The sequence below is a fragment of the Ctenocephalides felis genome, unplaced genomic scaffold, assembly GCF_003426905.1.
Source record: "Ctenocephalides felis isolate EL2017-DRISC unplaced genomic scaffold, ASM342690v1 CF-g0.4_SCAFFOLD_03570, whole genome shotgun sequence".
In the NCBI taxonomy this organism is placed as follows: Eukaryota; Metazoa; Arthropoda; class Insecta; order Siphonaptera; family Pulicidae; genus Ctenocephalides; species Ctenocephalides felis.
Genome location: NW_020539724.1, coordinates 18,475,289 through 18,607,038, shown reverse-complemented (window position 1 = coordinate 18,607,038; position 131,750 = coordinate 18,475,289). Strand labels below are relative to the sequence as shown.

General features: G+C 28.0%; 4 protein-coding genes and 1 long non-coding RNA gene across 5 annotated transcripts; 4 read left to right on the top strand and 1 right to left on the bottom strand.

Moving 5' to 3' along the window:
- The first annotated feature begins 65,609 nt into the window (after positions 1 to 65,609).
- LOC113383528 (glycogen synthase kinase-3 beta-like) lies at positions 65,610 to 92,731 on the top strand. Its single transcript, XM_026621788.1, has 8 exons — positions 65,610 to 65,985; positions 71,088 to 71,290; positions 73,264 to 73,347; positions 79,919 to 80,029; positions 81,699 to 81,936; positions 84,328 to 84,521; positions 88,735 to 88,921; positions 92,565 to 92,731. Exons 1-8 carry the CDS (start codon positions 65,730 to 65,732, stop codon positions 92,729 to 92,731), a joined length of 1,440 nt encoding a protein of 479 aa, XP_026477573.1. The 5' UTR covers positions 65,610 to 65,729.
- Positions 92,732 to 101,654: 8,923 nt separating this feature from the next.
- LOC113383778 lies at positions 101,655 to 103,236 on the top strand. Its single transcript, XR_003367765.1, has 3 exons — positions 101,655 to 101,779; positions 102,114 to 102,266; positions 102,986 to 103,236. It is a non-coding gene; the product is annotated as an uncharacterized LOC113383778 (long non-coding RNA).
- Positions 103,237 to 110,160: 6,924 nt separating this feature from the next.
- On the bottom strand, positions 110,161 to 118,839 carry LOC113383527 (ribokinase-like). The gene is made up of 6 exons (XM_026621787.1): positions 118,729 to 118,839; positions 118,533 to 118,665; positions 118,181 to 118,465; positions 117,997 to 118,124; positions 117,787 to 117,937; positions 110,161 to 110,451 (listed from the first exon to the last, which is right to left on the bottom strand). The coding sequence occupies exons 1-6, from the start codon at positions 118,773 to 118,775 to the stop codon at positions 110,161 to 110,163; spliced, it is 1,035 nt and encodes a 344-aa protein (XP_026477572.1). The 5' UTR covers positions 118,776 to 118,839.
- Positions 118,840 to 120,624: 1,785 nt separating this feature from the next.
- LOC113383808 (fumarate hydratase, mitochondrial-like) lies at positions 120,625 to 126,258 on the top strand. Its single transcript, XM_026622056.1, has 8 exons — positions 120,625 to 120,883; positions 123,120 to 123,242; positions 123,766 to 123,966; positions 124,035 to 124,317; positions 124,553 to 124,708; positions 125,017 to 125,220; positions 125,379 to 125,540; positions 125,996 to 126,258. The coding sequence occupies exons 1-8, from the start codon at positions 120,770 to 120,772 to the stop codon at positions 126,256 to 126,258; spliced, it is 1,506 nt and encodes a 501-aa protein (XP_026477841.1). The 5' UTR covers positions 120,625 to 120,769.
- A 4,036-nt stretch (positions 126,259 to 130,294) lies between these two features.
- LOC113383526 (arginase-1-like) lies at positions 130,295 to 131,561 on the top strand. The gene is made up of 4 exons (XM_026621785.1): positions 130,295 to 130,339; positions 130,405 to 130,525; positions 131,002 to 131,128; positions 131,333 to 131,561. The coding sequence occupies exons 1-4, from the start codon at positions 130,295 to 130,297 to the stop codon at positions 131,559 to 131,561; spliced, it is 522 nt and encodes a 173-aa protein (XP_026477570.1).
- The last annotated feature ends 189 nt before the right edge of the window (positions 131,562 to 131,750 follow it).

The following is a 131,750-nucleotide window of genomic DNA, read 5'->3' as shown; positions in this document are numbered from 1 at the left end:
CGTTTTGACACTTGATGTGTGTCATCATTTAGTAATCTAAAAAACATACTGCATAAATACAACAAGTTGATAATAAATATAAATATATAAAAAGGAAAAAATTATACATACCAAACCAGGAAAACAACAAAAAAAAAAAATTAATGATGTCAAATTTATTGAACACTAAATTTGTGTAAAAGAATAATACACTGTTATATTAGTAACGAGGAATTAAAAGAGCACATATTATTATATTATATTAATTATAATAGTTATTTATTCATTCATACACCTTGAAATTTATGTAATATTCAAAAACGTATTTATTAATTTCAAATCAAATAAAATTGGCAATCCAATCAACTGCCATGAACTTACAAACAGACTCAGTGAATGTTGGCGCACCTGTTTTAATAGACTACCACTCAGGAGAGCCACAATCAAAAAACTTACGTTATCACTGACAAGTGGCAAGTATAAATAGCCACTCTTAAAAATAATAAATAATAATTAATTTGACTTCTGAAACGAAAGACCAGAACTTCATAGTCATAATTAAATATCACCTTTTTATAATGTTATCTAAAATTCAGAATGATTAAGTAATGTGACGGCTGTTGGGTAGATGACGATACTGTTTCAATGTGAAAATACTGAAAATATTGACAGCCAAATAAAGGTGCTGTATACAAATTAAAGCGATTCTTAATGCATATAATATTTTCATAATATGCCTCCGTATAATTGTTTTTTATATTCGGTGGTCATTCACTGTTCAAGATCGTTGTTCGTTAAATATTCCTGAATGATTTACTTTGAAAATTTAATAATGGCTCTTTTATAATTTTTATGCATTATTTTGTAATGAATATATTTTAAACTGATATATGAGCGATAAATAATGTATTATTTTATGGTATTACTTTTGCTAAGATTATGGTTAGTATGGCATTTCGTTACAAGATGGCTCCCCAATTTCATTGCGTCTTAGTTCGTCGCTCGTCGATCGGAACGTAGCTGATCGCCGAACATTGCCGACGGGTCAATGTCTGAAGCTTCAGAGTGTATTTCGTGATGTACGTCGTCGTGTAATTAATGATGTAAAACACGAAAAAACTCTGTGCAAAATGCTCATTTAATCGCGAACGAAAGTTATATAATTTAGACGTAGGTGTTTTGCGTGCACAGTTTTATATGTGAAAGCCCCAGACGAAAAAGATCCAAATTAGTGTGTGTGAAGTGCGGAAGTCCGTGCGAAGCAAAGAGGGTGGATAAGAAATGTCATAGATTGTATATGAAGTGCATGTGTTGTGTCGGGATTGTATTATAGTAGGTGAAAAGCCATGAGCGGCCGCCCGAGGACGACGTCCTTCGCCGAAGGCAACAAGCACCCCCAAACCCGCCCCTGGGCGGCATGAAGATCAGCAGTAAGTACCTCCATGTCACGAGAGACGGCAGCCATTGTTACAACAACTCTTAACCATATATTTAATCAACGTAACTAGTTACGTGTAAGCACAATCGCGTATCGTTATCGCTGTTTAAATCGTTTCTTTGTAAAAAATCTATAATTTATTTTATACCATATTCACGGCATATCCCATTCCCGATCCGATCGTGCGCGCCCTCGTTTTCATTGATCCCGACAGTTGGCCGACATTTAATCGACTCGCAAACTCTGTTTGAAATTTTATGACATACGTATAATACAAAATCATTTAGAAATTTACCAAAATATCGAATCATTAACCATCTGTCATAATTTCCGCTACTGTCAGATAATTACAACCTGTGCTGCGCTGACATGTCAGATAATTACAACATGTGCTGCGCTGACATTGATGTATACGTCGCGAGGCGACACTACAAGTTTTTTGTAGGAACATATTTAAATTACGTGATTGACAAACGTCATTAACCTCAGATTTGACCCGGGCACCTCTTTGAAACTTATAGCGCCTGTTTAATGCACCAAGTTGTACGTAGAAGACATGACATCTCGATAACATGAATACATTTTTATTAGTAAATTTATCAGTCATAAAAGTCAAACATGAAGTCTTACTTTTTGACAGATTATTTAAGGGCGATTGTTAATGTGGGGATTCAAAGTGCGTATTTAATATATAGGTTCAATGCACCGATTGCATTGTGAGTCTGTTGGAAGAAAAAATATGCGCAGGCGATGTAAAAATCTATTATTAGAAGCAGTTTCACGCGCTAAACGCTGAAGTACATATAAAGGAGAAACAAGATGGTGGATGCCATTTTGACAGATCGTTTGACAGGTCACATATCAGATGACAGATCGAAGCTGATGGACATCATTTTACGAAATTTCGATTAGATTCTACTAAACTTTGAGCTATCTTTTTTGATACTTTATATACACAATCTTTCTAAAACTATTAGCTCAGGTAAACGTTGCATTCAAGACCACAAGGTTTTCATTGACTGGGCAACAACTGCAAAAATCAATACCTACGGATAAATTGTCAAATTAATTTGTGAAATGAAAATGTATATATCTCTATTCTGCTTGAAAATTAAAGTTTTATTGTTTATGATGAATTTTTTATTATAGCTTTTGACTAACTAGCCAATTCTTATTGAAATGTATTTCTGCATCTATATCCTGCATCTGAATAGAAATCTCTATTCAGATGACAGATCGATGATGATGGGCATCACTTTCCTTAATTTCGATCAGATTTGACTATTCATTGAATTACAATTTTTGATTCTTCATACTATATAATGTTTCTGAAACTATTGTCCCAGATAAAAGTTGAATTCAGTACCACAAGTTTTCATTGACTGGGCAACTGCATAAATCAATACCTGAGGATGAATTGCCAAATTAATTTGTGAAATGAATATGTATATATTTCTATTCAGCTTGAAAATTAAAGTTTTATTGTTATGAGCAACTTTTTATTATATAGCTTAATAAATTTGACTATTATTGGCTGATGCTAACTAGTCAATTTTTACTGAAGTGAGCAAATATATTCTGAAACGTATTTTATTCTAAAGATCTCTATTCAGAATACAGATCGATGATGATGGACATCATTTTGCTGATCAGAAGATTAGCACACATAATATTTCTAGAACTATTGGCCAGGTAAAAGTTGTACTCAATACCATAAGTTTTCATTGACTGGGTAACTGCAAAAATCAATACCAGCTGAGGGTAAATTGTCAAATTAATTTGTGAAATGAATATGTATATATCTCTATTTTGCTTGAAAATTAAAGTTTTATTGTTTATGACTATTTTTTTATTATAATTCAATTAAATTGCCTATTATTAGCTGATTCTTATTCAGATGATTTGACTAACAAGTCAATTCCTATTGAAGTGTATTTCTGAAATGTATTTTCTGCACCTCTATTCAGGGGACATATCTATAATGATGGACATTATTTCCCTAAATTTCGATCAGATTTGACTTTAAGTTGAATTACAATTTTCGATTCTTCATACTATATAATGTTTCTAAAACTATTGGCCCAGGTAAACGTTGTATTCAAGACCACAAGGGTCTTTCTTTGACTGCAAAAATCAATACCTGAAGACAAATTCCCAAAATAATTTGTGAAATGAAGATGAATATATCTCTATTCTACTAGAAAATTAAAATTGCATTTTTTATGGGTAACTTTTTATTATAGTTTAATTAAATTGACTATTATCAGCGAATTCTCTTGACTAATTAGCCAATACTTTCTTTATTATGTTGATTTTTGGTTCAGAATAACTGAATAATGCAATGATATAATCCTTTTTAATTTATTTTTATAATGAATGTATTAATGCCGTCTTGGAACATGCTGTCTTCAATAACAGTTTGATATTATTATTCCTCATTTCAACAATTGCCATGATAATAATAAATATGTCAAATTAAATTCAATAATTGAAAATATTCTTGTAATATTTGTTTTAACGTTAACTGATCTTATATGTCATAATTTCAAATCATGGAGATATTTTCAATCTTCTTGCAGTATAGAAAACATAATTTTAGTTATTTTCTATTGTCTTCAGTGTAAGTTTGAATACTTAAGGTGGTATCCTAGTGTAGAAATTCCAAAAGATCGTTTTTTTTCCATATTTTCAAAGCTTAAACTTCTTAAATAGAATATGGCAGGATTTTTAAAATTATTTTTGGAGATACAGCCATTTAACCATGATAATGCTCTTCAGTTTTCTTCCTTTTGCGAAACTTTAAAAGCCTATTTTTCAAAACTGTCTTTTTCAATACGATGCCCTCGAGTTCTAGTGGACAGATTTACTTGAACTTTTCAGAGAATCTTATTTATAGTCATCTCTCTGCATATGCTAGCCTTATCTCTAAATTTAAATTTTTTACTATTTAAAAAAAAAGGAGAAATTCAAGGAGTGGTAGGAAATTGGTCTCTTTTTTCAAGCAGTCACTATTTTGTCTAAAATTTATTTAAAAATATTTTTTTTTTAACTTGTACCATAGCGACATCATTCTAGATTAATAATCTTGTTTCTTTCTTCATTTTGGCTTTAGTGGTGGGTATGATACAGGTGTTAACTTTTTGAGACCCCTCTTCAACCACCGCTAATTTTTTATATCAATAACTTTTTTTGTTTTATTTTTTCTGTACTCTTGTAACTTTGGTAAAGAAATTATGAAAAAAATGGTAGTATAAAAATTGAGTGCTTTTTTACTATGATTTAAAATGGCCTAAAATTCATGCCTCTGCACTAGAATATATCTTAATTCAATGGATATTTGGTTAGTTTCCATATATAGATCTATATACCGTGAATTTTATTTCAAACATATTAATTAAATAATTAAGCTAGAGAATTTAAAAAATTAAATAAATTTTGAATATTTCATATATCCTTCATGTTGAACATTGATTTCTAATTAAATCAAATATAAATTTATATCTCTTGTATCCATAATATGAACAATGTCTCTGCTTAAAATCAATGCAATGGACACCATGACATTTCTGATTTGGATCAATACATGAAGTCCCAGGTTGATATTTGCTGAAGATAACAAGGCAATTGCGAGAAATGGACTTATTGCATGAAACTTACCTCTTGTGGAAACAGATTTTTTCCAGTTTTGGTACTAAAATGTAAATGTTAAGTTTCAGTTTTAATGCTAATATGTAATATGTGTAAAGATGTTTTTTTAACTTATTTTTATTGAGAGTCCATAACCGCTGGACCTGCATTCCCAAAAATTTGAACAATTCTTCATCTTGTCATGATTTACTAACTCATATACGTTATAGTCTTAATTTTTTATGCAATATTAAAGTGCGATTACTGTAAATCTACATTGATCATCCATTCATGATTATTTTTTGGAATCAATAAATGAGCTTGCAGTGGTTTGATGGTAAGAGCTTCGAACTTGCAAAAGTAAAAGTTTCTGGTACGATTGCTATGGGCAGCTTGGTACTAAGTTTTGTTCAAAAATATAGTACTGATTATTTTAGGTGAAAATAACCTTACGAAGCTTTACTGCAAAGCATATACATACATTAAAAATATTTTATAATAATCTTATTGAAAAGAGAAGGAACCACTGGGTTTCGTTTTTATATAACTAGATCAAGAAATTACATCAGAACAGCTCATAGAACATAAGAGTAGTTCTGATTACTCTTCATAAATTATATAAAAATCATTGAATATCTAATTAAACAAAGAATTTAACCTTAGTTTATTTCAGTTTAGAATTTAAGTAGTTTCATATTGGATCCAAAACCATATTTTAACCCTTTGTTCCTTTTAAAACTTTACTTTAGCGGGCGTTCATTGATCACGTGAGCTTTCAAAAGGGGGAGAATGTTTGACAAAAAATCACGAAGTATAACATGGAGGAGGGGAAGATATGTGTATTTACAAAAAAACCAAAATTTTAAAAAAAAATAAAAAAAAATCATGTTCTATTCTAGGTAATAAAAATACACGTAACGTTGTTTGGGGAGGTTGAGGGTTAATTTTAAATATCACCAAGGGAAAGGAGGGGGTTAAAAATTCTTATTATTAAAATTGGCTCTCGTGATTATTGGACGCCTCCTTACCTACTATTTCCAATATCAATTAGTTTCTGGATACTGTTTTCTGAGTGCTTTTTTTTTACTGATGTAATATTTTCAGTATATGCAAAAATCTGGTACTTTGAAATAGTCTTTTCGATAATATTTTAATATCTATTCAATTAATTAAAATTTGAACTATGTCTAGTTATATGTAAAATTATAACTAGTTGTATATAAAATTATTTTTGGTATAAATAAATTTATATTTAGTTGTACATTGTAGACTTCGTTCTGGCTCAGTGGTAGGTTAGATTTTCGACCAGAAGGTTCCAGGTTCGATATCCTCTCATAAAATTAAAAAAAGTTATAATGTGATGTGTCACTATTTTTAGTTATTTTTCTGTGACTTTTTGTCAACTATTTCCTTTGTACTACCATCAGAAATGAGGTCTTTGGCTATAGTCAGAAATATAAAACATGGTGACTAGGCATTCCAAGGGACTACCAAGGAATTTGTTACATTGAATTGAATTATTGCAGAAAAATTAAGAAAAACCTAATCACCTATTTTCAGACTACTATTTTTTTTTTAAATTATATTTATTCAGTCATCTATCTACATGGGATATAAAATCAATATAGATTGCCAATTAAATGAGAGGAATGGAAAATAAACTTTGTACTGTTTTGGTACATATGGCTATGTCTGGGAATTTCTTCCTTGATAAAGACTACTACTTGATAATAAGTAAATTTCATTCAGCCTCTCATTTTTCTCTTTGTTGTATTGGAGCTACACACTTCAAAGAGCTGGATTACTGGATCTGCTCATATTATTAGATGTTTTGTTCTGTACTTTATAAATTCAATGTCCTTTATAAAGAAAAATTCAATGTCTTGTTGAGATAAATAACAAAGCAAATAAAAAAATCTTAGTAACCCCATGGCCTTTAAAAAACATAAAATAATGTTATGGTAAATTTTGTGCATTTGGCACGTTTCGTAGGTAAGGAGGATATATCATAATCTTGAGATGAACTACATTTGAACCATTTTTATTTCGCATATCTTTCGGTTTTTCGATCAATTTTTCTCCTGTCTTTCAATTTTCATTTTCTTCCATGAAAATAACACAAAACGTTTATGCTTAATCCATGCATACATAATGCGTTACCACGCATATTAAATTTGAATATTATGCACAGATCAATAGGCGACATTATTGATTTTGGTAATTCTTTCTATTTATAGACATTATTACTGTAGTAAAGTCAGCTTCAAACTGTATCTTTTGCCATGTTTATTAAACCATTACTTCTATAAATAGCTTACAAGAAGTTATAATTTTATTGGATGTTTATTCTGTTTTTTATTTCGAGGAAAATGGGTGATGAGAACTTTACTGTCGGCGTTGTTAACAGATCGAATCTGTAATAAATGGCTATTCCATGGTAATATAAAGTTATTACTTATAAATAATATGAATGGCTGCAGTAAATTTTATATTTTTTGGAATCAGATCTCCAGAACCGAGAATCTTTCTGAAGAATGAAATTTTACTTACATGTGCGTATGAATCTGTGTGTATGTATGTACATTAGTATAAATATTATTTGGAAATTTAATATCTCTATAAATGATAAAGTAGTGTCTTAGTTATTAGTAGATTTAAAATATATCCATTTCAGATTTTCCCTTCAAAACCTGGGTTGAAATAAAAGAGCGCTAAACCGAAACAGCGTTCAGCGGGGTATTACTGTATTACCAATCAGAACAGTATTTGATAAACTTAAGTAGTATTTTTGGCTTTATTATTCTTGCAACAATGCTCCCCAAAAGCAATTTTGATACCATATTTTAAAACTTTATAGATAGATAAATTGATATCTGATCTGATATTGCTTGATATCAAGCAGGACGTGGTGGCATCGATTTCGGAGCCATAGGTTGTTGAATCGTGTTCTTTGCCATGCAAAATTAATTATTGCCATTTTTGCGATTTTGGCATTATATCGTTAAGATTATGCTGTTACAATGCTAAAAGTTTCTTTTATTGTTACCTTGAATTTCAATATAATGGATAGTAGGGGAGACTGGGTATGATTGCGCCAGGGTATGCTAGTGACAATCGTCATAACAGCTAAAAGAAAGTTGAAGTATGTTTGTTTAAACAAGTTTCCATTATTGCATTGGGTTAGAGCCCTATATTGACAAGATCCGTATGTCACATTGCTATTGAAGAGTCAAATGTAAGAGTTTTTGTTCAACTTCTTTTAACAATAACTGTTAATTGTATACAGATAGTTAAGTTCGCTTGTTATTTTGCTGTATGTTGAACATTTGTAGTTATTTACCAGCAATTAGTTTTTGCTTAGATAATTTAGCTCAGTCACAAAGATGACATGTTTTCAAAAATGTACCTTGGTTACGGAAAGGGTAATTCGATACAAGGAAAAAATACCATGTATACCATTATACATATTTACAAAGTAAAAGTTATAAATTATATATTTATTATACCATTAAAAATATGTAGTTTGAAAATAATAATGTAATTAAAGTCACACTTCAGACATGATCGGTTTGTCATTGTAATTAGCATTTAGAACATGAACCTTAGAGAAAATGCAACAGCGAAATGAAGTAATTGCTTATTAATAAATTCTATAATATTCTTTCACACAGTGAACTTATAACAATCTTGAATAATTTCATTGACACTAGCAATAAATAAATTGCATTGATGTCCATTATGAAGTATAAATGATACACAGATCTCTTATTTAGAGTAATAAATCTGAATTTCAATTTATTCTTCATTATTTATAAAAATATGCAACTTTGTCATACTTAATAGCCATCCTAAACGAAAAAGACAAGTAAACTTCTTTTAAACTTCCAAAAGTGTCTGAGATATAATTCTGAAAAGGTCATATCTTTGGCATGATAGAATAAATTCAATATGTTAAACAACGCCTAAAGAAATATTGTTTTCACAACTTTACTCATCGTGTAATAATTGTGTTTGAAGAACTTCATGTGATTAAAATTAACATACATTCATTGACTGCTTATTTTTTTACTTTTTCGCTGGCGATACAGTCTCATTCTTTGAGCAGCTGTAATAACTGTCCTGTCTATAATAATAATTTTCATTTTAATAACTTCAAAAATATATAGTAACTACGAAAAATACAAAATTACTTCAATAAACTTACGTTTCTTACACAGCACAGATTTTTCATTTGCCTTATTATTTGCACTATAGTTCTATAATATATTTTTCCGTTCCAGATATATTTTATTAATTCAAGATTTGTACTAATCCTAATATGTAATGACATGAAACACTGAAAAATGAACAATAGGCTTCACGCTTTCGGTGACGTACGCACGTATAAAGCACGCATACAAAGAGCCTCGCACAGACCAATCAGAACCGACGAATGAACGAACCATTGGCACTCGACTCAAGCGTAACGCTCTTCCGTTGCATTTGCACAGATTTACATCCTAGTCGCGCCTAAAGAAGTTTTATTTAAAAAATTTGCACTACTGTTTCCAGTCTCCCCTATATAATAGTGCGTGTTAGATTTGCACTGGACTACAATTTTCCATTTGTTTTCATGTGCAGTTGGTTTCGTTTCGTTTAGTTTAGTTTAGTTTCCATGAATGTTTGTTGAACTACTACATAGTACATCGGTGGCGTGTTTTAAATAGCTTTTGTTATTTTTGTAGCACAATACATATTAGGCCGGAACAATTAAAGCATGTTTATTACGCAAAGCATGCATTGTCTTCTTCTGTTATATCGTTTTATTATGGTTTCTGAATTGTTTACACATTGTTGAACAATATCATTTTTTAAAGTCACTTTCGCCAAACTAACTTTCGTTCGGAGTCACGATATCGCGATTTAAATAATGATTGTGGAATGAGTAGTAATTGATCAATTACTTTCCTTGGTAATTAACTGGAAAATTTTATCATTTGTTTATTAGGGTAGAGCGGGGCCTAAAGGTCCGCTAGTAAAAAGGTCCACCACCGATATCTCAAAAATAAAGTTAATATTTTATTAATAATATTTGAAAGTAGAGGAAAAAAGATGTAATAACAGCCATCACCTTGATTCTTACGAAGTCGCTTTCAGGAGATAAAACGCAATGTTTGAAAATCCATAACAAAATTAGTTTCTTTCTTTATTAGTTTTTGTCGTCGTGAGCACTGTTCTTTAGTTTACGAGACTTTAACAAATTTTTGAGTCTACGTGATATAATTGTTATATAATGTGTATTGTTAATTTTAAGTTTCAATGGTTTCTTTTAATATAATCTTTATTACAGTTTACATTTGGGTGGGGTAAAATGGACCAACCGTATCTTTACCCTGACAAAGGTGTAAACAATGAAAAATAATACATAAAAATTCAAATTAGGTTAAAAAAAATAATTTTATAAGAGATAAGTTAAATAAATATTCAAACTCTGCTGATGATTTGTTTGACAAAATACCAGATCAAGGTTATATACAGTGTTATCTCTGTAAAAAATGTTCCCATGGAACTTATATTTTGCATTGGTTGAATAATGTAGCTATTATTTCGTAAAATCCCTTTAAAATTAAAAATAAACATTAGACTTGTTTGCCCCGTTGCCGTCCCAATTTTTCCGGCCGTGGGGTAAAAAGGACCAAGTGATAAATTTTTGAAAAACAAAAAAAAAACATTTCTACAATGATGAATTACTGAACTGAAATTTGGGAGTTTTACTGAACTGAAATTTGTTGTGACATTGATTTCATTGACAATGATTTGCCACCTTTATAATTTTCTAAAGTGTTGGCGAAAATTTATAAATACAAAAATCACAATTTAATCTGGTTTGTATATAATTCTTTATAATTCTATTAAAGGTACAGAGTTTGGATGTTTGCGAGATATATATGGTGAGAGTTCTCTGAGAGCAGAATTAAGAAAAAATTTTGAAAATTAAATTAAAAAATTTATTTTATATTAAAAAAAATTATATGTAAATTTTATACACGTTATATATTTCAGTTATAGTTTTTGTTTCTGTAAAATGCATTAACTATTTATAAGAGCTTTTTTGATTTATATTTAATAAGGCCAATAAAGAACTTTAAAATACTAAACGTACGATGAAAACTATAAAAGCAAAAAATCGTTAAAAAGTTATACTTAAAATACATAAAAACTATGATATGGAGTTTAAGAAAAGCCAGTTATGTATATGTATATGTATATATATATATATATATATATATATATATATATATATATATATATATATTTAATTCAATGGCATGGAAAATCAGAAGCGAAGTATTGAAGCATAACATCACAAATGGATGAACAAAAACGATGCAGACATATGTGCCTATATATTTTCATACATTTACATATGTTTTATATATATATATATATATATATATATATATAATGATTTCTAAATTTATTATTGGATTCGTTTACCAAAGCTTATCCATACAATATTGATCTTGAACTTTTCCATTAATGTACAAATAATAAGCAGTTTTGTAATGTAGTTCTAAACACTATGATTTATATATATTTTTGTCTCTGAATTATTTTTATAATATATAATTTTCTAGTAAAGTGCTGAAAGAACGTTTGATTGCGTAATCTATTTTATTTAAATAACAGTTTCATGTCATTCTTCTAAATTAACATTTTATTCTTATTGTATTTTTCAACTACTTGATTTATTGATAAATTAGAATTAAAATGAATTAAAGTAGTAAAGAAGTAAGAAAAGTTTAGAAAATGAAATGAGTAGATAGTAAAGAAGAAAAGAAGATTGAAGATAAAAGTTAATATAATTAATAATAAAAAAAACTTTATCACCATGCGATGTTTCATCGATATCCCAGATGAGTTAACTCTGAGGTCGTCCTTGTTTCGTAGTACTGACGTTTTTCAAGCAAACTCTGCAATTTATTATTACACTTTAGTGAAAGAATGTGTAAATTTATTTCTATTTTATATAAATTTATGGTATGAGTTCTAATATATTCATAAAAATTATATTGCTAATAAAACTGAAGTTATTTTAAAATTCATGTATTTTAAGAATTTTCTGGTCATATGAATTATTCTAGGTTTTACACACGTCAATAATATATAGCATCACACTTATGACGTCATTAAGGAGAGGTACATCTAAGCTTGACAGATGCCAAAGTTTGCAAGATATATTGTCTTGTTTGCGCAATGGCATTCTCCTGAATAATTATCATTAATTATATGAAAATCCATTCTACTCTACAACTTTCATGTAGAGATTTATGAGGTGTGGTGAAAAACAATTTTCGTGGTCATCTAGATTGATCACCTAGTAGATCATTGTTTTTTTTAAGTACTCCAAGACATTATTTTCGCCAGAAGATAGAATTTGCTAACTCTGTTTTCTCGACGTTTCAAGTGCTACTGAATTGTTTAACCACAAAATAGAAGAAGTGGGTCAACTATTGACTTTTCGTCGACGTTTTCCCTAAAATGTTAGCACTGATTTCAAAGATTTAAAAGATATTTGATAAAACTTCATCAGGACTTACTGATAAGTATAATATATAAGGACTTATAACTTGCTGATGCTGGTCCTTAGAGAGGTCCTTATGGTGCAGATTAGTTTTGCGCAACCATCAGACGTTTCTCTATAATTAGTAGATAAGTGCCAAGTTTTTCGCCAAATGTCCGGAAGTAATTTTGAAAATTCCTAAGGCAAAATGCCACTGACGTCTTATTTGTTGTTATACTTATTCCTTGGACTATGTTTGCAGATTTAAGAACTTAGCAAATCTTGCTTTTTTGGAGATAAGAAGGTAACTTACTTCTCTGTATTCAAAATACATCACCTGCTTTCTGAAACTCACGCTTCTAGGTTCTATAGGATAATTTCTTTTTTTATATGGTAATTAAATAATAGCGCATTTTTATAAACCAATTGGTGCATTCTGTGGAATTTATTTATTACCTGAAAATGAATTATTAAATGGGTGTTAACTCCACCGATATGCGTTATTAATTCTAGTGAAATCTGGCTGAATCAACAAGCCGTGAATTCAGACGAAGTTCTCGATATAAACATGACGACACAAGAGCAGATGGCTTTTCTTTGATGTCTGAAAAAGTAGACAAGTTCAACAACAAATATTTTCATTTTCTTGAAAATTAGCTGTGACCATGATCGATACTGGAGATCAGAGATTTTCAGCAGCAGATAATTAGTCTAATTTAGAAAGGATAATGTGAGTTGCCATATTACACATCAAACTAGAATAAAGTGAAGTTCCATTGACTACTGCAATAATGGATCTTAAAAATTCTGTCTTAACATATGTTCTTATCATAACATTTATTTAAAATTTTTCTTCACTTATATGAGAGATTTCAATAAAGATGGAAACATATTTCCAAGTAAAGATGCACTTCTCCTGGATTGCTGCATCGAAGTATATGAATCAAATTGTTAAGGGAGCATTCATCATATAACAGCCCATCAAATTGAAAGTTCTGATTGTAATACAAAATAAAAAAAATGATTATAATAATTGAGGTTAGTCAAATTACTTAAAGTCCTAAGAACTAGCAGTTAATTGTACATATGTCCAGGATCACTTTTGCACTTTTTTCCTTACATCATACCAACTTCTAATTCTGTTTTCAATCCTATTGAATTAAAACTATTGTAATTTTTTTTACTGTCCCAAAAATCTTTTCATCTGCATTATAGATTAAAAGATCCAGAGATACAAGTATAAATTACAAGTACTTCAATCCATTGCATAATTATATTTCTGCTGTATGAATTAACCAGACAAGTTAATCTCATGAACATGCTAATCCTGATATTGATATGAATTATGAAAATGTAATAACACTTAAGTCGTAATTCACATTGATTGGCTTGCTTGTACAATGTCCGACATCAAAATAATATAATATGATCTAATCTTGGGTATATTAATTATTTGGAAAATTGTTATACTTTAGCACTAAAAGTAGGACGTAGAAGTAGATTGTTGACCCCATTGAAATTTAAGAATACTTTATTAAAAATACTGTTTGGGTTGTCAAAACAAACTTATATTGGCCGTTTCCCAGAAAAAGAGTAATAATATCATAACCAGGAGTACCAAACCAAACAATAATTTAGTAGGACAAATATTAATTCAGAGTTATATTTTCGGGACCAATCTGGACTTACGGTCTTCTTCTCTGGGGTAGTTTGATACAAAAAATGGGAATAATGTGTATGTATGCATAAGCGTGCGTTTATGCGTATAAAATCTCAAAATTCTCAATCTCATAATTCTCAATCTCATTTTGTCTAAGACAATTACATGCCCATATTGGGAAGTTTTTTGCAAATTGCCTTGAGGCAAAATGCTTCTTACACCTAGTCTACTTCAATTTCTACTGAAATTTTTTAAAATCCAGTTCAGTCATCGATCTCTCTTTGTTTGGGAGAAAAACGCCAAATTTTAATAAACGATAATTAGTGATCCGTTTAAAAATTGCGTGTCAGGAATGCTAAAAAGTTTATTACTGTAAAATAAAAAAATTAATGTTTTCATTTTGAAATGTTGGTTTGTAAAATCGATATTTGCAAAACAAATTAATTTCTTTGTTATTTTTGCATTACAGTGTTGCTCCTGTTAAGTATCCTGTTTTTTTTTTTTAATATTTGCACCTATTCTATCCAGTACATCAGTAAATTTTTGGACGTACTTAAAATTTGTCTAAATCGAATGCCAATTCAGTGATTGGACGTCCGGGTATGAAATTATCCTGAATGATAGCAATGATATGGTTCGAGTAAAATTTGTCTGCCGGTAGCATAAATTAAATAAATAAATAGATAAATTTATTATCATCTTAAACGTTCTTCTAGATATAGTTCAATTGACCAGTTAAATCTAAACTCATAACTGTTACCATAAATTACGTTATTCCAAAAACAGGTATCACAAGCAAGATTCTATTATAATTTGGAGCATATTTTCACGAACTAACATGAAAACTGAACCATGAATATTTTAGAAAATCACATTTGACGCGAATTTGAGATTGGATGCTTGCCAGAAGAAAGGAACTAGAGCGAGTAAATAGGAAGGAACTAAGGAGCAACATCTGGAAAAATGCTGAAAGTAGTAAATTTAGAATTCGTCGTACAACTTTTAGATAGAAATTCGATGTAATTGAATTACACTGTTCCTTGTCGCTAGCGAAAATTAACTGGTTAATTGATGGAAAGAAAGACTATATGTACGTGGTCTGTTCAAAAAGTACCCGGAATTTTCGTATATAAATATAAAATATTTATTTATTCGTCTACATTAATGTGGTCCCCTTCAAAGTAGTCCCCCCCAGATATAATACACTTATGCCAGCGTTTTTTCCAATTTTCGAAGCACCCTTGATATTCACTTTTTGATATGTCCTTGAGCACTCTCAGCGATTTTCTTCAATCGAGGAAAACCGCCGTCCTTTCATGGGTATCTTCAACTTTGGGAATAGGAAAAAGTCACACGGAGCCATATCTGGTGAATTTTTGCACTTTGCAACACTTTATTTCATTTTTTACGCAAAATTTAATACAAATTCTTTGACTTTTCAATTCTTCCATTGTAAAAATCGCCGAGCTCAGAAAAACACGTCGAACCTTAGCGACTACCACAGACAAAGTAAACAGTGAATATAGCTGAAAATTTCATCATACTTTAGGGGCATGTATACCAACACAATAAAAAAAAAATTTTGACAATCAGACACTCCAGACCCGCGAAATTTAATTATTAGTAATTCCGGGTACTTTTTGAACAGACCACGTAGTAATTTGTCTGTTTTTTGGTTGCTGGGCATAAATTCCAACTAAAATTCCAAACAAAGTTTTTTGAAGGTAGTATTTATTTGCAACGTTTTCGAACTAGCTATGTGTACATACAGACATTTTTTAAGCACGCTGGTGTATTAACCCTTTCCACTCGGAATGGAGGCATCCGAGTGGAAAGGGTTAATTGTTAATCTATTGTGAACTGAACATTGTGAGTCCAATAAGTAGCTGTGATGAATGGTTGCTTCATCTCTATTTTACGAATTTCTTTGCAATTTTTATAACACTCATTAATTTATTTTTGATGTGGCAATACCGATAGAAGAAGAGCTGTTTTTACTTGGAAACACATTGCCATCTATATTTTCAAGTGATAATCGATGTCACTACTGATTGACATCAAGCTGTCCGAGACGGGAGCCGGACCTTCTGATTGAAAAACCATTGCTCTAGCTACTTTAAATTAAATGTAATTGAACACAATCTGTCAAAACCATTCGACATTTGACGTATGAGCCGCCGTCCATTGTTTCATTTAAATAACGCTACATACAGACACTTTTGAAGCACGCTGGTATATTAACCCTTTCCACTCGCGAATTACGTGATTTATATGTTTTTTATTCCGAGTTGAAAGGGTTAATTTGTTACTCCATTGTGAACTGTACATTGTGAGTCCAATAAGTTGTTGCAATGAATTTTTTTAAGTCGTGACTATAAAGATAGCAACACAAATGGTTGTTCTATCTCTATTTGATGAATTTCTTTGCAATTTGTATATTACCGACTAATTTATCATTGATGGTAGTAATGCCGGTAGAAGAAGAGCTATTTTCACTTGGAAACATATTGCTATCTATAATTTTAAGTGATAACCGATGTCACTACTGCTTGATATCAACCTGTCCACGGCACATGCCGAACCTTCTGATTGAAAAACCATTGTTATAGCTACTAATCGACAAGAAAGCTGACTTCTTCAATTTTAATGTAAATTGATTACAATTTTAATTGTAATTTTTTTTATTTACGACTAGCTGACCCGACAAACGTTGTTTTACCATATAAAATGTATTTGTAAACAATATCTAGAGAATTAAAAAACTACTAATTTATTGTAAGTATATAAGGAAGATCTTGTATATTAACATTATTGACATTTTTACAGGTGTGTCTTCCAAAGTTATTATTTGTGTTATCAGCCGAATATTCTTATTCAAATTGTTGTCAAAATGATAATCTAAAAATGTTCTATAAATACAAATGAGTATATAATTATACAAATAAGATCTTTCAGAGCACCATGTTTGAGAAAAATATGATTTGCAACAAAAGAGTGGTACAACGCCAAAAAGTGCATTTTCATATTATAATTTTAAAAAAGTTGATATTTCGAGTTTTTAATAACAGTTGCGACCAGTTCAATGTTTTTGTGCACAAATAAAACTACTTGCTACAATTAAATAATGTTCATCTAAACATCATATTAATTAAATGTAATTGAAAACAATCTGTCAAAACCATTCGACATTTGACGTATGAGGCGCCGTCCATTGTTTCATTTAAATAACACTTTTACAGAAAATTTTCATATTAAAAATGAACAGTTTTTACTCGGTTTTGAAATAATACCTTTCCCACAACCTCTGGATTAGCACGAATATTTCAAGACTAAAAGTGGCCAAATCGGTTCAGCCGTTTTCGAGTTTAAGCATACTTAACATAACGAGCTTCATTTTTATATAAGAAGATATAGCATGTTTGTAATACATTTTTGATAATAGAATAGAATAGAATAGAATAGAATAGTGAGAGATTTTCCATTGCCATTTCACACCGCAGTGCACTCAATTAGCCTGAAATTATATCTATTATTATCGATTACGGCTTGCTTATGAATAAATAAATAAATAAATTAGTTTATTCGTTTAAGCACTCAAACCTTTATCTTTATCTTTTTTCTTATTAAATATATCTATAAATATATCCTCCTCTCTATATAAATATATTCCTCCTCTCAAAAAATAAATTTAAAAAACTTAAAAGTGATGCATCCGTTTTTATTGTTATATGTTATGGAATTGGGTTTCCTCTTAGTTTAGTGGTCAGAGCTATGGGCATTGGATATATAATTATATTCTTATATTGTCTAGGACAACTTTGGATCAGAAGTTCCAGGCTAGATACCCGCCTTGGACGTCAGACTTCCCACCTGATTTCAGGTAGCAGAGACATCGGTTTTTGTTTGAAAATATAGATAGCAATGTATTTTTAAATAAATATTGCCCTTAATTGGCATTGCTGCGCTAATAAAAACCACATCAGAAATTGTGATAATAAAATCTACACCTGGAGATGGGACGACCTTTTGGATTGCCATCTATAAAGAGAAAAGAAATGAACAACAGCTCATTTTTTTAAAATTACAATATTTATTACAACTGTTAAATAATATAACATCTAGCAATAATGATAATGATAATAAAATAAATTTAAATAAATAAGAGTACAAAGGATAGAATTTACATTAAAATGATATCCGTTGTATGATGATTTAATATAAAATAAAAGCAAATAATAATAAAAATAAAATAAATAAAATTTCTGAATAATAAAATAATATTAGAAAAACAATAAAATATAACGATATATGTTGTCGAATATGTTAAAAAAATAATTTTGGAATCAATATAGTTGGAATTATTGCTTTCTGGTCAATTGAATGTATTGTTTTATATCTTTGGTCATGTTTTTTATGATTTTATCGACAGCAGAAACGTGCTTTTTATCATTATTGATATTGGCTACATTCTCCTTCTTGTTCAAACTTAATGCATATTATGTAAATTAATAAATAAGAATTATTTTTGCTAATAGAAAATCACTTAAAAGGACTCATAAGCAAACAGAGTCGAGCAAAAACCACTCACTATATACAGTTAAAGTATTTAATTCCTTTGAGTAAAAATATTGTCTCGCGTAGTTCATATTTTCCACTAATGGTTTTCTTTCCAAATAAATCCTCTTGTGCGTTGCCAATGATGGCAATATTGATTTACGTGATATTTTAAAATAATTTCAGAGCAATCCAATTAAACATGCTAAGTGAATCAGTACAACAGTTATACTTTTCTCTCTGTGACGTCATATCTTTACGTAATAGTTTTTCAAACATGAAATAAGAACACTTGAAGTTTTATTTTTAGAGCGTCTCACTTATTCAAGTATTAGGAGTTTTTCACACGAACGATGAAAATCGTGCTAGTAGACGATGACGGGAGATTAGGATAAATGCCAAGAGGTGATAGACAAACGTTGTATATATCAATTACGGTTTATGTGATTTATATTAAATCGGTAATGGAAACATATCGTAGATTTTTAGAGATTTTCAAATACATCAGACATAGTTGTTTAAAGAAATGTCTTTCGAAAGAAAGTAATCGGCGCGATGTCGAGATATCTTCAAAATCGGTTCAGGATTTCTGCATAAAACTGTTATTATTACAGTTACGATTCGACCCATCAGCGAATCAAACTTGATTATCAAATCAAACGATTCAGAAGTGCCCAAAGCATCGAGAAACATCAATTTGCCGAATTGAGTATTCCTGCAGAAATAAACTATTTAGTATTCTGACAGAAATGTTAGTTTTTGGTGAAGTTAATAAATGGATAGTTGGAGAAATCAAATTATTATAATGGCTTGTCTGTGACTCGGTGGTATGAGCTTTGGTCTTGCAACTACAAGGTGACTGTTACAATTCAACCTGATATCGAACTGTAATGATTCCATTTTCATTTAAAATATACATGTAAAATATGATTATAACTGAAAAAAGTTCTTCGGGGCATTGCTGCAACGTTTTAAACATGTGATGACAATTAAAACTTTTGGGTTGTTGGTAAATATAACTTACAACACCAGGTTTCAGGTTACAAATCAACCTAAATTAATTCAATTTAACCTGATATCAAGCATTAGTGATATCCGTTTTCATTTCGTTGCATTGCTGCAACGTATTGAACCTGTGATGACAAAACTTACTTTCTGTAATGTCGTTGATAATATAACTTACAACACCAGGTTTCCGGTTTTAATTCAACCTAAACTAATTCAATTTAACTTGATATCAAGCAGTAGTGATTCCATTTTTACTTGAAAATATAGATGTAAAATATGATTACAACTGAAAAAAGCTCTTGGGGGCATTGCTGCAACGATTTAAACATGCGATGACAATTAAAACCAAATGTAATTAGTAGGAAAAATCAAAATTAGAAAGATTTTTGGATATCAGCTGATATCCAGCATTAGATGTGAAATACGATTTGGTGTGAAAATAGGTCTTGGGGGCATTGCTGCAACGGTTTTTAATAGCGATGACAATTAAAATTAAATGTAATTAGTAGCAAAAATCAAAATTAGACAGATTTTTGGATATCAGCTGTTAACCAGCATTACAGCTATCCGTTTTCACTTGAACATAAATAGATATGAAATCCGATCTAGTGTGAAAATAACTCTTGGGGGCATTGCTGCAACAAATTAAAAACTGTCATGACATTTAAATCTAAATGCTATTTAGTAGGAAAAACCATTGATTTGCCTTCAGGTTTAAAGTTTAATTCAACATGGTATTAACAGCTCTTGGGGGCATTGCTGCAACGAATTAAAATTATCATGACAATTAAAACTAAACGTATTACAATTGTGTAGTAGGAAAACCCGTTTAGTTGCCTTCAGGTTTGAGGTTCAATTGAACATATCAAGCGGTAGTGATATCTGTTTCCACTTGAAAATATAGATAACATTTGATTACAACTGAAAATTGCCTCTCGGGCATTGCTGAAACGACTTAAAAATATGTACACAATTAAAAATAAATGTATTCGAAATAGTAGGTTAATCCATTGGGTTGCTTTTTACAATATCTTCACAACAACTTATAAAAAACTTTGTTAAAATTCTGATTGCTGTTCAATATAAATATCAAAAAAGTCTCTAATGAATATATGCGTATCAGTAGCTGTTGACACTAACCTACATTTGTTATTTAAATGTTTCTAATTGTTTAAAGTAATTTATTATTCACATATTTACATATTTGAAAAACATACAACATTGACTAACTATTTTCATTTATTTTTAAATGCCTTTAATGTTATGAGTAACATTGTATACTTCATTATTAAAAATTATAACTAACCACAGTTAAATTGGAAAAGTTGGCACCTTATTCAAATCTGATATGAATGAATAATGTATTAGTTAACATGTTAATATAGTATATAATAATATTGATACGTTTTTCATTATCTTTTGTTTTATGTTATTTAAAATTCTATAAAAAAATATTTAATTCTTTGTTCTTATTGGTGTGAATTGCTTAATGATGACACATGTAAGCGTCGAAACGTATAAATAAAAATAATTTAATATTCTTTTTTTCTACGAATTGGCTGCTATAATATATATATATATATACGTGTATATATATTAGGGTGGTCCTTAAAATGGTCATTTTCGAATTTCCTTGCTCCCAGGGGCTCAAATGGTTCCAAATAGATAAAAAACAATTCTCTGAAAGTTTTAACTCCTAATATTAACGTTTAGATAGAGCGCAATTCAATCAAAGTTTTGTATGGAAATAGCATGGAAAAATTTTCAAAAATTTTAAAAATGTTTTTTAGATGTAATTTAGCGAACAAATGAATGAATAAAACGCATTTATTTGTCGCTAAGTTATACCTAAAACATTTTTTTTTAATTTTCAAAATTTTTTCCATGCTCTTTCCATACAAACTTTGATTGAATTGCGCTCTATCTAAACGTTAATATTAGGAGTTAAAACTTTCAGAGAATTGTTTTTTATCTATTTGGAACCATTTGAGCCCCTGGGAGCAAGGAAATTCGAAAATGACCATTTTAAGGACCACCCTAATATATATATATATATATATATATATATATATATATATATATAATATATATATATATAATTATCGTCTTCTGCTAGTCATCTTTCTTTACTTAAGTTTTCATTTCCAATCCGTGTCGGCGATTTTTGTCCGTGTGAAAAGTTCTCTACTCCAATTATAACTCTCTAGAAGTCTATTTAATAACGCTTGAAAACAATATAAAATGATCTACACCCAATTGAATTATTGCTTAGCCAGCAAATCCAAATATAGTCAAATTATAATGTGCGTTGTGTCAGAAATCGCATGAGAATCTTCTATAAATTCTTAGTGATAAGCATAATTTAAATTTCGTATTTCTCATATACCACCCACGTAATTGCTTGATGAACACACGTGGTTTTGCTAAAATTTTCATTTGTGGCAAATTTAATAAATACAAAGAGCTGCTTTAATATTTGAGAGTTATTTTAAAAAAAAAAAAACATTTTTAACATTTAACTCCTTGACATATTTGCTGTCAAGTTTTTATCGAAAGGTGAGCGTATTTAAACGTAAAATAATTAAATCCAAAATTAAGTTAAATTGTTATTCTATTCAATTATTATAAATTTGAGATATGATATCACATGCATTTATCCCATTATATATCTATTATATAAAAATAAGTCGGGTTTTCCTTCCTGGCGATATAACTCCAGAACGCACGAACCGATTTCGACAATTTTGCATTCGTTTGTAAGGTCTCGTACTCCGTGAGGTTTATAGCAGAGAAAATTGAAGAAAGATTTCAACAGAAAAGCGGAAAACACTTTTTCTTTTTTCACATACAGTATTTCTCATACTTAGCATGTACTACAATATATAATATTTTTTGTTTGACTGCTACTCATTTGTTTGACAGCTACTCATTGTTTTCTGCTCAGTTAATTTCATGTGACAAACCGGCATTGTGTTCACTGTGAAATTGTGCAAAAAAAGTAAAAAAAATAAGTTATTCGTTTCCTAACATTTTAATTGGAAACCATCAAATCAATCACGTATATTGTGCAAATTTTTATTCAATTTCAAAAACAGGCAATTTTTTTCTTCATCTTTTAATCACCAAACGAAATGTTACATAAAATGAAACTATCTGGTGGTGAAACGGAGTTTGCTCGGTTTGCTAGTATATATATACTATATATATATATATATATATATATATATATATATATATATATGTTTTATGTTTACATTCCAATAAAATAGTTTTTCTTTACACGCTCACCTTACGATAAAAACTTGACAGAAAATCTGTCACAAGAAATACTGGCGTCGTGTGCGCCGCGCTTTAGTTATTGAAAATATTGATTACCATAAATTTCAGTATACTATTCAGTGATAAATTCTGTTAGAGAAGTTAAAGCAAAAAAAAAATAATATGAACAAATTAAAATACCTTCGTCCAATTTATTAAATTCACTTCACTTACCTTACTTTTCGAATCGGCAGCTTAATCTAATGAGAGAATTTCCTACTACTATAAGATTCCGCTCGGTAAAATTTATCGCAGTAAACGTTTATTGCAGAAATATATTCGACCCGCGTTTTATAAAACGTTACAGGAATTTTAAGTCGCAAGATTCCTTATATCAATTTATGAAATAATAATAAAGTAATACATACATACAAATATTGATGGTAGTGCACTTATAAAAATTATTTTAGCTCGTGTAAATCTTTGCATTTTTTATTAATTTTGTGAAATTTATAGTTTCTATATGCTAATGAAATAACTCAGCGGAAGATTTTTTCTAAATCGTTTATATTTTATTCATCATATAAAATATATGATTTTTTTTATGTTTTTCCGATTATTTAATTTAATGCAATCGCCTCTTATTTTATGTAAATTGTTTTAAAAGTGCGTAATGTTTGAACATAAACAAATGTTAATGCTAATGTTTATTATTACATTGTAATTGTTTTTCTTAATTTGCTACTGCGCAAATTAAAAATGACGAAGCAACGTATTTTGGTGACTTGCGCTTACTTCTTTATTTAATAGTAAAAAATAAATATAACTCATATTATAAAAAAAACATTTAGTATAAAAAATATTACCACTTAGGGTCAAATAACAGCATTGCCTTAAATAATTCAATTTTTTTTATAATTCATGTAGGAGTAATTTATTATAAATATTCAAGTTACAGATTTAAAGAGCTCATCGAATTTTTTATTCTTGTAAAATGTCGGCTCAATTGCTTTGTCTTTCATGAGTGAGCTTTTTTTTATTTGTTTTTGAAGTAAAACTTCTTTAGGCGCGACTAGGGTGTACATCCGTACAAATGCAACGGTAGTGCGTTACGGCAGATAAGTCGATAAGATAAGAGTCCAGTGCCATTGATTCATCATTCGCAGTAATTTGTCAAAAATTGTATCTCTAATATTTTTTGTTGAATTATTGTATATAATTGTAAAATTATAATCAACATACGGCAATTATCCAAAAATCTTGTTTTAGTAACAATTTCATAGACTAAAAATATAAAATATTTTTTAGGCTAGACAGATATTACAGCTGTTGAAAGAATGAGATTATATCGCCAGCGAAAAAGTAGAAAAAATACAAGCAGTCAATGAATGTATGTTATTTTTAATTACATGAAGTTCTTCAAACACAATTACATGATGAGTGAAGTTGCAAAAACAATATTTGCTTAGGCGTTGTTTAACATAATCCACTGTGTGAACGAATATTAAACAGCAATTACTTCATTTCTCTAATAAAGGTTCATTTCTAAAAACTAACAACGACAAACCGATCATGTCATTTTTGAAGTATGACTTTAATCACATTATTGTTTTTAAATATTATACATATTTTTAATGCTATTATAAATATATAATTTATAATTTATCATTATATAAATGAGTATAATGGTTGACACTAATAAATGTGTGCATCACGAGTGTTACCATATTACTAATAAACATTATTCAAAATTGTTATATGATGTATTTATTTTTACTTAAATGTCATCTTGCACAGTAGCAAATAAGTTTTACTTCAATCGCGTGTGATCCTTACGCGCACTCTTTTTTTCTTAATAAATATTTCATTCTATCTGAATCGATATTTTTCCTCATCTTGGCCACATCTGCCTTTGAATAAATTTGGTATCACACAATGGCGCAACTATATATGAAAAGCTAAGCATACGGAATAAGAGTGTTAAGTGTAGAGTGTAGAGTAGATGCACCGCATAGAAATAGGTCAGCTGTGTGTGCGTCCGTGCATTTATGAGTTTGCGCATCATTAAAATACAATTCATATATGGAAGGCGAATGTTTTTAAATGCATACTTTTGATATTGTAAAGGATTTTGCGATGTCGGTATATAATTGAAAGGAATCTCGAGTTGGATGTTTTGCGAGATCTTTATTAGTAGCTACTTGGGAAATTGTGAATAGAACCTCATTTGTTCAGTCCGTCGCTACCAGTCGCTAATATAGCAGAGATATCAAACCAAATTTTGGAGAATAAATCTGTTTCTTTAATCTTCCCTTATTCATTCACATACTTCAAGTGGATATAGTTCTTCGTGGAAATAGCTGCATCATTCAATCATATGATAACTATTAGACGTAAGAGCTAATATAATACCCCACACATAGGAGAATGGCAAACCGATGGGTTGCCTCTCATAAAAATACGTTAGGCCATAGTCTTCAACAAACATCTTATAGAACATGTAAAGTAAGAGTTCTGATTGCTATTATATAAACAAAATAAAAAACACGTACTTTCATAGGGTCGGATGGGGCATAAAGAACCAATTTAACTTTGAGCAATTATATTGTGAAAACCAAAACATTTATCATACATCATAACAAATGGCAGAAATCTAGAAATCATTCTAAAAATGTGTTTTTTGTTCAAATTTTATTTTATGAGCATAGGAGCATTTAATGTTTAATTTCCATAACTATACTATTTTTTAAATTCATATTCTTACTTATCTTTTTATGCAATTTCAAATAAGAACTAAAAATTCCAATTAATTTTAATTTAACATTTCAAATTCTTCAAGTTATTTACTTTTTATCTTAATTTTACTAACTGAAACCATCTTTATTTTTATTCTACTAACTCTATAATACGTCTTAGTCCAGTCAATTGAACTTAAATAAGGTAAAAATCTCGGAATTCGAGATACCCAGCTTAAGCCTGTTGTCTCAAAACCTACAAATGGTATTGACACCCTAGCATATGTAGGTTTTGAGACAACTTTATAGTGTCTACGTCCAGTCATCATAGTAAGTTCAAATAGGAATTCGAGATTCCCAACTGTAAGTCTGTAAATACTTGTATATTGACACCCTAAAGTTGTCTCAAAACCTACATATGGTATTCACATCCTACTATATGTAGGTTTTGAGACAACTTTAGGGTATCAATATACAAGTATTTGCAGACTTACAGATGGTATCTCGAATTCCGGGGTGAACTTACTATAATGACTGGACTATCTTCTTCTAATTCTGTCGAAATTTTTACTTCATACAGGGTTTTTTTTCATACTTCTTTGATATTTACAAACTTTATATACTATAATGTATTTAATTACAATTATATTATTTTATTCAAACTCATTATTATAATTCATTTTTTTTAGAATATCGAATCTAAATCACGATCGATTTCGTATCAGGAATCGAACCAACGATCTCCGACGTGTGAGTCGGACATGTTACTGTTTGAGCTACGTCCGCAACAGAAATGTTTTATGTCTGATGATTTTCAAAAAATTGTCACCTGGTTCTTTTTGCCCCATAGGGGGGGTAAAATGGGATTGCCTGAGGCAAGCAGGTCCTTACTTTAAATTTTGAAGAGACTTTACGAAATAATAACTACATTATTCAATCAATGGAAAATATAAATTTGATGGGCACATTTTTTGCAAAGATTACACCGTAAATAACCTTGATCTGGTATTTCGTCATACATATTTATGATAACTAATAATTTAATTTATCTCTTTTAAAAAATATTTTTTTTAACTTAATTTACTTCTTTGTTTACTAATATTTTATTTTTTTATTGTTTACACTTTCGCCAGCAAAAAGATTCAGTTGGTCCTTTTTACCCCACCCAGCTGTAAGCTTTCATGTAAAAAACCTGTTGAATTCAACTTAAAATAACATTACATTATATAAAACGATCAAATAACGTATAGTTAAGAATTATATTGAGGTTTCGTAAACTAAACAACAGTGCTCACAACCAAAAAAACAACAACGAAAGAAAATACTTTTATTACGGATTTTCAAACATTGCCGTTTATCTTCCAATAGCGACGTCGTAAGAATCAAAGTGATGGCTGGTTTTGCATTTTGCCCTCTACTTTCAAATATTGTAGTTACAAAATTCTTAATTTTACTTGTTTTTGAGATATCGGTGTTTTGACTCTACCCTACTTCAATTTAACAACTTAATTTCATTTATTAATTTTGTTACAAATTTTTATGCAACATATTTTTTTACAATATTTAGTAATTAATAATTCTTCCAATTTTTATAGAAGGTGTGCCAGAACTAAAGCAATGTCAGTGGTAATTATGAATGCTTAAGAATTTATCAAACATAAAGAAAGGTGATTTTTTTGGTATCAGAAATGGACAATTGATATACATGCCTCTTTCTAAAACATTTAAATGTTGACCTAAGATTCGGCGATGAAAGCCAAGTATGAAGTTTGTATTACCATCCTATTATGAATTTAATTATTTTTTTCCCAATAATAATAAAGACATATATTTCATACATTTTTCCTAATGCCTTTACAGAAATATACTATAACAAATTGACTATAACACTTTTGATACCGAATCAATAGCTTTATCAATAAATTACCTCTTGATCATTTGTAATATACTAGTACATTTAACTTCAAAATAATATAATATAATGTATATAATGCTAAAAAAACAAAAAAATCATGAACAATAAATTCTAAAATTAGTCATATCAGTCAACAAAAACTATTAAAGAATCATTACAGTAATTTATTATTCCTGGTAACCTTGTAGTTTTTGGCACAAACATGGTTACTGAACGCCTAATAGAAAATATTAAATGCAAATAAATATTTCTTTTTATTATCTTATTAAATTAGTTCAATCGATGAAGAGTTTTTTCCGTTGTTCTTGATAATTTCTGAATTGTTTTTTTTTTAAATTAATTTCAATATGTTACAACTGCTCAATAACATTTAGTAACACTAGATAAATAAATAAAATATAATATAATACAAAATGAAGCCCATTGAAATGATATCCGTATGATGATAATTTAATATAAAATTAGGATCAAATAATGATGTGAATAAAATCAATAAACAAAATAAATAAAATTTGTGAATAATAGATATAATATTAGAAAAACAACTAAGTACGATAAAAACAATAAATGGCAAATAATAATAAATCTAACAGAAGAACAATATTAGAATAATATTAAATACATATAACAATAAATTATAAAATAACAAAATAATAATAATAAAAGAAATTAAACATTTGGATAGAATAACAAAAGAATATTTGTATGAGTAGATTATATATTGTGAGAGTCAAATGAGATGAATATTGTAGAGAGTGTAATTAGAGACAATAAACGAGTAATTAGAGATTAGGTGCTTTAATAGAGACGAACGAAGTTAAGATAAATTAAACTTTTTTTTAAATTACTGTTGCAATTCATAAAATTTATTTTAAACAATTTCAAAATATGCAATGGTAAAATGCTTATTTAAAGAGTTTAGAAATGTTTGATCGATAGTCAAATGGTTAAAATATAAGAAAATTAATTACATTTGATAAAGAAATATGTTTTTAAAACTGTTCCTCGTTATTTTTAAATTATGTTTTCAGAACAACCTGAATCGAAAATACTTAGCAAGATTAGATTTAACCATAGTAATTAATTTTGATTGAGGAAATATTAAACAATTTTTTGTTATTTTCAAATTTTGTTTTGAAAACAAGCCGAAATGCGAAATAAATGTTTTGATTATTTTTTATTTATACTTAGTGCATTTTTCAGTATATCTCTTGTTTAGGTTTTACCATATTAATTAAATTTGGCTAAGAAATTTTTTAATCAAACTATTCCTCGTTTATTTTTGAATTGTTTTCTAAACAAGCTGGAACTAAAACAATTAGTGTGATTAAAGTTTGTTTATATTTATTGCATTTTTCGAATATATCTATTGAGATTAAATTTTACCATATTAATTAAATTCGATTAAGAAATATGTTAATCAAACGTTTCCTCGTTTATTTAGAAATTGTTTTCTAAACAAGTTGAGAATTAAACAATTGGCGTGATTAAATTTTATTTATATTTAGTGCATTTTTTCAGTACATCTCTTGATATAATTATAAATAGACTATGCTAAAAAAATAATTTTATTAATTTTATTGGAACCAACGTTTCACTCCGTAAAATTTGGAAGACATAATGCAGCATAATGATGATGCTTCTGGTAAATATATATATTTTTTTATTTAAACTAAATAGTTTATTTAATTATATATGGGTAACTAGGCCAATATTATTATATTCTAATATATTCCTTTCAAATTATTTTTAGGAATGCTTGTAATAAAAATATATTTCAAGTTTTTTATTAATAAAAAATTACAACAATTGTTACATTTTAATAAAAAAAAATATAAATAAGTATAATTAGTTGATGATGATGATGTGACTAAAATTAAAATCGAAACGTTAGATTACTGATACTTATGGATTAAATCATTAAATATATGAACAATAATTTTAAGTTGTAAATTTTTATTCGGGATGGCCGTCTAAACTACTGAACCGATTTTAAATTTTAAAATTTTGGAAATTTAAATAAATTTTGACAATTATGAAAATTAAAAAAAAACACTGCAAAAAGATAGTTGTAAATATTTCTGATTTACATTTGATCAGGAGGCGTCCATTGACCACGTGATCGATTTTTTAAGGATTTTAAAGCCGCGGCAGAGTGGCCGGGTATGCTAGTATATATATATATATATACACATATATATATACACATATATATATATATATATATATATATATACATATATATATATATATATATACATATATATATATATACATATATATATACATATATATATATACATATATATATATATATATATATAATATATATATATATATATATATATATATATACATATATATATATATATATATATGAGTATATATTCATTATGCATATTATGTGTTGATTTTTAATTAAATTCTTTTTCAAACATGTGTGAAATATGAATAATTTCCTAATTAATAATTCATTACTTACAATTTGCATATTATAATTATTATTCCGGTTCGGTCTACTTTTAATATAGTTTACTCGACTTTTCCATGCCTTTTTATAAGGTTTTTTTTCTCAAGTCTTTTTATGAAGAAAGTTTATTAGAGGCGTTACTTTATATACTTCGTCGTCAAACTGTGTCAAATATATAATGTCATCGTACAATGTTCTCAATTTTATCATGTCACATTTATATGAAACATATGACATGGAAAATACATATTAAATTTTTTTTATATAGGGTTTTTTTGCAACTGTTAATAAACATCAAGTATCATTGTGGCAATTTATAGTTCATATAATAAAAAATAAAGTGTAGAAGAAGCGTATTCCATTGACATATTAAAATTATGACATACTATAAGATAATATGATATAAAACTAATAAACTAGCTGTAAGTGGAATTCTGTCTTGAGGCAATTTAGGCATCGTGCCTTAAGGCAAATTGCTGGAACTTCCCGTACCGTAACGAAATGTTCGTGGAATACTGAATGTTTTCAAATAGATTATTCTAAATATTGTAACATTGTCAATATTTATAAGAATTATATAAACTGTATTGCAGAGTTGAAATTATTTGTAAAGTATATTAGAACTATAGTCAGAATTAAAAATGAAATCTGAAATATTTTCGATATAAAAAACTAACAAAAAAAAAAAAAAAAAAAAAAAATGGAACAAAATTTTTTTTCCAAAATCAATTATTTTGTTAAGACAAGCAGAAAGTTCTTTGAATCAATTGAATCGGACGCTTAGTTCTCTCAAAAACTGCCATTTTTTGTACATTTAGCTCTGTATCTCCGAAATGGCTGGGCCTGCCTTTGCGAAAAACTAATAACCCCTTCTCCCAATCATTACTAATTGAATGTTTTTTAGATCATTCAAATCGGATGCTCCGTTCACTCAAAAACTCCATTTCTATTTTCTGCACTCTTTGCTCCGTATCTCCGAAACGGCTGAACCTGCCTTCGCCAAAAACTAATCAGCTCTTTTCCCTATCAATAGGAATCGAATGTTTTTTAAACCATTCAAATCGGTTGATCCGTACGCCCGAAAACGTGGACGAAAATTTGTATCCATACATACATACACACACACACACACACACACACACACATCCATTTTTTCTGAAGTATGCCAAAACGTTCAGAAACCTTCAAAACGTCGAGAAATGTAAAAATTTTCAATTCCGATTTTCGACCCATTACAATAACTTACCCTACGGGAAGTTAATTATATGAATGTAATTATTAAAAAATTAAATAATAAATTAATTATTAAAAAAATAATAATAATAACGTAATTCAAATAAAATTATCATATGGAAAGTAATAAAAAAGTATTAGTTTTATATAAATACGTAAAAATTTTTCTCTAGTCGTTACTCTTCTTCTACAATGAAGTTTGGGCATTGCAGAATTCATTAAAAATTCATCTAAAAGTGTTACCTGTTTCCTGAAGGTTCTATATAAAAATCTGCTTAATAAAATGAAAGTATCGTGTTTTACAAGGTAATCTTTTAAATAATTGTAATAATTGGTAAAACGTGCACAATTTTTATGTCTACTACCTATATCATTTTAGGAAAGCGACAGGGATTTTGTTATAATTTTTTTTTTACAAAATCTCGATTAATAATTGCAAGATTTATTTTTAGTAATTTTTTAAATTGAAAACTATATTTTTTTTAAAACTCTGTTTTATTTAGCAATCAGAAATACATAAAGATTCCTATGAGTTAAATTGACAATATTTGAGGTAAAAACTATAAATGCTGAAAACTATAAAATTATGAAAGAGAAACAAACTAAATAAATAACAATTTTTCACTCCATCATGTAGAAATTTGTCAAAATGTTATCATTTTAATTATTTACGAATAAATGTATTAGTAGATAGTCAACATAACAGCTAAACTATACTGATCTTGTAATAGGGTCCATAGGGAGAAAGATGATGTATGTTTGTTCGAACAAGTTTCCATTATTTCATCGAGTCAATAAGATTCTCTGTGATAAAAAAGGGGTTCGAACTTTAAATAATATATGTTCTGATATACAGACAAATTGAAATTTTTAATTTCTTGTATAAAATAATTTGATATATATAACGCGATTGTAGTGTTGTGGTTTTAATTAATTGTATATTCGTCATAGTAATTAATTTTATTGTTTGTTCATGCATTGTGTTTTTATTGTAGCAAACAAAGTAATAAAGTAATAATTAATGAAGTAGCAAATTGCTGATATATATATATATTTACATATATATATATATATATATATATATATATATAATTTAAATTCGTTTTTAAACCTGTAGAAGACTTAAACTTATTTTTAGCGTTCGTTGTAAATCTATTACACATCTCAACCAGATGTCAGCACTAGTAAACTTGTTTTGTGTCTTACATGTATATGTATATATCGATTTTGAAACACTCCTAAAACTCTGCAATGCATTAAAATAGAATTTTAAAATATTTAATTTTGATTTAAAAAAAAATCTTAATAATGCAGGGGTGCCAGAGCTTGCCGTTAAGCCGAAACGGTATGATAGTATTGAAAAAAATTAGAAAAAAAGTCTCATGTTTTTTGGAAATTACGAGCTTTCAAGTGCAACCTAGAGCTTTGGTGGAATTATGACCAACTTTCGGTTATTGTCATTAATTTTTACTAATTTTGTTAATTTAAACTTTGGATAATTTTGAATAACATTTCTAGGACAACAATCAAAAACAATAACACAATTTTCAAGAATTAAGACTTTTTGTTAAACTACCACTTCAAAATTTCCAAAATCGACTTTGAGAGGCTTTCATATAAAAAAATGTACTAAAATGTGTTGGCAAGTTTCATAAAAGGTAGGCGAATTTAATCTAGAATAAGACCACAACTAGAATTTATTTTTATTGTTTCAAAATTATTGAATATTGAACTGATTATAATATCTAATCTTAATTTCCAAATAACTTATAAATCAATTAATTAAAAACTTATCTATTACTTATCTATATACTGTTTATTTAAAATGAAGAGTTTACATTGCCTGCTGTTTAGTTATTTCCTCGGCGTAATCAGTATTTAAAATTTGCATTTGTTTTTTCAGTAACAATAATACTAAACAATTAAAATGCATGCTGATATAATTGTTTAATTAATACGCCTTAAAAATGCAAAATAAAAATTTCAGTTCGATATCAAATCTGATATAGCCATATGAAATATTTGTTGGTCTTTTGATTTGCGTTTTGTGCATATTATTTTTAAAGATAAAACTCTAAAACATCCTGTGCAAAATAAAATAATTTTTTTCGATATCGATGCTATCAAATTTACTTGGAATTTATTTAATTAAAAAAAATGTGGTAACACTGAAATTTACCAAGATTAAAGAAAGATTACTTCACGAATTCTATATTAAATACAAAACAATATCCTGTTTTTATCAAGAAGTGCACCTTTTGACTACTTAATTTAAAGTGCAGATTTTTTATTTTCAACTTTAACAATAATCTTTAAAAAAAAACAAGCTTTTTTTTTAACAACAATTAGAACTTCAGCAATCTCATCAGTTTTTATGATGATACTTCTTAACTACGTGTCTCTTTTAGTAGGCAACTCAAAGGTTGACTTTATTTAATATAATTTTATTACTAAAATGTCTCTAATACTGGTGATATCTTTTTTAATTTGATGCAGAAATACCAAGGATGACAATTTTCCATTGGAAACCAATTTTCATCTACCGAAGTTAATCAATTTTATTTTGGAGATTTACGAACTTAGAGGGCGTCTATTAATCACGTGATCGAAGGATTACTGTCTTTCCCCTTTGGTGATACGTTGTGATATTCAAAATTACCATATTATCCCATCAAACATCACGTGAAAATTTTGGAACGAATTTTTGGAATTTATACAAAATATTTTTTTTGAAAAATTATGTAAAAAAATAAATACACGTGATATCTAACTAGATTTTCCCCTTTTCCGCGTGATTTTTTTCTCAAACTCCCCCTCCCCCTAAAAGCTTCACATTTTTAATGGACGCCTCTTATTAGTTTAACTATATCAAACAAACTTTAAAAGTATTTTAGAGAACATTAGTACAAGTTTACCAAATAAGGGGGTCGTCTATTAATCAGTTTTTAGGGGGAGGAGGGGTTTAACAAAAAATCACGAAATATCACATGGAGGGTGGGACTGGTATAGTAAGATATCACGTGTATTTAAAAAAAATCAAAGCATTTTCAAAAAAATCCCAAATTTTACAATTTTTTCTCGTAACTAAAAATACACGTGATGTTTGGCGGGGGAGGGGGGGGGCTAATTTTGGATATTATCACGTATCACCAAGGAGGAAGGGGAGTCTAAAAATCCTTCACGTGATTAATGGATGCCCCCTAAGTACATATGTGAAATTTTTGTATGGTACTTTACTTCTACTTAGATTTCTACTAAAAAATCTATTTATCCTGCCTTATCCTATTTAAAATAATCAAAATTTTGATCAAACCTTTGATATTACTATTACTATATGATTTCGAACCAATTATGATATACCATACGATCCTTGATATTTCTGTCTATTATTCTGTCCATTATTCTGTCCATTAATTTTAATTGACACCAGTACATAAGGAGCAGTTGTGTCAGTACAAATATGTAATTAGCGAATCAGGCTAGGCAAAGAGTCTGTTTCAATTGTTCCTGAAGATAAGGCGTTTAAAAAAAATTCTCGTCTTGCAGCGAATAAACAATTATACATCAATTACGAGCAATATATGAAATGCCAACAGTAGTTATGTTTAACGGTTAAAAGATCAACTTGACTTCCCGACGACTTTTGCATATTTATGAATCAGTGATGGACAAAAAAATAGAATAAATTTTCTATGGTTCAATATAGGAATATTGATATTGATTGGATACTCATCATTTGCGTATGACGTTAATTTGATCATTTTGCATAACTTGGAAAACGTGTATCTTTTCTTAATGGAGTACTCCCAACAATTGCATTTTAAATTTACTTCTAATCTTTTGTGTCGAAATGAAGATACCCAACGTGCTAATTTTTATTTTTCAATTCATTTCCTATCGCTCAGAAATATTTTATTGCTTAATTATCGTTTCCTGATATTTGTACATACCGCCATTTCACATATTGAGTTGTAAAGAATGTCTTTTCAGATAAAAACATTTGCAATTTATGTACAATAACCATATATTGTTTAAACAAATTTTTACCACAATGGGCTTGAAAACGAATTTATCATGAAACAATGGATGGGATATGGAGTTAAATGGTTCAAGACAAATTGGTCTTTGTTGATTGTATAATATCCTGTTTTAGACGACCACCTATATGACATGAATTAATTCTAGATAAATTAATAATAGATAGATAGAAGTATATTAATTGTTTTAAAGACGCGTGCACATCTTATGTAATGTCTATAATCTTATTAAAAAAATGAATAGGGTGCTGATTTTTTTACTCTTGTGCTCTTAGTTTCTGTATCATACCTAGGTCATTTTGTTGAAAAAAAAAAACGTCGCAGTAATATTTTTATCACTCAATAAATAATAGTCTCATCATTATCAACTTCTCAAAATAGTTTATTTTTCCATTATCACCCGAGCTTCACGTTTTCTCTATTTTTCAAGCCATAAAAGAACGCAATTTCACCATTTCAAAGATTTGAGATAATTGCTCCAGTTTATTAATTATCATCGGCTGAATTGTTTCTTTAGTAGTTAATAGTTAATTGTAAAACATTTCGTCGACGTTTTGACGATAAAATCTTGATATATACCGGTATAGATATATCTATACAGAAAATCCAAGTACTGTTCTAAAGATATGAAGACAGATCGATTTCTGGTAAAAATGGGCCTTTGATATTGAAATTTTAGGATGTTGTTATGATTGCTTGCCTTATGAAGGACCAATTGTAAAACACTTTATTGATAACTGTGTATATTTATTTTGTATTAATAACAAGTTATAAGTGTATTTACAATAATTTTAATACTGTTTTTGATTACGATTTGATTGATTGATTTATTTGTATGATTTTCTGATAGATGATTTTTTGTTTATATATCCATATAACCGCATGCTTTGATTGGCGCGAACAGATATACCAAAATGGATATATCTAAACTGAAAATGCAAATACTGTTTTACAGATATGAAGAAAGATCAATTTTTGGTAAAAATGGGCCCTAGGCTGTTTTTTTGCAACTAACTGATAAATTTATTTACAGTAAAACCAGTGCACACGACGCCAGTTTTTCTTGCGACAGATTTTCTTGCTATCATAGTAAGGTGATCTTATTTAAACGCAAAATATGTCTCAAGCATTTTATTATTTTTTCATTATTAGAAATTGATTCCTATAAGATCATCACATGGATTTATCCTAATACATATATGTTTTATGTTCACATTCCAATAAAAATATTTCTTTGTACACGATCACCTTACGATAGAAACTTGACAGAAAATATGTTACAAGAAATTCACATTCCAATAAAAATATTTCTTTGTACACGATTACCTTACGATAGAAACGTGACAGAAAATATGTTACAAGAAATTCTGGCGTCATGTGTACCCTCCTTCCAGTTTTAAAATCATACAATCATTTTCAATATTCACCGGTCTTATATAATTTTGAACGTGTCTCTTCTTCGTAATAAAACTATTAAAAAAATTGGCAATCTTAAAATTTCAAAAAATTTCAGTTTATGCAAGTCGAACTCGATTGCCTTCAGATATCAGGAAGTTTGTGCATATCGTCTTAACGGTTAAGGTTAAGGATTAACCAACCAGGTTAAGGATATTTCCAACCTTTTTGCACCGCGCCGTCCTGTCCTAATAAAAAAGGTTGTTCCTCCCTTAATTTTTTTAACAATTTAATTTTATAATTATATTATCTGACTACATATTAATATGTAATATTATGTAAAAATATGCATTAAAACTAATTATTCTTTGTTTACTTCAATATCATTTCAAAAACTTCGGATTATTTTTGAAAGTAGTATTCTAAAAACAGATGTACGCGCCCCACTTAGAACAGAAATAGTAGCGGCCTCTTCAGGGGCACGACCCACAGTTTGTAAACCGCGGGCCCTTAACCTGTTACCTGTGGTTTATCTTTAACCATTGACTATTTAGATTGCAATTTTTGAAAACGCATACAGCTTGCAAGGGCATACAGCTATTTCCAAAATACTACTTTCAAAAATAAACTAGAAATTTTAAATGATATACAAAAATGTAATTATTTTTAATGCCCATTTTTACATAATCTTGCATATTAATTTATCATCGAATAACATCAGTGGAGTATTTATAAGATGTAACAGTTGAAAAAATTAAGGTGGTGTAACAATGTTGTTATTAGAACAGGAGGAGGCGCGGTGCGAAAAAAGTTTGGAAACCACTGGGTTAATGAACGACACATTTACCTAGTTCTGATTATTTTCATTCGATTTATACACAATACTAAATAACATCTATCATATAATATTTATAAACATTTATTTTTTATTTAATTCGCGTTTGTTAATAAGGTGCTAAACATTTTATAATATTTTTTCTTCATTTTAATTAAACTCAAGTAAATTGTTTTTCATAATTATCGTGACGCAAATGTCGCCATGGTGTAGATTGTTTGAATAAACAAATTCGTTTTTTAATATTTTTCTCACAAATTAAATTACGCGAATGTTTTTCGACGGTGAATACGTAATTTTTTCGAATTTGAACCGGCTCGTTATCAGGACACGCGCGAAATTTAAGATTTATCTCGACAAATTGTGATTTTAGTTTGCGGAGATTTTTTTGGAATATTTTGCACAATATTGTTGTATAATATCGTATTTGTATACGTAATTAAAAGCACATTGATTATTATTGTTTTCTTTACGATTTTATTTTTATCAAAGTTGCATAATAATTTTATATTCTTATGCGAAATATAATTATGAAATCAGTTATAGAATATCTTGAGAAATATTTTTGCAAGCGGATTTTTTTTATTTGGTAAGTTATTAATAAATAAAAAATACGTTTTGGAATATTTTAATGTATTGATGCATATATAATCAACAACTATAACTTTTAGAATATATATATATATATATATATATATATATATATATATATATCTTAAGTAATTATGATTTTTTTTCTGAAGTGAGGCTGTGTTGGATGGATTCGATGGACTTCTGATGGAAACTTCGGTTTTTCACTATAAATGATAGTAGCTTCCATACATAGTTTTTTAACATGGTTTTATTAGAATTGAAGAAGTAGAAAATTTGCAGATCATATTGCTTACTCTTCTCTTTATTTATTTATTGTAATGGCATCTAATGTAAATCATATTGCTAACATTTAAATTACAGATAGGTCTATATTACTCTTCTCTTGATCTCTGATAAAACATTGACCTAAATATTAAAATAATTCTTACAAATAATTGTAACAATAAGTATAATTTGTGATCAATTTATAATATATAAATTTTTAAAGCCAACAAAACTGGAGATAATAAGTTATTGATTTACTTATTAAATTAAATCAGCTTTAAATTAAAAACTGCCTGTACCATTTCCAAAGTTGAAGTTTCTAAGCCCGGATAGAAATCTTTCACCATATGTTTAAAATGTGCAATTTAAGTAATTATAAGTATATTTTTAACAGAGATTAGAACTTCATGCTCTATGCTGTTTGCTAACATACATTCTAACCTAGCCTTTTTCTGTAAAGGGCAACCCAGCGGTCAACCACCTTCCTATTTTATGTATAGACCATATATAATAGATTTTAGGTAGGTACATATAATTGTGTTGACGTATAAGATGCAGCCATTAAAACGATTTTCACTTGAAATTATATTTGAGATCTATAACCTGCAATGAAAATTTGATATTGTACTGCTTGATAACGAGCTAGTAAGATCTATAATCTCTAATGAAAATTTTATATTACACTGTTTGATATCGAGCTAGTAAGAGATCTATAATCACATATTACACTGCTTCATATCGAGTTAGTAGGCGATCTGTAACCTTTAATGAAAATTTGATATTACACTGCTTGATATCGAGCTAGTCAAAGAACTATAACCTCTAATGAAAATTTCATATTGCACCGCTTGATATCGATACACCACGATGGGTTCATTATGAATAAAATAAAGGCTTTTGTTTTAATGTAAAGTAATCCTTAATTTGCAATTTGTGCTGAAACCGTACATAGTATCTTCGTGTAGTAGTATCTTCGTGTTTCCTGATTATCTTGTAAGAGTTTCAAGGTATTTAATGGCTTTATAGAGTTAAGTATATATCTGCTATCAGCCAGTGCCAGTGCCAGTTTTTAGGTCAATGTTCCACTAAATTTAGATGATGCTACAACTTTAGGACGGCAGTTGTATTGTTATATGGTACAGAGGAAATATAATCGAACTACAATATATTTTATTGCTTCTTTTGAATAACCTCTATAAATTTCGTTAATCCAAGTTATATTTAACATTAGTTTATTATATTTTATGCTATATATTTTATTGTATATAAGTAACCCACAAAGGAGCATAGATGGATGTAAATGTCAAATTGTATTGGACTAAAACACGTTTTTGACAACATTTTCGAAATTTATTATTTTGATGTATAATTTGAGAACATCTCCAAACAATAGATGTGGACATCTAATGGTTTTCGATATATCATTAATAAACATATTAAATAGTAGAGGACCAAGAACGGATCCCTGAGGAACACCTGAGCTGATATTTGCAAAATTGCTCAAAAATCCGTTAAGATAGATAAATTGTCTATGATTTTGAAGACAACTCTTTAAGAGAAGGTTTAAGATGAACATCATTTATATCATTAGAAATAATTTATGGATTATTTAAGTACATGTTGCATATCTATGGTATCCAATAATTGGGTATGGTCGTCTCTCTCTATATATATATATATCTTACCAGTTCCATTATAGATTATCCTCTTGATTGAGGAATATCTCTGAAATTATAGAACCCTCTATAATTTCAACACAATTCAATCTAATAATTACTAGATTTAATTTTTTGAAGACAGAGTTCTATCGTTCAGAAAAATAATTTTTAGAAGATCCTATGACTAGGATCATCTATGAAATTTTTGGATACTTATTTATTATGATATATTGCAGAAATGCCGGGAAGGGAAATTTACTATTAGTATCATATTTAGAAATGTACTTCTAAGAGATAACTTATTTTCTGCTGGTTATTATCAGAGATTCTACCTATCATGAGATTTGAACTCGAAAACTTGTAGTTGCAAGGTCGATGCTACTACAACTGCACTACGAACGCCTGTGTTTGTATTGAACTTTATTTAATATTTTTTACCACAGTGGTGCAAATTATTTGCAAAAAAATTATACAATGTAATTGATTTAACACTACCATGTCGAATACTGACGTTGTTTGATGAATTAGTATCCCACGTGGAGATCATATTACATTTATAAATCCATCAAATTTTTTAGCAAACACAAGTAACTGTTATATGTCAAATGCAAATCGGTTTTCGAATCGTTTTGACTTCTGTTTGAAGTCTGTTTTGGTCTCCAACGTGTAAATAAGAAAACAACAATTCAGAAAATAAAAGCAAGAATTAAACTATAACGTCATTGATGATGGCATCATGCCAATGAGAGTTTGATTACCTTTTTCTCGTCTGCGGTGGACCACAGTTTTTAATGTAAAAGTTCTCGAATATTAAGTAAAATAGTAAAATACTTATACCTATTTTTAAGAAGACCTTGTTCGAATTCTGAATTTAATTTTTTTCGATATACTTTTAATTACAATCTGTCTTGAATGGATGGCAATCATAGACCTTACACTACATGGACTGCTAGTCCCTATATGTTTTCCATTTCATGAAGAGTCAAAATATAGAAGGGGACTGTGATGTCACTTAGTGAACGAGCGTTGCCGACAATCGTCGAACACTTCCGATTGATTAAGTGTCATATGTCATATGTCACGACATTTCAAAAATATAATGGCAATTATGTAGAGCGATAATTTTGTAAGAATTTTTATATTAATAATATTGCGAATAATAAGATTTCCACAGCGTAGAGACAAGCACCTGAATATTGATCTTGATAGAAATATTAATTTCACTATGAAATCGAACGATTAAAGTTTTCAGAGTCAGTTTTATTTTTTTTATTTTAAAAATAGAATTTCTATTATTATAGATGTGCATAGCGTTACACCTGTAGTCAATTATCTGTTGACGTCGATTTTGTTTTCGTATTTCAAAAATTCAATTTCAGAATGAAATGAAATGATTGATTGAAAATGATATATATTATTCATATACCATGTGGTAAAAAAAGTGCAGTGTTATGAGTATCGAAATGTATTCCTTGGTCGGCAAACCCATCTTGAAATTTAAGTTTATTGTAAATATTATCTAGAAAATATTTTTTTTATATCATACTGCAGAAATATTATATTTAATATGATGGTTTTATATTTTCTATTATCTATTATTCGGTGTATTTTGAATTTTCTATATATCTATTTTAATTTTGCTATGTTCTTTACATAGTTTTTATATGTATGTTTGATATTTTTTCTTATAGTTAATTATTGATTTATATACTATATTACTATATATTACCACACTATCACAGTATTCAAGAGAACTATATATTCGTACACGCCCTGTACCGAGGCCTTAACACGGGGTCCATCAGACCCCAGAAGGTAAAAAAAGTTAAAGGTCTGAAAAATGATGGAAAGCGAGTGACCTTGTGAAAAATGGCATTTTATTTTAAAAAAAGAATTATGAATCCCTGGATTTTAACAATAATTAATTAATTAATTAATTTATTTATTTATTTATTCATAGATTAATAGATTAACCGCGTAAATAACAAGAAGATACAGTATTTTTCGGAAAAAATAGGACTGTATTAGGTGCTTAAAAAAGAGAATTATTTTCAAGTATGAACATGATCCATTTTTGAGTGTGACAATTTCTTTTATTTATTAGACATACATACAATATTTTATCAAAAGTAGTTTTAATTACCTTTGTAGAATGAGATTAAAAATAAGTTTAATATTTAAAACTTTAAGACTAGAGTAGGGACGACCCGGACTAAGGTGGCGTTGGGTTTAAGTAGACGCTAGGTGTTAATTGCTGCTTTATTGGTCAATGACTCATGCATTGCTTTCATATAAAAATTTACTTTTTACTTGTTTTTAATTAACTAATATATAGAAGTTATAATAAGAAATATTTCGCTGTTTAATTGTGAAACACCTGCATTAGAAATTTTATTTTATTAATATTCTGTTTATTATTTACATTTATATTTCAACATATGTATCTATTCGTAACCGGTTATCTAAAAATAACATTTCCTTCTATTTTATTGTTTATTTTGCTCATCAAATCACCTGCAATAATATCATTCCGTGTTTGTTTAATAATTATATAGCTGCGCATTTAATCTTTGATACCACATATGCTTCAGATTAATTGATATCTCGTAAACAGTTGGCAGATTTAAATAAAACATTCTTTGCAAATTATATGAATTATAATTTCTTGTAAACATATCTAAAGAACGAGAAAAATAACACTTCTTTGTTTATCATTTGCAATTGTAAGGTTAGATAATTAATTTATTCGAGCAGTTGATGCAATTGTCAAAGAAATCAATGTAGTTAATGAAATTTTTAGCTAGTTTTGATTGATTAAGACGATAATATCTTGGCACATGTAAATTTGAAAAAAGTTTTTATTTTATTATATTGTACAAAAAAAGTTTTATTTAGACTTTTTTTCTGAATTTACTTTGAACACAGAGAATTTCTTGCTTTTAAACAGATACAGTACTGGTAAGGTGTTTCCCATATTCCCAATAAGTTTCTGTAACTAATTTTTTAACCAGACTGTTGAAAAGTGAAAGGCAACTTTTTTTAATGCATTGTCATCCTTATATCTTTTTTTTAATCCAAAAAATTGATAACTGAATAACGTGTTTGGTGCGGAGTTCTAATTGATACCAAAGATAAAATTTAGACTGTATAAATAAAAACAAATTTGATATTACGGTTGCCAACATTTTTGAATGACCAGAAGATGCACAATTTTGCAGAAATATTTTAATATGTTCAAGTTCTGTGTCGATTGAAATTTAGTAGATTTCAAATTTATTATAATGAATTCTTTTTATTTTCATCAAGAGAAATGTATCAATTTCCTGTAGGATAAGTTATAGTAATAACAAAAAAAATTGAAAATAAAATTGTGCTTATCTTTACGTTTCAAATGTTTCTGAACATTTTGGCATATTTTAGAAAAAAATAATGTTCGGATTTCCGAAATCGTCGACGAAAATTTGTATCCGTGTACACATACGAACACAAGCACACGCACACGTACACTTACACACAAGTGTATGTGTGTGTGTACTTGCGGGAGCGCGTTTGTGTTCGTATGTGTATGCGGATACAAATTTTCGTCGACGATTTCGGGAACACGGTTCAACCGATTTGGATGATTCAAAAAACATTTAATTACTAATGATAAGGAGACGTGCTGATTGGTATTTGGCCAAAAAATTTAATGTTCGATACAGCAATTTGCCTTAAGGCACGATGCCATGCACCACTAGTTTACCTATCAGAAATAAAACAATGTCAGGAATACGCCAAGTCTTAAAAAATTAATCATTGTAAAATCATTTTAGTACCCACTTGATGGCAATATTTAAAAAAATTATTATCTGGTTTGGTAAAATCTATGATTTTTTTTTTAAATTATATTTTATTTTTGAACTCAGCAATACATACAGACTTTTATGAGCTAAATTGACAATATATAAAAGAACTTGTTTTTAATTTATTATAATTAAATTTATGTTTAACTCTTTCTCTATGACCTATAGGCGACATCCTAATGACGAAAAAAAAGAAAAATCTCTTAAAAAAATAATATAAAGAAAAATTAAATAAAAAAAAAAATAAGAAGAAAAAAATAATGACGACCTGTGTGTACGAGTGTTGCCTATAGACCACATTCAGTGTGTGGACTTTTACTTCAATATTTATCACTGAGTTAAATTATTGGGATTTCTATATTGTTGTAATTTTTAATGTTGAAATATAAATTTTTTGATAGTGATTGGATAATCTTAAAATATACTGTTTAACAAATACTTGGCGCCTTGCTGGCTCGTACAGCAGTGTCACTTCTGCGAAAATGGTTTATAACATAATTTTGAAAACAACGGCTTAATTATTCTCATCTATCTATATTGGAATCCCATATCTGTGTTTTGGTACTTGTTACCTGAATTTCAAATTAATTATGGAATTAAAGAAACATTTATGGCATAATTGTAACTTCTCTTTGTGAAAACTTAGACCTTTGGTACCTCTAGCGTCAGAACACAAACATACAAATTAAAATATATTATTGATTTTTCTACCATTACTGAGTTCCTTAAAATAAATTACATTTAAAGATGACTATATCTATTTCTATATTTCAGGTAATTATAGAAATTAGTCATCAATCATTATTATTATATTGGCAGACCGCCAGTTGTACACCCCTGCTACATATTTGTCATAGAACGAAACTGCGATTGCCTAACATTCTTCAGTCTAGTGTTGTGATTTGTTGCGTTTACATGCCTTTGGTTATAATTTTTAATTTTAGTAGTAAATGATAAAAAAATAATAATTTTGTTTTAAAAAAATTAATATGGTAAAAATTAACTAAACTATTAAATATAAACTAAGATATTAAATATAACCATATGTGATAAATAATCGTAACGATAAAAATAATAAAGTTGCTGTGATATAAGTTAAATGTTAAGTGAAAGAAATTATTAGTCCTAAGTTAACAAATATCAAACTAACAATTAATATTACATAATATAAATAATATAAAACTCTAAACATTATATAAATAATATAAAAGTGGTTAAATTGAATATTTATTGAGCAAAATAAGTTTAAACAAAAAAAAAGAAACTTTAATTAAACTGCTGAACTTACAGTTGTATGTAAGATAGAATATTGTACATATTTTATAAATTGTGGATATATATAAATATATATATACATATATATATATATATATATATATATATATATATATATATATTGCTATAATGATATATTTATGTTTTAGTAAAATCGTCGATATTTTCCATGTCAGCATATTACAAGATTTTATCGATGCTTTCCTATAGATATGGTTTTTTACATTGTAATTAATTCAGCCATTTTCTAACGTACAATTTATTTAATCAAGTTGTTTATTAGATAAGAGTAACTAATCAATACCGTGATTATTTTTGAGAAATTTAATGAAGTAAAATTTGTGCTCATTTATTTAATTAAATGTACTGATTATATAGTTTTTGAACGTAGAAATGGAACCTCATTAAATTTAATATCATATGAATATTTTTAATTAAATTTCCATGTATGGGATTTACTTTTTTCATATACAATTTTCCAAATACTTTAAGTGTACTAAAATAAATTTACATTCTTTTTGCTGCCCTCATTACTTTCCATTTAATGTAAATTTTAATTAATTTAGGTAAAATTTTCAATTTACCCTAACCAATTTCTTTGAAATTTTTTTGCCTGTTTTAAGAATAGTAACACTCATTTACCTTCTTTTTGCTGTCCTCAATACTTTTCATTTATTGTATATTTTAATAGATTTGAGTAAAATTTCTATTTTACTTTGACAAAATATTTTTTATAAAATATTTTGCTTGCTTTAAGATTATTAAGATACATCTACGTTCTTTTTGCTGCCCTCAATGCTTTTCATTTAATTTATATTTGAGTAAAATTTCTATCTTAGGATAATTATAGATAGATTACCCTCATTACTTTCCATTACTTTCCATTTAAAGTAAATTTTGATAAACTTAAGTAAAATTTCTTTTCTACTTTATCAAAATATTTATCAGAAAAAGTTTGCTTGATTTTTGATCAAGTTTTTTTTAGAAAAACAAACTTTATCCGATTTTGCATTCGTTGGAAAGGTCTCGGACTCCATGAGGTTTATAGCAAAGAAAATTGAAGAAAGATTTCAACAGAAAAGCGAAAAACATTTTTTCTTTTTTCACATACAGCGTCTTATCTGATACTTAGCATGTACTACAAACAAATATTTTTTGTTCGACTGCTACTCATTTGTTTGACAGCTACTTATTGTTCTCTGCTCACTGTAAAATTGCGCAAAAAAGTAAAAAAAATAAGTTATTCGTTTCCACTCGCTCAAAAAGCCACTTACCTAAAACTATCATCATTAAAATTAAGAACATCTTACAACCATTGGGTTGCCTTCTAACCAGAGTGAAGCACTATATCAAGATATTTTTTTATAAAAATTAGAAAAGTTCTGCAACCATTGGATTGCCTTCTAAAAAATCACTTACCTACAACTATCATCACAACATCAAAACTCATGACTTTATAAAGTTAGTTTTTATGATGTAGTTGCTTTACAAAAACAAATGAAAAGTTTAAAGCTATGTATAATCTTATTAATTGACTATTTTTCTATTTGAATTAATTAACCAGAATATTTGTTCTTGCACAATTTTTTTTATAAACGCAAAAAAAATCTACAACCATTGGGTTGCTTTGTAAAAAATACACTTATCTAAAACTCTAATATCACCATAGCTCATATGTCTTAAAGTTGGTTTATAAGTTCTGATTGCTTTACAAAAACAAATGAAAAATGTTAAGATATAATCTTATTAATTGGCCTTAGTATTTTAAGAATAATTTTTTTGTTTACGCTTTTCTAGCATAAAAAGTACTATATAATAATTGCTCGGATGGCTCAAGGCAATAAATTTATCTTCACACTCCAAGAAAAAAGACCATTGTTTTATTCGTATTAAAATAATTAAAATCTTGTATTTTAATGAGGCAATGTGTAAGAATTCCCAATAGTCATATACAAGTAGAACCAATATTTCATTTGTACATTTTCGATTATCTTTTATGAAACTGGTATCAATTTTTGGGGCACCTATCTAGATCACCACGATCTCTTGTTCTAGTTTTTTGCAATGTTATCACAACCGAGCTTGCGATTGTCTTGATTCGAATTTGAAGTTTGTTTTTTATATTCAAATGCTAGCAATAAAACATGTTTATTCGTTAAATTTCGAATATATATCTAATTATAGATGACGACGGCAAATTCCGGGTTTTATATTGATTCCGGCAGGTCGTTAAGTGATGTATGATTTGAATACGAATGAGGTAAAAAATTCGTATTGATCACCTAATGTTTATTTGTGTAGAGATATGTAAATGTAGAAGAATAGTCTTTTGGAAGATTATTATCGGAATATTATATTATTTTTGAGAATTTATTAGATTGATTAAAATTGGTATAATTACCTAAATAAAATGTTTTTTTTTTCACTAATTGATATCTCGAATAAAATGCGATTACATCATTTTACTTGTGTTCTAAGACATCACGTACTAAAATGTTTTATTCAAACAATATTTAACACGTTAATCGCCACGATAATAACAGAAATTTTTTCACATGAGCCATGGTATCTTTGAGATAATTTAGTTCAAAAAGTATCAAGAAAAGTTATAGAATCAAAGAAAAATTTTTTTTGGAAAAACACTATTTTTTATGTCACACATATATGACTGACATAAACCTATATCAAAACTTCTTCGTGACCTTCTACAAAATTGTGTTTGTCAGACATATGTCTTTTGACATGGTCTACGTAGGACATTTTAGTGTCAGACACATATGACTAACATGGCGATTAACGTGTTAAAACGCATATATTTAAAAAGAAAATTTGATTTATTTCACAAATTTTAATTTAAAAGAATAAAATATGGTGGCTAAATGCGAGGCCAATACAAAAAATATACTCATGTGAATGTAATTATAAACTAGTGGGGCGCATGGCATCGTGCCTTAAGGCAAATTGCTGGAACTTCCCGTACCAAAAAAAATTTTTTTTTTGAAAAGATTAACATTTTTGAAAAAAAATTACTCTGAAAAAAATAGATTTTTGAGGAACTATATAGATTTTTGACAAAAACTTACTTTTTGTTGAAAAATTTATTTTGAAATATTTTGGAAATTCTGAACTTTTTTTCAAAGCAATCGTACTGCTTTAATGCATAGAGACTAAATATCGAAGCGCGTAAGCGCCGCGTCGCTGTCTAACGCATAAGCATTGGTACGGAACCCATAGGAATGTTAACAAAATGTATACTTATTGTTAAAATCTCTATAAAATATCTGATAATTTGATGTGCATATGTCTAATGTCTAATGATTATTGTTGACCGCCAAATGTTATTTTTTTTTTTTTACTTTTTTTACTAGATCTCCGAAACCGCTAGACCTGTTTTCATGAAAATTTGATCAAATCTTTATCTTGATAATGCAAGTAAAATGTTTTTGAATTATACAAATCGGACGCTCCGTTCTCTTAAAAAGTGAGTTACCGTTTTTGGCCCTTTTTGCCCCATATCTTCGGTGTTTTTTTGAAATTATTCAAATTGCTTCATCCCGGTTACCGAAATGGTCGACGAAAATTTGTATCTGAACACACACAAATGCACGCACACACACACACATACATCCATTTTTTCTAAGGTATGCCAAAATGTTCAGAAACCTCTGAAACGTAAAGATATATAAAATTTTTCATTTTCGATTTTTTGCGATTACTATAACTTACCCTACGGAAAGTTAATTATAAATAAATCAATTTATCATCTCCAGAACATTAACAATCGTCATTTCATTTCGAATCAAATTTCAAAAAAAAATAGTTGCCAAATTTCCACAAAATTGAAAAAGTGCTCCCGCATAGTCACAGTCTAAACGCATTTGCAAATAATTCTGTGCGACATTTTCACTTATACTGTGCTTAGCTTGGCGGCATTTTCACATTTTTCAATAATTTTCACAAAATTGGAAAAGTGCCCCTATACATAAACAGTCTAAACGCACTTGGGTAAACATTTGTACCAGAGTGGCGCTTAGACTGTGCTTAGCTTGGGTGATTTTTTGAATTTTTAATCGAAAATTACAAAAAAAAATTTTTGAAAAAAAAATAAGAAACAAAATTTTTTTTTTTCCAAAATCAATTATTTTATTGAAACAAGCAGAAAGTTCTTTAAGTCATTTAAATCGGACACTTAGTTCTCTCAAAAACTGCCATTTTTTTAACATTTAGCTCTGTATTTCCGGAACCGCTGGGTCTACCTTTGCCAAAAACTAACCAGCACATCTCCCTATCAATAGGAATCGAATGTTTTTTAAACCATTCAAATCGGTTGATCCGTTCCCTAAAAAACTCGCTTTCTATTTTCTGCACTCTTTGCTCCATATCTCCGTAACGGCTGGACCTGCCTTTGCCAAAAACTAATCAGCACATCTCCCTATCAATAGGAATCGAATGTTTTTTAAACCATTCAAATCGGTTGATCCGTGCGCCCGAAAACGTGGACGAAAAAAAGCGGACATACAAAACACACACACACACACACACACATCCATTTTTTCTGAAGTATGCCAAAATGTTCAGAAACCTTCAAAACGTCGAGAAATGTAAACATTTTTGATTTCGATTTTTGGACGATTACTATAACTTACCCTACGGGAAGTTAATAATATTTATGATATAACAATTTTGATATTTTACGAGTATTATGTCATATTTTTATTATCAAAATATCTAACCAAATGATAAAAGACTCAATTAAAAAGTAGTAAAATAGTAATAAAACGTAACTATTTCTTCCATGTTTTATAATTAAATAGTTCTAATTATAACATAATATTATAAACAGCGATATTATAATTCATTTTGTAGATGTATCTCCCAAATTCTAATTTCTCTTGATTTTTTTATGAATTTGTGCATTTTCATTAATTTTTGATCATTTATAAAGCGGTTATTTGAATTTTATATACTTATATACTTATGAAAAGAACAATTCGTCAATAAAAATATTTTTTGTTCATTGCAATTAAGCAAAGCATTTTTTGCAACTATTTTTAACTTCCCGTAGGGTAAGTTATAGTAATCGCAAAAAAATCGAAAATGAAAATTTTTATATATCTTTACGTTTCAGAGGTTTCTGAACATTTTGGCATACCTTAGAAAAAATGGATGTATGTGTGTGTGTGTGTGTGTGTGTGTGTGTGTGTGTGTATGTATGTGCGGATACAAATTTTCGTCGACGATTTCGGGAACACGAATCAACCGATTTGAATAATTCAAAAAACATTCGATTCGTATTGATAAGGAGACGTGCTGATTAGTTTTTGGCGAAGGCAGGTCCAGCCGTTCCGAAGATACGGTGCAAAAAGTGCCGAAAACGGTAACTCAGTTTTTAAGAGAACGGAGCGTCCGATTTTAATAATTCAAAAAACATTTTACTTGTATTGACAAGATAAAAAATTGATCAAATTTTCATAAAGGCAGGTCTAGCGGTTTCGGAGATCTAACGAAAAAAGTAAAAAAAAAGGCCATTTGGCGGTCAAAAATGATCATTAGACATATGCACATCAAATTTTCAGATATTTTATAGAGATTTTAACAAAAAGTATAAATTTTGTTTATTTTCCTATGGGTTCCGTACCAATGTTTACCCGTTAGACAGCGACGCCGCGCTTACGCGCTTTATATTTTGTCTCTATGCAGTTAAAGTAGTACGATTGCTTTGAAAAACAAGTTCAGAGCTTCCAAAATATGTCAAAATAAAGAAAACAATTTTTTTTTCAAAAAAAAAAATTTTTTTTAAATTTTTTTTTTAAAAAAATTTTTTTTAAAAAAAAATTTTTTTTAAAAAAATTTTTTTTTTTTTCAAAAAAAAGTAATTTTTTATCCAATTTATAGTTTCTCAATAATCTTATTTTTTTGAAGTAATTTTTTTTCAAAAATGTTAATCGTTTTTAAAAAAAATAATAATTTTTGGTACGGGAAGTTCCAGCAATTTGCCTTAAGGCACGATGCCCTAATTGCCTTAAGACAGAATTCCACTTACAGCTAGTTCCATCTAGAAACGACATAGTATTTTCCCAGTAAACATTGACTATATATGGGTGTCACAGCGTTGAAGGAACGCTTGTGGATTTCAGGTTGCTGCCGACGCTCACATCACACGGTGTTTACTGGGTTATTTATTTTTTTATAATTCCTTTATTCTTATGAGCATTTTTGGTGCACCTATTAATTTCTTTGTAATTTCTTCAATTTTATACATTTTTATTTTATACTTTTAAGTGTGACAAGAGCGGCTGGATCTGAATCAGAAGTTCTGGGTTCGATTCCCGCTTTGAGCAGCTTGATGTCAAGCAGTAGTGACATCAAGTGGAATTATAGATATAATTTTTTTCAAGTGAAAATAGTCCTTACTCGGCATACTGCCTCAATAAAAAATTCATAACTATTTAATTGTTATAATAAAAACCATCACATTAAGATTGGACAACTGGTTAAAATCAAACGTATTTTGTTAGAAATAGGTTCTGTTCGTCTTCCAAAAAGAAAACAATCACTAGCTGTAAGTGGAATTCTGTCTTAAGGCAATTAGGGCATCGTGCCTTAAGGCAAATTGCTGGAACTTCCCGTACCAAAATTTTTTATTTTTTTAAAAACGATTAACATTTTTGAAAAAATTTTACTTCGAAAAAAAAATAGATTTTTGAGAAACTATAAAATTGACAAAAAATTACTTTTTTTAGAAAAAAAAATTTTTTTATTTGAAAAAAAAATTTTTTTTTCGGAAAAAATTTTTTTTTGAAAACAAAAAAAATTTTTTTAAAAAAAATGTTTTCTTCATTTTGACATATTTTGGAAATTTTGAACTTTTTTTCAAAGCAATCGCACTGCTTGAACTGCATAGAGACGAAATATCGAAGCGCGCAAGTGCCGCGCCGCCGTCTAACGCATAAGCATTGGTACGGAACCCATAGAAATGTAAAAAAAAATTATACTTATTGTTAAAATTTCTATAAAATATCTGATAATTTGATGTGCATATGTCTAATGTTCATTTTTGACCGCCAAATGGCTCATTTTTTTATTTTTTCCTCCATATCTCCAAAGTCGTTGGACCTGCCTTTCCAAAAATTTAAACAGTTGTTCATTTAGTCAATACAAATAAAATATTTTATGAATTATTCAAATCGGACGCTCCGTTCTCTTAAAAACTGAGTTACCGTTTTCGGCACTTTTTGCCCCGTATCTTCGGAACGGCTTGACCTGCCTTCGCCAAAAACTAATCAGCACGTCTCCTTATCAATACGGATCGAATGTTTTTTGAAATATTCAAATCGGTTGATCCGTGTTCCCGAAATCGTCGACGAAAATTTGTATCCGCACATACATACACACACATACATACACACACACACACACATACACACACACACACACACATACACACACACACATACACACACACACACACACACACACATACATCCATTTTTTCTAAGGTATGCCAAAATGTTCAGAAACCTCTGAAACGTAAATATATATAAAAATTTTCATTTTCGATTTTTTTGCGATTACTATAACTTGCCCTACGGGAAGTTAAAAATTATGTTTCTATGTTTAATTACATTAAAAAATTATCATATTATTATTATCCAAGATTTTTTACCTGTTTCCTGATTCATTATAATGCATATTCAGCCAGACATCTCTATTAGTATTTAACGTTTCTGTCAGGTACTTATTATTGTATTTTTCAAGGTTGTTCTCACAATGAAGCAACATTTTTTTTGGCAATCGCTATTTGAATATTTTATTATCGCTGAATAATACAACACTATCGAGATTGTAAATAGTGATGCCGAATATTTGCTGTAAAGTAAACATGGGAGATCGAATTTTATTATCGAGATTGAAGAATTCTGAGACTTGTATTTTGTTGACTACTAAATTTTTAACATTATGTTTAGAATAAAATAAATGTCTGTGTGGGACAGTTGTAAATATATTGTTGAATTTAAAAAAATGTTGAGAATGTAATAATTTTTGTGAGCTGCATTAATATTATTCTAATCCTACTAAGACTTCTCATAATAACTCATCTTAGATAAATAGATTTATAAATGATTACAAGTGAAAATAGAGAAACTTTTGGGGAATGCATTTATATCTCATCATTATTAAATGTGATAAAAATTTATCAAAAATGTAATAAAGTATTCATCAGATAAAGAATTGCAAACCACTGGGTTGCAATCTAGGTTTGAGGAATGACATCAAAATATCTCATAAAACATTTATAGTTCTAATTGCTACTCAAACAAAAAAAGAACTTACATAAAAGCCTAAAATGTCTAATAGAAATGTGCATAAATTAAGGAACTACTTTGTCACAGGTCATTAGTTATTCTAGTAATGAGAGTAATTAGACAAATCATTAGTCAGTTTTAGATTAGTTTTTGTTTTATTTAAATATGTCAAAATATTCGTTTTAATTACCTGAAATAAATTAAGAACTTGAAAAGAAAATAAATATCATAATTGTTACTTCCTTAATTTAATTATTTGATTGCTTCCTTAATTTGATTGTTACTTCCTTACCATATGATAATATTTCTGGTAGTATAGAAGTCAGTGTAGTCATAAAGAGAAATTTCATTATGTAATTAGTGAAGACTAATTTTAATTAGTTAAAATTTAATTTGTTGGCCGATACTCAATTTAGCTATAATTTTGTCGATAAATTAGAAAAATACTTGTTGCAAAATTTGGATGCGTACTTGGTGCACTTTTATTGATTCAATAAGATACCATAATGAATTAAAATGAATTACAGAGTTTAATAATAAATGTTTATTTTCACAAAATTTCAATATATTAGATATATCTTAAGCTGAGAAAATACATGTGTTTGATTACTTTTTCTTTATTATTATTTGGACAGCAATCTGAACTATCTTAGCTTTCTATTATCTGGTCCATGATCGATCTATTTTCTACTACCAAAAATTACTAGAAGTCAACCCAATGGTCATCTTTTTTCTTTGTGATAAAATTTTTACTTTACATACTTGTAAACTATGATGTGATGCTTCAGCAATGCTTTGAAAGACTATTTTACTTGTAAACATATTTGGGTTAATATTTTGAAATAAAAACTGATATCAATGCTGGTTGATCTCACGTTATACATAGCTTTAGTTTTACATTAGCATTAACATACAATCTTTTCAAGTAAAAACTGATATTAGTGCTGATTGATATCAGGTTATACATAGCTCAAGATTTTATTTTAAAAACTTGTGGTTGCAAAATTAAGGCTCTTACTACTGCACTACGAGCATTCCATTACTTTATTAAAACATTTTCAGAACATTAATGATATAATACATTTATTTATTTACTTATTCGTGCTTCCAGGGGCTCAAAAACTTTCAAAATGATAAAAAAAATCTCTGAAAGTTTTAGCTCTTAATATAAACTTTAAGATAGTCCTCTACACAACCAAAGTTTCTTGATTTTTTTTCCTAAATGAATACATATTTTATAAAATATTTCAAATTTTTGTTGTAATTTTTTTATTTATAATCAAAATAAGCAAATGCAATTGTACTTTATGCTTACGTAGTTATAGAATTTATCAAAACTCTCCTTCGATAATTCAAATTGTTGGTTATAATTTAACCCTTGTAGCTGTAGACTGTATTAAACACTGATATGTTTGTATATTATGTATTTGTTGCAGTTTTAATTACAATCACTGATTTGTTACTAGTTTATAATGAAAGAAGATATTATATATTTATTTTTATTGGTTATTTACATGTTGTTAAGCAGACTTTACTTTTTGAAGGGAACAGCTAGTTCAATTAAAACACTCCGCTACCCCCTTACCATTCCGTGTAAAGCTTAATGCCCTGAAGGTTGTCACCTTCATGGCCAATATAATAAAACGAAAAAACGATTTTGAGAAAGTTATTCTCAAAATTTTAATTCACTTCTCCCTAAGTTATAAAATTCTAAAAAACAAATGGAATTTCACCCATAGTATTTTCATAGAAAATTTGGTTGGAGGGCGCACTATCTATAAGACAATAAGAGAGCAAAAACTTTAAGAGAATTGTTTTTTATCTATTTGGAACCATTTGAGCTCCTGGGAGCAAGGAAATTTGAAAATGACCATTTCAAGGACCACCCTATATATATTATACGTATATTTCTATTACCTTCATATCTACATATATGTGTATTTAGTCTAATTTGAGCCCCACTAATGGATTCACATATAATAAAAGTAATGACATGCGTTATCGATGAATTGGCAAAACTGATTTTTTATCTACCATAGTCAATATTGAACTTCCAAAATTATGATGCCTATAAACATTTTATCAGAACCAACACTGACGTGCCTCTATCGATACACATGTATTTTCTATATTTGTTTATTTTACTTTGAATGTATGATATCAATTAATTCCAAATCCGGCTGAAGATATTAATAATCCATTTCCAAATACGTCAGTTCGTATTTGCCGATTATTGAGCAAGGTACGAAATTTCGTATCGTCAGTTTATGAATGTGATACTTTAATTGCTTTTTGGTACAATTGATTTGATTAGTAACACGTGAAAGGATTAGTACAGTTTGATAAACAATGTGATGTTCTGTGATTGTTTCAAAAAGTTGATCAAGTGTGCTTTTTGTTTAGGAAAACGGGAATATGATATAAATGGTATGTAAGTGATTTTTATTTGTTTTTGAAAAATAAATAGGTAATTTAGTCATAGATCTTACACTACATGGGCTGCTTGTCCTCATATGTTTTTCATTTTATAAAGTGTTAAAAGATAGATGAAGACTGTGACGTCACTTAGTGCACGAGCGTTGCTGACAATCGCGGACACTCCCGATTGAATAAATGTCATGATAAAAATTATATTGTTTCTTGAATGGTAGTCGTTTTTTTTTTATAACAAATGTAATTTTAACTTACCTTTCAAAGGATTTTTTCCAAAAGCTTTTCTCAAAATCTGTTTTGCTTCTTAGTCACAATTCTTTTATTAAACTTATTCCTTGATTAGTTACAATTTCACATAGGTGACAAATTTACCACCTTAATAAATTTTAATGTCAAAAATGACATTTACTAGTTCCTCTTTTGTTTTAGAATAAATACAAAAGAACTCTGTTTTAAGGGGTACAACTAGTGTAACCGCCTAAAAAAAGATGATTTTTGGGAATTTATATTAAAATAATACTTTATCAATCAGTTTAAAATTTTAAGAATATATTTACACATTTACATAAGAATACATAGTAAAATTTTTGAAGAAAAAAATTAAATATTTTTTAAGTTATCGTCGATCTCCAACGGCGCGAAAAAAAGGCCCTTCACTGCTGCAGTGATTCCGGACTTCTACGTGAATGAAATTTAAAAAAAAAAATCTCGTTAAACTAGATAATATTGTCTGTAAAATGACCTACGATAAATTAAAAAAATCAAAAATTGACAAAATGGCGCGTTTTTTAAAAAAAGTCTAATTTTACCCAAAATTTTGGTCGTTTTTGGACTGCCAAAATTCGGTTTTTGATCCGATCAAAAAATCGATAGTTCCTTTTACGGAGGACTATATATAGAACATGTAAAAAAAATTCGATAGTGATCGGATCATTTGTTTTATGAGTAATCACTGCAAATTCGGAAAATGCTGTTTCAAGAAAAACGCGTTTAAAGATAAAATGATCGTTATACTATATACTATATATATAGTCTTTAAATGGCTGTGACTCAAGAACTATTTAAGATATCGATTTAAAATTTTGGTATGTTATGTTTAAAGGTATAAACTATCGAAATATGGAAAAATAGAAAATTCGATTTTTTGGAAATTTCACACAGTTGTGCCCCTTAACCGATTATGCCTGATACTATTCTCCATAGACAACACGTTTCGAAATCGATCTCTGGAAAATCGTATTAACGGGGTTTTATTGTACTTCGTAATATCCCATTTTTCATAATATTTTTTTTAATATTACAGTGTTACTTGTTGACCATTTAAAGACAGGTGTGAAAGTAACTGTAATATAAAAAAATAACTACCGTTTATATTATATTAGTTGTTTGAATCTGGTGGATAGTGGAAATTGGACATTGAACATACAGAATTTTATTTATTTTTGTAATTATCGACATTGCATTGATAATATTTATTAATAAAATTTTTTATTCGTTTTTTTACTATGAAGGTTTATTATTGATTTATCATATTATTTTAAGTTTACTGTATTTTATACCGTTGCAGCAGTCATACACTTTGAATAATATATTTGAAGATTACTTTTCTTGATATAATTAACTTATCATATTATATATGAATTACATATTACCATCTATACCAGAAAATAGTTCACAATAATCCTTACATTAGAAAAGGAGGAAAATATTAACAATAATCCTCACATTCTTATTTTTCAAATTTTTATTATTTAATACTTTTTATTTTGCAAATATCACTTTTTGAATAAAAGTGATAATGTTTTTTTTTATTATTATTATCTTAGTTTATGAGACTACAAACATATATGAGCTGTTTTTCTCTGGCTTCGAAAAATTGATAATGTGTGTGTTTTGTATTTTTTAACATCAATCAAAATTTAACAATCCCATGACCTTTTGTGCTTGAACTCCTCCTTTCACGTTTTTTTCAGATTACAACCCAATGGTTATCCTATCTATATGTGATTTTTATCATTAGATTTATATATTATTATTATTATGATATGTACATAATATCTAGCTCATTGCATAATATTATTTTAAATACATTGTCCATGTATAATATGAAATAAACAAAAAGGCAATCATATAAAAAATAAAACGTTAACGCATATATGCAAATTATCAAAAGTCCTTGGTTATAGAAACAAACATACAATCTTCACTTATTGCGTAGTGCAGACAGTAAATCAGATTTAATCGAAAATGTATTTATATAAAAAGATATACTAATTCTATATAGTAATATTAATTGAAATAATTTAATTCTGTGATTTTATTACTTTGATTAATCTCAAATTTATTATATATGACAAATCACTAATACTAACAATAACAAATTGGACATATTTAATTTCAACGATGCAATTGATTTATTTGACTTTTTCTGAACAGCAATCAGAGCTATGATGTAAATCTTTAACTTAGTTTCATTAGAATGCAACCCAGTGGTTGACCATCCTCTAATGTTTTTGGTTCAATTCATTCTGCATTCTGTTAAATAAAACAATGAGCAGAGATTATTAACGATATAAAAAGGGATAAATTTCAAGGCCTCAAAAATCTGATATGTGTACTGCTTGATACCAAGTTGGCCGCTGTAGGTATCGATTCAAGCATCTAATTGGGTTCTACCTGATCAGGTTTTTATTAGATTTTGGATCCAATACTGATGAGATGTGCATTGCAGTAATACTTCTAATTGTGATGGATATCAATTCAAAGTCCATAATCTCAAGTAAAAATTTGATGTCCCTACTGTTTGATACTAATCTGTCCGAATTTGGTATCAAACCAACATCAAGCATCTATTAGGTCAGTACCTGATCAAATTTTTATTAGATTTTTGTTCTACTGATGAGATATCTATTGCAATAATACTTCTAAAGGTTAGGACAATGGATATTACTTCAAGGGTTATAATCCCAAGTAAAAATCTTCAATGACTACTGCTTGATATTAAGCTGTCCGATGTAAGTGTCGATTTAAAAATCTATTAGGTCTCTACCTGATCAGGTTTTTATTAGATGTTTGATTTAATACTGATGAGATATACATTGCAGTAATGTTTTTAAAGGATACTTAATGGATATCATTTCAAACTCTATAACTCAAGTAAAAATCTGATATCACGACTGCTTGATACCAAGCTGTCTGATGTAGGTATCGAAACAAGTATCTATTAGGTCTCTACCTGATCAGGTTTTTAATAGAATTTAGATCTAAGACTGATGAGATATACATTTCAGTAATGGTTTTAAGGGAAAGGTTGATTAATAAAAGTAAAAATCTGATGTCACTACTGCTTGATACCAAGCTGTCCAATGCAGGTATCCAACCAAGCATCTATTAGTTCTCTATCTAGTCGTACATATCATAAAAGCTTCTAAAGTATAGGTTATTGGATTCAAGGTTTTTAACCTCGAGCGAAAATCTATCACTACTGCTTGATATCAAGCTGGCTCAGTTGGGTATTGATCCCAGAACCAGTGGTTGCTAGATCAAGTTCTCAGCCACCACATGCATTTGAATTATTAGAATTATAATAATAAACTTAATCCATTTCAAATTTAAAACAACGATTCAGTCCAAAAATATCATGTATGTGATGCCTTCCGGAATTGACTTAATAACCAGAAATAGCTATCAGAAGGCGCGCGTGTTCAAGTTTACAACGATTAAATTGTATTTCCTTAATTAAACTTGAGACCATAATATTCCGTTTTTTCGACATGCATGCGTTTATTTATAATTATTGTTGTTATCTTGTGTTTATCTGGTAATTATAATAATCACTACCGCTTTAGAACGCATCTGATAATGAGTAGTAGGTACTTCTTTTATATATGAAAAAATATTCGTGGAAAAAGTAATGGAATCAACAGTTGGCACTATTAAAAGTGAAAATTTTGACCTAAAAATTTACACATGAAAAACTTTACATTATTTAGTTTCGCAATATTTTCATCTTTAATAAACTACTTACATGCAACTGTTTTATACTATACTTCTTGGGCCTTCACGTGGCTTATTGGTTAGAGCTATGGGTTCCTAATCATAAGTTTCTGTTTTGATACCCTTGTCGGCAGCCTGATGTCAAGCAGTAGTGTCATCGGTTTTCTTTTGAAAATATAGATAGCAATATGTTTGTAATGGACATTACATTGTTTCAGCATTTGTCAGTATTAGTATCAGTATTTATTCTAATAAATAATTAATCAAAATTTAGAAAAGTTTATAGGATAATTAATTCAGTAAATTTACTTAATACATTAAATAAAAATTTAAAATTATTATTTACGTGATATTTAAAAATCTAGTAGAAACTATTATTATACAATTATGATTACAAGGAGAATAAATTATAGCATAGTTTCAGTTTCGTATAATATTATATTAATTTGAATGATATGAATATTAAAAAAAATCGTTCTGCCTGGACAAAATTTAACTCTATCTGATTTATTAATTACATTAAAATTTTTAGAACATTAGGCACTTAGTATTTCAAAGATTTTATCTATTTTTTGCTTGAAAAATCCATTTGTGGTTCGCCGTTATCTCAATAGATTCCATCTGATCTACTTATTTAAATGGACCAACTTTGGCATGTACATATTTTAAAATATGATGTAATTGATATACATTTTAACCTTCAAATGAATTTTTCTCCCATTGTTCTATTTCACACGAATATATTTTTCATGTTTTATAAAATATTATACAGTTGAGTTTAATATATGGGCATTACCTCACATGATATGGAAAATAAATAGGATTATAAGGAATTTAAAATGAGAGGATAATAATAAATTGGATAATTTATTAAAGTGTTTATGAATATAATCTGGTATAAAGGAATTAGATTTTAATATTGTATATTTATATACTTAATACGCTTGATTTTTATTTTTTACGTATAGTATATATTACAAAAATATTTACATAGACTCATCCATTATTATTTACTTGTTGCATCCATTATTACTTAATACATCCGTTATTATTTAATTTATAAAGTAAATTTCATTTATTTAAATATATTCTATGTGGAACAAAATTTCTTGCATTTGCTGCCCAAGCCCATATAAAAGGGCAACGCCCACTTTTCTCTTTTTATGCCAAACTATACCCTTATCAACTCATAGCGATAATACGAACACACATATAATATATATTGTTTTTGTAATATTTTTGTAAATAGTAAGTCGGCTATCATATAATTATTAATTTTTCTAAACATTGTATTTTTTTTTAAAGAAAATGTTCGATTCTCATCAGCAATACAATTGAAAAGGCATTTATGAACTTTGCCAATGAAATATAAAACGACTATCCCGGATAAAAATAATATATCTAGAGCTTTTACATTGAAGAATTTTAGATTGGAGATTAGTGGAATAATTAGATTATCATAAGAGAAGTTACTTGCGATCTATGTTTAAGATCTCGGTCTTACTATCTTGAATTGATCTTATTAATATTTATTTTTTATCATCTATTTTTTAGAGTATTGTATGGATTTTTGCATTTTGTTCTTTTGTAAAGACTTCCAGTTCTTTTATTACGTTGTATTGTAGGAATCCCATTTGGCGCATTTAAATAACCAGAAGTCAATTAGTGTTAAATTAGCCTGCTAACTATTTGTGAAGGTTTTATGAGTTCATACTAACATATACGTATATCTACTTGTATGTGTATATCTTATATATAAAATTCTTCTGTAACAATGTAAGTTTCATATTTCCTCCTAAACTATAATTCGGATTTTCATGAATCTTCCTGAAGTTTGTTCGGGAAATTTTTTAGAATGTTTTGATTCATAGAAATATAGTTAAATTGTAGAAATAAATAGAAAAAATTACAAAAAACCGCTTATCATTGTTTGCCCTTGAAAATATTTGAAGCTTAGTTTGACATTAAAAACAATTGAGGACTGTCATTTGCCAAACATTTCTATTCACTTATAGGCTAAGGCAATATTAGAATATAATAAATTCATAATTATGAATAAGGAAAATGTAATGTCCACATTATTAATGCCGAAAAGCAGCTGAGATGTGCCAAAAATTAAATTAATATAAGATGCAAATAATATAACATGCATTTGACAAGTGATGCAGTCTGCGCATGCGTCTGACGTGCGCGTGGTTTGCTTTTGCTTGCAATAATTTTGTTTGCGCACTTTGCGAACAGATTCGCCGTACGAATTCGCGCAAAGAAGCGAGCCATAAGTGATTGCGCTCAAACATATTCAATTTGCAGTCGTTTTGCCTTACTATACTAAGTCACAATACAAAAAAAATTATTTAGAAGTTTCATTGTGTCAAAAATTCATATGTTTGTCATTGGGTACGGAATATTTACTCAATGGAGCGTTTTGGGTCTGAAATTTTTACTATTTTCCAATTCGTTTGGAATTTTGGAACTAGGTTCATCTTACTCTTCAGAAGTGAAAACAATTTAGACTCCTTTACCACTTCTCGGGTGGATGACATTTCTTTTCAGTGGTGTAATTTTACTTTTTTCAAAATAACGTTGGGTATCGATAAAAGAACTAATTATACGAGAAAAATATTTAATAATGTTTTTCAAAAAAGGAAATACTTTTCAAGTTACTGACTACTGAATATTTGTTTCTTTTTTGCGTTTTTCATCATTTGTTGCTAACACCTTCAAAAATATACATTTTAACGAAAATTATGTAATGAACAGAATTATATCAATTAAAATCCTAATAAATCGTTATTTTATAGTGTTTTAGAAACATTATTAGGCTAGATATGAAAATGGGTTTTTATAGTGCTCAAAATAAGCTTTAAAATGAGTACTTCTGCGTGTAAAATGAGTGAGCTATCATGCAGATAAAGGACGCATGCAATGTTTTTTTTTTTCATTTAAATCAAATACTTTGAGTGCCATATCCACCAAAATTAAAAATAGTCGTATTCAATCTAGAATTAACTTGGTTTAAGAGATCTTGATGGATTCTAGAAAATACCACAACTTTAGTGCAAATGATTTTTAAAAAAATCATGATTTCATGAAAAAAAAAACATTTTAAAAAAAAACAACCAATTTCTCATCATAATACCTCTGAAAGAATACGTATAAAAGTATATATATAAGAAAATTCGAGGTATTTTTCTGACTAATTATTATTGTTTATTATTTTTTCGTTACACAAATATTGATAGATGTATGATTAATTAAGGAGCTGTCCAACCAGAGGTCTTTCGAGCCCTTTAACCCTTCGCCGTTTTACAATAAGAGAAGTTACGGTAAAATTAATGATAGAGAAAGTTGTAGCTCATTTAATCACCTTTAAAATAGTGTATTACAAGTTCTGATAAAATCAGAATTAAAAGAGTAATAATCCAATTAATGCTGTGGATGGTGACGGAGTGCAAATTGTTAAAAACATTGAAATTAAGATAAAGATTAGCCTATTTCCAAAATATCAAGTAAATTGGAGCACAGTAAAAAAATTTACAGAGCAATAATTTTGTTGATCGTAAGTTGAATAGAGCACATGTGGACAGGATTTGACGAATTAATTCACTTCAAATATAAACTTAAGCAATAATGTATATTGATTTATTAGAGAAAAAAATGCAATTTAGATATTAAAATTACTTAAAGCCAGTTAAAATATGGTACAAAATTATAAAAATTATAGGCAACATTATTGAAGCAATTATTTTGGGTAGAAAAATAAAAGGTGATATTGCACCTTTGCCGCGAATGCTATATATTAATTCTTTCTGAATTTGTTGTACTTTTTAAAAGATTTCAATTGTCAACATGAGTATCTTATGCTATGACCATAAATCAAAAAGGCAGACGATCATTTTTAGTGTGATAAATTTGGAAAATCTATGTTTTAGTCGTGAATAAACAAAAAAATCATTCATTTATACATCCACATCTACAGGTATGGCTAAAAATACTATATAACCCTTAAATGCAATAAAATAAATTGAGCTATTGGAAATAAATTTGTTCTATAAATCGCAGTGTATAATTTTTAATATACAATTTTATTGAACAATTTTTAATATTTGTTAAATAAATAATTAAAGTGTTAACTGTGGGAATTGAGAATAATCATTTTATTTGAAACAGTTCTACATTCAACATCACTTATATATTGGTGTAAATAGTAATTCAAAAAACAGTAATTATTATTTTTAACTAAGCAGTAAATATTAGTATAAAATATTGAAAAATTGTAGACGTAGGTACAGAACAACGTCTGTCGGGTCAGCTAGTATATATATATATATCCAATTGTAATAAAAAACCAAAACAGTTTTTGAAGAGATTTTTATTTATTATCAACCTTTTGGATCTAATAGGTACGTTCATCTTCAGGACATCTGTCAAGAAACTTCGTCTTCTTGATTAGATATAAACAAACCAAAGGATTAATTTAAATTTTAAGGTTAATCGTTAATGGAATATACTTAAGAAAAAATAACAATTTGTGGATTTTTTTAAAATTAATATTATTATGAAAGAGATAGAATTATATCTATTATATAAAAATAAGTCGGGTTTTCCTTCCTGCCGATATAACTTCAGAACGCACGAACCGATTTCGACGACTTTGCATTCGTTGGAAAGGTCTCGGACTCCGTGAGGTTTATAGCAAAGAAAATTGAAGAAAGATTTCAACAGAAAAGCGGAAAACACTTTTTTTTCACATACAGTATCTCTGATACTTAGCATGTCCTACAAACTAATATTTTTTGTTTGACTGCTACTCATTTGTTTGACAGCTACTCATTGTTCTCTGCTCAGTTAATTTCATTGGACACAACCGGCATTGTGTTCACTGTGAAATTGTGCAAAAAAAGTAAAAAAATAAGTTATTTGTTCCCTAACATTTCAATTGGAAACCATCAAATCAATCACGTGTATTGTGCAAATTTTTATTCAAATTCAACAGCAGGCAATTTTTTTCTTCATCTTTTAATCACCAAACGAAATGTTACATAAAATGAAACCATCTGGTGGTGAAACGGAATTCGCCCGGTTTGCTAGTAAAAATATATATATATATATATATAAAAATAGTTTTGGTTTGTTTATATCTGATCAAGATCATGTTTTTTGTCAGGTATCCTGAAGATGGAACGTACTTTGTTTCAAAACGTTGATAATAAATAGACCAAGTTACTATACGAGTATACCAATTATGAAATAAGTGACTATCAACGCCCGCAACATTTTTCCTTTTTTTATTATTTTTGTCAATTTTTTACAATTTTGTAATGCTATATGGCCCATAAATATTAATATTGACATTGATCAGAATGGAAAACTCAGCGAATAAATAAATCAAAGCAATCCACTAAACTATAAAATCTTTTAAAATTGATTGATTTATATTACGTATCTTCTGCTTAGAAATATATAATACCTTTTAATTTATTTTCTAGCAGGTGATAAATTGTATATGATATTATAGTTACAATAATGTATAACCATAATGAAAATTAAAAAGACAATTCTTAAAATGATAAACAATTCCATTACATAACCTTTGTGAACTGTTTTGACAATCAATAACAAAAGAAATTTATAAAAATTGTGATAAATTTTTATTATTAAATCTGTGATCAAAATGCCTCCAGTATGTGCAACTGTTCCTGCAAAAAGCAGTGATTCTAAAAATCGCTGGCGGGAACTCAGCGAAAAATTAACTAAACATGACGAAACCTTAAACAAAGGTGAAAATTTAGAAAGTAAAGATTGTGTATTGCCACCTAAAAATAGTACTGGAAATACTATTACGAAAAAATATTGCTCTAGTATTTTGGAGCTGTACAAAAAGTTGAAGCTGGGTGGTAGTGGAAACAAAACCAATAATAAAGGAAAAGGTATTGAAAGTTATAGTTAAGGAAATTATTACTAATTATTATATTATGAATTTAAATTTTATTACTTACATAACATTATCTTTGATTTAAGTAAATCTTTACCATATTCTATTTCCACAACTAAGCTTTTCCATGTTCTATCTGAAACCTTCCTCTACCCAATCCCAACTTTCTCATTTAACTATTTCTGTTATTTTTTGCTTATATATTTGCACAAAATTTTATCTATCATTTGTGACACTATTATCTAGATCAACATATCCATGCCAAATTTTCTGTGGAAGTTTTTAAGAAAACGAGTTTATAATTAGTTTAAGTACTATTTAAATAGGTCATTTCATATATTTTTTTAAACGTAACTAATTACCGACACAAATATCTAAGAAAATTAGTGCATATCATTTGCGCCTCGAAAATATATTGACACTACTGGTTCTCTAATGGTAATTAGATATTTTATGATTATTTTTAGATATAATGCGGAATGTAGATATACCTGTAAACTATTTATTTGTCTGGAGCTTTTATATGGTTTAACATTCAATTAACAAAAAAATATCTAACATAATTTTGACTTAAAATTAGTATATGGATCTTTGATCATGAAACAGTAAATATTCAATTTTTACTCTATTAGATATAGATTGTATTTTTCTAAATTTTCAGTTTCCATATAATAATCATATCAATATTTTGTGTGGTGCTCATGCATTTGTATTATTTCTTTTCAGAAGTTTATAACTTAATAGCAGGGTTTGTCATTTAATAGAAGGTCAGAAGTTTTAGGCTAAAATCAAACACTACTTATAGCAAATCACCTTATTGCAATTTATTAAATATATAATGCTTCATATAATTATGAACTACAAAATTCAAAATAAATTAACAATAGCTTTTCATTCTAATCATTAATGCAAGATGTAAATCTCTTGGACAAATCAGATAATGGAAACCTGGACAAATTAGATAATGGAATGTATTCACAACAGCCCCTGGTTAAAATTTTTGATTGATGAGAACATTAATGAATTAAATTTAAAGGCTACTTTATGTTGTCAACAAATCATCATCTTGTATAAAATCTCATCATAGGCCATTTAAAGGAAGCCATCAACTAATTATAAGCCCAAATTAGACAATTATAAATTCCTATAAAAATATCGATAATTGTCGATCCTTACCTTTTGAATTACTGCACTTGATTCATATTAAAATACAATTTATACTTTCCTATATTTCCAATTCTAATACATTATTATTTCATAATCGCTTAGTGATTTAAAAGAAAAATGAACATGAGGAAAGATTTATATGAAATGACAATGTTTTTATTTTTAATTTCAATTTTTTACCTCTCCATCAGCATCTTCTCCACACAATTATATCTTAGTATCTTAAAATCTTTTTTTTTAACCCGAATGTCCTACATCAAGCTAATAATTTTTACATTTTTTTGAATTTCAAAGGTATAAATTTTTGTAAAAAAAAAAAATGAGTGACTATAATAATGTCGAATTGAAGTGTCAATTAAGCACAATTTTGATATCGTATTTTATTTTTTATATTTTTATTATATGACATATGTCTTTTTGAGTAATATTTATTTAAATTTTATTACAAAAAGAGTGTAGAAATTAAGTTTTGCCTTGAGTGAAAGGACCATGGTCTTTTTTTAAGATGATCGTTATTTGGAAGATCTGCCAATATGATGAAACAGCAGAGAACTTCTGAAAGCTCGAGAAGTATGATTCGCTAATTTTATATTTTTATTGGATATATAAAAACAGTAATTGTTTGAAGTGTTTCTATTATTCTAAGTTAAATGACCAATTAATGTATAAGAAAATATTTTTAAGAGTTGCGGTATTTTGAGCGTCCAAATGTTATGTGAGGGTCTTATTTGGCCCACAAATTTTATAGTTTTGTTTTCTTCAATGTTGTCGTATAGATGGGAATAAATTAATTTTGTGGTTCCCAATCTTTTTGTACCACGCCCTCCAGTTCTTTGTAGAAATAATGCTGCTTTCCCATTAATTCTTTTAACAATCTTATTTCATAAATAGTGTACTAATATAATTCATCAGGATACAAAATAATGAAACAATATCATGTAAAAATATACATAAAATGGAATTACTCATTTATTAAATTTTTCATATATTTCAACGTTTCAGTTTATTTTTTTGGAAATAGTATTTTAGAAGCATCTGGTCAACCTCTCCTGAGGTGTTGCGCCACACAGATTGAAAACCACGAAATTGTTAATTTAATACAATTGGGTGATGAACTACAGTCCTATTCAATAGGAGTTAGTAGTAGTTAATTTACTACAATCCTATAGTTAGTTTTTTGCTGAAGATATTACATCTCCACCAGATAACTATTTAGGCAGACAACTCCATCCAACTTTCTCATTTCCTTGAGACTGTCTGCTCCTCCCGCATGAGTATTATATGGGACTTTATACAAATTGTATAGAATTTCATACAAAAGATTCTTTGTGTTACATGCATATGTGCCTTTAGTCCAAAGTAGTTGTTTATCAATAGACCGTCTAAATTTAAAGCCGAGACCGATTTATAATAAACTTTTCATTTCGTGCGTCATTTCGACTTGACATCTGTATTCGTGAGTTTAATTTTGAATATTTTTCTGGCGATGACTTTTTGACTTTTCTTTTACACGTTTATCAGTTCTGGATCGCATTTTTAAATTATTCTGAGATATGCTAATTTAAAATTACTTATAATGTATTCATAAATTGAATTTCGGCGTCGGAACGGTTCAATTTTTAGGCAAATATTAGGTTCTAGAATAATTATCATGTAGGTAATTCAAGAGAATTGTCGTGTCTGTCTGGATCGAGTCTTGTACATAAAATACTTTATTTTTACATATACAATTATTAAAAAGTATCGTACTAGATTTTACAGTTTTTTAGTAGCTAAAACTAAACATTGCCTTGTTTTTTTTTTTAAATCATCACATTTGCTAATTAAAACTCTAATTTTGATTACTTTCGAGGTGGTTTTTTAAACCAGATGCATGGAGATCATCGTTGTTCTAATGATCATGTATCACTTTAAAATTTTAGACTTTCTTAAACATCTACTGAGTTTAATTCATCTAAATTAGATTGATTACTAAGTATCTAGTACTTCGTTTTTAAGTGATATTTTGGATTTTTGATCAAAGAACCTCATTTTGGGGTTCAACGTGCTATTTTTGGTGAAAATATTCAAATCTATGCTCGTTTGAAGTATTTGACGAACAATAATGGAAAGATTTATTTACGGTCAACCGATTTTTTAGTACAAATTTGTTATGCACATAATTTGATTGCCCTTATAAGACAAAAGCAAAGTTTTTCATAATCTTCTATAAACAAATTCACAAAAAACCAACAGTACTCAGCTATGTTATAAATCAGTGGTTTTCAACCTATTAGTACAGCACAGCTTTCCGTTTTTTTTAAAAAAAATAATGCGGTCTTTTAATTTTTCTCAAAATGTAATTTTATAAATACTTTACTGATATTATAATTTATATTATCAGGCTACAAATTAATATGAAATATTATATCGAAAATATATAAAAACAACTATTCATTATTCTATTATTTTATCATCTATTATTTTTGGTCATTTCAACATTTTTGATTTTTATTTTGAAGAATAGTAATTTGAAAGCCGCTGTACACGTCCCCCCGTTGCAATAACCTCGCGACCCACAGGTTGGAAACTACAGTTATAAATGATGTACTAAATACTAAATTCTTCAGAATAATATATAGTAGATCTTTAGTTCTATTCCAAGAACAACCAAAAATAATAACAAAAGTTTGTATTTAACTATTTTTTTTACTTAAATAAAGTTAATTATACTAAAGAAATATTTTGCTTGCCCTAATTTATATCTAGTGAAAAAAAATTAAAATAATGGCTTTATATAATAAATGATTTTAAAAAATTGAATCGGGCCAGCGGTGGCGATATCGGTTAGAGCGTGGGCTAGCACCAACTAGACCCAGGTTCGCTGGTTCGATTCCCGCTACCGCCAAGCCTGACATCAGGCAACATTGATGTCAAATTTCCACTTGGGGTTATAGATCACAATATAATTCCAAGTGGAAATCGTCCTTCGTGGACATAGTTGTATACAATCACATGCACACTATTAGAGATAAGAGCTAATAAAACCCCCACACATAGGAGAATGATGAACCGATGGGTTACTTCTCATATCAATACCTTAGGTCATAAGTCATACACAAAAACAGCTTATAGAACAGTAATAAAGAGTTCCGATTGCTGTGGAAAACAAAAAAAAATGAATTCTCTAATGTACTGTAATAGACATAGTAGACATGAACACTTATTAAACTTGAATTTATTATTAACACATTGAACGATGATTTACGAACACATTCAGACAATTACAAAAGCCGCCTCGAGGATCACCCAAACAAAACTACCAAGACAAGATTGAAAATGAAATTTACGTTACACTAACATGCATCAATTTTCAAAATCTCTGACAGTGGTCAGAAGATTTTGTATTTTTAAAATAAATTTTAGATTTTATTTGACCTTACAGTTTCTCTTGTTGTCTATTTCAGGACAGGTGTAATAATTACTATATTAAAAATTGCATATCCTAATTTGAGATAAGACACAAATTATTAGGTAACTTTGGGTATTGTAACAATGGCAATATAAATTTTAGATTAAGCTTAAATTGTCCTGATATATACAGAAGAAATTCTAATAATCTGACTTGTCTATCCTTGACTATATTATATATTTAATTCTCTTGATCTTGCCATACAATTATTTTAATAAACAATATTATAAATTAACCCTTTCCAGTCGGATGCCGCAAAATACATACAAATTCCGGAATTAGCGAGTGGGAAGGGTTGATAAATGTAATTATTTGAGATTTCTGCAAATTTCTTTACTACAAATAAAAAAATAATTTTTGAATTTTTTTTATCATTTTTTTTTAGATTTTTTATGTTTTATGAATTGAATGTTTCTATTATTCCAATTATTCTATTCATATGGTCTAATGTTTGACTTGTTTCTCCCTGCTCCGTGCGGGTCCGTACACAGGTAAAGATGGGTCCAAGGTGACGACAGTGGTGGCCACGCCAGGGCAAGGGCCAGACAGACCCCAAGAGGTGTCTTACACGGACACCAAGGTCATAGGAAATGGGTCCTTCGGCGTGGTATACCAGGCCAAACTATGTGACACTGGCGAACTCGTCGCCATCAAAAAGGTGCTTCAAGATAAACGTTTTAAGGTCAGTAGAAACTATCAGATAATAAGTAAAATATTTTATGTAATATTACATTATAAGAATTATTTTTTAGGTTTTTAATTATTACTAATAATTAAGCTTTGTTAACTATTATAAAAATAAACTTAAGTGGATAGATTATTTTTATGGAATAATTACACTGATCATATTATTTATAGAATACAGAATGTATTTTAAATTTAACAAATTTTGATTTTTTTTTAATTGGAATTTGTCACAGGTTTTTAATAAGTAGTTAAAATCATAATATATCAAGAGAAAAAGAAAAGTTTGTCCTTTCACTTACTAATATTTTAGTTAGTATGAATTATTACCTTTTATATAATACTTTAGTTAAGACTACTTCTAAAGAAAACAAACTTTGTTCTGCAAACTTTAAATTTAAAAAATAAATAGCTTTTTTTAAATCAGTTAAAATCAATTTAAGTGTTTTGTGCAAATGTACCTATAGCAATATTAAAATTAAAGATTAAAATAGGTGAATAGACAATGTAAAAATGACTTTGGCATTTCTTCTTTAATTGTAAATAATTATTTTCAACTATAAATTTTTTTTGCAGTTGATATTATGATTTATGTGTTTTCCATGTTTTTTTGGATACAGTCATATTAAACAAAATTTAAAAATATAAAAAAATATAGCATTTAAAATGATATTATTATTTTAGCACGATTCAGTATAAAAAATGGTCACATCCGATGAAACAAACCTTGAGCTCTTTTGAGACTTCTTAATTTAGAAATTGCAAAGAAACGTAATTTTTACTAATTAGCAATCGCGTGCTAATGTTTTAATTTGCCAGAATATTTTAAGAAATATAAAGAACGCATATACATCAATTTACCGATCGCATTAAGTCAATAAATATGTTTTGGAACCGTCACTTTTGCGTCAGGGTTATTTTGGTAAATTTATCTTTGGCTTTAGTAATATTTTCAAATCGACCATGCTGGGAAATTTAATATTTTGTACGGGTGAAATATATAATAATCTTATTTTTTGTATTTAAAATAATACCCGTTGTACTTAGAAAAATCACATCTATGCAAAAATTGAAAAAAAATGTTCTGGTTTTTATTTACATCAACTGCATATATAATTTCATTATCACTTATCTCTTCATCGATTGCAAGGCCTTACAGCCTGAACCAACAAATACTCTATATTATTTTGAACTAATCTACTTTTAAATCTATAATAAATTTTTCTAGGAAAGTTGATTATTGATTTCAAAATCATAGTCAATATAACATACTCCCAATCAACTTTATGCTATGAAAAAGCAATGAGAAATATCAATTTTAATTTTGAATTTCATATGACCAATTTTTATTTGATTAAAGCTGTTAAAAAATCATGTACATTAATTTCCCATTGTTTTTTTAAACGTTGCGGCATGTTCGAGCCTCACAAACTTTATTAATCCATCTTCCTCTACCTGACATAATAAAATAATTTCCTACCCTACTCTAGTATTTATTCAAACCTTTTTCATGCTGAGTTCTAATGTTATCACGATAGTGATTTTCCAGGTTCTATCCACTGTTATCACAATAGTGATTATTCAGGTACCATTCAGGTACCATCAATGTATTTTTTAACCAATCAAAAAAATGAAGCAACAAAACCAATTCTCAAGATTCAGGAAAAAACAGTTATGTTGAGTGAAAATGATATAGATTACTTTATATATGTAGTTTCAGAATATGTTACTACCTGTTCACCTTTAATAAAAAAAATGCTTTTATAAAGCAAAATATGATTTGCTAATATATTTGACTTAATTTTACCATCTGCATCCATGCATTTTTTGCATTGGTTAAAAAATTCATTGATGGTACCTGAATGGTATCTGGATAATCACTACTGTGATAACAGTGAATCATGCATCTTTCTCAATTTTTATTATTATGGCATATTAATTTTTTGTATTAATATTTTCATTTTTTTTCAGAATCGTGAATTGCAAATAATGAGAAGATTAGAGCATTGTAATATCGTTAAGTTAAAATATTTCTTCTACTCTAGCGGTGAAAAGGTAAGCCCATCTGAATGTGATATTTTTCATCAAGATTTGCATGCTCCTCTACTTTAGCTGGTTCTAATTATTTATTTGTAGCATGTGTAAAATTTTATATTTTTTGCAAAGTTCTATTCATTTGCACTTCTGACACCAATGCGACGAAGAACTTATAATTATGGACTATATGCTTTTCTTAAACCTTCTTATTAAATATAAATTACACTTTATTTAAGCAACAATAATATTATAAGATGAAGCACATTTCTAATAGCATTCGAATTATATATATTTTTTGAGTATTTAGCCAAATATCTGGTTAGAGGATGTATAGACGTATTAACTCCTTGATGCTTAATTTTTACCTTGCAATAATTATTTTTTATAATAACGTATACAAATTTATAATGCGTGTTAGGGCGGGTCAAATTATATTGGAGCTTAAGAAAAGAGGACTATTGCGATTCTGCTTCTAGGGGTCATTTTACAAAACTTTGTCGAAGAAACAATAGCTTGGGAACCAGCGAAATTTTCAGTAAAGTTTTCCATAAAAAACAAACCTTCCATAGGTTTTTATATTTGTGGGTGTTTTGTTTTGGCTCGATTGAACCTCCTCCATCAACAGACTAAAAGTTATTGGCAATTTCGCTGCCTCGAAATACTCTTTTTAGCTATGGTTTTTTTGTAGTGACCCATAGAATCAGATTAGCAATGTGCCCTAATGATCACATAATTTGACCGAAACTAATATGTATATAAGAGAGTATTTTACAAACATGAAATTTAGTGATCTATGATGCTCTTTTCGTAAATTTGATTTTCATTATTTTTTTTTTACTGTAATACTAGTTTTTTTATTCTACTCTATTTCCAATCAGTGATGCTCAACCTTGCAATTATACAGGAATAAACTCATTTATATGCATAAATTGGTCTAAATTCATTTGCAAAAAGTCTTCACTTATCGTTGTCTAATAGGTGGTAATTTTTGCCATTATGTTGAAGAATCGGTTATCATCGCTTTAATGCTGGCGTTTGGGTTGGGCACCCCTGCATTATTTTAATAATTACAAAATCGTATGTACTTACACAATCGTAGATATGAAAATTATTTTCCATAGTTCATAATTTGGCACAATTTTCTGAAATGTTATTGAATAATATCTCTGTTTTTGTTATATATCGGCTTGCAGCCTCCAGAGTTTGCTTTAGACATGGGAGTTTTAATGGGCTCAATGCAGTCTCAGGTATCTGGATAAAATAAATTCGAATTTAGAAACCAAGTAAAATAGTATTAGATAGCGTGTATTAATATTTACTAAAACTTATTAATAGTCGAAATGTTGGACTTCTAACATGAAACAAAATAGACGTAGAAACTTCACGTTAAAAATTTCACGTTAAAAATTTCACGTTTGTTTTTAGTTATTTTTATTCCTTTGATGTAGCCTATGATTAAATTTCATGATTGACTGGTTATTTGTTTTTGACTATGATCAATCAATAAATGTATTTCCCAATAAAAGCTGAGCTTCACGATTAATTGGTTGCATCGGACATAAAGCTCTTATTGGAAAGGTGAAAATTTTAGATTCATGGTAAACTGATGGTAAAATTATACCACTGAAAATATAGTGAGCTTGACGTATAAAATTATTTGACTGTAAAATATTACAAGTAATTTGCGAACGAAAATTTGCGAGGATAGTTGACAGATTGACAAAAGTTATGTATATATCATCTTACAGGCAGATGGAAAAATTGAGGAAAATTTCACTTCTGACTTTTTGATCATTTTCAATGAAATCATTATTTTTTACGGCTTGACCAATGGATGGTCAGTTGCACAAATGCTATCCCAGCAGAGAATTACTTCCAAAATAAATCATTTTTTAATTTAAAAGAAGTAGAAGGTTTAAACCAGTTTTCTACATTTTCGGAACGTGATCTTGAAGTCCCAACATTTTTGTTTCATAGTAGATGATAGTCACCGAATTTTCTATGAATTAAATATATTTTTCAATAAATTTAAGGGGCATATTTTGGTACTAAAATGCTGTTATATAGCACAACAGACCAATGTTATGGCAAGGCCATGTTACGCTCCAACTTGCATACATAATGCTACTGAATCATACTGAATACTGTCAAAATGTCATGTATTTCCTGTGCATTCAGGCGTTTTACATATAAACTGCAACGTCACTCGTATGTTATGAAGCTGGGTCAGAAAGACCCTGTTAACTAAGATAGTTTTTTTGACATTTGTGCGGTTTCTAGGTTAGGTTTTCTATCGGACAACCTGAGGAAAACGCCTGGCTGCACAGATACCACGTGGCTTTTTTCAGTATTTAGTATGGAAAGTTCTTCATAACATAGCCTTGTCATAACATTGGTCTATTGTGCGGCAGAATCGGTCCATTAATCTTAATTATTTTTTATTTGGTCGTGAAATTGTAAAAATGAAGGCGTTGCTGAATATTGGGCTTTTGATAAAATATTTATCTATTTTCTAGTGTTTTCTATATGGGGCTTACTTTACTATATGGTAAATAGTAAAAATTGTTGAATATTTTTTGAAAAGTTTAAAATGAATAGATACCATCATTGCCTTTTGTTTTTTGTTATTTATCTTAATGTCTTGTAAAGTAAGTTTTGAAGAGAATTTCTTTCTACGTATAAGACAACTTGTTGCCAAATTTGGAGAGCAAACCGTTACATCTACAAATTGATTATTCAGCAGTGCTCTCAAATCCTATTTTTGGAATGGAAGTTCTTTAATAATATTCACGTCTCTTAAAATCGTCAAAATTTGAATATTAGACTTTTTATAGTTCAATTATAATATATTTAATCCACAGAAAAACCGATGATTAGCTGATTGATTGATTATGAATTATATGTTAGAAACAAATTTGTTTTAACCAATTCCTGAAGCAATTGTTACGTAGATTTTGTCTTTTAGTTAATTAGTTGTACATACCAAATGATTGTGTGGTATCATTTTAATTCTGAATCATAGTGAGTGACTAACCAAAATTCATTGGCTAAATTGCTCATGCTTAGAGTAATATTCATACATAGTCCAGTAGAAACAGAATGTATATAAATGATTATTAGAATAATTCGAACAAAATTGGATATTTGTGCAAGTCTGTTTTTTGTGGCAGGCGTCGGACTTGTCGGCGAATAGAACAGAATGTACATATATGATTTTTAGAATAATTAGGACGAAATTGGATATTTGCACAAGCCTATTTTTTGTGGCAGGCGTCGGACTTGTCGGCGACAATCTGGGGTCTTGTACCTGGGGTCCATAAAAAGCACGTCAAAAAAGTTTCGCAAAATAAAGAAATTTTGCAAAAAATGACTTTTGTTGTCGGCGCTTTTATGGTTCTAAATTAGTCCTCTTCAAATGCATATGAAATGCTCCTTCATTTTATAAAAATCAAGGAAATCACTGCCATTCTCCTAATTTAGTAATTTACTAAAAATTCTACCTGATGAGAATTTGTCTCACCATAGCGTGACTAATATATAGAGAAGAGAAATACATACATGAAAATAATTTATGAGATAGACACGATACATTTTTTAGAAGAAAATTTACCTATGTTTCAAACCCTCAATCCCCAAAATTAAAAATATCTACTTCATCCCTCAAAAAATATATTGGCAAAACCAATATTATTCTACCTTCCATGGGTAAATAATTTTAAGCGAATCTCTCCTGCAGATTTGGAGCTCATGCAAAAAAATAAGTTCAGCGAAATCTAAATTTTTTTGGTTTTTATTTAATATTTTTATAAACAAAATTTTATTTTATATTATTTTAAATATTTATTATTTTTTAAACATAAAATTTGATGAATCATATTTCTATTTTTTTTTTAAAATGATCACGATTGCGATTCCTAGCAAGGCTGATGATCAATTTAAAAAGAGCATTTTATAAATATAGCAACTGTAATCAAGTTTTATTTATTTACAATTAAACTATGATATTCACTTATACAACTTCAATGAAGATTTAAGATAAGCTTCAATATTTTAATACAAATCTTAGTTAGAGTCATATTCTTCGTTTTTTTTGTAAAATTCTGATTTAGTTTATTATATAGACTTTGAAGAAGCATTAATTTTAATTGGTTTATAAGAACATTCCATAATATGGAAATTATTATACCATTTAGTCATTTTTTAGTATTTTAGGAAGTGATTTTTTTTAAGTATTAACCCTTTCCACTCATGAATTGCAATTTTCACATGTATTTTGGCACCGGAGCGGCGGCATTCGAGTGGAAAGGGTTAACAATATGTCATTTAAATTCATCCTATCAACGTTATTACCATCATAAAGTTTTACTTGAAGAGAGCATCATATTCACTACTAATCATGTTTGTACAATAATAATATGTATTTGTTGTAAACAATTGGTATAAATTAATTAGTGCTTGTACTAATCAGGTATATAAAAATTCATTGCTAATCTGTATATAATATCAATGTTGTTCATTATTTATAATTCTTCATATAATAAAACATCTCTCATGGTTAAATTAATTTTAAATTTTAAATTGCTTATTATTGTTATTGATTTGCATATCTTAGATAAAATGTTAGACAAAATGGGTATTGATATCACAAACTTTTGATTGATTCTGTTATATTAATTGATTTATAATTTGAAAAATACAAACTTTATTTATTTTTATTTGAAATAAACTAATATTCTTATAATTCATTAAATGTATTTGATATTGATATTGAAACCGTTGATACTTGGCATTTTCTGATAAGAAAAAGGGAAGATTTGTGCTAATTTAGCTTTTACCTAATCATTCAGAAGTAAAATTGATTAAATTTGAGAAAATTTGTGTAACAGAAACTAAAATTAAAATTATATATAATACGCAAATTAAATTAGATTAAATTTATAATACCTTTCTGAGTGAGTTTTTAACAAAATTTGGCAAATCAATCGATTTATCTATCATTAGATCAATATATTAGCAATTTTTTTAAATATTTGCTTCATTTTATTAATCAAAAGGAAGATTTATGCTAGTTTATATCTTTCCTAATTATTTCAAAGTGATATTTATTATTCACTGAACGTTGCCTGAAATTTATACCACAATTTTTAAAGTAGTAAATTTCTTTTTATAATGTAAGGAAATGAATTTGCAAGAAAACTGGGTCAATATTATATCACTTCAAAACATCTAGTACAAAAGAATTTATATATATATATATATATATATATATATATATATATATATAATATAATATAATATGTAGTATATTTTCCATACTCCTTTTACTCTCACTTTGCTTTTATTTTATTCACACATCGTCAATGGATACCTTTTATGATCTAATTTTATTTTAAAATGACTCCATTATTTAAATCCATTATGATCAACTACACAAGGTATAAAATTTTTATGGGTTTTTATTTTAATCCAAAGTATAGTATGTATTATAGTTTTACTATCCCCATAATGTCGAATTTCGTTCATAAACTTTCAACATATTTTATGTTTCAGTTTATTTTTATGGTCCTATATTTCATGACTGATTTTTGGTACTGTTATACTTGAATCATTGGTATTAAAATATTTATGTACTATTATAGTGAGATTGATGATAAATATTTTGATAACTCAGTCAGATATTGATAATAATGAAAATGTATATACATAAAGTTTAAAATTCATAGTTTGCTAGTTCAGTAGTAATAAAGCCAGTATTTTTTTCAGAAATTTATTAAACTAGCAATTTTTTTCATTTTGTGCCCCAATCTTAAGATCATTAAGGAGAAATTTTGAACATATGAATGATGCCAATTTCAACAAACATTTGAACACATTTATTAATATGTATATAACGGTAGCCCTTCACATGGTTATTTTCGATTTTTTGCTTCCAAATTGATAAAAAAAGAGTGCGCGTAAGGTTCACACGCGATTGAAGTACAACTTATTTCCTACTGTACAAGATGGCATTTAAGTAAAAAAAAATAAATTCATCATATAACGATTTTGAATAATGTTTATTAGTAATATGGTAACACTCGTGATGCACACATTTATTAGTGTCAACCATTATATGTACACATTTATATAATGATAAATTATAATTTATATATTTATAATAGCATTAAAAATATGTATAATATTTAAAAACAATAATGTAATTAAAGTCATACTTTAAATATGACATGATCGGTTTGTCATTGTAATTAGCATTTAGAAATGAACCTTCCTTAGAGAAATTAAGTTAAGGATTTCATAAAATTATTGGAAATTTAGATTTTTTAGCAGCGATGAATTAAATAGAATAGAATAGAAACAACACTTCATTGTATTCAATATTCACAGTAGATTATATTATATTATTTATAGTTTTTTATAATTGTTGCATGTTCTATGTTTTTTAGTCTATATTGTCATGTGTGCTTTATCTGTGAGTTTTTAATAATGTCTATAGTTTTTGTTTGGCTATATTCTTCTATATTTTGATATTTAGCAATGTAGTGCATATTATAATTTTTCGTCTATAATATTTTTTTCTTATTTTTTTCAGAAAGATGAAGTGTATTTGAACTTAGTGCTCGAATACATACCAGAGACGGTGTATAAAGTGGCGAGGCATTATTCCAAATCTAAACAGACGATACCTATCAGCTTTATAAAGGTAATATAAATATAAATAATTGATATCATCAAAAAAATACATTAAAACCATGAAGAAATTGGAAGCACAAATGTAACATTTTTAATGAAATCTTGACATCAACAATCATTATGGTAGTTCTTTATTATATTATACAAAATGTTAATTTTTCTAAGAATTTAAAAAATGTTTAGTAAGAAAGTAGAAGACTACTTTTATACCCTGAAAACTCTTTTTGTTTATAATAATATAATAGCTGTGCCCATTCTTCAAAATTTTGAGAAAAATATAAAATATATACTAGTTAATAGTTAGTTTCTTTCTATTGCGACATTTGTCACTGTAAAAAACATTTTTTCTTGAAGTATACTGAAAAATATGAGATACAAAAGAAATGAGAAATATGAGAAACAACAAACATGAATTACGAAGTTATAGTAAAATACTGATATTAATAATTATTTTTTTTTTTTTTTTTAATTACAATAATTATTACAACTGTTAAATAATTTAACATCTAGTAACAATGATGAACAATAACATAAATATAAATAAAATTAGAGTACAAAAGGATAGTATTTTCATTAAAATGATATCTGTAGTATGATGATATAATATATTTTATATTATTTAATTTTTAATTATTTTAATTAAATTAAAATTAATTTATTCTTTGAAATTTTTCTTGAACATCAGAGAAATTTTTCTTGAACATAAGAGATTGATTTTACATATTTATGCAAAACATAGTTTGACTTTTGGTTGAACAACTATTAGATATTAACCATATAAAAGGTTAATTTATTCTTATACATCATAGAATTTTTTTATGAGCTGTAGTGAACCCTAAATCTAGTGTTGTTAGATTGCAACCCAGTGGTTAACCGTTCTCCATTTGGTAGATGGTTTATTAGATTTTCATCAAATAACTGAAAATGACAGAATTGGTCTCGAAATGCTATTTTTACTTGAAACTCTGTATTACTGCTTGATATCAAGCTGGTGAAGTGGGTATCGAATCCGGAACCAGTAGCTGCTAGTAAATGTTTTTTAAACTTTGTTAAATGATTTTTAAAATAAGCAGCTCAAGTAATGAAACAAAAATTATTTTTAATACTCCAATAAACCAATTTTAAAAATTGGTAAAAAAAGAACATGAAAAAAAGGACTTGGTTTCGAGATGCTATTTTTACTTGAAACTCTATATTACTGCTTTATATCAAGCTGGTTGAAGTGGGTATCGAATCCGGAACCAATAGCAGCTTGTAAATGTTTTTTAAACTCTGTTAAATGAGCAGCTCAAATAATACATTTCAATAGAATAAATTTAAATTGGTAAATAAAGAACGTGTTAACAAAGAATCTATTTCGTCTTGTGCATTAATGCCTATTCTAATCTCCAATATTTATAAGATGTTTTAATTATAAATGATATATACTGAATTAATTTATAATTTTTTTTTTAGTTTTATTTTTATTCTGAATTTATAATTAATGGCTTAAAATTCTTCGAAATTAATGCATTCCAGAACATAATGCATCTTATAAATTATTTCAGGCTAATATGTAATATCCGGCCGGATATTACATTTTTTCCGCACAACATAAAAATAGGTTAATTTTAAAAAAACGAGCAATAAATTTAATATTATTATTTTTATTTTTAACTTTTATTATTTTTTATTCCCAGCTGTACATGTACCAGCTGTTCAGGAGCCTGGCGTACATCCACTCCCTGGGCATTTGCCATCGCGACATCAAGCCCCAGAATTTACTCCTGGACCCGGAAACGGGCGTATTGAAATTGTGTGATTTTGGCAGCGCTAAGCATTTGGTCAAAGGCGAAGCAAATGTCTCGTACATTTGTTCGCGTTACTACCGAGCCCCTGAACTTATATTTGGGGCCATCGATTACACTACTAAAATCGGTAAGTAGAATAATACTCTAGGTTAAATGGCATTTTTCCTTAAGACAAGTTTCATGAACTTTCCAATTAACTACTTAATGCTAATTTGCACACGAACAAACTCAGTTTGTTTATAGGAATTCTTAGACTATAGACTTATCACAACTTGTTGGACAATCGGATCGCCAAAAGAGATTTATAAAATATTATATTACATTTTACAATATATATATATATATATATATATATATATATATATATATATTAATGTAAAAATGTACTATAACTTCAACACTTCAAATATAATTATACATCAACGCGTTTTTTGAGTCTGTGACTCTATTCCTTCATTTGTTATTATAAACTAATCCATACTATTTTTTTTTCAAATTGTATTAACATTCTAAACACAACAATAATACAAAAATATGATGATTTTTAGCCAGTGAATTTTAAAAATGTGAGCACTAAGTAGTTAATAAGAATTCAAGAGATCCACACTTTTAAAATTTACTTTTAAACGGTTTGTCTTGAACATGATTTTTTTGCACTTCAAACTAACCAATGTCATTTTCAATTAATATCTTTCAACGAACTTATATGTCTGTTGTATAATAATAACTATAGTATATTAATTAAATTTAATTTATTCAGCATGTTTTATGTGTTCTAAAATAGTATTTTATTTAAGTAAAGCACTTAAATCAGTACAATCAATAGAAAGCATAGAACGGATTAGACATGGATTAGCAGCTAATCCATGATGGACAAATCATCGGCCCATTACTCTAATAATTTTGTAATTCAACCACTATTTAAAGTTTAATTTTTCAAAAAAATAGAAAAACAATTACTAAACAACGGTCTGACCTCATAGACCTACTACATTGCAGTATAAAACTTATAGTCACCAAAACCTGACTTATATTTACCAAAAACTAATCAATACATTCCCACATAATATACATCGAAGTTTTTGAATTCACATCAAAATCTTGATTTTTTATGAAAACGGGGACGACTATTTTTGCACTTGACTGTTAATTATAAAGAAACGGCTCGACCAATAATGATGCAATACTAACTAAATTTGAGCTTCATCGAACGGCTTTTAAATTTATGAGATCAGTGCAGCTGTTTTTGAGAAAACGTTGATAAACGACAAATTTTGGCTCACAAACACACTTTTTGTAATGCTGGTGTCAAACTATTTAAAATGACTTGAATCATCGATAAAACATAACATTAACTAATCTGATTTTCTGACGAAAACAAACATTTCTTCTTCGGAAAGTTAATAATAGAATCATTTCTTTGGTATTTTGAAAGGCTTCAGGTCTTTCTAATTTGGCTTCTTGCTATTAATTGATTGTTTACTGTGACTTTTTATATAACAAATTTCATAATTTGATTTTTGTACAAATTCATTATGATTGTATCTAATGATTTAGCTAATTTTTCAATTTGTAATTTGTAACTTGTTCAATGCTAACTGAAAAAATCTTAAATCTCATGTAAATAAATATAAAAATGCTATTGGACACTTCTCTTTACAAATATTAACACTCCTGGCAAATTTTCTAGATCTAATTTTTACCTCTTAATTTATCAATATATTGTTTCTAAATTTCTTTTAATGAAATTAAAGAAGTTCTTGTTTTTACAAGATAATCTGATTTTAAGTCTTCTGAGGTCTAAAAAAGTATATGTGTATATCTTTTCTCAAAAACGACTGATCTGACTTCAAATTTTTTAAAAGCAATGCATTATTATTCAGTTCATCACGATCGGTCAAGTCATTTCTTTGGGATTAGCAGAAAAGTGCATAAAATTTTATTTTCGATTTCGCAAAAAACTTGAATCGAATAATATCGTTTTGTAATCATGTTGGTTAGTTTTTATTAGATTGACCGAGTCGTTTTTTTCTAATTTTTAAGATTATTTTTGACGATTTTGATGAAACTTTACATAAGTTATGGTCTAAACGGCCATTCTAAAATATTGTAGTCCTAAAAATTTTAAAAAATGATTAAAGTTTGGAACAATGGGCAGTAGCAAAATTTCAGAATTCTATCGTACAATTTTAGAAATGGCTAAATCTCAATTCTCATTAATTAATGCAGTTTTCATTAAGGCAAAATGTCACTTAAGCTTAGTTTGACTAGTTTTTTTATATGTAGTATAAGAGGCAAGTGCAAAAAGTTTTCGAATCATATATAAATTAATATTGAATTGTTATTGCTTAATATTGTTATTGCTTACTACAAATTTACCAGAATAAATTTGTCTCTTATTCATAAATTATATATGCTTTCCTTTTTAATTTATCAATTTACCACTTTCAATCAATCAATACTTATCTATGTATTATATTATATATTTCCTTTCTAATTTATTATGATATTTTTTTAGATGTATGGAGTGCGGGTTGTGTACTAGCAGAATTGTTGCTGGGACAGCCGATTTTCCCAGGAGATTCGGGAGTAGATCAACTGGTCGAAATAATCAAGGTTCTGGGGACACCAACAAGGGAACAAATTAGAGAGATGAATCCCAACTATACAGAATTTAAGTTCCCGCAGATAAAGTCACATCCCTGGCAAAAGGTTAGATATACATATATTTACATAAATTTGCTTTAGGGTGAAATATGGGGAGTAACCTACTCAATTTTAATAATTGAAGTAAATTTAGGAGAGGTTTAAAGATGTATATGAGTAGGTTTATCTTCATTGCTGTTATTGCTTCTAATCTAGTAATAATTCATTGAGACGGATCAGTGGATTATTTTTTATTATCATGAACATTGTCTAAATTTTTAACTACAGTAGAACTCCAATTATCCGAATTAATGGGGACCGGGACCGATTCGGATAATCAAATATTCGGATAATCAAATATTCGGAGTTTTTTTTTTAAATTGCCATTGGAGAGAAAAAAGTTACGTTTCGATATTGCACTATTTTTTTATTGAATTAAATGAAATAAACATGACATTTTCACATGTTTTAAATATAAATAAAATGTACTTATGTACAAGTTTAGAAATAAAAATCATTGTTTTGTATACATCTCCGTCAAATCAAAACAAACAATGTGCCTACTCTGGCTTTGCTGGTGGAAGAATAATAGCGCACTTAGACTTTTTTTGGACAATTTTTTTTCTGAAAGTGATTCGGATAATCGGCGATTCGAATAGTCGGAGTTCGGATAATTGGAGTTCGGATGATTGGAGTTCGGATAATTGGAGTTCTACTGTAGCTTGTAAATTAAATTTGTTTGATTCCATATATATAATATAAGAAAAAATGCTTATAGTTTAATTTAAAACATAAGAATTTAGATTTCTTCATATTGAGATAATCGATAAAGCCATCAGTCATATTGAAATGTTATAAAATGAATATTTTATTCTTAAATATATCTTATGGTAGTAGTAGTTGAATTAAAATCAATGAAATGATTGGATTTAGGTAATTATACAAGGAAAATACATCAATTGGTGCAAGCCACTTGGCTGAACAAACAATATGTATAGTGCTCGACTGCATAAACTACCTTAATGAACTAATAAGATTTAATAGAAATATCTCAGTTAGTCGATTTAATTATTTTTGTTTTTGCTTTACTCATTTTTAAGTCATCCTAATCATTTAGTTTCTTTACAATTTTAAGGTACTGGTACTAAATGTGACTTTTGTAAAGCTCACTCCATGTTTTTTTGGTCTTCAGATAGAATATAGATATTTAGATATTATAATCTTTAGATTTTAAAGTAATGCATGAATTTTTAATTTAAATCTGGATTGTTTTTTATATATGAGCTTTATTTTTCTTCGAATATGGTTTTCTGAACATCTTTTTAGTGTATATTCTAGTTTTTAACCCGAGGCTTACAAATTTCAATTGGATTACTTACTACTAATAGGACCAACTTAATATTATTTTTATGATCGTATGTGATATTTACAAACGATCTCCATTTTCAGTTGTTATTGGAGAAAACTGTTCTTCCGATAAATAGCTCAGACACAACTGAACACCAGCGAATTCGTGTAAGTGTGGTAGTAGGAACGCAAAAACAGTATTTCTTGACATATTTGATTTCTTTTATTGAAAATTATTTTTGTTTTTCGTTTCAAGCAAATAACACAGTTTAAAATTCAATTGGTGGGATAGCCAATATCTCCAGAGCCTGCGATATAAGCTTTACATACTTTGCTCTAATAAAAATTAGTACTCTTCTTAAACATGTGATTAATAAGAACATTGGTTTGATCATTTTTCAGGCATTTTGATAATTTGTTGAATATTGAGTTTAGTTGACTGTTTTTTGTGTTCTCTAATACCATGCCGTGTTTACTGGGTTTAAATATTTCTGCATTTTAACAATTCATGCAAATTACTGATGGAACTTGAGTAATAATGTATATTATTGCAAATAGTTTTATTATGTAATTGAATTATATCGCTGATCACAAAATGTTCATTTTGTCTGTCGCTTGTTTGTCTGTCACGCTTAAACTTAACAAAAATATCTGAATATATTCAGAAATAAAATGTATTTCATCCAATTCTGAATCATCTTTTCATACTTTTACATTCTTTGTCGATTAAGAAAATTAAAAATCCCTGCAATTAAGTCTTCAGTATTTTTCAAATAATCAATGGTATAATTTGATGTTATCTATGAAACGATAACTTCTAACAGATGGATATCTTTCAAATTCTAAGAATATTGATTCATTTTCTTATAATTGGAATTGGACAGCTTCTAATTTCCTTTATGACATAAGGCATAAACAATTTTTAAATAAGAAGTTATGTATTTTAGTCTCCAGATTTCAAACTTTTTCAACTTATTACTGTTTTATTATACATTTGCAAAACGCATAAAATGATTAGTTTTATCTTTAGCCTCTATAGATGATACAGCCAAACACTTAAGGGGGTATTCTAGTTTAGCAGTTGTAAGAAATCGTTTAAAAAAAAAATAAATATGTTTAAAGTTTAACTATTCAAGAATATGTGTGAAAGAGGTTTTTTTAAAATGCACATTATTTTTAGAGATATGTTGAATACGATAATCTTTCTCTGTTTCCTTCCTTTGCGTAACTTTCAACAGGAGACCCCACGATTTCTCCACTTCTACTGAACCGATTTACTTGAAATTCTTACAGAGTTCTCTTTATAGACTTCTTATCAGTATAAATTGCTCGTCCCTAAATTTAAATTTTTATCATCTTTAAACAACTTGGGAATATCAAATAAAGTTGTAAAATGAAATGAGTTATAACAGAAAAAGTGGCATTCTTTTCCAGGCTGTCGCTATTTTGTGAATTTTTTTTCTTGTCAGTGATTCATACGAATGTAACATTATTCTAGATTATTTTTTGTTTTTTTATTTATCAGAATATTTGGAGGGTTAAAATCAGGAGTATGGTCACATGGCAATTTTTTTAGACTTTCTACTTTATCATCTGCTTTTAGACTATTAATTTGGATTTTTTTTGGGTTCCTAAAACATTTAACAATAACTTACAAAAAAATGTATAGTAAACATATTATTTGCCTTTTTTACATCCTGACAAAAGTCACATAGACTAAAATGGTTATAGACTAAAATACCACCTTAATATATGTGCCTGGCTTTACTATCACACAAATAGTTTTTTCATTTGATTTCATCATTCCAATAAATATCTCTTTATATAAAAAATCTCCCTATATACGTTTTGTGTGATATCGACTTCTCTTATTTATCTTTCATTAATTGATTACAAAAAACTTTTTGCCATATTTTTGTTTCTTAATCGAATTGTCCCAAGCAAAGTATTAAATTAAAAAATTATACAAAATTGACAAATGTATAACACCACGAGTTAGGGATCGTTCAAGTATTACGTAAGCAGATTTATTACAATTATTTACCCCCTCTTCCCCCTTGTCAGCAAAACTAAGCAAAGCTCTTACCCCCATGCTTAGGTAAAAATTTTGTAATTAATGTAAAAAATAAAAATACTAGCTATGACGTAATCATCATCCAGACTCTCCTGCCCCCCATGTCAACCCAAAATAGGCAAATCAACACCCCCCGCCCCCCTATAGTGCTTACGTAATACTTGAACGGCCTCTAATGTTTTTCAAAACGTTATGCTATGGGGGCGTCCATTAATCACGTGAGCGAGTTTTTGAAGATTTTTGGACCCCCCCTCCCCCTTGGTGATTCATGGTGATATTCAAAATTTCCCCCCCTCCCCCACCAAACATAACGTGTATTTTCAGTTACATGATAAAACTGTATTTTTTTTAATTTGGGATCGTTCAAGTATTACGTAAGCAGATTTATTACTATTATTAACCCCCTCCACCTTCCCCTTTGTCAGCAAAATTAAGCAAAATTCTTACCGAAAATGCCCAAAATAAGCAAATCAAAACCCCCCCGCCTTCCTGTAGTGCTTACGTAATACTTGAACGGCCCCTTTTTTTTGAAAATGTTAGTTTTTTTTAAAATCAGTTAAAAAATAAATACACGTAATATCTTACTATACCCCTCCCTCCCCCACGTGATATTTCGTGATTTTTTGTCAGACCCCCCCTCCCTCTAAAAACCTCACGTGATTAATGTCCCATACATATGTTTGTTTCTTAATCGAATTGTCCCGAGCAAAGTATTAAATTAAAAAATTATACAAAATTGACAAATGTATAATACCATGAATTACTCCTAATACAGTATAACCCGAATATAAATTATTTTATTAATATTGTGTTATAGATTGTATTATAAAATAGATTTATTATGATTTATTTATATAGGTATTCCGCACACGGACACCGAGCGAGGCAATAAACCTGGTGTCCCGGTTATTGGAATACACTCCTGGTGCTCGCATATCACCGCTGCAGGCGTGCGCGCATTCGTTCTTCGCGGAACTCAGAGAAACGACAACGCGCCTGCCGAACGGCAGGGAGCTGCCGCTATTGTTCAACTTCACTGAACAAGGTAAGGAATTAGATCTAGTAGGACCCAGTTAAGTAGATCTTGCTTAATACGATTTTTTGGATAATACGCCACTGAACATTGATCCCTGAAATAACAAGTAAGAAATAATATACAGTAGGACCCAGTTAAGTAGATCATGCTTAATACGATTTTTTGGATAATACGCCACTGAACATTGATCCCTGAAATAACAAGTAAGAAATAATATACAGTAGGACCCAGTTAAGTAGATCATGCTTAATACGATTTTTTGGATAATACGCCACTGAACATTGATCCCTGAAATTAAAGTAAGAAATAATATACAGTAGGACTTTGTTAAGTAAGTCGTGCTTAATACGATTTTTTGGTTAATATGCCACCTATAAAAATTTTAATGTTTTTATTGTATAGTTTTGTGCAGGAGTGAGCAACCTTTTTTATTTATTGACTCCATTTATTGGTTAAATTTGAATTTTAACTATTGGGGTGAATGGCATCGTGCCTTAAGGCAAATTGCTGGAACTTTCCGTACCGTAATAAAAAATCTTGGTACGAAATCCAAAAAAATTCACACGAAATTTGTACACATTATTAAAATCTTTATAAAATTTATAAATAATTTGATGTACATTTGTCCAATGAACATTTTTGACCGCCAAATGACATTTTTTAAATTTATTTTTATTGAGAGTCCATAACCGTTGGACCTTGCTTACCAAAAATTTAATCATTTGTTCATCTTGTCAATACAAGTAAAATGTTTGTTGAATTATTAAAATCGGACGCTCCGTTCTCTTAAAAACTGAGTTACCGTTTTAGAAACTTTTTGCCCCGTATCTTCGGAACGGTTAGACCTGCCTTCGCCAAAAACTAATCAGCATGTCTCCTTATTAAGAGCAATCTAATGTTTTTTGAATAATTGAAAGCGGTTGCACCGTGTTCCCGAAATCGTCGACGAAAATTTGTATCCGCATACACACATACACACATACATACATTATTTCTAAGGTATGCCAAAATGTTCAGAAACCTCTGAAACGTAAAGATATATAAAAAATTTCATTTTTGTTTTTTTTTGCGATTACTATAACTTACCCTACGGGAAGTTAAAAATTTGTGGCGGCTGCACTTATTAATAATTTACAAAGTTTGATAAATACTAATGAAAATAATATAAAATCCAAAATTAATAAAAGTGAATATGTCATAAATTAATCCCAGAAGAAAACAATGCATTATAATTAATTTATTAATGGGAGAGATCAATAAATAAAATTCTATCTTGGAAATGTTGGGCAGGTTGCAGAAAAATATTTAAAGTGCACCAGTTGCTCCTTCTTTGTGTACTGTTATACGATATATTCATACCATGGATTATTATTATTACAATTTTTTTATTATGATAAGCAAATTGCTTAATGATAAACTGTGTAAGTACTTGTAATTATTTATTATTGTTGCATATATATATAAAAAATTAAGGCTTTTTAAATTTTATGGGGTAGCAAAAAAGACAAAAATATGCAACTTAATAAATAGTTAAAAGTACATACAGATTATCCTGATATTAAAAATGGTGATATTAATAATCTATGATTATGAGAATCGTATAACACTATTTTATATTAAAAACATTGAAATTGTTATATTTATATAAATATATATCACTTTTTTAATTTTTTTATTTATTTGTTTAGCAATATATACATTTCCATATCTCAGTCAGACAGGGGTGCCTGGTATAAGAGATTTGACTAAGAGAACAATTTTTTAAGTTGCATACTAACTGAAAATATTATTATAAAGTAATTTTAAAATAATTTCTTAAATAGATTTAACTCTGTGAAACCGATTATTAAATTTTTGACACATTTATTTGAAACAAAACCCAAAAGTCAACTATTTGTATCTCGGAGGGATGAAACGCCATTGCATTTATGCATTGCTTTTTCTCCATAAAGATGTATGAAATGTTCTTCAAAAAAAACGTTTTATGATTACATATATTCATAATAAAATACAGTGAAAAGGGTTATATTGTGTTGTGATGTGTGTATGTGTTCTGCCAGCATAGTTTTAAATCGTTTAGAATTGAAACGTTTAAAGTTTGGCTAGTTTCACCAATATATATATATATATATATATATATATATATATATATATATATATATAAACAATCTGAGCAAATAATTTGATAAACCAGTTTTGTAAGCCATTCAATATTGAAAAAAGTTTCAGTAAAAATCGTATTCGTGGTTGAATTTTATTTGCTTACAAGTTCTAAGCTACAAAAAAGTTTTTTTTAATGTTATTTTATTCTGTTAATATTTGTTCTGTGCTTCTTAGAATAGTTCATTGATTACTGGTATCCTATTTTATATTAATCTTAAGTAATTGTTTTTACTATAAGAATTTTGGATATGAAGATGGAGTCTTATATACTTATTTGACTGATTATGACCCCAAAAAATGGTATTTTATTTTGCTTAAATCTTCAAGTGTAGTTTTAACTTACATTCATTTATATAATCTAGGATTATCTAGTTATACTCTTACTATTATTCATGGTAAAGACCACTTATCGGGAAAATTATGCTTAACTTATTTATTAGCTTATTTATTTATTATTGCATAACTTGTTGATTATATATATATATATATATATATATAATATATATTAAAACGAGTGTGTTGAGTCATGCGATATCACCAAGTAAAAAAAAACTAAGGCAATTAGGAAAACAGCTTTGTTATTAATCCATACGTTTCAGTCTTCATCGAGACCATCATTCGGTGGAAAACTAAAAAGTTTTTTTTATAATTAATTTAGAAAAGAAAATTGATACAACATATTGGACTTAAAGATAGGTACTTACAGATAAAAACAATTAAACACTACACTACGCTAATTAACATAATTGTAACACCAAGCTATCAGTAGTTCAAACATTTAAACTAATTATGAATTACAGTTGAAAAACTAAATTTATGACTTATGTACAGTAGTATTAGATTTAAAAAACTAAATTTGTGACCTGTGTACATAAATTTAGTTTTTAACTCTAATTCATAATTAGTTTTAAATGTTTAGTTTAATTTGTTCTTATATATAATCTGTAGGTTGGTCGGATTATTACCAATGAGTTTTTTAATTTTGTTAAACAGATAAGTTTGTTATTAGTTATAGAGTTAATTAAATTAATTAAATTCAACGTGTAGGAGATAAAGCAACTAAGTAACACTAAATACTTGAATACGTGTGAAAATATATGCTATATGTAGATATATTTATAAAAATATTAAATTTTAATCTTCATTATTCATTATATTACATTAGAATTTTTTATAGAGGAAAAGTGTTAATATTATTTTCCAATGTTTAATGTCATAGCTAGATTATTCTAAAATAAACATCTTATTCGCAATTTTGCACTAATATAATTTCATATGTGTTTTAATTGTCGACTTTCTTTCGTCTGGTCATTGTATAAACTCTTAAAGATCTTACTAATACAAACGTGTTTATAACTGCCCAAAGCAATAATTTAAAATAGTAGAGGCTAAAATTCACTTACTGCATTTTCAAAAATAAGCCATTTGTCTTAATTGCTGTTTAAATTAAAATACCTAATCATTTTTCAATCAATCATTTTTCTTCCAGAACTGTCCATACAACCCAGCCTGAACTCCGCCCTTTACCTCGCACGTCCGCGGGCCCCACCGGTGGTTCCACCACCGTCTCCTCCACGGCGGACTCGTCAACGGCAGCAGGGAGCGGAGCAGGAGCCGCCGGAGTCACGTCATCTACGCCGCCGTCGGCACGGCTGATGCCACTGTCACCCGCCGCCACCGGTGCCACCAGCAGCGCCGCCGACCTGGCGGTGTCCGCCAGCAGCCGCCAGCATGACGTGACCGCCGCGGCCACCGCCACCGGCTCGGGGATGACTTAGGGAATAGAGGGTAGGAAGGAAATCAGTGAGCGGGATGAGAATCAAGTAGTAAAATAGATATACAAGACGCGATGTGTAATAGATATATAAATGAAAATATAACAAACAAAACAAATACACGTACATACATATATTATATATATTTATGCAAATTATTTTATAGTTGTTTGTACATTTTTAGTTTTTTAGTACACTATATACATGCTCATTATTAATACAAATTTGTCTCTGAGTTGTTGATATTTTGTTCTTGCAAGTAATATTTTAAAGTAGTGCTTATTTAAGCTTAAGTAAGAAGACCTTAAAATTTTTCTTCAAAGTTTTCACTCAAAATGCTGCCACTATAAAGAATTAACTATTTACTATGTCTTTAATTCTTTTCAACTTCTAGAGAAAGTACTTACTTTAAGTAATGAAATATATCTTTAGCATAACCACCTTCGAATGATCACGTTCAATATAATAATTTTTCTCGGAATAAAGAGTACTTGTATTCGTCATAAAAATGCCCATAATGATTTATTCATTATGCATAGGTACATATATACATATATATATATATATATATATATAATATATATATATATAGATATGTGTGTATATATATATGTATATATGTATATGTATATGTATTTTTATATATAAATATGAGAGATTCTAGAATGAAAATAATGTACTATAGTATTGAACTATAAAATGTCTCATATATATCAACACTGAAACAAACATGAAAAATATAAATATACATATACATATACATTATATATATATATATATATATATATATATATATATATATATATGAGTAAGTTCTTGTGGAGCGATACATCAAAAAAATAAAAAGCAAGATTTTAATAATCTTTAATTCCAAACGTTTCGAAATTCAATTTATCATCATCAGTGGATATTAACAGTGGTAGGTTACATCTAAGATGTGTACACAACACTAGAAATTAGCACTAACATTTATACATCTAACTTGTCCACACTATGAATTTTTATCATTTTTTTGTAATATGTAAAAAGAAAAATAATAGTTTTATTTGAACAAAAATGTGAGTAAAATTAAGTAATTTCTGCCACAACTTGTGAAATGTTAGTGCTAATTTCTAGTGTTGTGTACACATCTTAGATGTAACCTACCAACGTTAATATCTACTGATGATGACATTAAATTGAATGTCGAAACGTTTGGAATTAAAGATTAATTTATAAATTTTTGCTTTTTATTTTTTTGATGTATTGCCCCACAAGAACTTACTCATATATCTCAACATCAAAATTAACAACTAAATCATATATATAATAATATATATATATATATATATATATATATATATATATAAATGTATATGAAATAGTAAGTTGTTTATAGATGTTTACTAATTACATTTCGGAACTAGATAAGTTCCATCAACATGTTTTTTTGTCAAAGGATAATTCACTATATAACAATATTGATGAAAAATTTGATGATTACATAAAGTTAAAATGTATTTTTACCATATTCATTTAATATTATTTATATTGAAATGATATATTATATCATATTGATATACGAGTATTATATTATATTGATATGATATATTATATTTAAAAAGATTTTTAAATTCATGTAATCTTCAAATTATTCATCAAAATAAATATAAATATATTTTTTTTAAAGAAATACTTGATGATGGAATGTATTTAGTTTCAAGAACTAGTTATAAAACATGTATAAAAAACTCATGGGTTTTTAATTTTTTGGGATTAATCATTTGGCAAAAGAAACATAAAAGGATTTATTGGATAATCCAGGATTATGTGTACGAAATTATATCACGTAATTTTTTTGGTTAGTGAACAACATATGATATTCTCATCCGGTTGCCAAATTCTTGTAATTTATACGTCTATCTATTACAACTTGCAAGAATGTCGTTTAAGATTATTATGAGATCTTCATAAATATTTCCTGAAGATTTAGTGACTTTCTGTGATACAATATTTAATTGTATGAAATGACCAACATTTTTTAAAAAGTTACAATTGGCAAAGTATCAATGAGTTTTGAGTAATGCGTCTAAAGTGAGTGTAACACAAATTAGCAGAAAATATTATCTAACAGAATTTAGTAAATTCTTAATAATATTATAGGAAAGATAACAAATAATGTTACAAATTAATTAAAAATCTTTTAAGACTTTCTGGGGCTTAATAAATAGGTGGTGGGCTAAAATTTTAAATGAAGCTCAATGTGATTGTCAAAGTCATTTCTTATAAACAAAATTTTACAAGCATTTTCTGCCTTGCTACATATTTACATTCTCATGTATTTGGATTCATCAAGTATATATATTTTTAATACATAATCATACACATTTATATTATTTTTTTGATTTTTTCTTACTTTTTTAAAAAAACACCAAGAAAAATCTTAAGATCAAGTAGGTTTTTTTTCTACTTCACTGCATATAAAACAATATTAAAATTTTTATTCTATATGAAAATCTCAGCTACGTGTATATGGATTGTTTGTTAGTATGTATGAAATATGTACATATATGCATACATATTTATTTATATATTATATGTATCTATATGTACATATGATGCGAAATGATTATATGCAAGTTACAAATTATGTGTAAACATATGTGCCACATTTTGGCTAATACATATATAAACTGCTATAATATGTTTAGTGCGTTGGCAAAAAATATTTTAAACCTTAATATATACATGCAAAGAGTATAAGTTAAGATTTTTGGTAGAAAATAATATCCCAAAATTGTATGTTTATATGAATGACTTTAATCACAAGACACACTAAGCGAATTTTTGTCTCTGCGACTTTAAAAGTTTTGACCTTTGTCAAAGAATACACTGATAATGTGTGCATATATTTATAATTTACAATATATAGCATATGTATATTTATATATGCACACATAAACATATAAATATAGACTTAGAGATAATATTGGAAATTAGCAAATATTAAAATGGATTGAATAATTTGAATTATAAATGATTAAACCTTTGGTAGATCACTAAAATTGCATATTATTATTATTATTATATGTATAAATTAAAAAAGAAATTATATGTATATGCAATAGATATATTATCACACATTGAAATAATTTCTAATGTCATGAACTAGTTTTTTAAGATCCATTTTGTCGGAATATAATGCAAGTATATATATATATATATATATATATATATATATATATAATGTAGCATCAGATTATATGCATGCATACATACATATAATAACAAAGAATTCACAACTTTTTGTTTCATCTTCGATCTCAATGCTGCATCTTCGTTTCTATGACTACAATTATAAGCAGGTTAGTGCATGTATATTGTTGTTAGTATTATATATATATATATATATATATATATATATATATATATAGTTTAGCATGTACAAGTGATAAATGATTATGTATCACTTGTAGATACTGAAGTTTTTATAAAAATATTTAGTTCTTACTACATAATTTTTCTTCTATAATATATAAAAATATATAACCATAAATATAAATCTATTATAAATATATTTTTTTTTGTTACAGATACATTATTATCTAAAAATTTGTGTCCAGAATGATTGTGTCTTCGGATATAACATCCTGAAAAATTAGGATACATTAAACTAGGATACATCTGTTGTAATGGCATGATGTGTATAAAACATTAGAAGATATATGGCTTAGGATCAAGTTTTGTAAACAATATTTATGTACATGTATATATATATATATATATATATATATATATATATCTTGATATTTTTTTCGACGTTGAAACATATATATATATAAGTATACATATGAGTGTACACATGCATGTAACTTGGTACTCTAATTATATTTCGAGAAGAAAATAATGTAAAACATATATAATTCTCTATGTAAGCAGATATGTTTGAATTTGTTTATATATGCATATATATATATATATATATATATATATATATATATATATATGCATACATATTCTCATCCTTTGTAAAATCATATCACCCATAATTTAAAATTGAATTTGTTGCAATATTATTTGCATTTTTATGTATGCAATACATGTAACATGTATGTATGTACGTGTATATGTATTTTAAACAATGCATGCATATATGCTGGTACACACTCATATATGTATTGTTTTAAGATGAGTTTTTAAATGTTTTATTTTAATGTAAACATATTTAATTAAATTACGATGTACAGAATGCGTAATTAAGCCAAGTTGGTTAAGCTCTGTGAAATTATAGTAAATGTGCATATATTTTGTATGTGCTTATGTATAGGTATCGATTTAAAAAAAGTTGTTTAAGAATGACATGTACCTATATATCAGCACATGCTAAAAAAATTGTAAATTTAATAATGTTTAATTTTATTAATATGTTTTAGAAATGAAAAAGATATGCATCCTTTTTATATAACTATATGCATATATGTACATATATATGTAAATATTTATATTCAGTGAATGCTCTTGCATATATATGTGTGTATATCCATGTATATTTGATACATTTATGTACCCTAACGTCTTACACCATACACATGAAACACATAGCATATGTCTGTTTAAAATTTATGTTACGTTCTATTGTAGATCGTTAATTTTAATTGTGAACGCTTGTTTTTATTTAAAATTGATGAATATATTATGATTGAAATAGTTTTATGTTAGTTTAATTTTATCATACTAAATTACTCTGATACTTGATCACTGTGTGCAATTATTCTTGGTAATATATTCCTTTTAAAGGAGCTATAAATGATATATATATATATATATATATATATATATATCATTGTAAAATTGCTGTCCTGGTCCAATTTCTTAATCTTTCTCACCCACCTCATAAAATGCATAAAGCGTTACTTGAAGAGGCACATAGTTGTTAGTAAATTTATAGAATTAAAATTAACCTAATGGATTTGTACATAGTATATTATATATATTATGTTTCGGCTTTAAAGATTCAGTTATAAACTTATGATATCAAAATGTGTACAGTAGACACAAGCATATGTAGAGATTAGGAATTGTGAATCATACACATATTTGTTTTAATTTGATTGATTTTATGATTAATAAAAATGGGAAAAGTTTATCAATGGTTTTTAGTTTTGAACTGATATTTTCAGAATAGATTGATGATTGATTCATACAACAATATTACATCTATAGAAAAGAGCTGCTCCAAATTAGAGTTTTTGATATTATTCAATATATATTATCGAAATAATTATCGATGTGTTTAAAATAAACCGTGGATGGTAGTCCATGGTTTTAACTTGATACCACATTCAAATTGAATAAAATGTGTTTGTTACACAAAACCGCGGTGGGAATATATGAGTGTATATATTGATATATACATCATTATACATGGCCTAGCTGTTCTGGTTTGTATGGAAATTGGATATATAAATGTATATATTGATTTATACATCATTATACATGGTCTAGCTATTCTGGTTTGTATGGAAATTGGATATATAAATGTATATATTGATTTATACATCATTATACATGGCCTAGCTGTTCTGGATTGTATGGAAATTGGATATATAAATGTATATATTGATTTATACATCATTATACATGGCTTAGTTGTTCTGGTTTGTATGGAAATTGGATATATAAATGTATATATTGATTTATACATCATTATACATGGCCTAGCTGTTCTGGTTTGTATGGAAATTGGATATATAAATGTAAGTATTGATTTATACATCATTATACATGGCCTAGCTGTTCTGGTTTGTATGGAAATTGGATATATAAATGTATATATTGATTTATACATCATTATACATGGCCTAGCTGTTCTGGTTTGTATGGAAATTGGATATATAAACGTATATATTGATTTATACATCATTATATATGATCTAGCTGCTGTAGTTTATATTGGAATTTGATATATAAATGTATATATTGATTTATGCATCATTACACATGGCCTAGCTGTTCTAGTTTGTATGGAAATTGGATATATAAATGTATATATTGATTTATACATCATTATATATGGTTTAGCTGTCGTAGTTTGTATGGGAATGGGATATATAAATGCATATATTTCTCGTACTTTATTATTTTATTCTATTATGCTACATTATTATATATGGTCTAGCTGACTTGGTTTGTATGAAAATTGGATATATAAATGTATATATTGATTTTTATATTATTATATGTGGCTTAGCTGCTTTGGCTTGTCTAAAAATTAGATATATAAATGTATAAATTGATTTATACATCAAGAAATATATAATTTTAAATTCAAATTCCCGCCATATTGCTTCAAGTGTGGAGCATGCAGCGCCTCTATGCAAAATCGTTCCCAGTTCGTCGGGAACTACGTAGTGACTACCGGGTTCATATGGTTCTGTGTTAGATGTCGCCACCGATCTGTACGTCAAAAGTTTGACAGTTCTTCGACGAGAAATGAATATAAATTCAAAACTATAATGTTGTCTTATGGGGAAATCGGATATATTAATGTATATTCTGATTGATACATTATTTGTTGATGTGATTTGATGTGTACTTACTATCTGAGTATGTGTGGAAATTAGATACATAATGGTATATATTGATTTATACATTATTAGATGTGTACTAGTACAACTTAATTCCATATGTACATTATTTATAAACAATTATGTCGTTTTATTAAAAATCACCATGTATTATATGAAAGATGATGATCTGATTATCAAAAATGCCCAGTAAGTACAAATTGATCATTATTATATTTCAAATGGAAGTCATGTAGTCATTTTATATTTCTGATATTAATTCCTATTTTTATGTAATTTATTTAATCCAAAAAAAATCAATAATGAAAATTAATATTATCTGTAGAAAGTAATAACTTATAGATAGGTATAATATGCAGCACTAGGTTCCCGACTAGGTGAGAGAATGTTAATGTCAGCTACTATACGATAGTCTGAGAAAAGTTAATATGGACCGTTAATATCAGCTAAAGCTCAGGGATTCTAAGATTTCAATCTGGACTTGTTAGAAATCTAATATGATGACAGTGATTAGCAGCTTGTAATATCAGGGGTGTACAACAAATGATATAATTTTATTTTAAATTTTATATCTCGAGAGATCAGTTCATCAGTTGATCAGTTGTTGCTTATTACATATAGAATAAATTATATATTAGTTTTATAGTTATATATTATGTACTAGTTAATATATATATTTATAGTTATGAATTAGCAAACTTATACAAACATTATAAAACTGTATAAAGCCGATTGGCGTATAAATAAATAAATAAATAATATATATATATATATATATATATATATATATTATCTTGTTTTTCCTTACAGAACAATAAAATCTTGTGAATTCATAAATTGCTTTTGCTTTATCAAAATTAATGTTATATAATATTATATGTGAATAAACTGTTTTTTTCAGTTGAGAATATTTATTAGAAATTATTTATAACATTTGAACTTTTATTTTATACATTAAAATTTGTATTGAAAATAATTATAGTTTTCTCTTGAAAGACTTCTTACAATTGCACATTTAGTGCATTCTACTATGATTGCACTAATTACAAATAGGAATGTTTAGGAATATATGTTTCAATCGACTAAATATGGACTAGCTGCTTAAGTTGTGTGGAAAATGGATATATAAATATATATATATTGATATTCCTTAATAATTATATATATAATGGCGTATTAAGCGATATATAAATGTATATATTCATATTTCCCGGGGCCATAATTATAAAATAAAAAGCCATAAAAGGAATCCAATAAGATTCCTAGATTCATAGAGGGATTGCATGCAGCGCCTCTATGCAAAATCGTTCCCAGTTCGTGAGGAACTAACGTCCAGTTGAATTCATATAAAAGCATATAAAGGAATCCAATAAGATTCCTAGATTCATAGAGGCGATTGCATGCAGCGCCTCTATGCAAAATCGTTCCCAGTTCGTTGGGAACTACGTAGTGACTACCGGGTTCATATGGTTCTGTGTCAGATGGCGCCACTGACCCGCATGTCAAACGTTTGACAGTTCTTCGACGACAAGTGAATATGAATTCAAAACAATAATGGCCAATCGTTATGGGAATTGGATATATACATCTATATATTGATTTATACATCATTATATGTGTACTAGCTGCTTTGGTTTGAGTGGAAATTAAATATGTTAATTTATACATAATTAAATGTGTTCTAGCTGCTTTAGTTTCTACGGAAATTGAATATTTAAATCTATATACTTTTTGCAGGTGCTTATAACTTATAAAAAAACAAGGAACATAAATAATTTAACTCAAATACTATATTAACTATAAATATGATATATTGATGCATAATGTAATGGCATACCATTTTGATCTATTCAAATTCTGAACAGAAAAACAAGGATGATGGATAGAATATCACAGTTTCGAGTAAGCTTTGTTGCATGTGAATTTTATATTATTCAAATCAAAACTTAAATATTCAACTACAATTCTAATTATATTTTTCGATAAATTAACCAATTCAATCTAGTATATTAAACTTCTGTTTTAAAAACATAAAAGCACCAATATTCTTTGAGTTATTCTGTGAATATATAAATTATATTTACAATTGTACAATTAAATCGTTACAATGTTATAATTATCAAAGTTTCATTATAAAAATAAAAATTAATATTATCCGTAAATAGTAATAATTTATAGATAAGCTATATAATGTTATTTTAAATGCATTCTTGATATAAATGTATATTTGTCTTGCAGTTGCGACTTGTAGAAAAGCAAGGTACATAAATAATTTATCTCAAATATGATATATTGATGAATTATGTAATAATTCTATTTGTCATCCCAGAAATTATATATACAATTATACATTTAAATATCCAGTAAGTGCAAATTGATTATTATTATATGTATTTCAAATGAAAATCATGTAGTTATTATTTTATTTTTCTTATATCAACTTATTTTTATGTAATTTATTCAAATCAAACATGTAATTAAATCGTTACAATGTTATAATTATCAAAGTTTCATTATCAAAGTAAAAATTAATATTATCCGTAAATAGTAGGATTATAAGTATTTCTAGATGAATTCTTTATTGAATCAGCTTTATACTTACAAATAATTTATAGATAGATATAGTTTGCAACACTAAATGACTATATAATGGTATTTTAGATGCATTTTTGTTTTAAATGTATATTCTTATTGCAGGTGCTTATAACTTATGAAAAAACAAGCAACAATAACAATTTAACTCAAATATGATATATTGATCATTATTAATGTGATAATTCTATTTAAGTGTCATCCCAGAAATATCTAGTGAATAGAGAAAGGATGAAGAATTGCAAAACATAGCTTCGAGTAAGTTTGGCCACATTTTATGTACTATTATTCAATGTTGAATACTATTTTATTGTATGTGAGATTTATTTTATTCAAATGAAAACTTATGCAACTACGATTACAATTATATTTTCCAATGATATAACAATTCACTCTAGTTTTCTACAGTTTTAAAACAATAAGAAATTCTACAGTTTTAATCACATAAAATTATCAATATCATTTGACTAAATCAAATTTATAAACAATAAGAAAATCTCATAGTTTAATTATGAATCTCAAGTTTGCACAAAAGTACTTTTCACTCACAATAATCTAAGAAAATATCAAATATATAAATAGTTATAGTTACACAGGACACAAAAACAAACTGAAAATAGTACAGAAGTCAATTCAAGTAAATATAGATGAATGTACACAATCGATTGAATTGTATATACAACTTCAGCTTTATACTTACAAATCTTACAATCCTTTTCATAATGCAAATTCATTGTTTAATCATCAAGTACTTTGAAGAACTGAATATCAAATATTGTGTTCTTAGGTGTACAAAAGCAACACTTAGTTTTAATTATTTGTCAATGAATTGATATTGATGTTGATGTGCCTTTGTTTAATAGTTATCAACATTGTGTATATGGTGTATATTTAATATAGAATACAGCTAATTATTTAATTAATGTTACTAGTACATTTTATTATTTATGCTTACAACTAAACTTTGTTCATTATAGGGAATTCTAAGAATCCAGAGCAACTTGCCTATTCAGATTTTCTGACTCCTGAGTATCTTCTGAGTCGTGAATCTTACAACGGACCACTTCCACCATAGACTTTTGGAATACCTTTTACTGGACTCTCACAGTTTCTTAGAGTTGAAGTAATATGTGAGCTTGCAGAGACAACAGACTACAAAAAAGATGAATAATATTAAATATGTGAGCATGAATATTATAATCATGTACCAAGGGAGTTGGAGCAAATAAAGGAGTCTTTGTTCTTTGAGAATAAGTGAGACGACAGTGTAAATTTTAAGAACTTGTTTTAGTTATGTATTTTTTATATTGACTTTTTAGTCCAGTGAAGTATTTCTTGTAAAGTGTTTTGTATAGAATTTTTTATGAACTCTTTGAAACAAATTTTTGATGATTAATCTAATGATGATGATCCTATGATGTTTAATCTAATTAATATATTGATATTGTTAAGATGAAAAAGTGCCAGTATGTTCTGGCAAGATGTAGGTACAATTCTTATTGTAACTTAATTATTTAAACTTTGAATGTGTCTTATTAAATAAATAAGCTTAATTTTTGAGATAATTAAAAAAACGAATGTACCTATAAAATTTGGGTCACAAATTTTTACTTATTCTTGTTAGATTTACTTACTCTCATTATTTTTTATTCCATAGATATTTTATATTACGTACAAAATTTGTTATAGATTGAGAAATATTTTTACGAATGCAAGGAAAAATGCATTTTAAAAAAATGTATATGAATGTAATAATGATATGTATTTAATAGATATTTTAAATTGCACAATTAATGCAATAGATTGTGATATATTAATAAAAATGAAATGTTATTTTTCAGATGTATCTTATTATATATTGGACAAATTATATATTAGTTTTAAAGTTATACATTGTTTTCAAGTTATATTTGTAATATTTTGAAACTATATAAATAAATGTATAAATAAATTAATTTGATTCTTTTATTATAAAATATACGTGATTTAATGAATTTTTCAGGTTCCTCTTGATAAACAATATTAATAGCCATATATAAATATTATTTTTAATCAATTACAAACATTTAAGAACAACCACTAACATTTGACCCCTAACATTTTAGTAGGCGGCCCTGCGCAATACTGACGCAATTCCCTCTTCGGATTTGCGTCTGCTACCCTGGTAGTATGAATGCATTTCAGTTCGAAAAATGTTCGGCAAAATTAATTTTTCATACAAAATCTCGTCATTCTGCCAGGGGAACAGTCACAATTCTGAATTTGACAGCACGTTCCTATCGCACAGGACCGTCTGCTGAAATGTTAGGGGTAATTATTTTGAATATTTATTTAAATTAAAAATGTCAATTTATTGTTTTGGGATATTTTAATAAGTTTTGGTGATGGGAATGGTATTTTAACATTAATATTATTGTATAAACATTTAAAATAATAGTAAATAGGCATCGTATAAAAGACAATTACTATAAGAGACAATTTAGTTATTCGTGCAAATATAAAACAATTTTTGACCTTCCGCCAATATTCTCTCAAAAATTTAATATTTACAATATCCTGTTCTTATTAGTTAGTCGCAGCGTATTTTAAAAATGAAAATACATTTATAAGTATTATCTGAGCAAATAAAATTATTATAATGATTTTTAAATTAATTTAGATATTTATTTAAAAAATGTAAAAGTTAAAATACGGTCCTGATTTCTTGACAATTTTCATCCTGCTTTTTGATTGGTTGGCCCCGCTTTCTTGCTACATACATAGATAAAAGAAGAGTATAGAGCATTCTGCGCGCCGGATACAATTTGACAGCTACGAAATCATTTATCGTGTGACCGTTGATGAGAATGCATCTCAATCAAGATTAAATTATTCAAGTTTTTGTTGTAGTTGTGGTTTTTAATTAATTCTAATTGCGCATTACTCATAAAGCCAGTTTATAAATTGAAAGGAGAATAATGAAGAAACATATTGAAAACAGGGAAAAATATAACCAACTAAGGGGGGTTATAAAAGACAATTACATCGCCTTTATTGTAAATCTATAGATCCTTTTTTTTGCGAAGTGACTATTTTATATTAATGAACAATTCTTTAGGAAAGTACCGCTCTAAAGGAGATTACATTGCAAAAATACAGCACAGTATTCTAATTTTTTCATCTGAAGCAGAAATCTTTAATCAACATCAATCTCAATTTCAAAAAGATTCGAAGATAGAGCTGTTAAATTGAGAGATGATTCTATCCTGACAGTAAGTGAAATAAAGTGTTTGAATATTATATATTTGAAAATACTACAATTAATTTAAGTAGCTAAATCGAGATGAAACTAGTTGATCAATGCTATAGGAAAAAATGTTGCACAAAAACTTCCAGTTTATGTATTTGGCAGAGCACTATGTCTTTTAGAACTAGGCAATTTTATCATACATTCACTAGACATATCAAAATTTCAAATTTCTTATTTTATTTGATTTCTATCACTTAGGAGTAGCAGCTTATAATGAAGTCTATATATAAGCCTGGCATACCGAATATACTAGTATACCCAGTAGGATTTGTTTCTGTTTCTTTGAGTGTATTTATGGTAGTTTTTGTGAATCTGATAAAAAAAGTACTTACTTATACTTGTAAAATTATAATGTACTATAGTAGGAAATAATATACTATGGTGGAAATTTACCTAAGTATGACAAAACATAGAAATTCATTTCATCAATGTTTTAGATATAATATATTTAGATGAATATCTCATATATTATTCATGTTTAGGTAGCACTTTACTTCTGTCAGGAAGTTATTAAAGCAGCTGATATATGAAGTTTAGATTACCAACAGGCTAGGCTTGTTTGCTGCTGACTTTTTTGGATGATCGAATTTTACAATATTGAACTTAATATGAAGCATGATACGAGTTTGCAAATTTGAAGTAAGTTTTGATAGACAAAGTTTTCAATTCATCAATTAATAATTGGAATATTATATATAAACAAAATAACTTCAGCTTTAGAAAAATAAGTAATCATGTTCATAATTATTTTTTCATAAAAAGAATATTTAAAAGCATGAATCTCATGTATAAAAATTGTTATACTTAAATATTTGAATAAATGAATTGTTAGGTAACTTGTGACTTGTTAATATCTCAGAGGTAAAATAGCTTTATTATAAGATGATTATAATTAAAAAACTTTATTGAATAATGAAAATCTATTAATAATGATATTATATAATGTAAATTTTGCCAGGCATTTTTAATGTCTTAACTTAATAAGTTTTACTTAACTACTAACTAACTTAACAATAACTACATGTTTTAAATATATGTTAGTCAATAGTTTAACTGTAGATAGCTGCCTTTCATATATGAACACTATTCTTACTAATACAATTTATTATTTTATTATTACAAATTATTTTTTCCATTATAGGAGATTCCAAGTTTTTTATCCTGAACATCATGCTTGTTCATCTATTATCCTGAGTATCTTTTAAGTTTAATTCTTGCAGTGGACTACTTCCAAAGCAGACTTTAGGAGTACCTTTAACTGGACATTTTACAGTTTCACAGTTACAGTTTCACTCTCATTGATGAAATAGATTTGAAACAATCTGTCGACATCTTGAATAAGTAATAAGGAAGATGAAATATCTGAGAAATGTTCATTCTCACTAATGAAATATCTGAGAAATGTATCATTATTACTAATGATGTAAAAAGCAAGTTGCCATTGTTTTATTGAGAAGAAGTGAACTGACAGTGTAAATGTTTGTGGACTAGCTTTCGTTACATATAATATTCTTTTATTGTCTTTTTATCAAATCAAGTATTTCACGTAAATGATCTTTATAGAATGTTGTGTAATGCAATGCAAAGTATGTCCATTTATTTATTCAGATTCAAAATGTAATTGATAGTAATTAAGTTAATTATTATTAATTTAGTTAGTAATAATTATGTTCTGGCAATTAAAATTGTATTTGAGTTTTCGATAACTGTATAAATCATTATTATCATATTATAAGAGCTTATGGAATATAATTTATATTTTCAGCTCGTTTTAAGTATAAAATTGAAATCAAATATTTATTAATGAGCTAAAATAATTTCATAAACAAGTTTAACTGAAATAAATTATATTTTCAAGCAAATTTATTAACTTTGAACAAATATACTTTATATTACAACACTTCATAATTTTTGTAGATGAAATTTTCTGTTTGAATTTCGCGCTTCAAATTGTATAAGATTGGGAAGATTTTGCTAACTTCAATTGCTTCAAATGTCAAGAGATTTTTGTTAATGAACTTGAGCTCGCGTTAATTAAGAGTTTTTAATTACATCCTTGATTAGTTTTAATTAAATTGTACATCAAATCGTTTAATTAAATCTGTAGATCAATCTGACATAAAAAATATATCGTGCAACATTTGTAAAAAGTTAAAAAATGGATATGTGGGAAATGTGTAGGTGCACCTTGAATAGTAATAATTATCTCTTTCAGGACCCCCATTTCGAATCAATATTATAATTAAACCTTTTACTTTCAGTGCTGATGTATCCTTTATCTATATATATATGCAATTAGCAATTGTATAATTTATATATGAATATGTATACTTTTGTAGGTTATGGTAGCACATTTCCACATATCTATTTATTCAATTTTAAGTTCACAAAAGTCTCTAATGTAAGTCGTGTCTTGTGTGTTTTGTAGAGAATTTACTCGGACAATTGTAAAATGTCAAATAGACTTGTAAAAGACAAAGTTATGTAGTGGTTCTAAAGTAGTGATATTGTGTCGAGTACTTGAGATTTCTGGCAGATGCTCCAGAGGTGGTTCCAGTAATGACCCAATGTTTTGGGAGCTGCTGCAGAGGATATTTAACAATGTAAGTGCAAAGCATGTTTTATACATAGCGAGTCAAAGAATATTTTTCTAGAATTATATACAGGTATTTATCGTACTATATCTGTTGCACCTGTAGTGTTTTCAATATTGAATATATATATATATATATATATATATATATATATATAGATATATATATATATTAAGTTTTTCTTAATTTTGAATTTAAAGCAGTCAAATGATTTTGAAAATCTTTACTTCAACACAATATTGTTTGTCATCTTTAGTGAAACTATAATTTCAATAGAAATTTATAAAAAGGTATTACTTTTAATTTATGTTCTGAAGGGAGTTTACAATTATTGACCGAGTTTGTGTTACATGCTACTTTTTATGTTTATAACAATAATATTTCTTATTAATTATGTATTTAATGCTTGTTTTTCATATGAAATGAAAACTTTGTTATTCAATATCATTTATAAAGTAGTCTGTATATATTTTAGTGGAATATTTTCTGGCTCGTGCATTATCTAGTATATACAGTATATATATAGTATATACATATATCTGCTGAAAATATAGTTTATATCATAATATTCGAGTCAATATCATTTTTTACATAGTATACCTTATACAATATATTTTTTGTTTATTCAAGAACAACTATTGTGCGAATAAAAGATTTTAAATTAATTTGGCAGACATATGTGTAAAAGACTTAAGTTCTTATTTAATTTGTTATGGGGAAAACATATTGATTCAGTTTTTTTATTTATTTATTCAAGTGCATTTTATACTTGTTTTAAATATATATAAAAGAGAAAAGTTTCTATTTCTCTTATGTATCAAAGATGCTAAATAATCATAATAATATTCCACCAGAGATTCTTTTGCTCTATAAATAACACTATGAACTGATTTTGTATGGAATTCAGAATTTTTATATGAATATTAAATTTTTGCTACCAAGTTATTAGTTAACTAATACTGCTTTTTGTGGGCATCGATTACTTTTTTGCTGAAGGGGTCCTAGCATCCTTCCTTAGGTAACTCCTAAATTGATGGTATTTTGTTACAATTTACAAATTTACTTTGTTACAAATTACAAATTTACTTTGTTACAAAATCTCTTTTTTATCACACTTGTTCATTGTTATACAGAAAAAATATTTGTATTTGAATTTGACATTTCCAGTATCAAGAATCATGTGTTTTCCCTGTAGCGACTGCATGTACATTCTTTTTTATGGATAACATGATTGTTGGTTTTGATCAAAATATTTCAAATACTTAATACAACTTACCAAATTGTTAATTAAATGCAGCTTTTAAAAGTCTTTTACTGTAGTTTAATTTTAAATTTATTCAATTATATTGCTGCATAGCTAAATGATAGATTTTTATTCTTTTATTGATAAAAACATTTTTGATCAAGACATGCAATCAAAGTTTCAAAGAGTTGACTTGAATGATTAGACAAAACATAATTTTGTTAACAAGTTTATTATTCGATTCAAGTTGTAAAAATTATTTAACTCGATTTCTAAAGGATAACGATCAGATTTAAACAGTTTTGAAGTAGTTAAGATTTACATTTGAATATTTTCTATTATTTCATTTTACAAGTTTTATTAAATTTCTTTTTTGGCTTTTTCCAATAATTTGTATATTATTCAAGTCAGCTATATTTGTTTTTTTGTCTCGATTAATTGTAAAGGTTTCACATGTTTTATCAAGTCGTATAAACGATTTTAATTCGATTAATATGATTTCATTTCATCGATTAATTAAATAATTCTCTCGAATAATTTTTTTTTTTTATAAGTCCAAATTTTTTGATTATAATTCTTTCGAATAATTTTTATTTTCTAAGTTCTTTCAGATAATTTTTTTTTCTAAGTCCAAATTTTCTGAAACCTTTTCAATTAAGACAGACGAGTTATTTATGCATGCTGTATTATCCCAAAGCCAACATTCGAATGAATGAGGCTCTCACATTGAATATTTCACAACGAGAAAATTTTATTGGGACAAAGTTAAAAATTTTAACTAAGTCCCAGTAATTTTTTCTCGTTGTGAAAATTTCAACGTTGACCTCATTTCATTCGAGTGTTGGCTTTGGGAATTGGTGTGAGGGAACACTAAAAAACATAAAAAAGTTTCAGCATTGAACAGAAAAGAGAAAAATTCATCTGGGACTTAGGGGGTTTTTTTAGGTTCCTCCACCTCCCCTTCCCCTCCTCCTTCCCCTTCTTTTCCCATTTTTTTCCTTTTTTTTCATTTTTTTTCATTTTTTTTCATTTTTTTTTCATGTTGTGGTTTTTCGGTAGATTTTTGGATTCGGCATGCATCTTCCGCAATGTGTCTCCCTGCGTGTGACCTCTTGTATCATGGACCTCAGGTTGACCATCACTTCGTGTGTTCGTATCAGGATCTCTCTCTCTGCGCCTGCCACCAGCCAGCCACCAGCACTGCTCCATTTTTTCAGCCTCAGAGTTCGTCGTCGTCGCCTTCAGCTGGACTCGATCCGTCTCACCTTGTGCCTCCAGAGTGATTTCACCGAGTATGCGGTCACTTAAACCGCTCGGCTATTTGAATTATTGATGATAAAAGTTATTTTCATTCTCATATTGTATTAATATTGAAATTTAATAAAGAATATGTATCATACACATCTCTCTTATTCATCATCTGCCTCTACCCCTCTCTTTCCCCAGTTCTTCCTCTACCATCGTCATCTCTGTCTTTATGTATCTCTCTTACAGTCAAGTGCGAAACTTGAGTTTTTGGTTTTTCAGAAATATTCTAAGTGTCAAGGTCGAAATGCGACACCTGAATTTAATATTTTGAACTAATATTTGATATTTATGAAAAACTATACATTCGAATTTTCAAGCATCTTGGGGATTTGAACCGAGAAACAATGAGCAACCGTAGTGGCAACTTAACGATCTCGGCCAATTGGTTATAAATAACCCTCCTCTATTTGCAAAAATATAAAGTCTTATTTTGATAATGAAAGATATAAGCTTCCTAAAAAAGTTGTGTGCCAATTGTGCGAATGGCCGAGGTCGTAAGGATACGGTCGGTTTAGGACAGAATAATAATTCGAGGTTCGCTAGATCGAACCCATTTATCTGAAAAAAAAATTAAATTCAATAATTTTTCTAACTGTGTAAATAAATAAGATATATAGATAAATAAATTTATTGAGTGCTGCCAGTATTACAAAAATTGACATAATATACATGTGCATATATATAAATATAAATGTGTATATATAAATATATAAATATATAAATATATAATATATAAATATATAAATATATAAATATATAAAAGATAAGAAATAATAGAAGGAAGATAATTTTTAATAAATTCATATTCACGCCTGGTTAGCAGTAAACCAAACCTACTTTGGTGTAATTTAAAAATCTTTTTTTTTCGATGAAAAACCTATCTATCAGGGGCAGCCAAAATTGGTCAAAATCATGACTTTCAAATGCAATTTTAAGGCCCTTAATGAATGAAATTGATAATTTTAATGAATGCATTGTGTAGACTAAAGTACTATCTTTATACCAAACCAAAAAAATTACAAATTTATCGTCGTCTTCATAGTTAAAATCAGCTTCAAAGTTGGCCATTTTTCAAACTTCAAATTGGTAACAAATGCAGAAGAATTTTTTTTTCCAAAAACTGATTTCATATTCGGTATCAGCGCCTCGAAAACTATCAGAGTCGGTCAAAACATTTTGAAAATCGCGAAAAAAAATTTTCATTTCATTAGTAAAATTTTGATTTTGCAACCAAAGATTTCGATTTTTCAGTGGGTGTATGTGGGTTTATCCAAAAACGGATAATATTTTCAAAATCAGCGTCCCAAAATCAATCAAAATCAATCAAAACATTTTGAAAATCGCGAAAAAAAAACGATTTTTTTTTAAAAAAATCTATTTTGCAACCAAAGATTTCGATTTTTTGCGGGGTGTATGTGGGTTTATCCAAAAATAGATAGCATTTTTGAAATCAGCGTCCAAAAATCTTTTGGAATCAGTCAAAATATTTCCTAAATTGCGAAAACAAATCTATTTTTGTTCTAACATTTCGTTGTTGCAATCAAATATTTTGATATTCTACTCATGTATCGGAGTTTATCCAAAAACGGACAGCATTTTTGAAATCGGGGTCCCAAAATATATTAAAATCAGTCAAAACATTTTAAAAATCGCGAAAACAAATCGATTTTTTGACAAAATTTCGATGTTGCAACCAAAGATTTCGTTGTTTTGCAGTGATACATCAAATCCTGAAAGCTCATCACTCGTGATAATATTGTCTTTTCATTAAAAAGACTTTGCTAATGAGTTCCTGATTATATTTAAAAAAAAAAACGTGAACCATGAAAATAAACCATAGATCTTTGAAAATTTGAAAAAATTAAAAATTAGCAAGATAAACCATGGATATATCTTTGAAAATTTTTCAATGAAAACCATTCATAAACTCATTTTATTGGATAAAGAACACGCATATTGACCCCTGATTTTAGCCCTCCAAATAATCCGAAAAAAAAATTATTAATCCAGAATAATGTCGCATTCGTATGAACTACGAAAATATTTTAAAAAATCACTATATATCTATAAAAATTTCTCTTTTTTTTTGATATTCTCGATTTTTTATAAATAATAAAAATCTAAATTTGAGGAAGGGCGAAATTTATACTCTATATTATACACATATATATATATATATATATATACATATATATATATATACTAGCAAACCCGACGAACTCCGTTCCGCCACCAGATGGTTTCGTGAGAAAGATGAAGAAATTTTTTGTTTGTTTTATATTTGAAAGGGAAAAATTAGATTTTATTATACAACAGTAATGAATTTATTTCGATTACAAAAATGAAGTGTTTTTTAGTTGAACTTCTCTAAGTAAATGAAAGTGAATCCGCAAATTATCCGTTTCATTAAAGTGCTCTTTGGTAAACCACATTTTTTGTTTTTTGGTCTGACGTTAACACAAACAAAGCGGATGGTTTTCCAACTCGTGAACAGGCAACGTATAACTGCCCATGTGATATATAATGATTTTCTAAATAATTTGTTTGAAATTTATCCCGCAAACACTAAGCGATTGGCCTTGCGGCTTGTTAGTTGTCATTGCGAACGCAAGGCGAACTGGAAATTGAAATCTCGCATTAAGGCACCTTAAGGCATTAAGAGCTTTGCGAGACCTTTCCAACGAATGCAAAATTGTCGAAATCGGTTCGTGCGTTCTGGAGTTATTTCGTCAGGAAGGAAAACCCGACTTATTTTTATATATGAGCCGCTCAGTGCACACATCGACTAACTCCACTTTTTGAAAAAACTGAGATATTAGTGGGAAAGAACTTGGTATAATCATAACTTTTTATGATTATAATAATTTTCCAAAGGATAAAAATTGCCACTGTGAAACAAAAATTTTTTTTGACCACTGAATCCATAAGTCATTTATTTCAGAAGACATTTTGATTAACTCCATTCTGTAGTGTATATGTTCTGGTTGGGTTGGATTTCGGGTTTCAAATTCATGAATTACGAATAAGAACACAGAACTGTAGGGTGTTGTGGGTCTCGAAAAAAATTCATCTAGTTTTATAAAAGAAAAAATAACATACTAAAATTCGTGTACCCGGCAAAACAAGAATATTCCATCGATCTTCGAGAAAAAGTAAACAACGTGAGTCCCTATCTGGTCACATACACACATACATACTTTTCCCAAATTTGGGCTCAAACGATTTATCATGACTTGAAAAGTTAAGAAAATATAAACTTCTTTCTAATGTATAAAACAAATTGAAATGTTTCTTATTTTATAGTATGAATCTGCCAAAGGCCATAGAAATTTAAACAAACAATATTAATAATCCAAGCATTTACATGATATGAAAGGCAAAGGCTTTTATACTGTAGGTTAAAAACATGACTCGTGGTAGATAGTATTTTAAAATTTGATGAAAAATATTTGTGTTAAGCTGATTGAAATTCATCTAAATTCGATATTTAATATAATAATATACGATGTTCAAGTTCAACCCTAGACAATATTAAAATACCCCGTGTTCATATAGGCTATGTGCGAAGGGGAAGTCAAATCGACCGAAGCGTTCGTTGTGGCTAACTTGGAGCACTAAATGGGGCTATTATAACTGAAATTTTAAACAAAAACACATAAAATATTTGTTTATATATATTTTATATCAACTATAAATAAGATAATTAAAAATGAGCCACCATAGCTGTTGTTTAGTGGGTTGTAGAAATACTAGCAGAAAAAGTGACTGCAAATTCTATACATTTTCTACAGCTACGTGGAAAGAACATCAATGGGAAAAACGGATCGCTGCGGTTAGAAGAATAAAGTAAGTATCATAACCTTATTGTTATAAAAATACAATTCGGAGTATTATGAATAGTTGTAAAATTGTTATGTTTAGCAAAAAGAAAAATTATAAGTCAATAAATTGTTATATTAACAAAATTTAATGCTTACTAGAAAATTGTTTTGCAAACAATGTAATTAATACAAGGCTGAAATAATAAAAAATATATATTTATATATTGTATATTGATTATGTATAACTATTATCTATATATTAATTACATTTTATAATATAATAATTGTAATTTTATGATTAAAAGAAAAATAAAAGTTATCACATAGCAAAAAATGTTTATTTTGCAAACAGTTTAATTAATACAATGCTGAAATAATGCAAACTAGTTGGTTTGGTATTTAGCCTTGAGGCAAGTTACATGAACTTCCCGATATGTTTAAATAATGGACTTAATCAATAAAAAATTAATTAATTTATGAGTCATTAAAAGTATGTCGAGTGGATTTATTATACATAATTGAAAACGAACGAACACTTTAACTCGGAGTACTTTCTAAAAGCAAATTTTCAAAAATCAATAATTTTTATAATTGAACCAGTTTCCACGACTTTTTATGTTCAAGACCAAGTACTCTATCATTATACCAAGTAAATAGTCTAATTTTAATTTTAACAAATGTCAAAAGAACTACTCATTTTCTCAAATTTTGATGAATTTTTAAAATCAAACTATTTGTCGTAAGGCCGTAATATTTCGGTAAGTTCTATAAGACCATGGTATACGAGTATATCACTAAAAAAAAATCCATAAAAATCGGCTTAAATTTTTTTTTTCAACAGTTAATTACAAGGAAACGGCTCGGTAGATTTTCACCTAAAACTAATCAGTATCATTCCCAACTAATATCTTTCGAACAGTTTGTGATTTTTCAAAATCGGTTCGGTAGGATGAGCTTAAATAGGGACGAAAAGTTTAACACTTTTTTCAAATTACAAAGAAACGGCTTGGCAGATCGTCGCACAAAACTGACCAAACGATAGTCCTCACCGAAATACATCAAATGGCTTTTAAATTTCTGAAATCGGTTGAGGCGTTTTTGAGAAAACGTCGATCAAAGGTCTAATTTTGACAAATGTCAAAAAACGATACCAATTTTTGCAAACTTTGACGAATTTTTAAAGCTAAACGAGTTGTCGTAGGGCCGTAATATTTTAGTATGACCTAGAAAACTATGGTATCTAACGTCAAAAAAAATCATAAAAATCGCCGATTTTTTTTTTTTTAACTTTATTACAAGAAAACGGCCCGGCCGATCTTTACCAAAAACTAATCAGCACGATTCCCAACCAATATCTATCAAATGGTTTTTGAATTTTCAGAATCGATTCAGAATTGCGGGCTAAAACGTCGACGAAAATTTTTTCACTTTTCTGCAATTTACAAAGAAACGGCCCGGCCGATCGCAGCATAAAGAAACGATAGTCCTCATCGAGATACATCGAATGGCTTTCAAATTTTTGAAATCGGTCCAGCCGTTTTTGGAGAAAACGTCGATTTACGGCAAAAAATCTGTTCACACACACACACACACACACACATACTTTTTCCAAATTTGGTCTCATTCGATTCAGAACGGCTTGAAACGTCGAGAAAACATAAAATTAGCGAATCGGATTTTTTGATGAAAACATAAACTTCTCCTTCGGGAAGTTAAATAATAGGTTGTCAAATATCTCCCTTCCGCCTTTTTATATTATAAACCAAGAGCAAAAAAGCGGAAGGGAGATATTTGACAACCACTGATGGATCACCGTGGGTTCCCTAAGCCCTATGATCGCAATTGCAGTGAATCGGACGAGGAATTGAATCCAACCTACTTGTCAACAATATTTCCTTCAATTTACAAGTCTCGAAAAGTTAATGTAGTTTTTTTCCTGCAATTTTTTATGAAGGGTCTTGTCCTTATAATAATGTCTAAATCATGCCTTTATAATAATGTTTAAGTAATATATTTAGTTTGACCAAAAATAATAAAATAATGGTTAAATAAAGTAAATTAATTTATTATTTACTTATTCTATTAATAAAATATTTTTATCATTATTATATTGTTTTTATTAAGAACTATTCCGAGATTATGGCATAAGCTTTAAGGCACTTAACCTTAAAAATGTTTACTGCATTTCTTTATTTAATTAATCATTATACTTATAAGTATAATGATTAATTAAATACTTATAAGTATGTTTTAAGTACGTTGAAGTAAATTTAATAATTTCAATAAACATTCAGCATTAACATTATTACTGTATCTTGTTCTACTTCCCGTAGGCTAAGTTATAGTAATCGCAAAAAAATCGAAAATGAAAATTTTTATATATCTTCACGTTTTAGAGGTTTCTGAATATTTTGACATACCTTAGAAAAAATGGATGTATGTGTTTGTGTGTGTGTGCGTGTGTGTATGTGTATGCGGATACAAATTTTCGTCGACAATTTCGGGAACACGGATGAAGCGATTTGAATAATTCAAAAAACATTCGATTCGTATTGATAAGGAGACGTGCTGATTAGTTTTTGACGAAGGCAGGTCTAGCCGTTCCGAAGATATGGAACAAAAAGTGCCAAAAACGGTAACTCAGTTTTTAAGAAAACGGAGCGTCCGATTTCAATAATTCAAAAAGCATTTTACTTGCTATAACAAGATGAATAACCGATCAAATTTTCATAAAGGCAGGTCTAGCGGTTTCGGACATCTAGTGAAAAAAGTAAAAAAAAAAATGCCATCTGGCGGTCAAAAATGATCATTAGACATATGCACATCAAATTATTAGATATTTTATAGACATTTTAACAATAAGTATAATTTTTGTTTACATTCCTATGGGTTCCGTACTAATGCTTATCCGTTAGACGGCGGCGCGGCGCTTCAATATATTCAAGTATTCTGAAAATTCACATGGTCATTCACAGTGGTGAGCGTCCCCATGAGTGCAGTATATGCAAGAAGACTTTCATACATTCATGTGATCTGAAATCTCACATGCTCATTCACAGTGGTGAGCGCCCCCATGAGTGCAGTATATGCAAGAAGACATTCACATATTCAAGTACTCTGAAAACTCACATGCGCATTCACAGTGGTGAGCGTCCCTATGAGTGCAGCATATGCAAGAAGACATTCATACAAATAAATCATCTGAAAGATCACATGCTAATACACAATGAAGTACGTCCTCATGAATGCAATACTTGTAATAAGAAATTCAAGCAATTAAGATCTCTGAAACAACACTTGCGGATTCATAATGGAGAGACTCCTTATAAATGTGAAACATGCAATAAGGGATTTAATCAACCAGGCAATTTGAAGAAACACATGGCACTTCACAGTCGGAAGAGTAATGAAAATCAATGAATCTAAACATATCTGTTAAATTGAACTTAAATATTTGAAACCATGTTATAAAATATTCTTACATTGAATTTTTAAATAATAAAAAAAAAACATCAAAACAAACCGTTGTATCAGTAGGAGCAACTTTCTTTGCAGGAACAAAAATTGGAACTGGATCTTCTTGACTGGCAAAAACTGCCCCTTCTGCACCCAGAGTTACGATAATTGTCCGGCAACCTCTTTGCAAAAATATAGAAATAGCTGTGTTTGCTTCTCTGCAACAAAATAATTACAGTAAGAATATAGTTATTAATTTAATTATTGTTAAACTTACTCTACATTGCTAACATCAATTCCTGATATAATAGATGCTTCTACTTCGTTCACACAAAAAATTGATGGCAACTTCAACAAATCATCGTTTGTACAAGGTTGAGCTGGAGCAGCATTTAAAATAGATATCTGCAAACATTATAAATCTGTTTATTCCATTTTATTGCCATATTATTTATACATACTCCTTTGAAGTGTTTTAGAGCTGCCAGAGTTGCATCTATGGGTGTCTCCAATTGGCACACCAAAATCTTAGCAGAATCCCAAACATCTTTCATTGTTTCCACATGTCCAGGTGTAAGGCTACCATTTGCACCGGCTACAATAATTATTTGATTTTCACCAGATTCTGCTACGGATATATGGGCTATTCCAGTATCATAATCTGATTTTAGATGTACTTGTGCAGTGTTGATGCTTAATTTTTCTAAATACGTTTTGTATTCGATGCCCCATTTGTCATTCCCAAGCTGGGTAAAGGATAAGAAAGAACTTAATAAATTCTTACATAAATAACTATTATGTTTATAATCTTACATTTGCTATTAGTGCAGTTTTTCCACCCAATTTGGCAGCAGAAACGCATTGATTGGCGCCTTTGCCTCCAAAACTGGTCATAAATTTTTTGCCATGAATAGTTTCACCCGCTTTTGGAAGCCTTGCAGCAAAACTTTAACATAAAATTATAATTTATATAAATAAATATTCAAAAATAAATATATCTTGCTCTTACCAAGTGAAATCTACACTACAGGATCCCAAAACAATAATATCCGACATTGTTTTTATATTGGCCACGAAATTAAATGAATTTTGCTGCTGATGGTTGTGATAAGATTTAGTTCCAGACGTTTTACGTCACGATAAAATGAAATTATACAAATTTCATTATCTAATCATAAACTACACTTGAAAATTATTGTTTTGAAAGGCACAGAATCGAATGTAAATATTTGCACACATGAATTTTATCACAGATATGAATATAAATTCACAAATTGTTAAATCCATACATAACCAATCAAAAGTGTAATATTTACATACGTTTTTATTTGAATATAATTGAATTTATATGAGAATGTTAAGATAAGTTTAATAAATTTTCCTGGGTTAGTAATAACTAATATTTACATAATTAAATACTCTTCTTTTATCTATGATTAAATATTTTTACAAGAATTAAATTTGTCAAAAAAGAGCAACAGTTCGAATTTGAAAACATGTCGTCCGTTAAAGGTATTCGCGCATGGATAACTTTTGTCGCCAATACATATACAGAATGGGATAAAATTTGATTAAATATTAAATATCTAGCTAATTGTTCAATATTATTATTATTGCTTATTTTTCAATATTGATATTGAAACATTGTATTGAATCTTTATGCAACTTTAAACGTACGTTTAAACAACCACGACTAGTTGAAAAGTTGTAAGTGACATTTTGCCTTAAGCCAAATCAATATTAAATCTATATATTGATTCAAGAGTAATTTATATGTATGTTTCCGCAGAAACTATTGCAGATTATTCAATTTTCTGTAAATTTTTGAAGTAAAACTTCTGTAGGCGCCAGGAAGTAAATCTAAAATATGATTGACAATAGGACGGAAATCCGTTACGCCTGACGTCCGTAAATGCTGATTTGTCATTGGCCGATGAGTGATGACAGACATAAATTGAGTGAATTTGACGCGATTGGTAGATTATAAACAAATCAAATTATATTTTTTCAACTGATTCAAGGCAAAATGTCACTAAAAACTAATTTTTAACTTAATTGTCATCTCGAAAACAAGCATAAGAAGATTCTTACTTCAATCGCGCACTTTTTGTCAATTATAATCGATTGTTAATAAAAATATTAAATAAATATATTAATAAACATCATCATTGATAATATTTTAAAATCAGGGAATTGGATATATAAATTTGTATATTGTGTTTTCCATCATTATATATGGCCTAACTGCATGAGCCTGTGTGTAAATTGGAAATATAAATGTATATATTGATTTTTCTGTTTATATATGGACTAGCTGCCTTAGTATGTATGGAAATTGGATATATAAATGTATATATTGATTTTTACATATTTATATATAGACTAACTGCCTTAGTATGTATGGAAATTTTATATATAAATGTATATATTATTTTTTTTATCATTATATTTGGACTAGCTGCCGTAGTTTAAACACATTTAAATATAACGGAAAGTAATAAGTGAAACTTTACTAACTGATGAAGGTTCGTATCCTAGATAAACTATGTCAGCCAGCGCTGTCAAGGTGTCACTTTATGCATGTTTATTATTTATGACATAATGACATAACCTATGAAATGCGTAAAACAATGAATAGAATATAATTAGAATATAATATATAAAGTAAGAGAAATTGCTCATAACTAACGTTTAAATTATGAAATCAATTAATGAGTTGAATTAATAAATTATTCAAATGTTGTCAGTGTTAATGACATATGTCTTTTATCTTATGGTCAAAACAATCTTTAAATATATCGAGCCACAAAGAATAAGACTGAAATAAAACTAATAGTCCTAAATATAATTTATTTATAGAATTCAACTAAATAAACATATAAATATATAAATCCATTTCTTGTAGATGTTACGTCATGTCAACCGCACAGTAAGCCGCCAGACCTGTTATGTCATTTAGTGTTGCGCGGCCGCGAACAGTTGATAAGCGCAACAATTATAAAGTTGTTATTTATTTAAACTGGTTTTAATTTATTAATTTTGACGTAATCATGTCGATGCACATCTTCCGTCTTTCGCAATGTCGTCTGTTATCGCAGTTCAAAGGAATCGAAGCGCTCAGCTTGGGCACTCAAGTTCACAGGAATATTTTCACAACCAAAATGGTAAATATAATGGAATTTTGAACATTTATTCATTTGTTTTAGGTTTTTGTTTGATGATTAGTATGCACATTTAACAACGTGGTGAAATTGTGAATATGGAGGGTGTGAAGATAATTGTGCATGTAATGTCACTAATAATATACATATAAGTTTTGGAATTGTCAGTTTGAGTTATTGCATTTCAGAAGTGGATTTGTGATATTAAAATGTGTTTTTGCACATTTTTATACATTTATATATATATATATATATATATATATATGTGATTTAGTTGTTAATTTTGGTGTTGAGATATATGAGTAAGTTCTTGTGGGGCAATACATCAAAGAATAAAGAGCAAAGATTTATAAATTAATCTTTAATTCCAAACGTTTCGACATTCAATTCAATGTCATCATCAGTGGATATTAATGTTGGTAGGTTACTTCTACAGAAGTGTACAAAACACTAGAAATTCAACATAAGCCTCGAAACTCGCAAAGTACAGAAGTCGTGGCAGAAATTACCTAACTTTACTCACATTTTTGTTCAAATAAAACTATCATTTTTCTTTTTACATCATACAAAAAATTATAAAAAATGCATGGTGTTGACAAGTTAGTTGTATAAATGTTAGTGCTAATTTCTAGTGTTGTGTACACTTCTCTAGATGTAACCTACCAACGTTAATATCCACTGATGATGACATTAAATTGAATGTCGAAACGTTTGGAATTAAAGATTAATTTATAAATCTTTTCTTTTTATTCTTTGATGTATCGCCCTACAAGAACTTACTCATATATATATATATAAATATATATATATATATATATATATATATTAATTTAATATAAATATATATATATATATATATATATTATATATATATTATATTTAATATATATATTAAATGTTAAATATGAACAATACAACACTCGGATTTTTAACACACACTTTATTTAATAATTACAGATGTTTTGAGACCATGTTCTGCCTTATCTTCAGTGTAATTTCAAAACAGTTAATTATATACTAACACATTATTTAATATTTTAAAATTACATTTAATTTTTGAAGAACAAAAAACACTGACTATTTCTTACAAAGCTTGACACAGTACTGAACATGTGAATATATACAGAAATATTTGAAACAAATCTTGAGTGTCGAAGATGAAGGGACAGGATGGATATTATTACAATGTAAACAAATGGAGTGCGATTGCTTACTAAAATCAACAAATGTGAAAACAGATTAATTTATTGAAGAGAATAAAATAAATGAAAAAAATCATAAATTATTAATGATGTTTATATAAGAGTCCTATGAAATATTTGTGTTGGTTCTCAGATTTACGCTATTGTTAGTCAGAACTATTAATATTGATTCTGCCATGCTCCGTTTAAATAAGTCTTTTTCATGGAATTTGGGGATTATCAAAATCAAACTTATGGTTGTTGATATTAGCATAGACTCTTATATAAACATCATTAATAATTTATATTTTTTTTTCATTTATCTTATTCTCTTCAATAAATTAATCTGTTATCACATTTGTTGATTTTAGAATGGGATCGCACACTCCATTTGTTTACATTATAATAATACCCATCCTGTTTTTTCATCTCGATACTTAAGATTTGTTTAAAATATTTCACATGTTTTAGTACTGTGTCAAGCTTTGCAGTGATAGTTGGTGCTTTTTGTATTATCAAAAATTAAATGTAAATAAAATATTAAAGAATGTGTAGTATATGAGTAACTGTTTTTGAAATTACACTGAAGATGGGCATACCATGGTCTCGAAACGTCTGTAATTACCAAATAAAGTGTGTGGTAAAAATCTGAGTGTTGTATTGTTCATATTTAACATTTAATATATATATATATATATATATATATATATATTATATATATATATATATTAAATGTTAAATATGAACAATATAACACTCAGATTTTTAACACAAACTTTATTTGGTAATATATAGTCAAATTATATATATATATATATATATATATATATATATATATATAATTTGACTTTGTGATTTTGATACATACTCTTTACTATGAATTTAGATGAAATTCTGCACTAAAACTATAAATCTAATGAATGCCTTGTTTATCAAATTTTTATTCCTGTAATGCTATTGATTTACACTCACTTTATGTATTGTGTATAATTTTAAAATTTATTCCTTGTACAATATCAATATAATTTCTATTTCTAAATCATATTTCTTCTTTATAGGCGATGAGAAAGGAATCAGACACCTTTGGAGAACTAGATGTTCCTGATGACAAGCTATATGGGGCACAAACCTTACGATCTGTTATGAACTTTCCCATTGGAGGAGAATTCGAGAGAATGCCTGTAAGATATTATTAAGGGGTAACACGAGTTTAATAGCCAAAGAAATGTTATTTTTTGGGAGGAAAGAAAAGTAATGAAATGATAATATTGGACATAGTTATTTAGTATGAATTTATAGTATATTATATATAATTTAACATAGTAAAAAATAGAAGATTATTCAAAAACGATAGCACCACAGACATTTTTACAAATGTAGTTTCTGCAAGAAAAACATTATTAATTTCTTATTGAAAAGGAAAAGACTTATTGCAAATGGTTACAGCCAAAGATTCTTGGAGATTCTTAAAAATATTGATTTTTGTGCAATTGGCGAGTATTTAAATCATTAAATAATTATATTGATGCTACCCCTTTATGAAATAAGAGAATTGGAAAAACTTGCAGTGGTAATCTTTTAATTTATTTATGTCAAAATTCAATTTACTGAAATCTTCAGTGACTAATACATTTATTTTCAATCTAGTCATATCTAAATGCATAAAATGCAATATTATTGTATTAATACTTTTTTAATTTTTAGTATCCAGTTATTGTAGGAATGGGTGTTTTGAAAAAAGCTGCTGCCATTGTTAATAAGGACTACGGTTTAGATCCAAAAATTGCTGATGCAATTTCTAAAGCAGCTGATGATGTCATTTCAGGAAAATTGTATGATGATCATTTTCCATTAGTAATCTGGCAAACTGGGTCTGGAACCCAAACAAACATGAACACAAATGAAGTAATTAAATATATTAAATATAACTATAATTATAAAATTATATCTTATAATATTAATTTTATTCATAGGTAATTAGCAACAGAGCTATTCAACTTTTAGGTGGTCAATTGGGATCAAAAACACCAGTACATCCAAATGATCATGTAAACAAATCCCAAAGTTCAAATGATACATTTCCAACGGCCATGCATATTGCAGTAGCAATGGAGATCCAATGTACTTTACTTCCAGGAATGAAACAATTGCACGATTCTCTCAATAAGAAAGCCATAGAATTTAAAGACATTATTAAAATTGGTAGAACGCACACACAAGATGCTGTGCCATTGACATTGGGACAAGAATTCTCAGGTTTAACATTTTTTCAACTTATGTACAGATTGGATACATTTTACATTATCTTTTGGCTTTTATATTTTAATGATAAAATAATTAAATCATCATTATTCTTAAAAATATTGCAATAATAGTAACAACAAATTTTATTCTGGAAAGTATTATCGCTATAGTAAATATATTTAATTGCATTTTATATAATATATTGTTTAAAATTTATTTATCAAATGAATTTTATTTCTTTCTCCAGCTTATGTTGCCCAAATGGCTTATGGCATTGAAAGAGTCGAAGCTTGTTACCCCCGGTTATACCAGCTCGCCATAGGTGGAACAGCTGTTGGAACAGGATTGAATACTCGCAAAGGTTTTGCTGAAAAGTGCTGCAAAGTCATTAGCGAACTCACAGGTAATTTATTTGAACATATGAATTTTAATACAGTAGTTTATAGAACCTGTTTTTCTACAGTCCTTGAAATTTAAAAGGTTAAATATTTTTAGCAGTTCTCAATGTTTTAATTTAATTAACAAGCAAAATATTTTTTAGTTAATGACTTATTATTTCTCTTTCCTCAACTTTGTTACATTTTTTAATAATGAATGATATCAAAAAAGTTATGCATAATTAAATACATATTTCTTGACAATATTTGTGACTTCTACATGATTTATTAAATTGATGATAAGAATATTGTAAGTTTACTTTTCTTTTTGTAGGAATTCCATTCACATCAGCCCCAAATAAATTTGAAGCTCTAGCAGCTCATGATGCCTTGGTTGAAGTTTCTGGTGCTCTTAATGTAATCGCTTGTTCTTTGATGAAAATTGCTAATGACATGAGATTCTTGGCTTCTGGACCAAGATGTGGACTTGGTGAATTGTCTCTACCTGAAAACGAACCTGGAAGCTCTATCATGCCTGGTAAAACACTGATGATACACATAATCTACAATTTTGTACTTGTTCAATTATTCAAAGCAATAACTTTATTTTAATATTATCTTTAATTTACTATAAAATTTCAATATAATTGCTTATATTGTGATAAATTTCTATCATTTTTCCATTTTATTTTCAAGGTAAGGTTAATCCAACTCAATGTGAGGCCATAACTATGGTAGCTGCTCAAGTAATGGGAAATCACGTAGCTTGTACTGTTGGTGGATCTAATGGTCATTTTGAATTGAATGTATTTAAACCAATGATGGTTGCTAATGTACTGCGATCCATCAGGCTAATTGGTAAGTTGAATACATATATTTAAATACATAGATATGGATTAGACAAGGAGAGTCTCATGAATGAAAATTCTATAAAACTGATACAACTGACAAACAACTGACTTTTAAAATGTGTGAATATGAATAGGTTGATGGTTTTACCTGACTGCCTAATTTTATTAATAGATTCTGATTAATAGATTCTAATAGAGAAAATAAATACTTTTACTATCATTTCCATTAGTCTGCTACAATTTTAATATAGTGTTTTTGAAATAATAATAAAAAAATTGGTTCTTACAAAAGCCATAGCATATCAAACATTATTTGGAAATGGTTACAGTTTATAGGCAGCACCTTGTTTGCAAAACAAGTTAATATACGGCATTTGATGTTTTTCTCTTTTTTATTTGCCATGATACAATAATTGTCGTTGATAATCCAGTGGTATGATCAACATTTTGTTTTCCTCACAGGTGACAGTTGTAAATGCTTTGCAACAAATTGTGTAGACGGAACCCAGGCCAATAAAGAAAATATCGCTAAGATAATGCGCGAATCCTTGATGTTAGTAACAGCATTGAACCCACATATCGGTTACGACAAGGCAGCTAAAATAGCCAAAACTGCACATGCCGACAAATCTACTTTGAAAGAAGCTGCCTTGAAACTAAAATACCTGACTGAACAACAATTTGATGAATGGGTCAAGCCAGAAGAAATGTTGGGACCTAAGTAAAGAGTGAGAAAATCTGTGTATAAATGAATGGTTATTGAATAAATCTTTGATTATTTTACTATGCTATATCTTTATATACAAACATTTCAACCTATCCATCTTCATATACTGTGCTCCTGTAATTTCTGTCATTACTTTTTGTCAAACTTTAAACTTACATAGTTACACAAAATCTTTACTTCTTTCTTTATAAGTAGTCCAGTCATTTAAGCTTAAAATAGGTTGTCTCAAAACCTACATATAGTAGGGTGTCAATACCATATGTAGGTTTTGAGACAACTTTTGGCATATCAATATACAAGTATTTACAGACTTACAGCTGGGTATTTTGAATTTAGAGGTGAACTTACTATAATGATTGGACTAAAAGATGTGATTACAAGAAACTGGCTTTTTCTTAAGATTTTTGAATCTCATTCAAAGTAATGTGAATTTTGTTTATTGTTCTTTCTTTATTATTCGGTTAATTTAATTTCTGTTGTTGCAATTCAGCTATATTTTTATTGTACGCTGTGTTTTCTAGTCAGCTAATATTATTTGATTCCAATTTTCTGAACTTAAGAACCCTCCGTTTTTTCATTTTTTGTATTTATTTTTTTATATATATATAATTAACATGACATTTCGGGACATAGGATTCTGCTTCTTCAGGAACTTAAACATATTGAATGTTAAAAGAAATAAAATAATGTTATTTCACTGCGAACTAATATATACATTAAAAATTATAAATGATAATACAAGATATTACAGGTTATAAGTGTATGGTTGTGTGTATTCAGTTTTCCAATATTTTCAACAATACACACCTATAACTTAAAAAATTATTAACAATAGATGAATTGAAAAACAACAATATTATGATAAGAGATCCATGTACTAAAAAGGTAGAATTTTGCAAAGGGGGTTTAAAATGATAAATACAGATTCAGCAAATTTTCTGAGGTCACCATTCTTTTCCTTATGTAAAATAATAGAATTTTTGTATTGAAAGTATACTTTAAACTAATGACATGTTCAGAATACATTGTCTTATACTGATTTGGATTTGTTTGTGCCCGTACTTCTCTGAAACGGCTTGACCGATTTTCACCAAATTTTATATGCGTATTCAGTCGGTTTGAAAATCGGCTACTATCTATTTTTCATACGTCTAAGTGATAATTGGGTTGTTCACACTTAATTTTCTTTTTTAATTTTTTAAGAAACTTTTTTGTTTCTATTTTTTTACAGAACCTATAGAAACGTAAACAAAAGTGTTACTTATTATTAAAATGTCTATAAAATATGTGATAATTTGTTCTTAAATTTTTCAATTTTCATTTTTTCTCAAAAGTTTCTGATCCCCGAATAGAAAGCACCATTTATTCTTTTTTTTACAAGGTTGCTTCCTTAGAAAGACTATAATAAGTAAATCTCTTATCTCTGAAGTAAATTGAAATAATTGAATATGCGCTAAAGTTTAGAATGTTACAGAAAAAAATGTTATTTTTTTCTAACAATATTACAAATCACAACATGTAATTTATGATGAAATTAGAAAAAAATTGCAATCTAAAAGTTAGATACCTTTCAATACCAGAGATATAAATTTTTCTTTCTGATCTTATTCATATAATATGAAGTGACCAATGAGAAATAATTTTGATAAATTTATTTGCATATATATATATATATCAAACTTGTGTAAATATGTTTGCATACAAAGTTATAGTAAACTAATAGCAAAAGATTAAAGTCTTGAGGTCAACATCGTCTATCAGAGATATCGCACGTCAAAGAACCGAATTCTGATTTTGGTAAGTGCAAAAATAATTCATAATTCATAATTTATTAATCTATTATGTATATATTTTCAAATATTTGTACTAATAATAATATTTCTTATGTGGATTTTACCTTTTTTTTACCAAGGTGAAAGTAACCAGTTTCACAAAATAGGAAGAATGGTGAACATGCATGAAGTTGCTTGAGAAGGAGACTTTTTTAAAAGTAATTTGATTTAATGCTTGTAAGTTTTATTCATTTATTTATTTATTTATATAGGCATTAAAACGCTTCTGCAAGTTTTTTTTATCATCTATTATATATTTGTAAATATATACATATTATAATATTTTCTATACTTTATAGATCAAGAGAGTATCAATGATCAGTTCACTATTTTGGTACAATTTGATTTGGAGACTTTTCCTTTTTAATTTTTTTAAAAGTTGGATTTACATATTTAGCAGTGCTGAAATTATGGTTTTGTTGAAATATATTTATAATGTTTTTTACAATTGCTTTAAAATATTTTTTAACTATCAAAGAAGTCAACACTGCTATGCACGTTGATTACTATACTAATTTAAGCTTGAATTAATTCTTTAACTTACTTTTAAATTAAAAGTCTGCTATGCAAATTTTTTTTGAAAAAAACGACATAGTAGTGTCGATTATTCGGGATTTGGTCGAAGCCCTTACTCTACAATTAGATCAAATGATACTTTCAATTTTTTCTAACAGCTTTGGTGATCCCATTACGGTTTTCAGATAAATCTATAGAAAAATAGCAAGTTCGATGTTTTTTATAACTTAAAAATATTTTTTTTATCTGTGTTTTCAAGTAAAAACGAACATCACCATTGTCCAATATCGTGGGATTTGAACCCGAAAACTTGTGATTGCAATTCCGTGCTCTTAACCAATTTGCAACTCGTACTATTTCTTTATATAAGAAAATATAATTTATTATGTGGGATTAGGCACCTAGTCTTTTATAATATTTCATACACTATTATGAATTAATTAATAATCTTATTGTCACACAAAATATGCTTTCTTCTAATACATGAAAGTCTATAGCAGTGCTCGAGAAACCGGGGTAAATTACCCTAATTGGGGTAAAAATGAAATTTTTGTGGGTAACAAGCATAAATATCAATTTTTAATTGACTTTTACAGTATTTACAACGCAGTTGTCTGTATGGGGGTAATAACGACTTAGACAAAAATATTTTGGGGCGATAATTAAAAAAGCTTCCCAATCACTGGTCTATATAAATATTCAACAAAACAAAATTTTATATTATAAATATAAAGATATTTGTGCAAAACCTATATAGTGATTAACTTTTATTCTTGGAAATGTTTTTGAATTTACTACCGCAAATCATCGGCGCAATCTCTATTTATTTTCATTTTTCTATAGTATATATTTTTAGAATTTTTTTTAACTACCCTAAGGAAAAATTTTACTAAAAATCCGATTTGCTCCGAAGAGATCTTTGTGTCTCTACTTAAATGGTGATCTAACTTTTCGCAGATTTGCCTTGAAAATATTTCAATTTCAAATATAAATCTCTGGTTTTCTTCAACTTCTCTTGCAAGATTTCCGCCTAGTAAAGCTCTTAAGAGCTCTTTATTAGTAAAGCTCTTCATTTAGTATGAAAAAATGAAATTTGTATATTTTATACCGTTTGGTATTATTTCAAAGTTGAATAAATTTCTAATTCGGCTCTGTACGGGCTCTAGATGATAAACTATGCGTCATATATTAGCCTGGGTATGTGAATAAACAAAACATATCTGAAATTTTAGATTCAAATGATTTTAAAGTCATTCTTGACGATTATGGTTAAATTAAATTATTTATTTTTCGATGTTATGATTAAATAAAATTATTTTTATTCAAATTTGTAACCTTTTATACGCGGGGTTATCGAAAAAATGATTAGAGTTGAAATTGTCATTGAAAAAACTGTGACAAAAATTATTTTATTTAATTGTGAGTACACTAATAGTGATTTATAATTGTGCTTTTAATTAATTGAAGTATATTTGTTAAAACATTTAGAAATGGATGTGAAGAACTAGGAATGGATCTTGGACAAAAATCCTGAGTGGATACAGGAATTAGGATAGGATTTTATCTTATTTTTTATAACTTTTAATATAAATTATAAAATATTTTTGATAAATTATTTTTTTAAAGAAAAATTGTGACTTGTGAGTAATCACGTGTTATAAATCAATTTATTAGAATTTTTTCAAAATGTTTATGATAAGACGTCCTCAACAAGTTCCTAAGCCAACACAGGTACTAAGCAGAAAGTTAAGTCGCTCCTGGTGAAGTGTTATTCAACCTGCAAAGCTAAAAGTAAGGAGGTCAAAATTGGTATCATTGGGATACCTTTTAGACATGGACAGCCTAAGGATGGCGTCCAGAACGGACCAGACCACATCAGGAAAACAGGACTTATCGAAGCTTTAAAGGAAATACCAGGTAGGTGGTAAAATAATAATATTAAATTAAGCATTAGCATATGCTTAGACATATTTTGTTTTTTTTTATAACTCTATTATTTTCCTCATTTATGAGTTGTATTTTTTTTGCAAAAAAATACATTAGGTAATGTGCTTCATCATTTTTTAAATTTACCTAAGTACAATTGGTAATACATATTATTTTAAGTAAAATCATAACGCGCTAATAGACATAGTTTTCTTAACTGCAAAACTGTGCATTCTAACTTAAAATTATTATTATTATTATTTATACTATTTTATGGTCTAAATCCGTATTATGATCATTTATCCCAATGAAATATTTAAAATATGAAATATATAAAGAATTGATGATGAGTAGTAATACTTGAATAAATAATAATAATAAGAATAAAATAATAAATCAATCATCTGGTAATTATAACATACTGCCATTTAGCATCTCTTAATTTTCTTGCATTTGTTTTCTTTAAGGTGTGAAGGACGTCAAAGACTATGGTAACATGTGTGAAAAAATTCCCCAAAAAGATCTATCTTTGGAAGAAAGAAGACGAAAACATGTTATTGACTGCAATAAATTGTTATCAGAAAAAGTTGCGAAGTATTAGTGATGGCAGGATCGTTGTCAATTTAGGTGGTGATCACTCTATAGCTACTGGTAAGATTTTTCTTGAAGATATAGAATGTAAGCCAACATTTTTTTGCAAAATAAATTGCATGTAACATTGGCACATGTTCTAAAAACTAAAATTGGCGTCAACAACTTCCGTAATCCATCTATTCATAAACAATTTGTTCCTTGCAGGTTCTATATATGGACATCACTGGCGAAAAAAGAAGACCAAGATGTAGCCGTGGTGTGGATAGATGCCCATGCTGATATCAACACCCACAAATCATCAGATTCGGGAAAAATGCATGGAATGCCCATGAGCCATCTCTTAGAGGAACTTAGGAACGATAAGGAATTGTGGCCTGGAGTTTTACCAGGAATGGAGTGGTGTAAACCATGGTATATAAAATCATCTAATTAAGTTTTGACCAATAACTTCTTATTGTTATTTTCAACTTCCTGAAGGTTGTTCTCACCAAAAAATCGTGTTTGCCTTGTTTTCTCGGCGTTTCAAGTCATTTTGACTTGTTTGATACCAGATTTGGAGAAGTAATTTTGTGTCTTCTAGCATTTCAAGTAAACGTTTGGGCTATATGGGTCTCCGAAGTGT

What these genes read in the sequence shown, in the direction of transcription:
- LOC113383528 (XM_026621788.1), top strand. Translation starts at nt 65,730, where the DNA reads ATGCCTCCAGTATGTGCAACTGTTCCTGCAAAAAGCAGTGATTCTAAA. An exon ending in AACCAATAATAAAGGAAAAG is followed by an intron (nt 65,986 to 71,087) that starts GTATTGAAAGTT and finishes TGCTCCGTGCGG; the next exon opens with GTCCGTACACAGGTAAAGAT. An exon ending in CGATTACACTACTAAAATCG is followed by an intron (nt 81,937 to 84,327) that starts GTAAGTAGAATA and finishes ATATTTTTTTAG; the next exon opens with ATGTATGGAGTGCGGGTTGT.
- LOC113383527 (XM_026621787.1), bottom strand. Translation starts at nt 118,775, where the DNA reads ATGTCGGATATTATTGTTTTGGGATCCTGTAGTGTAGATTTCACTTG. An exon ending in AAACTGCACTAATAGCAAAT is followed by an intron (nt 118,466 to 118,532) that starts GTAAGATTATAA and finishes TCCTTTACCCAG; the next exon opens with CTTGGGAATGACAAATGGGG. An exon ending in ATTGATGTTAGCAATGTAGA is followed by an intron (nt 117,938 to 117,996) that starts GTAAGTTTAACA and finishes ATTTTGTTGCAG; the next exon opens with AGAAGCAAACACAGCTATTT.
- LOC113383808 (XM_026622056.1), top strand. Translation starts at nt 120,770, where the DNA reads ATGTCGATGCACATCTTCCGTCTTTCGCAATGTCGTCTGTTATCGCAG. An exon ending in CAAACATGAACACAAATGAA is followed by an intron (nt 123,967 to 124,034) that starts GTAATTAAATAT and finishes TTTTATTCATAG; the next exon opens with GTAATTAGCAACAGAGCTAT. An exon ending in AGTCATTAGCGAACTCACAG is followed by an intron (nt 124,709 to 125,016) that starts GTAATTTATTTG and finishes TTCTTTTTGTAG; the next exon opens with GAATTCCATTCACATCAGCC.
- LOC113383526 (XM_026621785.1), top strand. Translation starts at nt 130,295, where the DNA reads ATGTTTATGATAAGACGTCCTCAACAAGTTCCTAAGCCAACACAG. An exon ending in AGCTTTAAAGGAAATACCAG is followed by an intron (nt 130,526 to 131,001) that starts GTAGGTGGTAAA and finishes GTTTTCTTTAAG; the next exon opens with GTGTGAAGGACGTCAAAGAC. An exon ending in TTATCAGAAAAAGTTGCGAA is followed by an intron (nt 131,129 to 131,332) that starts GTATTAGTGATG and finishes TGTTCCTTGCAG; the next exon opens with GTTCTATATATGGACATCAC.